Raw genomic sequence first — 144,179 nt, 5'->3', positions numbered from 1 at the left:
TGACCAGAGTGGGACCATAACAGAGTTTATAAAGTTCCTTATAGGAATGTACAAATATGGGACAGATCATGACCTTGTGGCTAGGTTTGGGCTGCATTAGGGGGTTCAAAGTTTAATGTATGATCATAAAGGAAAGGACTTGGTAAATAATTTTCTTGAGAAGAGCAGTTTTGCACTTTTTGAACCCTGATTCAAGTTTGTTCAGTTATGCTTATAATATAATTGGAGCCACAATTAATTTTTTTTTTTTACTTCAAAATACACAAAAATTATTGTTTAAAAGCAAGTCCACAGTTTTTCAGTTTCTTCAATTACTAGTATGGGGTGACAATAAGGGAATTTAAAGCGTTTTCTTTCCCCCCCCCCCCCCCCCCCCCCCCCCCCCCCCCCCCCCCCAGGTAGTTATTGCCATTTAATCTTTAAAACCATTAGGGAATATCAATACTTTATGTTGGTGCATGTCTCTGATAGGCTGAGGCATGAAATTGATTGTATATATTTTTTATCAATCTGTATGCTGGTTACATTTGGGAATCTTGTATATTTGATTTATAAAATTCCTAGAATGGTGTTGATAAAATTTTTTTTTTGGAATCTAGCCTTTTTTGTTCACCTGAGCTGAATGCTCAAGTAAGCTTTTCTGATCAAAATTTGTCAGTTGTCTATGGTGGTTGTTGTACTGGGAAATTTTTCGCATTTTTAACTTCTACAGAACCATGAGCCAATTTCAACCAAATCTGGCACAGGAAATCTTTATGTGAAGGGATTATGAACTTTTTCTTGATCATCTTCCCTTGTGAGGGTGTTTGAAGACAGATACTTAAGAAATAGTAAAGATTTGTTGAGATGTTTAAAAAATCTTATCAAGAACCACTGGACCAGAAAAGTCAAAACTTGCGAAGATTCTTCCTGGTCTTATGAAGATTTTAAGTTTGTTCAAACTATGACCCCAGAAGCTTAGTTGGGATCACAATGAGGGTGTAAATTGTACATTAATTATGTAGGAAAGTTCTTTAAAAATCAAAAACCACTAGGGAATAGTTTGTCACTTTAATATGCAAATATCCTCATGTAATGAAGGTCCAAGTTTGTTCATACTGTGATCTCCAGGGTATTAGTGGGGTTAATCTTACATAGGAATATACTGGAAAATTCATTACAAATCTTCATGTTAAAGAACCAAAAGGATATAATATGAATTGATATGCAATTAAGTATCATCATGTATAATAGATTGAAGTTTGTTTCAATTACATCCCCTGGAGTTTCAGCAAAGCCACGACAGGGTTTCTTTAAAGGTCAAGTACGGTGATTTTCCTAAAACTTGAGTTTTATACAGAAAAATGTCTGTCGTACACTTATGGATTAATTTCCATGGCAATTTTGATAAAAATTACTTGGCGTGAATTGCACGGCGCTATCAAACTTTTACCTGAGTGATCGATAAATGTGTTGTGACGTGAGTTATCGCTCGTAGCTTATGACGTCATCTGAGACAACTTTCGACTGCATTGATAGGGTTTTATAGTGTTTACATAGAAAAGTCCTGTATCTATGGTACAATGCGCTGCTTTGAACTGCAATGTGAAATCAGGACAGGGATTAAGTATATTTCTTTTCCCAAAAGATACTAAATTTCGAAGAATTTGGATATTGAAACTGAAAAGAGACACTGAGATTTGTGACAAGCCACGAGGATCAGTGAGTGACACTTTAATTAACGAGGATCAGGTTTCCATCATCCTGTTTGACTCCAAACAAAGTGCAAAGTGATGATTAACTGGACATCCTACAAAACAAGTGGAGGGATGTATTTTAATTATATAAAAAGTTCAACCCAAAAAGGGGGGATGCACGCAATCCATCCCTCTCTACATCCACCTCTGAATGCTATAATGCGACATTGTTTGCGATTGCACATAAAAATTAATGTCACCCATTACCTAGTTCGAATTGATTTTATTTCTTTTATTAAATGAAATATCTTTCGAATATTGTCGTACTCATACTATATTTATAAGGGACTCATCGTCATCATTTCATTTCTTCACTATATATATATTGAAAAAATAAAATATAGTAAAAATGGAAATGAATTTAATTTCAAAAACCCATTTTGATAAAACCTTATTTATTGCGAGGTCAGTCCAATTTCCAAAGCTTTTTTTTTCAAGTTCATTATGAAAACAAGTACAAGTTTTTCCTTTTCCTAATATGCTACATTCCTAATGTGCTACATATATATCATGAATCATTAAGGCAAAATTTCACACCTCAAAATGCTACAATTCGTTAACTTTGTGTCGTAATATATCAATTTCGCATTTGACGTGTGCTGTGAAGAAATTACATGTACTAATAGGCCTAATTTACATTTTATGATATTGTATCTACATGTAGATGTTTTTTTAAAAAAAAAAAAAAGGGGGGGGGTGTACAAATAACGTTGTGCACAATAAGTTTTTTTCTTTTGTCTTTTGTTGTTCTTTTTTCAAAAAGGTATTTTTCAGTTAAATACATGTATATATCTAGCCTAAACACATTATAATTTGAATCTGATCAATCTCATACAAATAAATCCCATAATAAAAAAAATACAAACTTGAGAGTCAATCTAGTTAAATACGCTCACAATCACTACAATAGAGTATACGGCGAGTATCTATGAAGTCTGATTTTGATTAGCCTCGATTGTGTAAAATACAAAGGTTATCTTTTGATAGAACATTTTTTTCCAATATTATTCCCAATTTTCTATGGACTGACCCGGTAAATAATTTCTAAATGAGATTCCAATGAGATATTTGTCGAACATATAAATGTATATATCATATAAATATTACTATCTGATGGTTTCGAAACGGGTGTAGGTACAAACATTATAAAGGTTGAATCCCTAAACTCAAGTGTATCTACGGTATTTCATCGTCACTATCCACGGTGTTGCTAAAACTGGCAATTTCTCACAGAAATTAAAACGATGATATAGGCGTAAACAACTACAATTGTCTCAGATGACGTCATAAGAAAGGGTGACAATCCCTTCATTCGTTTCTTTTAACAACGATTTTGGAATAGGTATTTTGCGCATTTACCTGGATTTAAAAAAAAAATAAACACATCAATAAATTTTTCAAAACGGGTTTTAATGAATCATAAACTTTATTTTCAAATCTATTTTTATTACACTTGACCTTTAAGAATCTTCTCAAGATAATGCATTAGGCCAATATAAAATATATGTGTGTTTCTGGTTTCCTGAATCTACCTCCTTTTTTGCTGCCAGCTCTAAAGATTTTATTGACAATATATACAATGTATATTAAATGAAATAAAAATCTGCAGTATTCAAACTGGAATATTTTTTCTTTTCACATTTGAGTTTGTCTGATTTACATTTTGACTACTATTGATTTTCAAAATGTTTGAAGATCTTCAAAATGTTTGAAAAGTAATTGCATTGTATATAGACATGTATTCAAAGTGTATCAAAAACTAGGATTTCAAATAAAGTGTTTCAATAAAATAAAATGTTTCATCAACCTACCCTACCTAATTTTTTTGGGAGTGAAAAAAGAAACACACATATTTTATTTTGGCCTTAGTATCATTATATAGTGTAGATTTATGTTTCTTCATGATGAATTCAGGATGGGGTCACAAATATTTAGGAAAATAAGATCATCTTTCAAAGATCCATATGAGTACAATATGTGAAGTGGATATGCAAGCTTCATCCTGTAGTTTATACTGAAGTTTGTACACACCATGACCTCAAGGGTCTTGTCAAGCTACCAAAAGGGATGTAGATAGAAAAATTTACCAAAACCTTAAGTATCCAGTTACTGTAGATTCCTTATTTTACACAAGTACTTAATATGGTGAAATGACTCATATGTGTCAAATTGCATGAACATGAATTTGCATGTTGTCTGTTGATGAAGAGTTCTTACATGTATTTTAGTGACAGAAAATTAAAAGCAAGTAATTTTATTTCACAAGTGATGCCTTTCATGAAATTAACTGATAATAAATTCCTCATATAATCTATAGTAGTCAAATTGAAATGCAAGCATCTTCACATTGTGTAGATTCATGTTGGTGTCCACCATGATCCCCAAGTTCTGTTGGGGCCATAGCAGGGTTTCAATAGTTTACACACTTGTGTAGGAAAATTCTATGAGAATCATTTCTCAAAAACCACAAGGTTACATCATATCTTATAAAATGCCAGAGTCCTTATATAGCATTTATTCAAATTTGTCCACACCATGCTCTGCATGCCTAAGATGGGGCCATAACTGGGGATTTAATGTTTTACAAGAGAAAATACAACTGCTCTGGTGAGCAATGTGGACCAGTGGCCATGGGCCTGTTTCTTAAATGTATTGCCAATTTAGTGTGTATTGTACAATTTTCTTGTGTAATACCAGTTCTGGTTTATGGAGTGTTTTTGTTTTAGGCATTCACAACAGACTTTAAGGTCCACTGGGCCCAGCATCCACTACGGCCAGAGTTTGTGGAATCAACCTATTTCCTGTACAAGGTGAATTTCTCGACATACTACTTGTGTATCTTTCGTCTCTGTATGATATGCCTACTTACTCACTTACCAGTTGGAAATGTAAATATATGATATTTTGTGGATGCTGAACTTGGATTATGTAAAGTAAAAGTAAAACCTTTACATACATGTACATTATTCTGCCAAAAGTGCTCTAAAGATTACATTATTACTCTCAATGAGGTCATATGTGATAAACAAGGCAAGATGACATTTTATGTATATTTTGACAGCGTACATGTTATGTGTTATTTGAAGGCCACTCATGATCCACACTACTTACAAGTTGGAAAATTGATTGTGGAGAATCTCAACAAACATGCGAGAGTGCCGTGCGGATTTGCTGCTCTTAAGGATGTGGTCACTGGGAAACATGAAGATCAGTATGTACAATGTTCATATACAATTGTTATATGTACAGAAAAACCCTCGCTAAATCTCACAGAAATACCCAAAGTACTCCTTTTGAGTTCTGATGTTTTTTACTTTCAAAAAGTCATCACAAATTTGAGTACATCCTGTGTAAAAAATTTGAGGACAATTTTTGTGGATTGCAAACATTTTACAGTTTGGTATCTTACAATATGTCATGCTGTGAGAGGATATCCCACTTTCTGGAGCCCTTTCATACAATCTTTATTGCCTCAATGTAATTATTCTCTAAGTATAGATTTTTAATGATTTTACTTCACAAAGTTAAAACCCTTTTTTCCCCCCTCAAAATCTATCAAGTTAAAAAGTATGTTTTAAAGGACACTTGATACAACCATAAAAATGGATGCATGGGTTGATACAAATGTATTTTCTGGCTTAATTTGGTTGTAATAAGTACAAATATTAAATTCCTAAAAAAAAAAAATAGTAAGGACTTGTAAATTTTCTATGATAGATCAGAAGTTGAAATATATTACCCTCACTATATAACTATATACCAAATTTCTCCACTGTTTTAACTTCATTGAGATATGGGAATAAATTACATTCCATATGGTAAATTGTATTCATTTCACTTTAATTAAAAACTGAAATTTTGTTTTCATTTTCATCATTTTTGAAAAAGTTTGTTTGTAGCAAGTATCATTAAATATTTGCATGGAATAGTCAAAGATGGCCTAGATTGTGCACTGATTTCCTTCTTTGCATCTTTAATTTTATTTGTTTGTACTTTGATCAGTCTTAACACTTTTGGGTATAAGATGCTGAATTACAGAGAAGTATGTGTTGGCCACCGAACATTAAGAAAATGAGATTTCTGCTTTTTTTCCTAGACTGGACTCATTTGTGCTGGCAGAAACCTTCAAGTACCTGTATCTGTTGTTCTCAGAGGAAAAAGATCTACTGGTGCCAGTCAATGAATACATCTTCACCACAGAGGCCCACCTGCTTCCCCTTGCTTTGTCCCTCATTAATGCCTCCACGATAGAAACTAAGGTCAGACCATCTACCATGGCAAATGTTTCAGTATTAGAAAAAAGCATTATGTATTTGAAGTCACGTATTATATCATCCCAAAATTATGACTCAGTTGTTATGTGTAATTCCATTGCTTTATGAATTATGTACTTTTAGTAGAGAAACCATACACTGTAAATTACATTTTATTCATGAGAACTTTCACGTCAATTTTTGATATGTGAATGTGTATGCGTATACACACACACACACTAAAAGTTTTTATAACATTTATGGTCATGATGTTTTATTGGTTGTTACGTTGAAGTAAAAAAATCCCTGGATGATTCCTACCAGTATTCAAAATGATACCCAAAAATGTGAATATGTTTTTGCTTATAACAGAAAAATGGTAACTTTATAAAGTTTAGATATTTTAAACCTGATGTTTAAAACCCCATCAATATAACATTTCCATTAGAGGTAAGTAAGAAAACCAATCCAGAATTTTTTTTTATTTCGTATAAATTGAGAGTGCTTTTTAATGACAGATAATTGAATAAAATTTCATGAACTTATGTTTCATTGTTTGCAAGGTTTTTTTAATAAGGGCTGTTCCATTAAAACATATGAGGTACCCGGGGAAGGCACTTTAAAATTTGTGTAACCACCCATAGAAGCATAAAAATGTAATGAGGGACCACTCACAGAAGCAATTTTAGATAGTGCGGCACCACCCATAGAAGTGAAATAAATGTGAAATACACTTTTTCTTTAAATTTAATATGTATGAATGACTATTTATAACCCCTGAATAGAGGTCTATTTTCAGATGTTCCCAAGCATGATAGTAAAGAGAAGAGTATCTTGGGTGTCATCACCATTCAAATAACTGGCCATCAATGAAGCTTGATCATAGAACCATCAATTTATTTTATCAAGACTGTCTTTCTTAAACATGATGAACTAAATTAATTTTATAAGTCTACCTGTTCATAAAAAGTCTAGTATTGTAAATGTTCAAAAACAACTATTAAAGTTTTAAAATTGACTAGTATTTTGAGTATTTAAAAACAAGAAAATGCGCCTCTTTATGTAAATAAAATGATATTCTATGTTTCTTAGTCAATATATAAATTTACAACCTGCAACTTAAGATTTGTGAGGCTCTATTCTACCGTTTTCAACAATTTCGATAAATTCCAATTTCTCGATTCATATTTGTGCGCCATGTTTGATGTACTGAAGTTTCAACTTCCGATTGTCAAGTCATTTGCATAAGTCATATAAAGTAGTATTTACATCAATGGACAAGTATGGAGGCGAAAGCTATTTCGTCGGTATTGAAAAGGTTTGAATTTAATATCAAGTTAAAAACCGAACAGCAGAGTGTAAATTTTCCTTTCTTTGTCGAAGTGGCTCAAGTAACTACATTTTCGCGCTGATTGTCAATGTTTAGCTTTTTCATTAGATCCACCCACGAGATTTCGCGATAACAAGCATGGCGGAGCAGACGAAGAATTTTGCATGCTGTACATTATATTTAATGAAAAACACCTTTATTTGACATGCCCGAGCACAAAGTTGGTACTCCTTTTGGTGTAACTGTAAACAACATTTGGGACTAATACACAGTGCAGAGTTTATTATCGGTTATTCATAAAATTATTTTGCACCATTACGGAGATCCTATGGAATTGTAGCCTCATCCCGAAAATGTCAGAGTAAAAAAAAATTGGATAGGGCTACATTATTGCAGCTAGAAAAAATCAAAAACCGTTTCAATGGACCACGAGCACGTTTCGTTTTCCATTTTGGACAAGGGAGATAATCCTAATTTCCGGTTGCTATAATTTTAGAGTCAAACTGGAAACGATAACCGGATTGCGGAACCTCATTAACCAAGATAAAATGAAGACAGAAAACGGCGTTTGTTTCACATTCTACTTTCAACCCTTCCCTTCTCTTGTTGTATTGCTCTCAGTTTCGGTAAAAAATAAAGATTTTATCAAAACAACCACCCACAGATGCAGTTTTCTGGCAGTAGGTACCCACCATATATGCAATTTTCTACCAATGACAAGCACCCATAGATTTTTTTTTAATTGCCATCCCCGGGTACCTCATATGTTTTAATGGAACAGCCCTAAAGTAATTACATGTATGGTATAGTTTATGTTGTACTAAATCAATAGTCATCACAAGTAAGCCAGTCAAAGTACTCGCTTGGTGGTAAGGAGCGTGAATAGGTCTCATTAACCGTTTGTTTCAAGACATGTCCCCTAATCATCTTGAATGTGTAAGCCAGTACTAAAATGGCTACTCCTAAATCGAAAAATATCAAATTGAATTTGGAATTCTGCTTCGCTGACAATTGACAAGATTGTTAATGACATGGCAACAAAAAGAACCAGGACAATTCTGACTATGAAGATGATGAGGGAATCCCTGTAATTGTTCCAAATCTTAGGAAAATACTCACACATTGTCATGAAATCTGGCATTTTTAATCTCAGTTAAATATATATTGTAGACTTAACCGTATTTGAGTGTGCTAGAACAAATGTTAAAAAATCCGTAAAACAAAAGCAAACGTCCTTTGATGCATTCTTGAAATAAAACTTTTTAACTGTGTTTACAATGTCTATGTAAAATATGTTAAGGAATGTTTAAAATACTAATTATGAAAAATCATTATTTAAAACAGAAATTTAAGTTAGTTTAGAAGGTGAGATTATTTATCGGAATCCCGATATAACATTAAAATTTTCAAGGTCCCAAAATTTGAAAATGTAGTATCCAAAGTTTACTGTGTGTGTGCTTGAGCACGTGCATGCATGCGAAGTACTAAGTTTCAACAAGATCTGAGGCCTGCAAGTGTTGGATCCACTATACGGATACAAGGTCAAATACAAGAATTATAAAAAATGCTGAAATGACCAAGAACACGAACAGTTAGATTGTTTGTCTAATTTTTCGTGTCGTTAGTCATTTATATACATATATTGATGAACAGATTGAACTATTTGAACTATACAACATTTATAAATGGAAATATTCTTGCAAAGTCGAAGTGATTGACAGTTTTCGAGACATGTTGGTTGCACACTTGTAGATAAAAACAAACCTGTATGATATTGACTTGGATGGACCTTCCTTATTGGATCCAGATGACAGCACAGAGCAACAAACTTGTGTCAACCCTCTCCATTTGAATAAAGGAACCACTTCGTATGCATTTGACATCCGTACAGAGTTGAAGGATTATGTTAACAATATACTATCACCTGAAGACAGGTTTGTTTCATCTCAACAGGCTAACATAGTATGCTATACTTTCATGTAAAAATTTTTCGATCCCATTGTCCAAGAAGTGTTTGAAAAACAGTGTTTCCCTGTGAAAGTGAACACCACACCTTCCAAGCTAATAGTACAAAGGAAATATTACTTGATAATGGGTGCTGTTATCAAAAAAGAAAATCGCATGTGTTAAATTGATTGCGTATATATGGTTCTCCATAGATTTGTGAAGACATTAACAACAATATTTGAAATAGATGTGATCTGATTATGGCAACATGTTGAAATGATTGATTAAAAGAAAAGTCGATAAGCACCCGACATTGATTGATTAAAAGAATAGACGATAAACACCTGACAGAAGTCGTAATCTAAATCGTGATGCATGTACCATGCATCTACCACAGAGAGTAACATTTTAACTTATCTTAGAATTAATTTCACAATGTTGAAATTTTCTTGCTATATATGGTTGCAACAATCTACATAAAAAAAAAAAAATTCACTTAAGTTTTTGTGCTTTATTGTTATTTAAAATATATATTAACAAATTTATGACATTCATTATTAGAAAAGATTTAGTGCATTTTGTGGAGGGTAACATTGAAAATTTTTGTCCTTGTACCTTGGTTAGCAATAGTTTTCTCAGGTTGAAAATTTTCTATGTTAACCTTAACTACATGCATTATTCATTAATTATGATAAGATAGCTTTGTTTGTTATTAAAAATCCTGTAAATTTTTAGATGCATAAGACCAGGACCAAGATTACGTGCAGCTGAATTTTTGATTGGTAACAAGGAGCACCAGGAACTGATCAGTAAAATGGGAATTAAAATCTCCACTATGAGTGATGGTAGACTACAGCTCCTCCATTCTGCTGGCTCTGTAAGTTTCACAGTTTGTTATTTTATAATGAATATAGAAATCTCCGTACTATCTGGTCGGGAAAAAACCCCACTATATTTGCAGTGTAAGTCATGTAATAAAATTTTCCTTCAATCTCCATAATCTCCCATTATTGCATTGTAAGTATCACCAGGTCTCTGGATGCCCATTGTTCATTTAATCGTTTTACTCATCTCCTGTGGGCAAACTGAATGAGAAACTCATTAGTTATTAGAAATGACCAATCAGAAACGTGATAACAATTTGGAACTCTTGCTCATTATTTTACATTCTGCCACAGTTATTGCAAAGATCAAAGGAATGTCGCAGTCATTATTCTACGATATACCTTCATACATATTAACTGATTATGAGAAAATTGATACACATCTTGCTTGCACTTCGTGTTTTGCTAATACAGCAATAAAGTTGATGACTGATAATTCAATTTCAAAATCATAAAAATTAATTAATATTTGTTGCAAAGCTAATTTATAAATGACTGAAGAACATTTGTCATTCAATGTTAATGAATTGTTTGCAATGTGAGATAGAAACACATGTAAACATGGCGATGCACATACAAGTTAACCATCATCCATGTATGTGTAGTTTTCTTGGACCACCATATATTTAAAGCAGTTGATATTATCAGTCAACATCAAACTAAATACTTGACATGTTGATTTTTTTTCAAAATAGATTTAGAATACCCCTACCATCTCACATTTTTCGCCAACAAAAAAACAAGTAAACCTTGTCCGTTTCGGAAACTGCCATATTATGGTGACCCAATTCGTAGCTGTATAGGTAAACGATCGGTTGTATATTTCTGAGCCAAAGTAGAATAGAAATAAAGTTCTTGTTTTCATGTATGTTGCAGAAAAACCTCCTTGGTCTCAAAATGTTGTTTGAAATATAAAACAACATTTCTCGACCTGCAACATTCACGAAAATGCGGTCTTTATTTCTTATGATATTTCTCTGTTGTACAGGTGTGCAAGTACAGGAATATATTTGGGGAAAAAACCTCAGTAAACTTGCACACAATTTGGGAGCATGTATCACCATATATTGATTGTAAGGGATGCTGATGAGTACTGGATTAGTGGACTACTGTTAAACTCATTTAGTGTGAACATGGATAAAGTGAATGAACAGATATATATAGAGCTTATAGAGGACAAGTCTGTGTAATATGTGTTTGCTAGTACATGAGTTATGCTTGAGGGCTGAAGACAAGAACCAATATATAATGGATGCTCACAAAGCACCTGAGTAATGCCCAAAGACTCGGGGCAAGGAATAATTGTCTGTATGAGACATCCACGCTAGTACCAGAGTAATGCTTAAAGACTGAGGGCAAGGAACAGGTGCTTGTATGATACATGCTCACTAGCACCTGTAATAAAGGAGAATTAGATATGATAAGTAAGAAAATCAGGTATTCTGTTATGGCAAAAGACACCCAGGGTAGTATACCATATGTTAGGGAGAGGGCTAAAATAGGCTATGCCTGCTGCCCGATCCCATTCACTTTGTAATAAAATATAGTTTAAAATATAAAAAAAAACAACATATGTTCATAATTTATGCACTAGTTAAGTCTTTACAACAGTTTGAAAGATGGAATACACTACCCATTGTTTACAATAAATGAGATGGTGATCATACCATGTGGTAAAAATTCCTAATTTTGCAGATGGGTAACCAGGTGCATAAATCCCAAGTATGGGAATTGGAGACAATTTATCATGTTTATATTGAATGTATTTGCTTTAGTGCAGAGACATTTCAAAACTATTCTATATGCTTAACAGCCTGTGCTTTTCTCAATTCATGCAGAATTGTTCAAATGAACCATGGACTGGGATTTAGATTCAAAGGGTTTCGGTTCCCCCCATTTCTAAATTGGTAAAACGTATGCCACACAAATACAATCTGATTGTAGAATATTTAAGAGAGACAATATATTGTAATGGAGGGCAACAAAATATGTAAGAATTAATTAGAAATCAATATAAATATTTTTATATAGAATATACTTTTGAAATTGGAATTCTTCTTTGAATGCAAGAAATTTGTTCATGCTATGTGAGATTAGCAGTGGTATCTGCTATATGTGACACCTGTTTCTTATTCTGGCTAGCATGTAAGATTTGTCTTAACAGGCTACCTCAAAGCAAGATGCAGAAGATGGGCTAGAGTTTATGAAAGAAATGATTGAGCTGTCTCAAAATGCACAACATGAACGTAAGTATGAGAGATAGAAACAGAGAGCAGAGGGTGAGAAAAAGAGATCATATTTGCAACTTTGATAAAATTCAGCAATTATTATTTTTTCAAAAACAAAAAATTGCTCAAATTCCCTCTGATTTGAATTCACTGTTTTCTTTTCTCTATCACTAAAAGTAGTTGATGTCATGAAAAGTTAATAAATAACTTTATTTAAAATGTATATTTCATGGAACTTTAGCAAAAGACAGAGATACAGCAGTATGTGGATCATTGTTATATGTAGATTTGATTGTTTTCCTGTATTTCAGATCAACAAGAACCGATGACAGTGCAGTTTGTCTCAAACCCCTTCCTTGGATCATTGTCACTAAAGGCAGGACCTGCTCAGTTTGGCTACAACCTGAAAGTGAATCCCCCTGTAAGTCGAACAGCCCATGCCAGTAATTTTGGAAGACATTTGTTGCATATATCATAAAATTATCAAAAACGTATACAGTAGAACACACAACAAATTCACACTTATTGCAAAGTGATATTTATTCCCCTGCGAGAGGAAAATAAAGAAAATGTTATTGGATATAATGAAGTTTGGTTATAACGAACTGTCTTTTGCTGGCCCAGAATGTTCACTATAACTGCGTTTTACCTACCTTGTTGCACCCGGAGGCACATAGGGCAAGGACTTGTTTCCTCCACGGCTCCCTGTCTTTCGCCTTCTTCTCTAATTCCCTCCAAGTTAAAGCCCATCTCCTTCATCTCGGCTTCTATCGTCCATCTCCAGGTGGTCTTTGGACGGCCTTGCTTCCTCTTCCCTTCTGGAGTCCATCTTAAAGATACCCTGGTGATGATATCGGTCAGTTTTCTGAGGACATGTCCAATCCATTGCCAACAGTATAATTTTTAAGAAGGGCACACATATATGAGGTTTGTGCTCTCTCATGTAGATCTTTGTTGGAGGTTTTGGTAGGCCAGAATATCTTCAAGATTTTCATTCAAGCAACCATTGTGGAAACTTGAGAGTTTGTTGATATTCCTCTCTTGTCATCCTCCAACATTCCTCACCTTATAACTACTGTCAGATCACAACTGTTATATAACCTCGTCTTGTTGTTCCTGCTTACGCTGTTAGACTTCCAGACGTTCTTAAGATTTATGAAGGCGCCTATTGTTTTACTTAGTCTTGCCTTGATGTCTTCTTCAGCTCCACCATCTGTTGTCACAATGCTTCCAAGATGTGTGAAGGCTCTTGCACGTTTCAGGTTTTACCCATCTAGTTGTATCCCTTTTGGGTGCTTTGTGTTCAGTGACATTAATTACCTCAGTTTTAATCTTTAAGCTTCATGAAGTATGCTGATGTGAAGTGTTGCAGTTCATGCCTCTGACATGTATTTTCAAACATGAAATTGAGTTCTCATAATTACATTCTACTTTCATTTCTGTGGGAATTTCCAACCAATAGAAAAGTCGTACTATATTTATCATACACACATTGTTCCCAATTACATCACATTCATGAAGAAATGGACATCATTACAATTGGTAAAGATATCAAATGCAAAGACATTGGAAATGTAGGTATTTGTATTTATCAATTGTTATACCCCCCGCAACAAGTTGTGGGGGGGTATAATGGAATCGGGTTGTCCGTCCGTCTGTAGACGCAATGGTTTCCGGGCTCTAAAGCATTATCCTTTCCACCTACCGTCACCATATCATATATATGGACTACCCTTGGGATGAAGATGTTCCCTATCGATTTTGGGGTCAAAAGGTCAAAGGTCAAGCGCACTGGACATCGAAGTAGCAATATGGTTTCCAGGCTCTAAAGCGTTATCCTTTCCACCTACAGTCACCATATCATACATATGGACTACCCATGGGATGAAGATGTTCTCTATCGATTTTGGGGTCAAAAGGTCAAAGGTCAAGCGCACTGGACATCGAAGTAGCAATATGGTTTCCGGGTTCTAAAGCGTTATCCTTTCCACCTACAGTCACCATATCATACATATGGACTTCCCATGAGATGAAGATGTTCCCTATCGATTTTGGGGTCAAAAGGTCAAAGGTCACGCGCACTGGACATCGAAGTAGCAATATGGTTCGGTTTGTCATGCCATTTGTTTTTTACACTCAGAAAAAAGGTAGTTTTTACCTATTACCAACACCCTTTGGAAGATTGGGGTAAGCGGGGGGTATTCTTAGTGAGCATTGCTCACAGTACCTCTTGTTTCATTTTGTACAGACCTTGAAGCATACTACTACACCAGCTGAATTGCTCCTTTCTCATTTAAAATCTTTTAATTCCCACACCAAAGTGTTTTATTCAAATCATTCAATATTCTGTTCTTAGACCAATCACCAAAGCACTCTGTTCTTATCTAAAACAGTTTGTTCTTGATAATTAAACCAAATATTTTCAGTTTCAACAGCTGATTGCTTTTTTTAAAATGTTCAATTTGAATATCATGACAAAATACACAATCTTTGCCTAGATCATACACCTATCCATCAATGTACATTAATTTCCATTTGCTGGACACTTGTTAGAAGGAATATGTAAAGTAAGTCCATTTACAGAACAGACAACAAAAATGGAGCCAAACTTGCCTCATTTCAATTTTCCATGATACTTGTACACTTTACTGCTATCAAATCTCACACAATCCCACATCTGAAATGAGATAAATTACATTGTACAGTCATGTTTTTTATTATCTCAACCTTTTTGGTGCTTGCTCAGATTGCAACAGTCGTGAAAGGATCCATACACACCTTACACCCTATTGTCAGTTTTTATGAAATAAATGTTTTCACTTTATGTCAAAAGTTGATCTACACGTATTTTCTACAGTTCTTGAATACATGTAAAATGTTGAGTGCAAAATTATCCACCAGATGATTTTTTTATGTTGGCCATGTCATTATTTTACATAATGTGTATATTAGTATATGGTATGGAGAACTAGACAACTGATGTAAAATTTAAATCTAATCTAAGAATTGACCTGGTTTTGCATTGTATCAGGTGTGATTTAGCACAGTTTTCATAAGAGTTTACTTCTTATTCTAGGATGCCATGATTTACAGTATTACCCTTAAGAATAGTGTCTATTGCAATAGGATGTCAAGGCCAAATGCTTAATATTTTAGAAAACTATATATGTACATAATACGCTTATTTTAGCACACTTAAATTCAGTGTAATCCTATCTGATGAACTGTTCAGCATTATTGCAGACTAACACTAGAGAATTGCATTAGCATCCTGGTTTCAGTGCCAAAGGTGCAATATGAACCATGCTAAAATAAGTATGCATGTGTACTGCAAATACTAGTAAAGCAAGTTTGAGGCCCATGCTATTTACAATGTACATGGAGTTTATACTGAGGAAATAAAAAATCTCCATTGAAGTGATCTGACAAACTAGCTCCACTGGGCTTTGGCTGGGAGACTAAATATAAGTTGCAATGAATCTTCTTAATTCTGTAAAATCAATATATGTTATATGAATTAAAGATAGTTATCAGAGCTTTTTTATGTAAAATATAAAATCTTTTTTTTTTTCCAATTCAATTTTTTTTTTACAATGCAAAACTATGAAAGCCTACTGTTGATATTTTTGAGCAGATTCTGGGCCAAATTGCTATAGTCCAGCCATACGATGCATGTCAAACAATTCAGAACCCAGAAGATTTAGAGGGCAAGATTGGGGTGTTGGAGAGGGGAAGCTGCATGTTTATGGACAAGGTAATATCTACTGAAACTAACAGAAAACAGTTCGTGTATATACTTTTAGGTGTCTATATTATGCAAACTGTAATGATAACTATCTGTAATTGAAGTGTAGTCATTTCTACATATTGCCAAGACACATACCATGGCAAGAACTACTTTTTCTTGGAAAAACAACTAAGTCTTCCAATTTGTTACAAAATTTTTAATTTTTGCATTTTTGAAGAATGTCCAAATTCATGTTGGACAATATTTTTTTCAGTAAAAGGTGTGTTCATGTGAACAATGTGGCCCATGGGCCTCTTGTTGCCCACCTGGCCCATAGATTTAAATTGAGCTTTTCTAAGAAAAATCCCCCATTTGAGTCACCTTGGCCCATATTTAAAGATTTTCCCTACATATTCGCATGTAAAACTTTGATCCTTATTGTGGCCCCAACCTACCCCTGGGGGCTATGATTTTTACAAACTTCAATTTACACTATGTCAGGAAGCTGTCATGTGAATGTAAACTTTTCTGGCTCATTGTCTCTTGAGAAGAAGATTTTTAAAGATTTTCCCTATATACCTGTATTTGTATATAAAACTTTGATCCCCTATTGTGGCCCCACCCTACCCCCGGGGGCTGTGATGTTAACAAACTTGAATCTGCACTATGTCCGGAAGCTTTCGTGTAAATGTAAATTTTTCTGGCCCAATTGTTGTTGAGAATATTTTTAAAGATTTTCCCTATATATTTGTATGTAAAACTTTGATACCCAATTGTTGCCCCACCCTACCCCCGGGGGCCATGATAAGGAAAATTTCTAAAAATAATCTTCTCAGGAACCATTAGATATCAAAGGCAAAAATATTGGAAATGTATATATTTACTGATGACTGTATGGATCTTTCACAGGCCAGGCGTTTACAGACAGCAGGTGCTATTGGTGGAATCGTGATAGGTAATCATATTGTATCTAATAGTAATGCTGTATAGGTAATCATATTGTATCTAATAGTAATGCTGTATAGGTAATCATATTGTATCTAATAGTAATGCTGTATAGGTAATCATATTATATCTAATAGTAATGCTGTATAGGTAATCATATTGTATCTAATAGTAATGCTGTATAGGTAATCATATTGTATCTAATAGTAATGCTGTATAGGTAATCATATTGTATCTAATAGTAATGCTGTATAGGTAATCATATTGTATCTAATAGTAATGCTGTATAGGTAATCATATTGTATCTAATAGTAATGCTGTATAGGTAATCATATTGTATCTAATAGTAATGCTGTATAGGTAATCATATTGTATCTAATAGTAATGCTGTATAGGTAATCATATTGTATCTAATAGTAATGCTGTATAGGTAATCATATTGTATCTAATAGTAATGCTGTATGTACTGTCTTTCTCCTTCATCCTATGTTGTGTGTCCTACATTGAGCATGAACATTTGAACAATTCCTACTTCTCAGAAATTACAATATTGATCTAATATTGTGTACTTTCCACAGGGCCTTTGTGGTTGAAACCAAAACTTTCAGAGCTATAGTACTCTTTATATATCTTCTTTTGTACTTCTGAACATCTTATAGCATACTTTGTTCTACTGAACAAGGGGCCTCTACTTAAATTGTGAAATTCATGACAGGGGTTCAAGCCCCAGGACGTGGGGCTATATGGATCATGTACTAAAAATGCTTTAATCCTCTTGATTCCAAATATCTGAAAGGTAAACTTAATTATAATGAGCAAGGAGACCTCTTCCCAAATTATGAAGATCATGCTTCCTTTGTCAGAAGTTCAGGTGTATAAATAGATCATACACAAGAATTGTATCAAGGCATTTTTAACTCTTGAGCATAAAGCAAGCAACTTGAATATTCTGCAAAATTGTCTTTACCAGAAAAAAATTCATAGTCATTAGCTGAGCTTTGTGTCTATAGTCCTGCAGATGAATTGTAGAACTATATGCTACAGACCCTAAAGCCTACTACTACAACAAGTGAATCTTTATAATACTTGTAAACTAAATGAGATTTTATTTATTATAACTCCCCACCCCCAGCAAACGAAGTTGGGGGGGGGGGGGGTATATTGGAATTCAGCATGTCCATCCACCTGTCTGTAGATAAGATTTTGTCTGTGCATGTTCTAAGAAACTAGTATATGAATTTTTCTGAAAATTTGTACACTCATTACTTACCATATGATGTGCACCTGATATTTTCATATTGATTGGACAATTTTTCTTCAATTTACAGGCTTTATTCTACTTATGGAACTTTTTAAACTAAAAAGAGTATATCTTAAAAATTCACGAAGAGATTAGATTTAAACATTGTAAATTCATTGTTCCAAGACTAAAGTTATGTATTTCTTATTTTGAATTAGAATATTTAAAGTATTAGAAAGTTATGCTAATTTCTATTTTGTTTAAAAGTGTCTTTTTGTCTGGGAATATTTCAAAAACAAATGAAAGGATTTGAATCAGACCTTTTACATACATTTTTTATTAAAGTAAAATAGCATTTATGTACCTTACATTTTGATTTATAGTGAATATATGAATATTTCAATTTTCTATATACATGTAACCACTTTCTGTTGGCGTAGGGGTGGTGGTGTTCATACTCTAGCAATTTTTAAACCACGTACCACATTAAGAGAAATGATAATAAACAATTGAATTCTCTGAAAATCCTATTTATTGGTGTAGTGTTTATATTGAGCATCACCAGAAATATTTCAATATTTTATTGATTCATTGATTGTTTTAAAGCAACATTTTCAATAAGAAAAAAATATACTAGATGACCATTTGATTAGACAACTTCTGGTTTGATCTGAGGAAGTCTGTTTTTATCCATTATATAGTATGCCCTGCAGGGGGTATTAGTTCAAAAAGGACATAAATACTTTATGCATGGTTATGAAGAGCATGTAGCCCTCAACCAAAATAGTGAATAATGCTGATTTGAATTGCATGATTGTGACTTTTCTGGAAAACATTGAATTTTGCAGATAGCAATAAAGAGAGTACTGTGGAGAGCAGTCTTCTGTTTGCGATGTCCGGAGATGGACAGAGTGATGTCACAATTCCCCTGGTCTTCTTGTTCTTTAAGGAGGGACAACACCTGTTGGATGCTGCTTATGAATATCCAGATCTACAGGTTCTGTTGACCTACAAACCCAAAAGCGATGGCAAGTTGATAATGATTTTGTGGTGATTTACAAATGTAGTTTTAATTTATTCATTGAACACCAATTTTCTTGTTTTTATTCTGTAGCTAGACAATTATAAAATCATGATATTTGTGTAAGTGGAAAGTAGGGGATGTGCTTTTTAATGATTTGACATACCAATAAAATTGTATTTGTCAGCAACACCACAAAATTTTATTCCCAAAAGAATTAATGAATTCACAATATAGGATAGTGGTATCATCATAAAAAAACTAGACATGTGTCAGGGCTAACTGTAGTGAGATGTGTCAGGGCTAACTGTAGTGAGATGTATCAGGGCAATCTGTAGTGAGATGTGTCAGGGCTAACTGTAGTGAGATGTGCCAGGGCTAACTGTAGTGGGATGTGTCAGGGCTAACTGTAGTGAGATGTGTCAGGGCTAACTGTAGTGAGATGTGTCTAACTGTAGTGAGATGTGTCTAACTGTAGTGAGATGTGTCAGGGCTAACTGTAGTGAGATGTGTCAGGGCTAACTGTAGTGAGATGTGTCTAACTGTAGTGAGATGTGTCTAACTGTAGTGAGATGTGTCAGGGTTAACTGTAGTGAGATGTGTCAGGGCTAACTGTAGTGAGATGTGTCTAACTGTAGTGAGATGTGTCAGGGCTAACTGTAGTGAGATGTGTCAGGGCTAACTGTAGTGAGATGTGTCTAACTGTAGTGAGATGTGTCAGGGTTAACTGTAGTGAGATGTGTCAGGGCTAACTGTAGTGAGATGTATCAGGGCAATCTGTAGTGAGATGTGTCAGGGCAATCTGTAGTGAGATGTGTCAGGGCTAACTGTAGTGAGATGTGTCAGGGTTAACTGTAGTGAGATGTGTCAGGGCTAACTGTAGTGAGATGTGTCAGGGCTAACTGTAGTGAGATGTGTCTAACTGTAGTGAGATATGTCAAGGCTAACTGGAGTGAGATGTGTCAGGGCTAACTGGAGTGAGATGTGTCAGGGCTAACTGTAGTGGGATATGCCAGGGCTAACTGTAGTGGGATGTGTCAGGGCTAACTGGAGTGGGATGTGTCAGGGCTAACTGTAGTGAGATGTGTCTAACTGTAGTGAGATGTGTCAGGGCTAACTGTAGTGAGATGTATCAGGGCTAACTGTAGTGGGATGTGCCAGGGCTAACTGTAGTGAGATGTGTCAGGGCTAACTGTAGTGAGATGTGTCAGGGGTAACTGTAGTGAGATATGTCAGGGCTAACTGTAGTGAGATGTGTCAGAGCTAACTGTAGTGAGATGTGTCTAACTGTAGTGAGATGTGTCAGGGCTAACTGTAGTGGGATGTGTCAGGGCTAACTGTAGTGAGATGTGTCAGGGCTAACTGTAGTGAGATGTGTCAGGGCTAACTGTAGTGAGATGTGTCTAACTGTAGTGAGATGTGTCTAACTGTAGTGAGATGTGTCAGGGCTAACTATAGTGAGATGTATCAGGGCTAACTGTAGTGAGATGTGTCAGGGCTAACTGTAGTGAGATGTGTCAGGGCTAACTGTAGTGAGATGTGTCAGGGCTAACTGTAGTGAGATGTGTCAGGGCTAACTGTAGTGGGATGCATTTACGAAAGGGAATAAATTCAATAGCAAAGTATGTTATTGAGTTATAACATAACTTAATGGTTCAGATTACACTTGTAAATTGTGAAGCAGTTTATAAAATTTGTGAAATTCCCAATCCCTGTGCCAAGGCTACCCTTGATATGTGTGACAGAAGCAAAGAATATTGACACAGTTTTTTGTTTTCAGTCAAAACTTTCAGACTGCCCAAAAACTGTGTCAATGTTCTCTGCTCCTATTGCACGTAGAACTACCATTAATTAATATAGTTTAATATTCTGGAAAAAATTCTTTAAATGTTGATATAAGTTAATGTGACAATTTGTTATTGATAAAAGTGTTACTTACGCATTTGAATTTTCCCTTGTGTTGACTTTCAACGTCATTTTTACGGGTAATAGGTCATGCCGAAGTCACATGATTCGTCACCGTGAAAAGAAAGTATGTCTCAACTTGATAGTTGCTAGAAATTTATGTGAATTAAGCTCTAAAACTCATAGCTTTTAAGAAAACCAAGCTTAAGAATGAATAAAAGAAAAAATATTCTTTAAATATTATTTATACTGAATGTTTATCTTACAGTGGTTTTAAATACAGTGGTTAAAGAGAATCAAGAACAAGTGAATACACAAACCCAGTCCACAGAGCAAGTGCAAGCTCCGCCCACTTCACAGTCCCATCATCTGGAGAATTCACAAAGTGAGGAATTCGTAGATCCAAATGTTCAGGCAGCAAAGCAGATGCAGTCTGTGGAGGCCTTAGAATCTCTTGGAAAATCCACAGATACATACAGGTAAATGTACTATTTAGGAATCCACAGATACCTACAGGTAAATGTACTTTTTAGGACCTCTTATCTCAAACTGAAGTAATTATTGAATTCAAACAATGTACATATCGCTTCAAACATCAAATTTAAACCCAAATGCAGTTTAAATTAGGGATGTAAATTTTACTCGGGTAGCTTAGTCGAATACTCAGAGGCTTTAATTGAGCGCTAGTCGAGTACTCGATAAAAAGAAATAAACAACAAAATAACAGGGTACAAGTGTACCTAAGTCATCAGTCTCACCTCAGCTCACATGAATAGCCAGGTTCACAGGATGAAAGAATGTTTATCTGGATAGCCGTTTAGAAATTTGTTCAACTGAATTAAAGACTTTGTATTAATTAAACATAGGTAGAACAATGTAATACAATATTACAACAGACAAGCTTGGGTTAATTTGTATTCAAGTACGCTAGCATGAAAAGTACATCAACAGTACATCAATATAAGACAGAAATCATTTTAAATTGTTATTTATGTTTATGACTTTTCATTTCATTTCATTATATCTTTTATGCGAAATAAACTAGGGCATGCTGTTTCTGAGAAAATTTAGGGGAGCCCTGTGCATTTTTTCTTCAAGGAAATTAACTCAACTTTGAGAGTGTGACTTTTCACGAAGCCACGTAATACAATATACCCATAATTAATCTATCACCTATGGCTTAGTTCCAACTGAATCCCTGACTCGTGACAGAGAAGTAGATAAGCGGTAATTTTTATTTTGATAATGAAATGTTGTACTATTAAAATGCACTTAGGCATAAAAAGAAACAAACCTATTTATAAGGTCTTTCCAATGTATGTCCACATTTACGATGTACTATATGTTTATTGTCCCTCAATAGCATACAAGTTCAGTTTCACGTAATGTGCATTTCACCATATTTCCATCACGAGATCTTTTCAAGTATGTCCAAACAGTGGATTTCGGAGATATGATTTATTTACATATGCATGAATTAAACAAGTTTGACTTTACCCATACATGATTTTTAATCACAAGAAGTGTTTTGAATTTTTAACAAAAACTTGACTATGAAATATTGGGTCAATGATCGAGTGATAGTCAGTACTCGACTACTCATTGATTTATCGAACACAGGTGACTTCTTGGATACTTGAAAGTAGAAATGGATGGATATTAGACCATTTCAGTGAAAACTTTACACATGACATATAAGATCATTTGATTAACTACTTTGAATTTTTTCACACATTACTGAAAATCACAATGAAATCTTTATTTATCTCCTAGGCACCCACCTCTGATGTGGCTAGGGGTACATGTTCGCTGTACTTTGAATTTTGTATTCTTTTTAGTATTTGTGAGATCCTCACTTTTTGTTTTCTTAATTATCTTCAGTTTTTCATAAAACAGAAATATTTTTATTCCCAAACATCCAATTTAGGAACATATATGTACATTTATCTGCTTCCTATTTTAATATTTTATTGATCATAGATGTTAATGGCAAATTAACCACACCACTATATGACAAATAGGATGAATTCAGCTTCTTCATCGTTAACTTTCCATATTCATGTAGCAATATTCCATTTTCACCTGCATGGTGTTTATGTCTCAAAACCTATTTGATACTCAAGAGCATGTTCTGCCTATAGATTAATTTATATACCGAGGCAGGATACTGACAATTAAGTTGATGGTACAGGGGTTTCAATAGTTATACCCCCCGCAACAAGTTGTGGGGGGGTATACTGGAATCGGGTTGTCCGTATGTCCGTCCGTCCGTCCGTCTGTAGACACAATGGTTTCCGGGCTCTAAAGCATTATCCTTTCCACCTACCGTCACCATATCATATATATGGACTACCCATGGGATGAAGATGTTCCCTATCGATTTTGGGGTTAAAAGGTCAAAGGTCAAGCGCACTGGACATCGAAGTAGCAATATGGTTTCCGGGCTCTAAAGCGTTATCCTTTCCACCTACCGTCACCATATCATATATATGGACTACCCATGGGATGAAGATGTTCCCTATTGATTTTGGGGTCAAAAGGTCAAAGGTCAAGCGCACTGGACATCGAAGTAGCAATATGGTTTCCGGGCTCTAAAGCGTTATCCTTTCCACCTACCGTCACCATATCATACATATGGACTACCCATGGGATGAAGATGTTCCCTATCGATTTTGGGGTCAAAAGGTCAAAGGTCACACTCACTGGACATCGAAGTAGCAATATGGTTCGGTTTGTCATGCCATTTGTTTTTTACACTCAGAAAAGAGGTAGTTTATACCTATTACCAACACCCTTTGGGAGATTGGGGTAAGCGGGGGGTATTCTTAGTGAGCATTGCTCACAGTACCTCTTGTTTCCTTTAAAGTCAGTACTTTGCAAATTCTATAGTTGAGTTGTTAAAATGATCTTAGGTCAAATGCTGTCGGACATGTTCCATACCAGATGTTAACCTCATGAAAAGTATGCTGGCGTGAAGCATCACAGTCCATAGTCAAACTGATATTTTGTATATTCACATTCTACTTTCTTTTCTGCCAAAATTTCCAGCCATAAAAATAGACATACTATATTTGTCAAGTAGTTTTGTATTCATACACACATTGCTTACAACTGCAGCATGTTCATGAGGAAATGCCCATCATTAAAATTTGTAAAGAATGATATCAAAGGCACAAAGATTGGAAATCTAAATATTTCCTGAGGAGTGTTTTGTTTGTCCTATTTGATTTTGATGTGATAATCATAATTGTATCAGGTATTACATTAAAATCTCTATGTATATTTCAGCTGCAGCACTCAGTATGGACCAGTGTTTTTATCCATTTTTGCCACAACACTAACAGGAGATAACATTTTAAAGATAAATCGCAATGAAGATAAAACTGTCGATATGCGATTTCATCTATTCCAAATCACAGAGAACAGAAAACCAGAAATAAATACATTATATGTTAACATTGTGGAAATATTACGTCAAAAGACAAATTTCCTTTCACTTGAGAATCAGGAGGAATATTTGATAGCGCTGGCAAGAATGTTAGAGGCAGCAGTATTTCAAGGATATATTAACCATGATGCTGGGCATAAGATTTTAAAACTTTCAGGACTTCTTGATATAGAAAATGACAATATAATTATCTCAGGACAAAAAGATGTGCAGGAGGGAACTTCACCCTCAATATCCTCACAACATATAGACACAATGCAAAGTAGTTCTGTATTTTGCAAGAGAAGGACTTGTCCGTTATTAGAGTTTAGTAGAGGACAGGTTTGTCCTGTGCAGAAAGACAGGAAAGTATCCTCAGGTTCCAGTATACCACAAAAACAGTCCAGCGATGGCGTCTAAATTCTGTAGTGTTTGTTCTGTGTTTCTCTTCTGTTTATATGTATTGTTGGTGTAATTTTGTCTATCTGTGGTACTTTATGTTTAAGCTTCCATTTGTCTGTCTTGATTTTGAATTGCCTTGTACAGTGTGTACATGAATCACTAAAAACAAGTTAAATATCCCTTATAAAAGAGGAAATGTACAGAATAGTCAGGTTATCTTTTTAGGAGTTGAACTATTTTCAATTTCCTTAGTGCATCGTGCACATGAATATAATGTAATGAACTTCGATGTGGGCCCCTTTCACATCCTCACTTTATATGTTACAGTAAACATTCTCTAATCAATATAATTCTATATCCAAAAGCTAAAATTTAAAAGAAAAGAGAATTTATTTTAAATTATCGGTGCTATATAAACAGATGTGTACATTTTACAAAATGATAGGAAAAGATACATGATTTCACACGAGTTTTTCCTTAAATATCTATAAATGAGCATGGCACACATGGCACTGTTTTTAAGACTTTATTGATGATTATAGGGGTTGAAGGTCAAGACATACTCCATGACATACCTTTAATCCTTAGTCTCTGTATATAGATAAATATATAAATTCATTGAACCAACATTAACTGCAGATTGAGTGAAAATAAATCAAAATTAATTTTTTTTCTTTTTGAACCAATATTAACTGTCAGTGCAGATTGAGTGAAAATAAATCAATATTAATCTTTTTGTGTTGGAAAAAAAACCAAAACAGCAGAAGTACTTTGATATATACAGTAATTAATTTTTACTTTGAATGTTTGAAGAAGTTCAACTCCCAAGAGTACATCCTGTTTATATATTCTTGTAACTTTGATTTGACGTTAGTAAAGGATGTGTTAATGGTAAACTGTTAATGAACTGTAGTCTTGCGTCAACATTCGTTTCCATTTTAGTTTCTTTACGTAATTTCAGTTAACATGTAGTTTAAAAAGTGTTGAATTATTCGTAGCATGATATTAATAAATTGTAGTTAAAAATAGAAAACACAGAGAAAATTAATTTAATTATTCGAAGCTGCAGATTCATGTACATACATATACATGTACATACACTATGTGCCAAGAAGTATCAAAGTATAGTCTTCTGAAGTATGAATACAAGTTACAAACATATTGATATACTTATTTTAACTTTTGTTGGGGATAGAAGTTTGATTACATTATTAAAAGTACATATTTGATAATGTTTGTAAATTAAGATCAAACTAAAACAGCATTCAATTTGTGTGCAAATAATTTTTTGACACATTTTACCATTATCTGTCATTGTGGGGAATTAATGTAAAAGTTGTGATAAGTTTTATAAGAAACAGTGTTTATCTGAAGTGCCTATAAAATACAGTAAAACACGCTTATAGCGAAGGGATGGGGTCAAACAAATTTGATTCATTATATGTGCAATTTGTTATATCCAATCAGTTCGTAATATGTTTTAAAACTACAGGGAATGAAAGTCACTTAGCTTTAAGTGTGAATTCATTATAAGCATGTTTGCTGTAACCTTGTTTTACTGTAATACATGTATGAACAATCAAGATGTTAATAGTGTATGAAGAGTAACTTGGTATATTATACAGATTTCAAATGGTTTTCATAAATGCTAGTTTTACTGTAAAGCTTTTAACAGTGTCTTCAGTTATGATTAACTGTGTGATAGCTGTTATTTTCAAGATTCTGCTTATGATAATGATTTTACATTTTGGTTTTGTCCTATCCAAAGCAGTAATTTCCCCTAGTAGATTTGAATTACTTGTGTAATTGGTAAGATCCCTGTGCTGAGCCCAGTGAACTTTAATTTACATTCAGTGGATAATATTGACTAAGTGTCGTGGAGAAATGTGAAATTTTTATTGAATTTTCTGTTTTTGTTTTATTTATTTGAATAATTTCCTTACTTTGAAATTATAATTATTAAAAATGGAGTATATGCACTTAGAAGTCTGGTTTGATTATAATTTATTACATTGTTTACAAAGGGATTGGAACACAAATTATAAAAACTTATATTGCCCTCTCCCTTTATTTGAAGTCTGTACATTCATATTATAATTTAAGACAGTATTTGTGAATGTATTGATTATTGCCAACTCTATGAACGGTGACTTTCAAACTGTATTAAATCACCTTGAATATGATGAACTATAAGAATTTCTGTTGCAAGATGAATCAATTCAACTTTTTTTATATTCTTGACCCCTCATCTTTGATAGAAACATTTTTTGTTACATCATTTGGTTAATGTCTTGTGTCATCCATCGGTTCATTTAGACTGATACTAATGAGATAATAGAGATGAAGGGGTTATAGGTTTTATCAGGTCTTTCATTGTACACTCCACATGTGAAAAATCCATTGTAGATGTATTTTAATTGGCATATCATGTAGTTACCATGTAGTATGATTTTAATGTCCTTAATGTTATTGGAATGAGAGAGAGAGAGAGAGAGAGAGAGAGTATCTATCATATCAAAAGTATTTTAGCTGAACAAATGTCAGGAAAAAATAATAAAATTTACCAAATATTCTTCCAAAGTTGTATGCAGATAAGTTCAAGATCAATGTACAAAGGTTTGATGTACATGTAATCATTTGGTGTTGATTGTTTTAGAATAATTTACAGTGTACATGAAGCAAAATATGCACATGTAGATTGTAAAACTGTGCATGTTATGTCAGATGCAAAGAAAATGACAAGAACAAAAATACAGATCTAAAATATGAAAGATTAAAAAGTAATGATGTAGCTTGTTTAGATAAGATTGCATTCTATTGGACTCGTTTAGAGTAGTAAACCATTTCTTGTTATTTCTGTAGGTGCAATACCTTGAATAATGCGATATTCTTTCCTTATTATATGGATGTCATTGATTAAGCTGTCAATGTGATAATATACATATGTATGTTGAATCAAAGATAGACAGTCAAGTCGTGGGAGACCATCGTTTTCAACATAAACGTGCGAGGACCACCATGTCAGTTTCAAGCAAACTTGACATACAATTCACTTGCATTCTATCTCATTTCTATATAAGATGTGGGTTATATTACCAAGTCTGTTGTAGAGTTAGCATGTTCTATAGTACCTGGTTGTTACAAGTAAAAATGTAATGTTGGTTCTTGTGTATTACAGTATGTTGTATAAATAATATATTGCTGTACATAGCAAAGAAGGAGAGAAAAATCTTTGGCACAATCGGGTATCAAACCCGGAAACCTGGGGCCCATTTTACAAAACAACTTTCGACAAAGTGAATGATCTTACAATAAACTGGAAAATTCCAGTATGTAAAATTGGTCGTAAGTTCTTTTGTAAAACGCGCCCCTTGTATTTCTAGTGAGGTGATGGATTTCGGAAATCATACAAGAACTCTCCCTATCAAGGAGATGAAAAAAATAATTTTAGAGAAAATGTCAGAAACGTTGTGTATGCCCTTCAACAGCTTCATGCAACTCCCCCAACACTTTCTGTCCATTCTGTAGCCTCTATAGAGACTTCTATTCTCAAAGGTATATCCGACAAAACAGTTAGCAATGTTGCCCTAATAACGGCACAATAATCCTGCTCCTGGGCTAGTCAGATTCCAGGGGAGGGGGGATAACCTTTGATCTTGATGGCAGTTACTAATTACTATTATATATTGCTGAATTGTTTTATTGCCTGTTATTTTGCTTGTGTCCTGAGCTTAACGCAACATTTTGTAATTCGATCATCAGATTATAATATTCTAGGAATACGATCACGTTAATCTTGGATTGTATTTTAAAGAAATTGTCTTGCAATGTGCACTTCCGCTTTTGGCGCTATTCCTTTTACTTCTATGAGCTCTTGACAAAGTATTTGCACAACCAGTGTTGGACGACTTTTCATTTCTTCACCTTCGGAGAAAAAACAAAAATGGGGTATTGGAAACCGTGTTTGTAATCAATGTTGATTTATCATTCTTCTGCCTTGGTGAATTTCTCCTAATAAGAAATATACATGTATGTTTTACTTCAAACACTTTTGTAGTGATTTGAATGTGAGGAAGTCGAATCCTAATTTTGATTTAATTTGTGTAAAAGATGTTTCACGTGTTAAAGATGGTCTCTGTCTTTGCCAAGGAGGCAAATGATTTTATTAATAATCTGTTACTTGTAAGTTCTTTGTACATAGTATGAAGGTCAACAAGTTTTTATTAATTGCTGTAAAAATAATTTTTAATTACCTTTTCATATAAAATGTGTTCTTGTGTGTGTATGTCAGATTGTCTTGTAAAATTGTTTTTACACAATTCCTTTTTTTAAATGGTCTTAGCTGTACGTGAAGAAAGTATCTTGTAATAGAACTGAATTTCATATAAAATACTTTTAACACTGCATGATGAGTTTTCATAAAATTATACAACTTCTGAATGTGTGTAGAACTGCAACCACTCCTGTAGATGAACACAACATTACGAAGGTCCGAATAGCAAGTGCTCCCTTATTGCACTGTTTCATCAAGGCATTGGTGTTTTGCTTACGTCATAGATCAGTTAGTAGATAGTATGACTAGAGATCCTTTGTCCAATGGTCATTAAATTATAGGAAGGTTGGTAAGGACAAGTTTATCCATAGGCTATAGGGGTTTCTAGCATGCATACAGGGTAATCATTTTCCTAAAGGTCAACATTCATAGTAAGTTTGGTTGCGGCTAGGAAATGGCCCCTATTGATTTTCAAAGATCATGAAGGTTTCTAGCAGGCATTGTTGTTAAGATATAGGTACTTCTTCTGTCTAGCTTTTGAATTTTAGGAAGTTGAAATATCAAATAACAACGAGTGTGGCTCTATCTGTCTGTCTAATGCTTATGCCATGGCTATTTGTATATCAATATTTTGTAGGATTGTTAACACTGCAGGTTGTCGGGTGTGGAATAATTATCAGATCATTAGTACTGTATGATGCAATCTTTATGAAGTTAAATAATATTTTGATATTGGTCAATTATTATTATGGTATGTTAATTACCTAAATGTTATGACTTATGTCATATGCTAATTATATGCCTAAATACGTAGATGTGTGCGTTCGTGGCACTCCCTTGTTACGTTAAAACTAGCATTAACTTTCAATAAATATATTTAAGGATCAGCAGGTGCTTGTTCAATAATGTTTGCTATAAAATATCCACAGCAAAACTATGCCTAGTTGTGAAACACGAGTCAGTGTCCCGTGTCGCATAATTTTGGTTCCGGTTACTGTAATTCATTGTACCCACGACTATCTGAATTACTGCAAATAACCCTCAACATTAGCTTCCACAGGTGGTAGTAATATGGTCGCTCCACTTCGAATGAGATGATAGAAGGCAGCTAAGAACTTTGCGCTTTCTTCTGATTCCAGCATGTGTCCACGTAGTGTGCGTATGTTAGTTCGTCTACTGGTGGCGAGTACGTTACACTTGCCAGGGTGAAACTCCATCTTCCATATCTTCTCCCAATTTCAAGACTATCCAATGTTGACAAGTGTACCGGTGTCAGCATCTGAATTATCTGTAAGATAAAAAACAGTATAGTCCGCTAGTCTACAGTTGTGTCGAGTCATGTAACATAAGAAGAGACAGGACCTAGGGAACGAGCACTGGTGCACTCCAGACTCCACACTTGGTTAGATGTTTCCCTGTTCACTATGATTGTTTGTATTCTGTCAGGAGGAACCTATGAATGCAGTTGCTGATTTCACGTCGAATATGGAAGCATTATCAAAGGCTATAGAGAAGTCCATGGTTAAGACAGTAAAACTCGGAGCAAAGACGACAGCAAATTTCTTCAAAACTCGAAGCTTGATGCCATCGAGCCCTGTGGCTTTGTATGGGTTGAGTTTTTCTAACAATTTGCTAACATCATTATATGTAATACTGAGGTGGACGGCTGAAAGGGAAACACCTTTCATGCTATACTGTTCGTTGGATTCTTCAATACTGAGGCTTGATTTCTATGATAATGCTGATTGGAACTGTTTATTCAGAATGGTTGCTTGATCGATCAGATTTGCATGCAACAAGCCATCCTTTCTGGACGGTGATGTCAGATTGGAATCTGTTCTCTTCTTTGATATATGAACTGGTTATCTCCCCCCTGTGGTGACACAATACTGTCTATACATTTTCAATATGCCCTCCTTAAATCTTTCTGGACAGCTTCTTTGATTTCTTTGAAATTTTAGCTGTCCGTTGTGTAACTAATTTTTTTTTTTGTCTCTTGTATAATCTGCCTCTTTTTCAAATCTAATGTGATATCCAGGGAGCGTTATCATTAGTTTTACACACTTTGTGTGCTACCAGATTCAAGACTGAATTTAAAATAATTCCAAAGGTCGTTTGCTTCAGTTTCAGCTTTGTTCATTTCACTGATGGTAATTTTACATTTTTTATTTCCTCTTTTAATATATTCCAATTGGCCTCCTTACAAAGGGGGATAATTCAGGTGTTTGTGTGATGTAGCAGTATCGATTTCCACAAATACAATAGGATTGGATATACCTTTCCACTCTATTTATCTTTGAGGGGTTGTTAAAAATAATCAAATCGAAAGTGTTCTCTTCTCTTGCCGCTTCCTGAACTATCTGCACTAAACCGTTCTCATCTGGTATGTCTAAGAGTTTGTAGTAGTTACCAATATAGGATGTGCTGTTTTAGTGTTTTTGTTTTCAAATTACAGCCAGGTAGATTGAAGTTCCCTGTAACAATTATAATAGCATTTCGGATTTGACACACACGGTTAATTATTTATGGTAGGCCCACCCTCATGTTATATTATAGGTTTTAGCAAAATCCTTATCTAATCAAACTTTGGGCATGATAGAAATGTAGCTTTTGGAGGAAATTTATTCACTGGGTATACTGGGAAAAAAATGTAAACTATTTGATGCTAAAAACACCTTCATATTTTCTATAAATAATCAAAGACTTATATTTTTGACATCATAGACAATTGCTTCTTCAACAAAAATGGAAAACGGAAATATTCATATCTAGTGATCAGTCATCCAAAAAATTACTTTGTTAAACACCACTCTGATTTCACGCACATGTACTCTGAAGTTGAAAATAAAAAATATGCTAGAGTTCCTCATTGACAATATCTTCAGTCTTTGGTGATCAGGTCTTCCAACAGTCTGCTGGAATTCCCATGGGCACAAATTGTGTTTCTTTGTTAGCTGGCCTGTTTCTATACTCTTATGAAGCAGAATTTATTAAAAAAAACTTCTACGTGAAAAGAAAAAATATTTTGCTGTGGCCTTCAATTGGACTTTCAGATATATCGACGACGTATTATCTATTAACAAACATTTTCATTCATATGTCGATTCGATATATCCCTGTGAAATCGAAATAAAAGACACCACAGAGTCGTCCACTTCTGCTTCATACTTAGATATTTTATTGAAAGTAGACATTAACAGAAAACTAACAACTCAACTTCATGACAAACGGGATGATTTCAGTTTCTCCATCGTTAACTTCCCATATCCATGTAGCAATATTCTAATATCACCTGCATATGGTGTTTATATCTCTCAACTGATTCGATAAGCAAAAGCTTGTTCTGCGTATGGTCAGTTTTTAAATCGAGAAAGGTTACTGACAAACAAGTTGATGGTGCAGGGGTGTCAACAGTCTCGTTTAAAGTCAGCATTTCGCAAATTCTATGGTCGTTAAAACGATCTAGTTTGCCAATACAACCTATCATTGGGTCAAATGCTGTCTGAAGTGACATGTTTCATACCGATTGTTAGGCCGTTCTTGGCACTCTGATTTTGACTACGGATAACTCCGTTTACCTGATCAAGATCTAGGCTCACGGCGGATGTGACGGGTCGACAGGGGATGCTTAATCCTCTTATGCACCTTGTCCCACCTCTGATGTGCCCAGGGATCCGTGCTTGGCAAACTTCCTATTTTGTATTGCTTATATAAGTTATGAGATTTATCACTGTTCGCTATCTTCTCTTTTCATGTAGACAATGTTGTCAAGGGCAATAACTTCTATGATAGTATTTTATATGTCTGTTATACAATGATTTCCCTGATATCCACAATTAATTCATACAAAAGAAAAAGGTATGTATAAAATTGCAGTTTTTTTCAAAATATTAAAATTAATTTTTATTTTTGATTTTATCAATTTTTTGGTGGTATTTTTATTATCCTGTTGTCCAATTGTGCCAATTTCTTATGTCAATTTATTCTTCCGTGTATATATGTCCGACATGTTTAAAAGAGTAAAAACACTTTCTTTGGATTAGATTAAACTATATATTGAGTGGAAATCAATACATACAGTTTTTCTACCTTGAGCCATTAATATTGATAAGTCACATGAGAGTGGATCTACCGTAAATGATTCCTCCTTAGCTGTTTGGGAGTTGTTACAAGCAAGCATGTGTAAATCCGGCGTCCTACGAGGTTGATTTTAGTCCATATGATTTAACAATCTGTTCTTCCGGTGTTGTAGAGTGAGCCTTCCCCCATAATGAGACTCCCCCCCGGAAGCCTGGCTCTAGAGTGAGCCTTCTCCCGGAAGCCTGGCTCTAGAGTGAGCCTTCCCCTTGGGGGGAGGCTCACTCTAGAGCAGGAGAACACCCGGGGAAGTCTCACTCTAGAACCAGACTTCCCCGTGGGTATACCTACTCTATCACTAGTTGTAGAGTCAGACTTCCCCCCATAGCAGGACTTCCCCCTCCATTTATTCTTGGTAAACTAATATCAGTTTATAGAGATTGTTTAGATACCAAGACCATTTTCAGCAGGGCATTAAATGATTTTGCTTAAGTCGTTCATCAAACTCAAGAGAAGAATACGTTGAATAAAACACATTGGAATTGATAAGCCATTTTGTTTGACCCATAGACCTTGAACTTTGACCCACACAATACCTATGCCTTGGTTAGTTTTAGAAGTTTGAAAAATGAAATGAGGAAATTTCGAATTTATGTTTCTTCTCATCTGCGTACAAATATCGGTTATGCTTTTAAACTTGTATAACTTCAGGTAGAGAGGTAGGTAAATTGGTAGGTAGGGTACTTTTGAAATAAGACAATAATAGCTCAAAAAGTTCTTTGTACCAACCGCATCTTTTTCATCAGTAAAGTATTTGAATGTTTCATTCTGCAAAACTAAGTCATTCAAGGTCTTAATGCCTCTGTCAACCCAATTTGTATTAAAATTCCATTTTTCAATATTAACTAAGTTTCTTATATCTAAATTCAAATAATCTGTAGCAGAAAGAGAGCTTTTTTTAACTCTTAATTGAGCTTTAAACACATCTTTCCAAAACACATTGTCAATATGATTTACAAATTCATTAAGTTTTTCTTTGAATAGGTGAAAAATGAAATCCACATTTCTAAGATTTAAAATACTATGCAACATATGTTGCCATATACCCTCATTATCAGCAAGGTACCTTTTGACCCATTTCAGTTTAATATAACCTATAAAAGATGCCAAACGGTCAATATTTAGTCTCCCTTCATCATAATTACCCACAATTGTATTTCTTTTCAACTTTTCTACCTTGTATCCCCAAATGAATTAAAAACATATTTTATTCAACTCTTCCAGGCAATGCTGAAAATAAGTGTATGAGCTTTGGGAGTGCTAGAGTTTTGATAATTGTGATTTTACCTATTGGAATTAAAACCTAGCAATTTTTAATGGCATTGATTTTAGATTGATAATTACATAAAGTCATGTCTTCCAGATTTTTTGTAAATACTATTCCGAGGAGCTTAAAATTGCTATTTCTCCATTTCATTTTCAGATCATTACACAAAGTTTCCGCTGAACCTGATTTGCTCCCCAACCAAATTGCTTGTGATTTTGAAATAGTTAAACGTAGTCCAGAAATCATTCTAAACATATCAATAACTCTCATAGATTCTCTAAGTGATTTTTCACTGCCATCTAACGTTAATAAAGAGTCGTCCGCATACTGGCCTAATTTGTTTTCTTTTCCAGCCACAGTTACGCCTTTAATATTTCAATTTTCTTTAAGAGCTTTTGCCAACAATTCTACTGTAATAATAAAGATATATGGTGTCAATGGATCTCCTTGTCTACAAGACAGAAGAATTTATACAAGTTTCCATTGTTAATTATACAACTGGTATTAGAGGTGTATAGAGGGTTTAGAAACCATTTTACAATAGATTCCCCAAAATTGAAGGACCTGAGTGCCTTTACAATAAGATCCCATTCCAATGAATCAAATGCTTTTTCAAAATCTAATAATAATAACAGTCCTGGCTAATTTTGGTCAAATCATACCAAAAAAAGAGTGTTTTCACCAATAAACTGTCCCTTTAAAAAACCCTTCTGAGAGTCACTTATGATACTTCTTAGTACTGTCTTTAAACGATTTGCCATGGCACTAAAACCAATTTTGTAATCAACATTTAATAATGATATTGGTCGCCAATTTTTTATATAGCGTCTATCTTTTTCTTCTTTGGGAATGCAAGTTATTACACCTTGGGATTGAAATTAAAAGACAAATTGTTAAAAACAATGCAAAGTACATCATGGATTGTTGAGTCCAAATCAGTGTATTGTACAGAAAATGAACTCTAGTTCTTATGTTAAATTTTTATATCAGGTTTTGAAGGAAAAGGAGTTCATAGCCCCACAACTCAAAAGAGAGAAGTGGGAAACTTATCTCAGTGAAACTATTTCAGAAAAATGTTGGGAATTTCATTATATGAACGCATCATTATGCACAAAAGAAACAAATTTAATTTATCTTCAATTCTTATGTGTTATATAGCTACAAACTTTTTCCTTCGCAAACTTAAACTTGTAGATAATGACTTGTGTTCATTTTGCAAAAGTGAAAGAGAAACAGTCACTTATATTTTTTTTATGACTGTGTGTCTGCCTTCTGGGGAGATTTTGTGAAATGGTACAATGCATTTGTCAAAGGTTATAAAATCACAAAAAGAAGTGTGTTACTTGGCAATATTGATGGAAGTTGTTTGGAAATGTTTCTTCTTTTGTTAGCACAAAAAGCACATTTATTATTCCAGATCACAGGGCTCAAAACCCAAATTCTCAGATGCAAATAATTTGTTTCAATGCTATAGAAATTTAGAAATATATTGTCAAAATGTATTTCATAGCAAATCCAAAATGCTTGGTAAATGGGCATTGTATGATAATATAATGGACAAGTAGTTTGTTGAAAATCATAATACATTTATATGAAAAATAAAATAATTACCTTTATCTTTGAATGTGTATATATGTATGTTTATATATGTATATATATTTCTGTGTGTGTATGTATATATTATACATGTATATATCATATATACAATTCACTGTTATTATTGATACAGAAGGTGCACAGAGTAATTGCAAGTGTGAATGAGCGAGTGTAGATTACAGTTTGAATGTTTGTATGTATAAATGTGTTGAAAATACAAAAATAAAACATTTTTTTAAAAAGTAGGTAGGTAGGTAGAGAGGTAGGTAGGTAAGTAATTCCCTGCCCGATAAACTCAAATTTATTCCATACAGATGTAGTTTGCATAGGAGGGGATGAAAGCGGGGGTGTCCCTCTAGAGCGAGACTTCAAGAGGGTGTTATGGCTCTAGAGTGAGTCTTCCCCCTGAGGTAAGGTTTATTCTATAGCAAGTCTGCTGGGGGGAGGCTCACTCTAGAGCGAGAATACCGGGGAGAAGGCTCACTCTAGAGCCAGATTTCCGTAGGGGGAAGGCTCACTCTAGAGCCAGACATCCGCGGGGGGAAGGCTGGCTCTGGGGGGAAATCTGGCTCTAGAGTGAGCCTTCCCCCCTGGGGGAAGGCTCACTCTAGAGCCAGACTTCCGGGGGGAAGTCTCACTATGGGGGATGTCTGGCTCTATAACACCGGTACCGGAAAACACAAGTTTCAAGCACTTCGCGTCCTACTGCTGCCCGGTGTTTCGGTACTGAGTATATTGCCACGGGAAAAGCCTTTGCTTAGGGAAAGTGTTATTTCATTTGTATTGAATAATGTTATACATTTAGATTAATAAAAATTGATCCCTTTTTAGGTGCATGGAAAACACACTTATCAAAGTATGCACCTTTCACTTTGGCCAGGCAGTTTGGAAGAAGTTACAGGAACTAGAACTGAGGACAATGTCTGACTCGAATACTAGTCATATGTAGCCCATTCCCGAGAAAGTCCATAGTGAGTGGAAGAAAGTTCAAATTCCCAATCTCACATCAGAACCACTAATAGTTAGGTGTCGTGAACACGTTTGTCAGATAAGAACTGTTATGTCTTCGAAAAGTGTCAATTCAGAGGCTTCTAAGCTTTGCCAAGAACAAAGTATGACCTTAGAAACGTCATACACGTCTAAGTCCGCTACATCGAAGAATCATACACATTCCTCTACAGTACAGTAAGACTCTCAAGGCATACTTTCTACAAAAGGCAAACAAACCTTTTGTGACACATGTCACACTCCAAATCGTCGCCCGTCCCAAATCGTCGGTGGCAGTGATTTGGGCATAACCTCACACCCCAAATTGTCGCCCCCTTGCTGAAACTATTTGGAAACACCATTTACATACAAACTGGCCCTGTTTGTTAATTCCTTCTCCTCTCCTCCTCATTTTTCTTCTTCTTCTGTGGTCCAGCTATGATCACAAAAGATTATCTGTACCTTATAAGTATTTTAATGTTCTACTTCGTCTTCTACTTGTTCTGTTGTATAATTTTCAAAAAAAGATTTATTACGATCACAGTATTTGTTATTGTTTTGGTTGGTAGTGGTTTTGTTATTATTGAAAGAATTATATTTGTTGTTGGTGGTGGTTGGAGGATACTTGTCGCTCGATATATGTTCCTTCGTGAATATACACAATAACGAAACAATACTGGCTGACACGTCGCCCAGTATAAAAAGGTGTCACTCTGTGGAGTCTATAAGGAACAGAGGCTACTCCAGATCGGTTGGTGTCCCTCGGATTATCCTTCGAGATATCAAAGATTTGTCTTATGTACAATCGTCAGATTGTCTGCTTTGGTACAGAAACCAAACTTCGTATACCCAAATCAAAGACTGTTATGTTTTATAAGAGATATTTTTGATAATTTCTTTTCATATCCCATGTGCTCAATCTCAAAATGTTCTGCAAAAAATTGCAAAACTTGTGATATACTGATCACTAGAAATTCATTTAGTAGTAATCTCACTGGACGTAGTTTCTGTACCAAAACGTTTGATAATTTGACTTGTAAATCTTCTAACATTGTCTACGCCATTGAGTGTAACCTGTGTGGCTTAATTTATGTGGGAGAAACCAAGGGGTCATTTAATAAAAGAATATTGGGGCACAGATTTCAAATAAATAATGGTGGTGACCAACTTCTTTACAAGCATTTTAATGTACCGGACCACTCCATCTTGTCCATGAAGGTAAGAATTTTGGGGGGAAATTACCATCACACAAACAATCCAACATTAAGCACCCCTTTTCGTAGACATGCACGAGAAGATCACTGGATCAGGACCCTAGGCACTGCATTTCCATATGGATGCAATGATAATGTATATGATGTGGGAAATTTGACTAGTCCACAAGGAAATAACGTGAATGTGATGGGACTCTTTCCCAATACTCAAAGACGGAAACGCAGTCATGGACATCGTTCAGATAAAAGACCAAGTATAAATGATGTCACGTTTGATTCACTTTTGTCTTACGTCAACAGACAATTAGGTCCACATCATATTCGTACAAAACTTTACTGTTTCATTGAGAATTTTACATACGTTATTTGAAGAAGCTACAGCAAGTCTATACTTGGATTTTTCAACAGCTGAATATAGACTGAACTTTATGATTATGGATATTGCCTATCACAGGCTCTTTAAACCAGCATGGGTTATGGATGATATTCCTTCCAAATCATGCCGTCAGTTCCTAAAGCTCAACTTTACAAACAAAGGAATAGATGCCGCCAACATAAGCAACATTCTTCGTCATAAATGGGTTCAGTCGTACGCGTGTATTTCAACTTATTTCAAGTTCAAGTCTACACCCTGTATTTCCTACATACATACATACATACGTATCATCTCTGGGCCCTATGGACTCTTGAGGCCGGCCAACATCCCTCGCCATCTTGACCTGTCTGCTACCACGACTTCAGCTCTCTGCCAAGTGGTCCATTTGAGATTGTTCCTTTCGCTTTCAACTGTCCTTCGCTAGGTATTCCTTGGTCTTCCAGTTCTCCTCTTCACTTTTGGCGTCCATGTTAGTGCAATCTTTATATTTCTGTTGTTGTTCCTTCGCAGAACATGGCCAATCCATCTCCATCTACGGACTTTGATGCTGATTGACAATGGTATGGTATTTGTCTGTCTATAGAGATCATCATTTGAGATCTTCTCTGGTCAGCAGGTGTTGAGTATTCTACGAAGGCATTTGCGATGGAAGGTATCTAATATTTCCTCATCTTTTTTTTTTTTTAGATGTTTGCCATAACTCTGCACAGTACAGGAGGACATATATTACAATGGTGTTGAAGAGGCGCAGTTTAGTATCAGTTTTGAATTTAGATGACTTCCTGATCTTGTTTAGTGCACTGAAGGCTGATCTTGCAAGCCCGAGTATTTCCTACAGCTATACTTCTACTATTGCATCCAAACTTTGTAATTATAAACAAACTTTACAGTGCCTAGATATAGACCATCTTATACGTAATCCACCAACGTGTTCTTGTTTTTCATCTTTCAACTATAGTCGAGCTGGACATGTCATTACTGGTGATGTTGATATACATATATAGTTGAAAATGAGGACCTCAAATCACTTATTCTAAAAGGTCCTAAATACAGAGAACCTCGGTATTTTAATTGGCAACAAAACTTCATCTCTATTATGAATTCTGTCAAAGATTATGCCACACGATGGGCTAAATATGAAAAAGATACATTGTCAGAATGGGTTAAAAGCATATGAGGAATATTAAAATTTCCGCATTAAATATATTAAAATTAAAGTACATACCATCTATCCTTCTGTGTTTAGAAAACCAGAAGTGATAAAAGAATTATATAGGTTACATGAGGAATATGTTTTGGTTCCAGCTGACAAAGCTAGTAACAACATTGTCATTATTTCTGAGTCTCATTATTACAACTGTATTTTAAACGAACTTGGCATTGATTCCACTTTTGGTAATCGTACTTATACTCCAACTGCCCTTTCAAAAGATGAAATTCTTCAAAACCATGCTTCAGATTTAGACACAGTTAATATCCCAGGTACCATAATGGATTACTAAACTTCATAAAAACCCTTACAAACAAAGATACATTGCTGGATCCAGTAAGTGCTCTACCAAGCCCCTATCTTTGCTCCTCAAGAAAATATTAACAGCTGTGAAGGAGAAACTTCAAACTTACAGTGTAACTACATATGCCAGAAGTGGTGTTAATTAAATGCAAGCTGAAGATAACGAACAGTGATCAATCTCATAACTCCTACAAGCAATACAAAATAGAGAGTAGGGCAAACACGGACCACTGGACACACCAGAGGTGGGATCAGGTGCCTAGGAGGAGTAAGCATGCCCCATCGACCGGCCACACCCGCCACGAGCCCTATATCCTGAACAGGTAAACGGAGTTATCCGCAGTAAAAATCAGTGTGCCAGGAACGGCTTAACAATCGGTATGAAACACGTCAGACAGATTTTGACCCAATGCGAGGTCGTATTGACGAACTAGATCGTTATAACGACCATAGAATTTGCGAAATGCTGACTTCAATCGAGACTGTTGAAATCCCTGTACCATCAACTTGTTTGTCAGTAGCTTACCTCGAATTAAAAACTGACTATATCCAGAACAAGCTCTTGCATATCGAATCAGTTGAAATATATAAACACCATATGCAGGTGATAATGGAATACTGCTTCACAAATATGGGAAGTTGACGATGGAGAAGCTGAAATCATCCCGTTTGTCATACAGTTGAGTTGTCAGTTTGCCGTTAATGTCTACTTTCAATAAAATATCTAAGTATGAAGCAGAAGTGGACGACTCTGTGGTGTCCATTATTTCGAGCTCACAGGGATATATCAAATCGACATATGAATGAAAGCTATCATTGTTAATAAACAAAACGTCATCGATATATCTAAAAGTCGAGTTGAAGGTCACAGCGAGAGATTTTTTCTTCTCACGTATCCAAAAACTTACTTTGTGAAATACCACTGTGATTCCACGTACAAGTACTCTGAAGTTGAAATAAAAGATATGCTAGAGTTCCTCATTGACAATATCTTCGTGGTCTTTGGTGATCAGGTCTTCCAACAGTCTGTTGGAATTCCCATGGGCACGAATTGTGCTCCTTTGTTAGTTGACCTGTTTCTATATTCATATGAAGCAGAATTTATTCAAAAACTTCTACGTGAGAAGAAAAAATATTTTGCTGTGGCCTTCAATTCGACATTTAGATATATCGACGACGTTTTGTCTATTAACAATAATAAATTTCATTCATATGTCGATTCGATTTATCCCTGTGAAATCGAAATAAAAGACACCACAGAGTCGTCCACTTCTGCTTCATACTTAGATATTTTATTGAAAGTAGACATTAAAGGCAAACTGACAACTCAACCGTATGATAAACGGGATGATTTCAGCTTCTCCATCGTCAACTTCCCATATCTATGTAGCAATATTCTATTATCACCTGCATATGGTGTTTATATCTCTCAACTGATTCGATATGCAAGAGCTTGTTCTGGATATAGTCAGTTTTTAATTCGAGGTAAGCTACTGACAAACAAGTTGATGGTACAGGGGTTTCAACAGTCTTATTTGAAGTCAGCATTTCGCAAATTCTATGGTCGTTATAACGATCTACTTCGTCAATACAACCTACCATTGGGTCAAAATCTGTCTGACGTGTTTCATACCGATTGTTAGACCGTTCTTGGCAAACTGATTTTGACTCCGTTTACCTGATCAGGATATAGGGCTAACGGCGGGTGTGACGGGTCGACAGGGAATGCTTACTCCTCCTAGGCACCTGATCCCTCCTCTGATATGCCCAGGGGTCCGTGTTTGCCCAACTCTATTTTGTATTGCTTATAGGAGTTATGAGATTGACCACTGTTCGTTATCTTCACCTTTCATTTGGCGGTCGCAAGCTAGAATTTAAAGGCGTCGAAACACCTAGTCAACTGGGAACCGAAACCACGCCCAACATAGTGTTAAAGAGAATGATGACCTCATAAATCGTTTATCAAGTACGTGTTAACAGTTTTACGTGGCTAGATGTCATTTAAAAATTGCGGAACCTGCTAACAACATCAACATCAACACCTTGATTTTTTCATGAGAAAAAAACCCCGATTGGCGGATAATTTTTGTCATTGAGTAGCATCAATACACTACCCAACAATCAGTGTATACATTGTTTTCCAGATATTTGTTAAATTAAGAGAAATATTTGATAAAATACTCCCTTTCAGGATTTCCATTAAAAAAACCGCGTTCCAACAAAACCGAACCCACCAATGTTGTGTTGAACCCTGTGCTTATGGTCTGTAATAATGTGTTATTTATTTCATGAATTATTTATGTTGGTTTAGTATTTACGAATTAGATCATGATATCAAAATCACAATCTTCTTCTACCAAAATCACATTATTTTCCGTTTGGAGAATATATTCTAATTGGATAATAATCTCAATATTTTCATAGGATAATTAATCCTAGATCAAACACGTCAGAAATGAAATCTTATACTGAAAATGGTTGGCTTATATATATTCTCTAAAGTCCTCTGGATTACCAGGTACGTTGTAACCTCATGTTATGTGTGCCAATGCGCCGGGTACGTCGTCCGTTGTCCATCGCAAACTTATGCATATTAGAACTTCTTCGAAACTCCCAAAAACAATTTCACATAAATTGTTGAGTAGCATCTTTTGTGGTTGGTAAAAACGCTTTCCTCTAGAACATCTAGCTCACACTTGGCACATAAGTCACTTATGAACCAATCTAATCAAAATTAGATATTAAATTCGCTGGTCTAGCCGCTACACTAACTTTCTGAACTATAAGTGATCTAATTTTGATTAACTTGTTTGTGACAAGATAGGGTGTCATGATCTAGAATCCAGGCCATTTTGCCAAAGTCACCAATAAAAACATTGGAAGTATTTGGCAACTTTGTAACAGCTCGAAGAAGCACTGAACTAGAAAATTGTTTAATATGATCAAATAATTCGTCCTTATCTGAAACTTTGGACAACTGTCCAATTCTAAAGCCACTAACTATCACAAAAATTGTCGGGGGTCACAACTTTGTTATGTAGAGTTAATAAAAGCTAATATTTGACGGAAAGAGTCCTTACGTCGACCAAACATTGTGTCCCTGATTCTGAACAAAAGACAAGGTCAAGGCCACTGGTTGAAAACGTCAAAGAAATATTGGAATGCATGTGATCAATATGCAAGACTTGTAATTTAAGTTTATCTTTGTGTGATACCCATGTCACTTTTCAGGCCCACAATCCTCTTACCTTTCTTGATCGGAGGGGGTGTCAAATTTTCTGTATCAAATACAGTCTTTTTTGTAATCCTCATCTTACAGGAGAAATGATATCCTATAATACTGTGCCCGCCATAGGATGAAGATTGATGTAGGTAGGAACGTAGTGCGCTCTCATGACCTATGTGCAAACATTTAGGGTCTTCTTTACAACGATGTAGAGTCTTCTTCATAATCATGAAGACTTTTCTTCAAATCATGTAGGGCCTTCTGTACAATCAAATTATATAGTGTCTTCTTCACAATCATAGAGTCTTTTTCAAAATCATGTAGGGGCCTAGCTATGTACAATCATTTAAGGACTTCTTCACAATCATGTAGAGTCCTCTGCGCAATCATTTAAGGACTTCTTCACAATCATATAAAGTCCTCCGCGCAATCATTTAAGGACTTAAATATTAATAGCTATGAAGATTTTTCACAATGATTTAGGATCCTCTACGTAATCATGTCGGGTCCTCTACGTAATCATATAAAGTCCTTTGTGTAATAATGTGCTTTGTGTAATAATGTGCATCGAGATGTTGATAGTCAAATCTTTGACTCTATATCATCAATCCCTTTTCCATATTCCAACGTCCAACCATTTTCTTATATGCCTTTTCCCAGATAGTTTCTCATATGGCTACATGCATAATTTTTATCTCAATTTCATATGGTACCTGTAAAATGCAAAACGAAATCGATACGAAACCTATCCAAAGGAAATCAATTGAAATCTAACGAAATATATTGTATTTGCGACCTCTTTCATTATAATTGTACATTATAATAGTAATAAATGGTAAAAATGGGCGATGCTCAGGTTCCCATGAAAGTGACCACATATACATGAAATTCTCCTCCCCGTTGATATGGTCTTTCGAGTTAACTGATACCTCCATTTGCTAGGATCAAACAATGTCTGAAGAGGCCGGAGTACGGGGAAATAGAAAGCAGGGACAATTGCAAATTATAAAGGTTGTACCCGTTGGAAGGGGGGGGGGGGGGTAAGTACAAAGGAAATACATGTATCCGAAGTTGATTAAATTATAGCAAGTGCAATCACTTTCAGATCCAGAAATTACAGAACTGCTTCACTGCCGCTTTTGACGCTATCCCATCTACTTCTAAGAATAGTTGAACGACTTCTCATTTCTTCACCTTCACCTTCAGAGAAAAATTTGAAACCGTGTTTGCAATCAATATTGATATACCATTCTTCTTCCTTGGCGTATTTCTCCTGATAAGAAATATACATGTAAGTTTTACTTTAAAAATACTTTGTAGTGAACTCTACTCCTGATTTTTTTTCAAATTTGTGTACAGGATGTTTCACATGTAACGATTGCCGAGGTCTTTGCCAAGGATGTAAATTATTTTATATATAGTATTGTACATAGTATGAAGGTCCACAGGTTTTTATTAATTGCTGTAAATATAATATTTTTGATTACCTTTTCATATAAATTGTGTTCTTGTGTGTGTGTCATTTTCCAAGATTGTCTTGTAAAAAAAAGTTCCACAATTCCTTTTTAAATGGTCTTAGCTGTACGTGAAGAAAGTATCTTATAATAAAACTGAAATTCATTCAGAATACTTTTAACACTGCATGATGAATTTTCATGAAATTAACAACTTCTGAATGTGTGTAGAACTGCAACCACTCCTGTAGATGAACACAACATTACGAAGGTCCGAATAGCAAGTGCTCCCTTATTGCACTGTTTCATCAAGGCATTGGTGTTTTGCTTACGTCATAGATCAGTTAGTAGATAGTATGACTAGAGATTTTTTGTCCAATGGTCATTAAACTTCATAGGAAGGTTGGTAAGGACAAGTTTATCCAAAGGCTATAGAGGTTTTTAGCATGCACACAGGATATTCATTTTCCCAAAGGTCAACATTCATAGTAAGTTTGGTCGCGGCTAGGAAATGACCCCTATTGATTTTCAAAGATCATGAAGGTTTCTAGCATACGTTGTTGTTAAGATATAGATACTTCTTCTTCTGTATAGCTTGTGAATTTTAGTATATTGAAATATCAAATAACAACGAGCGTGGCTCGATTTCCCTGTCTAATGTTTATGGCATGGCTATTTGTATGATACTATGTAGGATTGTTAATATTGCAGATGTCCAGCTGTGAAATAATTAACAGATGGTGGTTACCGTATGATGTGACATTTATGAAGTTATGCGATATGTTGATATTGGTCGATGATTATTATGGTATGATAATTACATAAATGGTATGACTTATGTCATATACTGCTTATAAGCGTAAATACGTAGATGTGTGCGTTCCTGATACTTCCTCGTTACGTCAAAACTAGCTATATATTATATAGCATTAACTTTTAATAAATATATTTAAGAATCAGCAGGTGATACTTAATAAGCACACTGGGGGTATTTCTTTTATTGTTTTTGATCACTCTTGATATATCCCAGTTGGCCTTTTTACAAAGGGAGATAATTCAGGGGATTGTGTAATGTAGCAGTATTGATTTCCACAAATACAATAGGATGATTAGATATAGCTGGTATAGTTTCCACTCTTTTTATCTTCGAGGGGTTGTTAGAAATAATCAAATCGAAAGTATTTTCTTCTTTTGCCGCTTCCTGCACTAAACCGTTCTCATCTGGTATGTCTAAGGAGTTTGTAGAGGTTACCAATGTGGGATGTACTGTTTTAGTGTGTTTGTTTTCAAATTGCAGCCAGGTAGATTGAAGTTCCCTGTAACAATTATAATAGCATTTCGGATTTGACACACATTTAAATAATTAAGGTAGGCCCACTCTCATGTTATATCATAGGTTTTAGCAAAATCCTTATTTGATCAAATTTTGGCATGATAGAAACGTAGGTTTTGGAGGAATTTTATTCACTGGGTATAATAAAACAAGAGATCCACAGGCCTTACCGGTCACCTGAGTACTAGTTAAAAAGTATCACTACTCCCAAAGGCTAAAAATCTAGAAAAAAATTCCTAATCTGATCATATCTAAGCTAAATTGTAATATTCAGCAACAGAATAAAACAAGATGTGTTCTTAAAAGTTTAATGCCCTCAAACGTGATACTGATACTGATGAATGTATTGAATGATTCTATCTTATTTAACGTCTCTCTCGAGAATTTTTCACTCATATGGAGACGTCACCATTACCAGTGAAGGGCTCCAAATTTAGGTCTTTGCTCGGCGCTTACGGCCATTGAGCAGTGAGGGTTCTTTAACGTACCACGCCTACTGTGACAAGGGACATCCGTTTTAAGGTCATCTCCGAGAACCCGTGACATTCACACCTGATGCCGAGCGTTTGGCAATGGAAATGTCACTACCTGATTTAACGACTTAGGTATGTCGCGGCCGAGATTCGAACCCCGACCTTCCGCATGCGGGTCGAACGCTCTAACCTCTAGACCACCGTGGCTGATGAAAGGCTTTACATGATATAATAGATGTTAATAGGTATGTATTACTACTTGGACCCATCCTAAAGTGATATCCCTGGGGTTGCGAAATTCACCATTTTCTGTACATTCTTTTCTGCTTTTCCAAAATATGCATTTAGTTTTCATACTGTATCTTAAAGAAGCCCTTCAAATGATAAATGTATACAATAATCACTATAATAAGTTTGGCTCCACCCTGAAACCAAACCCTTACCCCCTACCATAATGAAATTTACAATTTGGTAAAGGACTTTTTACTCCCTCTGAATATCTATTTACTTTCAATTGAGTATCAATAGAATTAAAGCAGATATTATTTACATGTTTTGCACATATACATTATATATACCAAGTTTGGCCCCGCCCTGGAGTCAGAACCTCTACCCCGGGGATCATGAAATTTACAATTTTTGCACAGGCTCTACATCACTATGCATTTAGATTTTCTTACACGTGTTTGGTTGTAGAGAAGAGGAATTTTGAAAATTGGTCAATTTTTGGAAGTTTTTGCCCCGCCCCTAATGCTCTAGGGAAGCAGGAATCCTGCAATTTACAGCTTATGTCCCCATTGTCCCAAAGATACTTCATGCCAAATTTGAAAAGAATTGGAATAGCAGTTATCAAGAAGTTAAAACATTTCTATTTTTCACGCATAAATAATTAACCAATTTGGTCTGTCCTTGTTACCAAAACCCCTACCCCTGGGATCATGAAACTTACAATTTTGGTAAAGGACTACTTTTTCTTTCTAAATATGTATTTTGTATCAACATAGTATCAATAGCACTAAAGAAGATGTTATTTAAACGTTTTAGACATAAACAATATATACCCCCATCCTTAGGTCAGAACCCCTATTCCGGGGATCATGAAATTTACAATTTTGGTAGAGGCCTTCCAGCTCCACATCACTTTGCATTTAGTATTTCTTACACGTATCGCAGTTGTAAAAAAGAAAATTTGTGAAAATTCGTCAATTTTCAGTTTTTGCCCCGCTCCTAAGGCCCCATGACTGCAAGAGTTCTGAAATTTACAACGTTTGTCCCCCTTGTCCCAAAGATGCTTCGTACCAAATTTGAAAATTAGAATAATATTTTCAAGAAGTTAAAAATGTTCAATTGTTAACGCACGACGAACGACGACGGATGCAATAAGTCACCTGAGTTTACTCTTAAAAAGTGTAAATTATTCGATGATATATATATATATATATATATATATATATATATATATATATATATATATTAAATAATCAAATATTTATATTAAAACAATTTTGTCTTGGGCAAAAACTCCTATGCTGGTATTTTTTTTTTTATGTCTTCCCTGATATCCACAATTAATTCATATATCCAAATGTATCTATAAAATGCTGAAATTAATTTTTATTTTTGATTTTATCCATATTTGTTTTTGGTGGTATTCTTATTATGCTGTTGTCCAATTGTGCCAATTTCTTATATCACAACCAAAATAACATTAATTTCCGTTTACGGAAAATATCCTAATGCAAGGTGAAGATAACGAACAGTGATCAATCTCATAACTCCTATAAGCAATACAAAAGATATAGTTGGGCAAACACGGACCCCTGGACATACCAGAGGTGGGATCAGGTGCCTAGGAGGAGTAATCACCCCCTGTTGACCAGTCACACCCGCCGTGAGCCCTATTTCCTGATCAGGTAAATGGAGTTATCCGCAGTCAAAATCAGTGTGCCAAGAACGGCTTAACAATCGGTATGAAACACGTCAGACAGCATGGTACAATTAATTGTGGTGACCAGTGACTGGCGGTACAATTAATTGTGGTGACCAGTGACTGATGGGACGATTAATTGTGGTGACCAGTGACTGATGGTACGATTAATTGTGGTGACCAGTGACTGATGGTACAATTAATTGTGGTGACCAGTGACTGATGGTACAATTAATTGTGGTGACTAATGGTGCGATTAATTGTGGTGACCAGTGACTGATGGGACGATTAATTGTAATGACCAGTGACTGATGGTACGATTAATTGTGGTGACCAGTGGCTGATGGTACGATTAATTGTGGTGACCAGTGACTGGCGGTACGATTAATCGTAGTGACCAATGATTGATGGTACAATTAATTGTAGTGACCAGTGACTGATGGTAGGATTAATTGTGGTGACCAGTGACTGATGGTAGGATTAATTGTGGTGAACAGTGACTGGCGGTACAATTAATTGTGGTGATCAGTGACTGATGGTAGGATTAATTGTGGTGACCAGTGACTGATGGTAGGATTAATTGTGGTGACCAGTGACTGATGGTACGATTAATTGTGGTGACCAGTGACTGATGGTACGATTAATTGTGGTGACCAGTGACTGATGGTAGGATTAATTGTGGTGACCAGTGACTGATGGTAGGATTAATTGTGGTGACCAGTGACTGATGGTACGATTAATTGTGGTGACCAGTGACTAATGGTACGATTAATTGTGGTGACCAGTGACTGATGGTACAATTAGTCGTGTTCACCTGCTGACCTACAAATTATCGTATGATTAGTGGTGATGACCAGCTATTAATTGGGGCTCCTGATCGGATGATTCGTTGTGATGACTGATCGGATGATTCGTTGTGATGACTGATCGGATGATTCGTTGTGATGACTGATCGGATGACTCGTTGTGGTGACCGATCGGATGATTTATTGTGATGACTTGAGGATTGTACTGGTAGACGTATGAGGTGATTTTACGATTAGCAACTTGTGAACTTTTGAGCGAATTTTTCAACCCCAACGAGTGCCAATATTTCAACAACTCCGTTATTATATAGCTAAACTTTATTCTAGTTCTTTTATTTTGATGAGAAACTGAAGCATTATTGACATTAAAAGGAATGCGTGCAATATTACAGTTACGCACGTTTTCAACATCGATAAATGCTAGAGAATATTTCAAATTCTGAATAATAATCAGGGTCGAAATATTTTAACGTGAACTCGTACTCGGAACGTATTGATGCGGATTCTCGTAGCCCAGGTATAACACGCTCAATTTTTATAACATTTTTTATTAAAGAATTATTAGCTATATAATAAATGTGTGTGATGCACAGTTTGCATACTAGTACATTGGTAGACCCACAGGAACCGGAATTGTTGTCTGTAATAATAATATTATGGGTTACACCATAACACCCCCTAATAGGGGGCGGTATGTTATATACCCATCCTATTATCATTACGGACATATATACCAATACTATTATTATTACAGACAAAATTATCGGTTCCTTTGGTAGACCTAAGGAAGGTAATTGGTGATGGAAATCGTAAAGATCAAATGGAGTAGTCGGCCTTTCACCAATGATAATAGTGAACATGTGATACTTATGTAGCCAGTCACTGTGCTTCCTGTTAACATTGATTAAGATTCCTTTATTGAGTAAATATTGTGAATCTCTTATGATGACGCTTACATTCCAATATAAATGTACGTGTAGCTGTCGTTGACAATCGAACATGTTCCAATTAAGTTACTTTCGAAAAGAAATACTATAAATACCACTCGGAAATCAAGTCACTGAAATGACAGGAAGACAATACATATTTGTGATTTGCATGGATTTATTTACAATATGGACTACATTGTAACAAGTAATGCTTAAACACCGTGCACTAGACATAACAATGAATATCAAGTCACGTTCCTAATTCAATGTAGTTACATTGTAACAACTATCGTGCGCAGCATGTCCTCTCAGTGTAAACATTTACATATATTTCCACTCTAAATAATATAAGACAATAAACAAAACTGCAATGTGCACATAACAAGATTTTGACAAATGCTGTTGATATTTTTGATAATGTACTCTCAGATCACATCAGATTTCTCAACTATCAGTTACAGCATCGTTTCCCTGGTCGTCTCGGCGTTGGTCCTACCGTTTTCTGTAGGCACCGATGCGTAATGCGAACATTCTCGGTGAGTCGGCATGGGCAATTTGGAGAACATTTTCATGAACGTTTCTCGAAACTGTCTACTCATTCCACAGTAAATGAAAAAATTCAGCGGATAGGACAGCAAAATAAAGGTGTTGGAAATCAATGTTAATAATCTGAATGTCTGGATGGACATGATGTCAAGATCAAAGTTATTTTGGATGAGATGCAGAATCATGATAACCCCCAATGGTAGCTCGACAAGCAAAAAGAGTCCCACAACAGAGACTAACATCAGGGTTGTGCAGTTGCTATCCTTTAGTTTCATCAACTCACTTTTCTTGTTTTGTTTTAAAAGCTGCATTCTTCGTCTTTGGGCTGTTCGAAGAGTCCAAATCAATATGGAGTTTATCACCACAAGAATGGTGCATGGGACGAAGTGGATGAAAATTACCCTGAACCAAAAGTAAAGGTTGAAATATAAATCTTCATTTTGACTTGTCCACGAATTGATTTGCTCAATACACGATACCAGTGTTTTATTCGGCGACTCAAATGCAGGTATGGGGAAGGGAATGAATTTAAAATCAAAGAAACGCGTGATTTGGGACAGAATAGCCAAAACATAAATGATGATCGATGCAAGTACGACGTTTCGAATGGTGCAAAATCGTCGAGCTGTTGCTGTATGGCAGATATAAATATACCGCTGAATGGCCAACGCAACCGTAAGCCAGATCGAGGCTGTATGAAATATAGTTGGAATAAGCTCGCCAAGAAACTTGTACAGGTAACACCAGTGATATTCGACAAAGTCGTGGTAGTTTTCGAGAGAGAAGAAATGGATGAAGACAGGAAGCGGAGAAACCCCAGTGAACGTGTCGGATATTGCCATGGCAGCCAAGATCGCGTTTGTCGGTGAGCGCATGTGTCGTCGTAGTAGAATAAGAACTACAAAAGCATTTGTCACCAATGTGAAAAATACTAATATGGGAGACACGAAGCCGTTAAGGTAGAATGCCTGAGGGATAGGATACACAAAAGAGATGTGGAAAGGAAGCGTCATGTTGGAGAAAAATGGTTCTTCTGTGTCTGCCATGTTGCCGATAGTCTTTCGTCAATGTTCCCAAAGATGTTTTATGCTGCTTCTCTAGCTGATGATTTTAGACACGAATTGCCTACATCTCTTGTCCACCGTGTTCTCCTTAATGATGACGTCACGATTTCCTAAAAGCATATAAATGCGTTTTGTCAGTATATACATTTTACATGCTAGTTAATATCATGTCTGGAGGTACAATAAAACATAAGGCCGATTAAAAACGAAATTAGGACATCTAATAAATTCCTTTCAGTGAATAAATGAAAAACAGCATGCCATCATTGATTTGATTTCCTGACACATTTATACAATCAAATTAAGGTGCTTTTTGGCAAACGGCTGAATGTGAATCAAGTACTTAACCCTTTATTATCAAAATAAAGAGGTTCTAACTGTTTTATTTCTCGAAAGACAAGGAAATGCCAAAAGTGGGGTAATTATTTCATAAATTGATGAAAGTGTAAACTACAACATTTGCCCAATGTACGGTTACATTGTCAATAAGATGCATTTTCCATTTAAAAGCTAGTGTATCATATCTCATTTTGAATAACGCAAACGCCTCCATTCGGACGCGAAAAAATATCCTGCAAAATACAGTTAATCTTTTACAATCTTTCTGGTAGGATAATCGTTCAGTAAATTGAATTTCAATTGGCAGTTTACTTAATTTCCTTAATACCAATTTTGCTGTTTGATCCTAAAATAGTTTATTATTTTTACATCTTATGGGTCTGCATTCAGTAACTACCAAGCCATCTAGTACATACACTGGCCTGTGGTAAATTGTCTGGGTTTGATCGTTTGACATCGCAATAGGAAATGTTCGACCTCCTTCCAATGACAGAAAGAGTGAAGGGGTACAACACGATGTAATTCTATGTAAGAGATATATCAAACTTAGAATCTTTGATGATGCCCCAATAACATTTCCGGTGTTTCGCGCATGCTGTCCAGGTGCACAGTTTGTCAAAGCAGTTTCAAAATGTGTACCTTTTCAATAGATTAGAAGCTTAAAAAACTGTAAGATTTACTCAATATCAAGGTACTCAAACGTATACAGTAATTCTTGTTGAAATTAAAAATAATGGTGAGCCCGAGACTACAATTATTTTCCCAAAGAAAGATGGAATATTGTTTTGGGTTTTTTGTTTGTTTGTTTTTTGCTTAGAGTAATCTGCCCTTGGATTGCACTTTGAATTAATCATTTAGTTATTTCGATTGTACTGTGAATTAATCATTGGGTTATTAGGATTATACTGTGAATTAATCATTGGGTTATTAGGATTGTATTTGGGAATTAATCATTGGGTTGTTAGGATTGTACTATGAATTAATCATTGGGTTATTAGGATTATACTGTGAATTAATCATTGGGTTATTAGGATTGTATTTGGGAATTAATCATTGGGTTATTAGGATTGTACTATGAATTAATCATTGGGTTATTAGGATTGTATTTGGGAATTAATCATTGGGTTATTAGGATTATACTGTGAATTAATCATTGGGTTATTAGGATTGTACTGTGAATTAATCATTGTGTTATTGGGATTATACAGTGAATTAATCATTGGGTTATTAGGATTGTATTTGGGAATTAATCATTGGGTTATTAGGATTATACTGTGAATTAATCATTGGGTTATTAGGATTATACTGTGAATTAATCATTGGGTTATTAGGATTGTATTTGGGAATTAATCATTGGGTTATTAGGATTGTATTTGGGAATTAATCATTGGGTTATTAGGATTGTACTGTGAATTAATCATTGGGTTATTAGGATTGTATTTGGGAATTAATCATTGGGTTATTAGGATTGTATTTGGGAATTAATCATTGGGTTATTAGGATTGTACTATGAATTAATCATTGTGTTATTAGGATTGTACTGTGAATTAATCATTGGGTTATTAGGATTGTACTATGAATTAATCATTGAGTAATTGGGTTATTTGCAATCTAAAGGCTTCGTTAGAATATAATATACGTAAACAAAGTTTGCTGCCTTAGCTATACTCATATAATTATATCACTTAATAATGGAGTAATCTTAGAATTTTATCCTGGAACACAAAGGACTACCCTATGATGAATATACTATGGATGGCTTTTTTTAAAATAAGGATACACTACTCTGTTGTTATGAAGTTTTTTTTTGTTAGTACATAGAGGGTCAACTTGGTTTAAAAAAAAACTAGACAAAGGTACTTAAAATGCGAGTTATTGTAAATCAAATTATTCTAGAATGAAATAATTTATTTCAAATATAATGGTAGATATATAGTGCTCAGTAATTCTGATTTATATACATTTTGTAAATCTCTCTCTCTCTCTCTCTCTCTCTCTCTCTCTCTCTCTCTCTCTCTCTATACATTGTATATATCAAAGCATTTATATTAAACGATACCGCAGATTGATAGCTAAAAACTAAATTGATTCTCAGGAAAAATGTTATGTGCTTCCGATAAGGTGGATGGATAGCTTCAAAGTGAGCATCCCTGGTGAGTCCGACCGAAAGACGGGCCTTAGTATCCTGATGTTTGAACATATAAATTGGCAATTACTCTTGTAAAAACCCCCTGTGCTCACCTATCATTAAAATGCTCGGCTCTGTTTATAATTTACCATCACAAAGCAGTTTGAAATAAAAATATTCCAAATTGTTAACGAATGGTTTAAGTTGCATTAACGGATAACATATGAAATAGTTCGTAGCAATTTTATTTTAAAGCCAAAGGAACGTGTAATTAGACGAAATGTGAAATTGTTCAGCAGCAATAAACAGTTGCCACGGATAGAAAAGATATAATGCCCTTCACTGATTCTGTTTTATTTTTATTGGAAAAGTACGTGCATTTAGCTAGATGTGTCATTAACAACGGGCCATATTCCTGAATTAAAATTCCCTCTAACTTGGAGATTCCGTTACTTACAAAAACTCTTTTCACTTGTCAAGTAACAGATTATGTCTTGCGGCACCAAGCCCTAATCCTCAGAGAAAATAACGAGAATCATTTGTCTCTGTCCAATTAATTTACATGATACTGCAATAAAATGCTTTATGTCAAAGTCTATCTACAATATCAATGTCTCCAACCATTTTAACTCATTAAAAATCAATACCAGAGGTGTTTCCAATTGAATCAAAGCAGTAAAACTATATCAGAATGACACAATCATTTATTGACAATTTTGGTGAACATAAAGGAAATGTTCTACAGCGCCTTCATTAGTCCGCGGCGGTGCTGTGGTTGTAGGAGAGCCCCGGATGTGACAGCAAATTACAGGCTATAAAATTGATGGAGCAATGTCGACCCGTCAAACATGACAAGTCTTTTTTCATGAGAGTACTTGATTTCTATTAGTCTTGTATTGCTGTTCGTGCCATCTAAGTACATGCCAGGTCATTTTACATATCTTTTAATGAAGAACAATTTGAGAATGCAACAAAAAACTTGGACAGTATCGCGGAACGTGTGGAATCTGTCACATTAAGTGAATTATCGATTTGTAAAGGAGGAGAATCAAGTTGACAGATAGTAATGGACGTAATGTCAGTTCACAGAGATTTATATCAATAACTTTCATAAGTTAACAAAAAATTTCTTCTACAAGGATTTTCATTTATAGCAACCTTTACGCAGACGTTAGATACCTTGTTGCATTTTACGTACACTTCACATTGTAAACATGAATACCAACAATATACAGCGACATAGTGTTAGCAAACTGATTTGCATCAAGCAACACATAATTGATAACATTTGATGAGGATTGGCAGGAAAGTTAAATTGACAGTGCCCTCGATCAGTGTCTCAATGATCCAAATCTACCACTTGGAAGAATGTACACGTCCTATTTAGTCGAAAATAGAACTGCCATTCAGCAAACGAACTTTTATTCATGATAGTATTTATGACATTTCAAACGGTAACAATTTGTAGAGGAAGAGATGCGGCCATTAGCAGAACTTGAAAAGGAAACAATCCTGGCAACACCCCAGAGAGGTCGAGAGAGAGAGAGAGAGAGAGAGAGAGAGAGACCCGATTGGCTCAATACGACCAGTTGAATTCTTTCTGTTGAAGTACATACTTCTCCTTGGGCCTTTTTTATTCGAAAGATTAATAACAATACATTTGACCAGCAGATACACCAGTTTGGTATATTTATGCAATTAAGGGCCTTTTTGGTTTTTCCAGTTTAAGGCTAATGCTACTTTGAGGATTTTTTTACGACTTGAAAATTGCTGTTAATGTCTAGGACCTTCCTGGAAATCGAGAATATCTGGTAGACATGATCAGGAATGTGGCAATCATTCCAACAATCATGATTTATTGTCTTGATTTAAACTTTTTTCTCCTTTTTCAGGGACGCTATTGCATCCATTAAAACATTTCACAAGGACTAATTGTGCGTGTTCAGCGGCTTTAAGTTCTAGTGATAATCTGGTCTCGTCATGGAGCCTTAAAATCTCGAATGTTTTCATGATAGTATGCTGATAGAGGGTTTTGTGACGTTATACAATTGTTTAGTACAGAAATATCTGGTGTATTTTCGTTACAGATAATATATAAAGAAAACTCTTATCATCATTATTAAGTACTACTACCATTATTCAAAATATCTTATTTGCATCTCTTTGTCTGCAAATCCTCAGATTAAATTCGAATATAAATACACATTATCCCTATGTAGCAGATAAAAAAGGTAATATTACACATAAAAATAGTAAACATGTCAAACTAACAAAATTAGAGATATATCATGTACGGCTTACCTTTTGAGAGACAGCCAGGTGTTGCTAAAGATGACTTACCGATAACAACGACTGAGAAAGATACTGAATTGAGATATTATATATATCTATATGGTGTTAATATGATAAGATTTACTCTTAGATAGGAACGCCCATTTCTAATGAAATCAAAAGCAATACATAATCGCGTTCTATGCACAATTTACTTTGGTGTGAAAATATAACATTCCAGTAGGTGATTATTTCGCACCTTTTTATATCTGATTTGCACAGCTCTGCATGAATAAATCTTTAAAACATAGATTTCTTATATTTTGTCAAATAAAAGATATAAATGTTTATGCTCCGAATAACTTTCCATACAAAGCAGGTGTTCCTTTATGGAGAGATATAGATATTGAACGAGTAGAGGACCATCATTGATTCTCAGAGATAGCATGTTATGACTGCGCAAAAGTGAAAAGAGATGAATGAGAAACGGCTTCCAGAATAAGAAAATGTACAGTATTGGGAATTTTCTACATACTAACAATGCAAATCAGCATGCAAGTATTTCTTCATTAATGAGACAATGTACATGTATAACGCTAATTCTAAAATAAAGTTTGCATACCATGTTCACACACACATGATACCTTTTTTTTTTTTTTTTTTTTTTTTTTAGAATTGTAACTTATTTTTATTCTCATTCCAAATTGTGGTAACAGTCCCTCAAAGATAAGGTTTAACACCTAAAATTTAATCGATACCGCTGTGTCTTGAAATGGTATGTGGTTTAATTCCTGAAATGTTATCATTTGCCTAGTTTTATCATGTCAAAGATTGCGCTCCATACATTATTGTGAAACCTTTAGCTCTAAATAGAATTATCAGTAAAGTCATAAAAATATATTATACAATGGATATATATTTGATAAAAACTACTTAAGACAAACCAAAACTTACTCTATAATCAACATAAATCAGGACTTTATTTACATCACTCACATCTACAGGGAAAACATACGAAAACTAAATTTTGGAGAAAAACGCAGTTGCAGGTTTTTTTTCCCCGTATATGTTCTAGGTAAACTTTAATCAACAATTATAGCTCCATCCTGAAGCAAGAGATCGTAATTTATCTCTTGTATGTTTTATACAAGTTTCGATTTTTCTTGTCAAGTGGTCTAGAAATTTCTTTAAAGACCCCATCCTATATTCACTACATGTACAACCCAATCATCTCCCCTTGAACAGAGTTATGATCAACTCTTCATTTGAGCAAACTTGAATCTCCTTCAACTAAGGATATTTTGTACAAAGTTGGGTCAAAAATGGCCTTGTGGTCGAAAATGTGAAAAGTCGACAGACAGACAGCGGAGGAAATTTAATTAAAAAATTAGAGATCACGTGAGCTTTCAGCTCAGGCGAGTTTACTATTGTTGGCAAGGACAAGTCATTTGTCACCAATACGTGTACTTCAGGTGGTGAGTGATTGTCTATAGCTTCTGAGATAAGATCCGCTCTCAACACAACAGCCAGGAAATCATGAAAAGGAATGGATCGGCGGTCAATTCTGCACATCAATTAGCCCTTCACTTCCCCATTTCTCTCTTTAGAATTTATTCTTGTGTCACGCAGTCTTATATTGAATAGAAGGAGCAAAAGTGGCATGTGTTTCTGTTGAGATACTGTATATGCATAAAATGAGGGCTGAATTATATTTGACAATATTGATAGTCATTTGACTCATCTCAGCATTTGCGCCGCTTGTAGAATTACTACAATTATGCATAAGATTTACTTTTAATCTACCAGTATTTTTGCGATATATGAGAACAGTATTATTTGAAAATGGCTATATTCACGAAATTTTTCGTTAAATCCGTCAAAGATTTTTCCGCGACATAATTTCTATGATCTACCGTTTGTCCTCAGATTCCACCATTTCAACTCGTTTGGACATTTCCACTCCTACTCAAAGGAAGAGGAACTCTTTTGAACGCGCACTTTGATTTTGTTTTGGCGAATACGTGTAATACTTTCTATTCCTCGCAGCTTCCTATTTTTAAAGTTGTTTTCCAACTTCCATTGAAACTGCTGAAAATTACGCACTATTCGGAGGACCTTTGTCATGGACGGGTGGTAATGTATTTTGATTCAAGTATCGCTTTCAAACTATCGAATGGTTTTTTTTAATTTACATATTAATAACCCATATCGCGGAAAACAGTTCACCACAATGCAAGTATTATCTTACCAGTGCTATGAAATAAAGGGAGAAATTTTATTTTAAATACAGATTTACCCGAATTCAATTTCCACGATTTGGAAATGGTCGCGAATGAAGCAGAATTAAATTGCATGCTTGAAATTTTTTATATACTAGTACGTTTATGATTTCTTTATAATTGATTCCTAAGGAAAATGTGTTCATCATGTAAAAGACTTTTAAAAAAATATATACGTAAAACAATATTTATTTCCTGTCAAAAGTCAAACTCTGATGAAACCCAACCTCTTTTCACTTTGATCAGGCGGAAATAATTTGTGTCTTACTTTAAATTTAATTTAATTTTACAATTGACCACGTTGACATGATTCTTAAATATGAAAAAGTGCAGTATTGTGTATCGAATGCCTTAATTCAAGGTCAAACTACACATGTCATTTATTACTTTAGTGTAATGTATCCAACATTTTAGGTAGGTGTACTCTCATTTATTCCATATACTACATGTAGTACAACATCATTACGCCACTGTTAAAGTCCCCCTAAGACAAACTGACCCAATTTCCTCCACATGTTCTAGTTCAGTTTCTAACATTCTTCAGCATATCATTATCAAATGTTATACGTGATTATACCATCGTTTCTGTTTTATACCATAGACTGTGTTTTTCCTTCAAATCTTTCTACCAGAGTATACTTTGCTCTGTTTTTTGCCAATAGATAATAGCAACATAATTTGAATTGAAAAAGAGCATTTATTACAAATGCCAATGTCAGTAAAAACAATATACATGTAGCAGTATTGTCCTATATAAAATATATGTTACACCTGTCACAAGGAAAATGAGAACAACCCAAAATGGTACATACAATACAATAAGAGCATATCTTAAATTTGCCCTAATTAATATAGAGCAATCATGAATACAAAACTGTATATACGTGAAACGACAATTTTTTGATGTGTCATCTTTTTGCTGCATCTTAGTAAGGGGTTGTTTTTTTTTTTTATATAGTTGATGTAGACTTTTATAGATAAATTTGGGGGATCAGACATATTGAATTATTTTGTCATTGTTTATTTTCTTTCTCCATTTCAGTGACATTTTCAGTGGATTGTTTGTGAGTCTGATCCCCTTGTTAGTAGTTTGTTATCTAGTTCGTCATTTGAATAAATGACATTTTTCATACTCAATTTGCTTTATGTTTATATATAATATGATACAGCAAAAACTAGCTGCGGTGACCTTTCTCAGCATTTTAAGACATAAATATGGTTGCCTTTATTTCATGAACTCAAGAACATTTGTTCATCTAACTGATGAAAATTACATAAAGAAATAATGCTAAAATGTCCAGGAAATACAACATCTGATAGAATTGGTTTTTAGCGAGAAGGAACATAAAAGAAGAAAAGCACTACTTTTAATTTCTATTTTTTATTTCTAAAAAGCATGTCTGACATGCTCTCGATTATCGATATGGAAAGTTTTTACGCATCATTTCTCTTTTGAAGCATCTAGAAAAGCTGTTCCATTTCTTGGGAATTTTGGCGTGGTACTCCTTAATTAAGTGAACCAACATCAGATTTAACTCATTGGCTGATGTATTTGCATTAATTGTAATAAGAGAAACATTTTTATATAATGATACAACATATATTGATTGTTACGAACAATTTTTCTACTTCTTTTGAAGAGTTCCAATTTTTACAAAATCTGGGAATGTTTGAAAGTAAGGTGAAGATAACGAACAGTGATCAATCTCATAACTCCTATAAGCAATACAAAATAGATAGTTGGGCGAACACGGACCCCTGGACACACCAGAGGTGGGATCAGGTGCCTAGGAGGAGTAAGCATCCCCTGTTGACCGATCACACCCGCCGTGAGCCATATATCCTGATCAGGTAAACGGAGTTATCCGCAGTCAAAATCAGTGTGCCAAGAACGGCTTAACAATCGGTATGAAACACGTCAGATAGCATTTGACCCAATGCGAGGTTGTACTGACGAAGTAGATCGTTATAACGACCATAGAATTTGCGAAATGCTGACTTCAATCGAGACTGTTGAAACCCCTGTACCATCAACTTGTTTGCCAGTAGCTTACCTCGATTTAAAAACTGACTATACGCAGAACAAGCTCTTGCATATCGAATCAGTTGAGATATATAAACACCATATGCAGGTGATAATGGAATATTGCTACATAAATATGGGAAGTTGAAGATGGAGATAAAGAAAGTCTCTTTACTGTATAGTATCCATTGCCACTTATTTACCATGATGCACCTGGTGTAATTTTTTAGCCAATTTGTAAAACCAAGCGATTACAAAGTAACTCTATACGGGAAAGCTCTGAAAAACTCTAATGATTTAATCAATTTAACTTAACTGAGTTTATAATATTGCTATTTTTACATGTTTTGTTATTTATTCCTTATTTTATGACGGAAATGTTCGATTGTTTGTACCGAGTGTCCGTTAGGAACACAAAACTGACAGTCTTTCATTTATTGAAACAAGCAATACACATAGATCTAAAATATCTACCTTCTGAAGAATATTCACATTCATGTGCTTTAAATATTATGTCTATCCTTCGACTTTAATCTTATTTTCAAAATATCTGTATAAACTTTTCATGTGTCATTACATTTCAAAGTGATAAAATTTTATCCAACTCTCGTATTCATGTGCACTATCATTTTGCAACAAAAACTAAGATTACAAATTTCATCTAAGTTTCTCAATATCATTATCAAAAGCAGGAGCGATCTATCTGTGTTAGAAAGGGTTTGGACTAATAACAAGTACGTGTATAAAAGTTCTGAATAGAAGATTTCTAAAAATATTTACAGATAAGTCATAATTGCCGTAATTAAACATTTCCTTTTGATGCATTGTTAATGAGATATAACTAATTCACGGTTTTATACGAAGTGTTAGTAAGAAGTTCTCCCCGGACTGGCAATGTGTAAGATATTTAAATAGAAAAATCTATGAAAATAAGTTATTTTGGTTTGAATATGCTACAGACTATGAAATACATATACAAAATATCCTGATGATGATTTTTTAAATGTTTTAAAAAGATTTACTTTCTTTAACTTTCATTCAATTATGGGCAGGTGTGTTTCCTTGGAAATAGTTTAAAATGATAAACAGTTTAGCAGCTGATTTGAAAATTATCAACCGCACTTGAATTTCTAAACACCTGCATTTAAGAATGTCATTTTGATAGTTTATTCTTCAAATAATATGTTTATTATAATGTATTCAAAATTGTTTCGTTAGTTTCCATTTTCAGATAGAATATGCCAGATTACAATTCCGGCGTGTTTTCTTGGAAATAATTTTAAAAAGTTTAGCAGCTGATCTGATTCTCAGTTATCTGGTATGATACTCTGTGTTGATTCACGTCCATTCATACAGTTGAACTCGAATCCTCCATATAATTATAGACGTGTACAGGAAGTGTTTCTGGTATTCTTTCAGTGTACAGAAGGATAAGCGATGTCCTGATTTCCATGATTTTGACTCATTGGTTGTCATTTTTATGTTCCTTAAAATCAGATATGATGCATGCAAGAAGGGTAGATTTTTGTAATTCGACTCATGCAGAACATTATGATTTAAATAAGTTTTGTTAGCTTTGTAAAGTTCGTATCCTCTTTGAATAATGTTAGAAAACAGGATTCGCATTGAAAGATGTTCACCCAGAACATATGAGAGAGAGAGAGAGAGAGAGAGAGAGAGAGAGAGAGAGAGAGAGAGGTGAATGTCTTTCTGCTACATTTGATTTTTGTACATATGTTGACATAAGTATGTTGTATGCATTGTATATGCAAAGTTTGAAGATATATTGACGCTGAATTAAATTTTCTAAAATATTTTATGGAATCTTCTAGCAAGTTTGATATTGTTTTCAACAAAGCTCCTTAGAATTGATGAACGTTTAGAAAAATAATCTATATAGACACTGGACATAATAATTGAATTTCACACTTAAAGATTGATTTTCACCGGAATGGACACGAAGTTCCACGGCGAAGCTTGATGAGTGAAGTTTGCGTAGAGGTCACACACTATGAAATAAATCAAAAACTCTATTCTATAATGCAACTCCACTCCGCTCAACAAAGTCAACCAATTAATCAGGAATGAATATCTACTTTGTTTTTATTACGGGAGTAAGAAAACTGTGGAAGTCTGAAGTAATTTACATGATCATGCAAAATTGGCCCATGCTTCCATTTTTTAATACATCCCTTCCATTAAACTACAATCTGGGCATCTATTCCTTATATTTTAATGAACACAGACGTTAACGACAAATTAAAAAACTGACAGGTCAGAAAGGGCCTCGCAAAAGGTGCGTGGCGGATGGGCGGAAGGGCAGATGCCAAAAAAAAACTTACGCTGTCACGTGCCGTAGAAAGTGCTGACGGACGGATGGACGAACAGACAGAAATCTGAAAATTGAAAGGGGTCTTCCTCTGCTAAATCAGAGCATTACGTATACAATTTAGGGAAAGCTTCTCATATAATCTCAAGTAATTGCGTGCCATAGAAAGTGCAGTTATCTATAATATTAATGTTTAAAGTTGTATACATGTATGCGTAATCTTTGGACATTATTGTAGGATTAAACAAGAGGTCTATGGGCCACATCGCTCACCTAAGTCACCTTGGCTCATATTTAAAGATTCTTCCTATATATTCGCATGTAAAACTTTGATCCCCTATTGTGACCCCAACCTACCCCCGGGGACATGGTTTTTTCAGAATTAAAGTGTGGACTATGTCGGGAAGCTTTCATGTGAATGTAAACTTTTCTGGCCTAGTGATTTTTCAGAAGAAGATTTTTAATGATTTTCCCTATATATTTGTATGTAAAACTTTGACCCCCTATTGCGGCCCCATCCTATCCTTGGGGGCCATGATTTGAAGAAACTTCAATATGTACTAAGTTAGGAAGCTTTCATGTAAATTTCCACTTTCTTGGCCCAGTAGTTTTTGAGACGAAGATTTTTAAAGACTTTCCCTATATATTTGTATGTAAAACTTTGATCCCCCTTGTGGCCCCACCCTACCCACGGGGACTATTTTAATAAACTTAAATCTGCACTTTGTGAGAAAGCTTTCATGTAAAGCTCAGCTTTTCTGGCCCAGTGGTTCTAGAGAAGAAGATTTTTAAATGACCCCACCATATTTTTGCATGTTTGAGATTATCTTCCCTTTGAAAGGGACATGGCCCTTAATTTGAACAAACTTGAAAGCCCTTTACCCAAGGATGCTTTTGGCGAAGTTTGGTTGAAATTGGCCCTGTGGTTCTGGAGAAGAAGTCGAAAATGTAAAAATTTACAGACAGACGGACAGACAACAGGTGATCAGAAAAGCTCACTTGAGCTTTCAGCTCAGGTGAGCTAAAACACGTGCTTTATATCAAGGTATATAAGTTATACACTTTATGCAATTTAACTCCATCAGATTAAAAAGTAATCAAGCTTATTTCCTATTTAATCATGCATTCTCCGAGTCGAATAGTGAATGCACCATTTCGAAATCTTCAAGATCACGTGACGTTGCACGCGAAATTTCTAAAGTCAACAAATTACAAGGTGACGAGAAAGCGTGGTTGACCCGACAAATTCAGCGATAAGAGACAGTCAGACGGAAACAAGGTAGAGAGAACCACTTTGAGCAATGGGGAGGGAGTTAAATGCCATGTTTAACATGAAATCACTATTCAATACAACTACATACTGTAAATGAAACCCCCATTCCCATGGTGTTTCTAATAGTATTTTTTTCGTGCGCTTGCGCACATCCACCATTAACGTCATTGCTCCATAAATATGCATTAGAAAATCATCGTTTTTCTCCTTACATTGAGTAGATCAGTATTCCTTTGATACACATATATAATTTGTCGAAATTGTCAAATCATATTATTTTTCATAGTTCACAAAGTCACAAAACTTTAACATCGAACAAAATACTGTTTAATATGACACATATTACACTGTACCTGTATGGATTATATGTCCCATAATTCCGTACTGACAAAGCCGATGAATCTGAAAATCAAAATGGGGTCTCCCTTTGCTTAATCCAAGTATCACGTGTAAATGTATAAACATTCCTAAGGACACTTTTAAAGTTATCGAACGCCTTAGAAAGTGTTGACGAACGAAAATCTCTCATATAATTCGATACGCGAGAGCTTGTTCTGTGTATGATTAATTTTCAAACCGAGGCATATTACTGACAAATTACTGTAAACATATTACATTTGGTGATGTATTCTTTGTTAACGCCTTTAGCGAAAGAGAATTTCCGCTAAATCAAGTACATTACAAATTGTCTATTGTTATGGTGTAACTTATGTATCGTTGCAAAAAAATTAAATCAAATCAAAGCTAAACAAACATAAACTTCATCTCCGCTAAATAAAGAACATGTCAAATGTAATACTTTCAAAGTAGTTGATGTTACAGGGGTTTCAACAATCTCGCTTAAAGTCAGCATTCCGCAAAGCCTACGGTCGTTATAATGATCTAGTTTGCCAATACAACCTAACATTGGGTCAAATGCTGTCTGACGTGATTCATACCAAATGTTAGACCATTCTTTGATTTTGACTATGTATTACTCCGTTTACTTGATCAAAATAGAGGGATCACGGCGGATGTGACCGGTCAACAGGAAATGCTTACACCTCCTAGGGACCAGATCCCACCTCTGGTGTTTCAAGAGGTCCGTGCTTGTCCTACTCTAAATCTTGCACAATGTATTCTTTATAGGATTTATGGGATTAATCAAATTTTATCTTCACATTTTCATTTACATCTGTGACGCAGTTTATCTTTATTATGAGTAAAGGCTTCTAAGTCTAGTTGAAAGGTCCCTTGCGGGTCACAGTGTTCATATCAAGAAATTTAATACAATAAAAACAGCAGCAAAAATTATGCATATCTGTACAGGATATATTTCCAATGCAGGTATTCATCTACCGAATACCGTGCTGATGTAAGCTTCCAAACAGTTGGTTAAAAAGTGGGAAATCTTTCATCATGGCCACAAAAGATATATTATAATTCTATCTGCTTGCTTTGAAACTCAAAATATATGTTTATTGAAGTCTAAGTCGCTGCTTACATAGCGCAATGAATCGTCGAATCCAATCAGTTTAGGTATTACTTGCGCAATTTTACATTGCTGCAAATATGATTAAGTATATATTATTCCCCTCAGGTTGTTATTAAATGAATGCCAAGGCGAAAGATATGTTTTGCTGAGGTCAGCTACAGGTTTCGCTATCATCAATTACATGAAATACCGCGTGTTTAGAAAAAGAACAAGCATTTTCCTCCCCAGAACAAAATTTCAGTGATTGGATCGTAAGATTCTAAAACACGAGTTTGTAAATATTTTGACAACATCAGAAAAGATTTAACCGTGATATAAGTATTAAATTGGTAGATTTGAAGGATTATGAATAACAGACTCAATACCGACAACAGGCATCAATGTTTCAAAAACAGGAAAATGAAGGTGAGCCTTGTTAATCGTATGGTTGCATTTGGTAGACACGGAAAGGTTTTTATTTGATTACCTAGTGAATTGCTGCACGCTGACAACGAATTGTACATGTGTTGTGGAAATTAAATAAATTGAGAATAAAACGCAGTTTCTTGATGCAGTGCCACTGAGGAGATTGTAAGATTTAGCATCAGAGGTACAGGATGCACCAGGTGGGCTTAACAGATAGCTTTCCTTTGACCCGTAACAAACACAAGTATTGCCCCCTCTCCTGACAAGTCACGATAGCTTAAGGAAAGAAGAACATAGGTCTTGTCGGATCACTAACTTCGAAATGGAATTATCATATCCAAAATCTATTGAATGATGAGAATCCGGATGCTGTTGCAAAGATACAAGTGAGAAACGTGAGCGATTTACATAGAAACAATATTGAATTCCCTTTGGTAGAGGAAAAAAGAAAAAAGTGGCTGTCGAATCCATAAAATACAAGCTACATTGTATATCATTACTCAGTTCTGTCAAAATTTACAATTATGACATATTTGATTCCTAGAGGATCAGTTTTAATTAAAATACAAAATCGAATCCGTAACCAGGCTACCGATCTGATAATCAGCACACCGACTGTCGTAGTAACTTTATTAAATCTTACACAGAAAGTGGATCACCGCTACTTTCAGTGTCATTTGTTAAAGTAATATTTGTGTAATATAATTGTATATGAATTCCACTAATCTGAGTAACACTCAAGAGATTAATTAATTTACAGTTAAATATACCCTCATTGAGTGAGATGGGGGTGATAACATTCATTATTCGATCGACCATCTTGATCATTTTATTTTGATTATCATACCATGCCTTTTTGTACTCAATGCATTCATCAATTACTTGTCCATTCGTTCGTTTGTTCGTTCATGCGTGTGACCAATGTCTACAAGATTCAAGCCACTTTTCTTACGAGATTGATTCCAAACTGGCTGGAACGGTACAATGCATAACGACTTTGGTTCCTAATGGTTACAAATCATTGATTGATTGTATATTTTAACGCCCCTCTCTGGAGACGCCACCATTGCCGGTGAAGGGCTGCAAAATTTGGGCATATGTTCGGCGCTTAAATACGGCCTTTGAGCAGGGAGGGACCTTTATTGTGCCACACCTGCTGTGACATGGGACCTCGCTTTTTAGGATCTCATCCGAAGGACCACCCCCATTTAGCCGCCTCTTACGACAAGCAAGGGGTACTGAGTACCTATTCAAACCCGGATCTCCACGAGACTGTTACAGATGAAAAGTCAAGGGTACGAAAATGAAAATTCTGTGATAATTAGTTCATATGTTTGATATTATAACTACATTGTATGTACATGTGTTTTAAAATGTCCTTGGTTCCTATTCCTATTGGTGTTCAAGGTTACAAATCAAAGGACAAGGCCGCTGAAATGCAAGTTGTTTTTTTTAAAATTCAACCGAATTTTTGTCAAACTTACAGGTATGGTACTTTACCGACATATTTTTAGTTCCTATATGTTTTCAAGGAGAAGTGTAGAATCTATGGTCACTAAAAGAGGAATCATGAATGCTTTATGTAATATGAATGGTTCCATTTTAATAGTGTATTAGATTAAAATTCATTTGTCTCATATACATGTAGGTGCTTGAGGACAGATTATTTTTGTTGTTGATAAATTTAAGTCAGTATATCACATTTTGTTTAAAGTTTTTATATCTTTTTTCTTTAAAAGCCAACAGATTTCATTATCTCCCAGTTCTTACAAGTGTTATTCCAAAGTGAGCATATTATAGTGTATATATTCTGCAAAATGAGATGGAATTCGAACACGTTCATATCATTCAAAATTATAGGTGATCATCTGATGGAATCCGTGGTAATTTTGAGTCTGCTGAGCCCCCTCCCTCTGAATTCAATTTAACCTGTAGAGATTGTTTTTCAAAGAGGTTTTTTATGAGCATCTCATTTTATACGAAAACGTAGACAAAGAATTCAAATTGCAGACATAAACCTGCATCTTGAAACCAAGCAAGTTTGCTGATCCAGCCCATGATTTTAAATTCAACCTATTGATTCATTGCACAAGTTTTTAAAATCTTTTTATACATGCATCTGTTGAAAAATGGAATTGAACTTTTACCAACACAGTTATTTGTTAGACCCCACCCCCATTTACAGTGCCCCAAAATACCCCCTTCTATCTGAAAACAAAACCATTTCTGCACAACTAGATACATTGAACTATCATATATTTGAGTATTAAATACTTCCATACATCATTTACGGAGAACTGACGCGAATATTTTAGGCGCGAGAAATAAGAACAAAATATAGCGGACGAATAATAGATAAGAACTGAGCAAATACAATATGTTTCCAAACGTTTGGGAGACTTTATTTTTTTAATCTTCTTTTGCTGATGTAACAATGGCGTAGATCGGCGTCATTTCACAGAATATTCACTGAACGGTATTTTTCCTTCCACTGCTCAAATGTCATAAGTCAAAACCTGTGACACAGTACTTTCCTCCAAACAATGGTATTTGGAAGTACTTAATACGCATATGGACCGTCCGGATCCTTATTTTTTCAAAGAAAGCATCGTGATTTCAGAGGGATTGTCAAGTAATGTCAAGTGGATTGATTGATTGAATATTGTTTAACGTCCCTCACGAGAATGTTTCACTCATATGGAGACGTCACCACTGCCGGTGAAGGGCTGCAAAATTTAGGTCCATGCTCGGCGCTTATGGCCATTGAGCAGGGAGGGATCTTTATCGTGCCACAACTGCTGTGACACGGGACCTCGGTTATTGCGGTCTCATCCGAAGGACCGCCCCATTTAGTCGCCTCTTACGACAAGCAAGGGGGTACTGAGGACCTATTCTAACCCGGATCCCCACAGGAACTAAAATAGTGACGCGATATTAACTTTTTGTATTTAGTGTTGGCACCAAACTTTAGTATGATAAGAGTTTTCGGCGTGGGAGCCCTGTGGTTCGAACGTTCGCTCTGTAACCGGGAGGTCGTGAGCTCGAACCCCACTCATGCCATGGCCGCGTCAAACTTAGGACGTAAATAACCCTTAAAAAATAGGTAGCGACTGCTCCTTCGTCAAACTCTCGACATTTAGAAATCAGAGTCCAGGGTATTTCAAATTTTGATTAGATACGGAGGTCCCCTATTGTAGCAGGCGTTGGCACGTTAAAGAATGCTGGAGTCGTATGCATAAAAATTCTAAGAATTTTCTTAAGTATATACTTAAATTTCTTAAGTATATACTTAGCTAAGTAAGATTCTTAAGTTCCGTTGCATAAAACCTCTAAACAACATGCTTAGTTGTTGTTAGCTAAGTACATCGCAATCTGCTTAAGTTTATCGTTGCTATGTCAAACGTCATTTCCGCTTTCACTTTACCGTAAACACAGATTGCATGGAGTTGAACATTTTCTTGATAAGTCTCTCTTGTATCGCTAATAAATGATGAAATACTTTCATTTTTTGTGTTATGCAAGATTAATAAAATAGATAGACCAAAAATCAAATGTCGTTTTATATGACGTTATATCCGATTTTATCGTCTGCATCTGCATTGATCCTTGAAAATATGGCAGAAAGAGAAGGTGTTGAGAGTCAGTCATTACAGACAACTAAGAAAAGAAAACCGAATTGGACAGCAGATGAATGCTTGTTTTAAGCAAGTGTGTAGAGGAACATAAAAGTATCCTTCGAGCTAAATTCGGAACGGGGGTTACGAGTCGTAACATTAAAGAAACGGGAGATTTGGAGGAAAATCACAGATGCCATCAATGCCTCTTCCTCCACCAAGCGAACGGTGGAGGAGGTTGAGAAGAAATGGCACAATAAACAGATGAAAGGGAAAGCAGAGCTGGCAGACGCACGACGTAGTGTGAACCAAACGGGTAAACGAATATATATTAAATCTATACTATACACGAACAAGACAGGCACTAAATCCATTCCCCGTAATGTGCTGATGATCAACTATATTTCTTTACTATCGCATTTATAAATAAATAGATCTTATAGGTTCCATAAACTTCCTAGACCTAGGCACTCGAGGGTAGCCTAATTGTATGTTATCTTACCGTACCATCGAGTATGTATCCAAATAGGCCCAATGTCATATGTTGTTTCTGTATTCAACAATCAAATCCTCAACAAATTCGAATATCGCAGTCTGCACAAAGTTATACACAGTAAACAAAATGTCGAAATATGCATCGTCATTGACTGAAATGACGTAATATTATTCAAAGGTTATGTCCCTTTGTCCCCCCCCCCCCCCTCCCTCTTCCGGTCATGAATAGATCCTTATAAGTTTGTTTGTAAAATGTCCAGAATTTACACATAATGAATTCTTCAAACAAAAAAAATGTTTGATTCCCTGTATTATCAATTGAAAAAATTTGAATAGTTTTCCCGGACTGTGTTATTTGTTTTCAGGCGAGTACATGTACGTATGCATAGCGTTTTTGGATTTATTGATGTGTAAATTCACGATTAGATTTGTTTTTGTCCAATCAAAACAATTGTAATAAATAACATTAGAATTATACTACATTATTTATCATTACTTGTTTTGGCACCAGCGTATTTTGTTTAATTTTGTAGGCGGTGGACCAGCGGGAAAGCCTTTAACGCCATTAGCAGAAGCAGTTGGGAGTGTTATTGGTACCAACAATATAAGTATCAGTGGTATTTCTGTTGGTCAAAGGCATAATGTCATTTTGAATTAAATCTGACGTGTTATAAATTCAATTCCTTCCTGATCAAATCTAAATCTGTGCTGCAGTTCTGCTGCTGTCATTGATTCTAAGGGATTAATTCGTGGTTTGAATGTTCTCTGTTTTCTGTCAGCCATTTTGTTCTTGCTAAGCAATATGCTTAAGAACTTAAGACAAGTATCACCATACTTTTTAAGCTTCATTTTGTATTCTATTTATCTTACATTCATAATTATTTCTTAAGTTTATATGTATTCTACTTCTTTTAATCTGTGTTTATTTTACTAATATCTGTCTGTATGTATGTTATATGCAGGACCATATTGAAAACTAGCGTTATCGCTAAATATGTAATCCTGGTTAAATAAAGGTCTTATTATTATTATTATTATTATTACAAGTAAAGACCATGCTTAACATTAAGCATAAATAAGCATATACTTAAGAGTTAAGAAGTTTTGTGCAATCTGCTAATCAATATGCTAAGTAAAATCTCAACCTGCTAAGCAAGAAATTCATACTTAAGTATATGCTTAAGGACTTAAGAATTTTTATGCATACGACTCCTGAACTGCTACGGCCCTGAACGCTAAGCATAGGTCCATATTTGTGGTACTTAACCTGGTGACGCCTTCATATCAATGGAAAATTCTCAAAGGAGCGTAAAACAGACAAACTAACACGTATATTAAACTTTCAGGAATGAAACCTTTAATAAATTGGTTTCAAGAAGGGATATGATAAGTCAGGTGACTCCCTATAGATTAGTGTGTATTTGTTAAAGGATGCTATATCTTACACCAGTATATTGGTTCCTACTGGTTTCGAAGTTTAGGGCCAAGGTCACTGAAATGAAAATTCCAAAATTTATTGTTCTGACACTAACTATATATGACGCGTGAGGGTGTCCCGCTTTGCGGAACCCTTACTCATATCACTCATATGGAGACGTCACCACTACCGGTGAAGGGCTGCAAAATTTAGGCCTATGCTCGGCGCCTAAGGCCATCGAACAGGGAGGGATCTTTATTGTGCCACACCCGCTGCGACACGGGACCTCGGTTTTTGCGGTCTCATCCGAAGGACCGTCCCATTTAGTCGCCTCTTACGACAAGCAAGGGCGTACTGGGGACCTATTCTAACCCGGATCCCCACTGAATAAGCATCAATATTAAAGACAGATTAATTTCATAGTTGTATGCAACGACAAATTTTAGTCTTGTAATAGAATTAAGATAACCAGTATTTTATTTCTCCAGTGTGTATAGAATATTTGATTTAGAAATCATTTATCAGGAATTATGTGTTATCTGTACCATTCAGCATGACTTATTGGTGAGATCATGGTGCACTGGAACCAAACATTTTCTTTTCATCTTATCTTGTCACATGCCTAATGGTTGTTTATGTTAGCAGAAGGGCGTTATTAACCAGAGAAACAAACAATAAATCATCATTTATTTTTTTAGCACACGTTTGTATCGACAAAAAACACTTTACTCACTCATTTATTCATAAATCTGTTTCTAAAACACTTTCCTAAAATATGCTGAGAATGCTAAATCACTGTCATATTATACAATACAAAATTTACCATGTGACAGTGACGTACTTACGGTCCGGAAGATACGTACTGCTAAATACAATACTAGACATAACACTAGTACCATCCAAGTCTTCCTGTGGGGATCAGAGTTAGAATAGGTCCTCAGTACCGCCATGAATGTCGTGAGAGGCGAACTAAAAGGGACGGTCCCTCGGATGTGACCGCAGAAACCGAGGTCCCATGTCACAGCAGGTGTGGCACGATAAATATCCCTCTTAGCTTGTTCAAAGGCCACAAGTGCCGAACATTGGCCTAAATTACCAACACTGGTGACGTCTCCATATCAGTGAAAAATTCTCGACGGAACGTAAAACAAACTAACAAACAACCAATCACTACTATCAAAACGTTGCCAACCCAATGCATGTCGCTGAGGACAGTACTATCGGCATGGGTGGGTTTGTTTGGGGGGGGGGGGGGGGGGGTTGTTACTTACGAATGCCTGTCGTGACACGGTACCTTAGTTTTTAAGGTCAGATCCGAAATACCTGCGACTTTCATTTCTAAAAGCATTTGGCAAAGACACACTGTCTTGTGTTGAACACGGTCATGCTATGAGCAGGGTTCGAACCTATGACCATTCGGTTACATTGGCTAATGTAGATGCTATGAATTAACTGACTTGTCCTAGCTGCAATGCTTCTTTAATACTAACTGGAAAACAGTTTTATTGAATTAGGTTTTAGTGCTATCAGTCCCCGAAGAGAATGCTAATTAGGGGACGAAAACTGACATGGACCAGACTGTTGGGTTATGTTGTTAATCTTCTTCATATATCATTGTCACTTATCTCTTTAGCTTTCACGTCATTGCCATATATAGACTTGTACAAAATTCTTCAACATCACGAATTCTATTTGGAGTTTGTAATACAAACTTATAGGATGCTGCATACTGTCAATGAGTGAGAAATGATGTGTCGGTTACTTTTTTTTTCTTTTTAGAACAAAATTAGTTTAAACAATGAGGGTTGTTATGCCTGCAAAATTAGGAATATTTTTCATAGTGAGGGTTGATGCATCGTTAAAAGAATGTTCGTCTTGCGATTGCAATTAATGTTCGTTTGTTCAATCCCGGGAATTAAATGTGAGTATTAAAGCAGATTCCTTCTAGGGTACAGTGGTCGTAGTGCTGCTTAATGTGTAAGTGATGTAGCGATGATATTTTGGTTTCAATACGACAAAATAAACAGTCAATTTCATTTTTGGTACATCAAAAAAGTATTGCCCGAATACTTAGCATAAGACAAAGTCCATTAATTGGTATTTATATCCTGCCCTGTAGAAAAAAGGTGTATACTGATTTACCTTCGTCCGTTCGTCTGTCCTTCCGTCCGTTCGTCAATCATTCGGTCCGTCTGTCTGTCCTTCCGTTCGTCATACATAATGGCACCTTCATTGTTTCTTGATTTTGTTGTTTATCTTCCTTCTGGTCTGCGACTTATTCTCATATTCCCGATTTGTCTACTTCCTGTTATCGAGATTACATATGCCCAGCACTGTGCAAACATTTCGTCGCATTTTTTCATCTGTATTTCATAGATGGATAAATGTATAGTATAGATGTATATACTACTATTGCTTGAATTGATTTTTGAATTAAAGACACTTGCTACAAACAAATCGAACTGTTTTCAAATATCTCTGTGCAAAATGTGAATAAATATGCAGAACATGTAAAAATAGCAACAGTAAAAACTTAATTAAGTCGGTGTTTACTGGGTATTTGTTTTCAGACCTTTCCCGTATAGAAACAAACTGTAATCGCATGAACCCTTTTCACACAATGGCTATAGTTGCTCTAGGTGCATCATTGTTGGTAAATACTCTATAGTAACGAAACTTTCAAACATACTCAATATTTTTCAAAAAAAATTAAAATTGGAACTCTTCAAAAGGAAGTAGAAAAATTGTTTGTAGGAAGTGTCTTTAAGGAGGTGTACTACATCGTCATAATGGCTGACTTCCTTTTAAAACATAAATGAAAATATTGATATCAGCAATATTCGTATATTCCTATTAAATCTAATAGCCTAGCTAGGTAACTCAGTCGGTTAACGTGTCGACTGCTGAAATGTAGATTGCGGGTTCGAATTCTGCAAGGGCTTAAGCTATTTACTAAAATTGCAGTGTTTTGCCCAAATAAAGTAAAAATTTTGATTTAAAATTAGTATTGTACACATATTGCACTTTTCATCCAAATAAAATTTCTCTGGTGTGTTATTCTCAAAGACACTTGATAATAAAATTGCACGGTGGAATGCATTTCAATGAGTTGAACCTCCTCGGACTCTATCGTAGTAAAACTACATTGGAAGGGTTATATTGTCTCTTTGTTTCATGTATACGAGATCAAATCCTAATTTGATCGTTTTTTAAGTGACAATTAAATGCACGTGACAAAAGGATAGGATGTACCCACTGCGTGATTACTATGGGAACTGCGTTGTAGATTCCAAAATAACGTTAACACATAAATCCATACCCTTATACAATGGTGTTTTGCTCATTTCGTCCAATGATGGTACGCGCTCTATTTCTGTCATGTTCTGATTGGTGTTGGATTGCTTATACTTAATCCAAGATATTTCATGTTTCACAGTTAGGTTTTCATATTCTTTAGTAACTTCCGTTTTTAACTACTTTTTCTTTACATTCTAAATGAATCAATTTAGTTCACCTTAAAACCGTGCCCACTGTAATGATAATAATGTTGATTAAATAGATACCCACCACTCCCTAAAAATGTTTAGAATATCAATATTCAACAACAACATGAAGTATTCGCTATTTTGTTTTGAAAGGTCACGTACACAAGGCCAAAACAGAGGACCCCTAGATGTGGCTAGAGGCCTTGGTTTTCTCGATCTTACCTGACTGACTATCGAATCCGAAACTGGAGAACATCTCCTAACCCGTTTGAGAGGGAAGTAAGAATTATTCTTTACTTCTGCTAAAGATTACTCAAATACTTAATGCTGCATAGCATTGTGGGAAGGGATGTAGGGTCATTAACAAATTGCTCATTAATCTAGAAAAAAATAATTTCATTACAGATATATATGTCCTTGTATAAAAATGAAATGTTTGGGAAGCTCCACAGTATAGAACATATATGGGTATTTAAAATATCTATGAAAAAAATATTATTTCTCCAGAAAAAAATTGGTGAGAAACACTTACCTGAAATTGTTAGAAAAGATCTCCGAGAGTGTGAATATTACTGTTATCGTGGATTATTTCACTACAGAATCAATGAGCGAAGCGCTCACTTCGTCTCTGTGAACATCAAAAAGCTTTCATCTATCAAACCCAGGGCTCGCTGCTCACTTAAGTTAAAGCATCCTCTATCACACAAGTACTCCGGAGTTAATGGCAAAACAGTCAATTTAATAATACGCCTTCATCAACATATTCATATGTAAACAATCTGGAAATTTTATTATAGCATGCGCACTGCATTCAGGTCCGAGACGTTTGGATCTATTGGGATCCCGTTATCTGTCCCGTTCTGTCTTAGTATTGTTCAGTTATGGAAAAATTAAGTGAAATTAGATCCTATTCATATCTTTGGAAACAACTCTTCCGTCGTATTTGTCAATGTTTTGTCAACTATTTAATTGCAACATTATTTTGTGTACTGAATGCAAGTTTGGTCTCGATCAGTAATTTTTGTAGATTATATGTTATTTGGGCGTCTATCATTAATATTTGTACATAATGTGCTATTTGGGCATCCATCAGTAATTTTTGTAGATTATATGCTATTTTGGTATACACCATTAATTTTTAGGAAGTCAGACGTGTGTAGATATACCAATTTGTCGTTAAGTTGTATATATATTCAGTAGCCATAGGTAAGCATACCTCTAAACTTTAAGATAAAATAAATATTTACGATTTGGATTTCGCATACACATTTGAATATGATTGTAAATATGATGTAGACATCCTTTTATTTAAAGTTGAACAATTTTTTTTTCTTCAGTTAATTAAATCTTGCAGGAATAATTGATTGATGCGTGACATTATGTTTTTGGAAATTAAAGTTAGTTATCCATTACTATCACTGTATCGTTTATTCATTCTGCAACAAGTAACTCATGAATATACATGTATAGGTCCATTCCTTTAGTTAAATATTGGTGTTGTAACAGGTCTAAAATTACGAAAGCTGATCAGTGTCAAGGACAAAATCTCGTTATTTTCTCCCAATTTCGAGATCTTATTTCGTAAATTCGATACCTTTCTTGTAATTTCGAAATCTGTATAGTAATGTCAAGATAAGTACAAAGCGTTTAGAATAACGAGATAATTACGAGCAAACATTATTTCCTTCACACTAATCGGTTTTCGTATAAAATGTTGGAATATGTTTAAGTTCATAGGATACAAATGTACCTACGATTTTGGACACATGAAATGAAATAGGATTTTGCTGTGTTTATGTGGGATTGTAAATCGCTCATCAATACATGAAATGCACCAATGAGAAGACATTTTTGAAGGATTTCAATTTTTATAACCCCCCCCCCCCCGCAACAAGTTGTGGGGGGTATACTGGAATCGGGTTGTCCGTCTGTCCGTCCGTCTGTAGACGCAATGGTTTCCGGGCTCTAAAGCATTATCCTTTCCACCTACAGTCACCATATCATATATATGGACTACCCATGGGATGAAGATGTTCCCTATCGATTTTGGGGTCAAAAGGTCAAAGGTCAAGCGCACTGGACATCGAAGTAGCAATATGGTTTCCGGGCTCTAAAGCGTTATCCTTTCCATCTACAGTCACCATATCGTACATATGGACTACCCATGGGATGAAGATGTTCCCTATCGATTTTGGGGTCAAAAGGTCAAAAGTCAAGCGCACTGGACATTGAAGTAGCAATATGGTTTCCGGGCTCTAAAGCGTTATCCTTTTCACCTACAGTCACCATATCATACATATGGATTACCCATGGGATGAAGATGTTCCCTATCGAGTTTGGGGTCAAAAGGTCAAAGGTCAAGCGCACTGGACATTGAAGTAACAATATGGTTTCCGGGCTCTAAAGCGTTATCCTTTCCACCTACAGTCACCATATCATACATATGGACTACCCATGGGATGAAGATGTTCTTAAAATGATTGATTGTTTAACGTCCCTCTCGAGAATCTTTCACTCATATGGAGACCTCACCATTGCCGGTGAAGAGTTGCAAAATTTAGGCCTATGTTCGGCGCTTACGGCCTTTGAACAGGGATGGATCTTTATCGTGCCACACCTGTTGTGACACAGGGTCTCGGTTTTTGCAATCTCATTCGAAGGACCGCACCATTTAGTCACTTTTTAGAACAAACAAGAGGTACTGAGGACCTATTCTAACTCGGATCCCCGCGGGACTCCTTAGAATTAAGAATAATAAATCTCAGGTTAGAAAAAATGTGATTTCTGATATAATTTTGTGGAAATTGTGTATACTTGCTCTGCAGTGAATTATCTATTTTCGTACAATGATGTTGCGGCCTTTATTTCTATATAAACACTATGGATTGTATGTTAAAAGTGCCACACAAAGTTTCAGGATCTATAAATTTCACTGCGTCAGTAGTGGTGTTAGCTAGAGCTGTTTTAGTCATTTTGGTGATAGTAGATAAAATGACTTCGGCAATAAGTGCTACTTCAAATTATTTCAACACTAAATACCTTTATATAATTTCTCGAGGAACATACCTTGATCATTAAACAAAAATCCTTCTTTGGAATCAAATTTCTCTCGAGAATAGTCCCGTGGGGGTCCAGGTTAGAGTAGATCCTCAGTACCCCTGGCTTGTCGTAAGAGGCGACTAAATGGGGCGGTCCTTCGGATAAGACCGCAAAAACCGAGGTCCTGTGTCACAGCAGATGTACCATCAATCAATTAGTCTTGGGAATAACCATAGACAAGGGCACATCAATGTAAATCTAAGCAAAAATGTTTCATATTTCGTAAGTATCCAATAAGCATTCATGTTGGCGCACACTTGTATAAACCCCTAGATATTACTGGTAAAAATAAATTTATTTCATTCGAAATTTCTTCAATTTCTTAAAATTACATATTGTCAGACAAAATAAATGAATTGAAGGTTCGAAAGGTACAGGATACTGGTGTTAAAACTAAAAAGGCTAAAACGAAATGCTAGGAAAACAGCAAATGGTCGCATTGTTAACTGAAAACTTGAATAGGGTTAGACAGCAGACGCAATGCCCCCCACCCTCTCTCTCTCTCTCTCTCTCTCTCTCTCTCTGTGTACTAAAATTTACAACACTTCACTCCCTTTGCACCCAGCATACGGTAATCTTGAAATTCAAGTATAGGATAATTAAACTGACATTTCACTTACAGTTTATGATATATCGTCTAGGACACAAGCCATGCAATTCATGTCAATTAGCCGTTATACGACCCCTCAACAGAATGGAATAAAATATTTCCTGTGTTGGCAACCTGCTTATACAGTCAAGGTCACTGGCATTAGAAAATTATTATTGAGTAATCTGCTGAGTTTGTCGTCCCCCTGGCTTTGGGAAATTACGATAAAGAGTAATGCTGAGTTTGTTGCCCGTGTCCCACGTTAGTTAGACGCTTTTCATTCAGGTTTTACAAGAAATACACGAGTATATCGTCTGATATCCGTGTATTTATCATTTTCTTGTCATTCCTTAAGAAGGCATTTTCTCCGTATTTCGTCGTCTTTACTCCCCAAGTAATCAATCTTCCAACTTCAAATGAGTCAAAACATGATACACTGAGATTAGGTAAATAAACAGTATCATTTCATGAACACAACTAATATGCTTCTAACATCTGGTTAACTTCATTTTTGGTCTTTCTTACAAATTGACAAGATTTTTTATTTTAATTGTTTGTTACGAAATTTATTTTCCCTTGGGATTGGTATGCGCAATGGCTGTACTATTTGTAATCATTGAATTATTCTGCAATCAAAATCCTCGTGGATTAAATAATTAATTAATGACCAAAATGTTAATGTACAGAGTTTCTGCTGCTGATTGCACGCGCTGGTCTCCTTTTTAAAAAAAAAAATGAAGAAGTGAGATTTATTTGAATTTTTCCACTTCAATCGATTAAAAATGTTGACGTTTAATTATAGTTTTTGTCAGTTATAAATATGTTGAAAGGTGAATGATTATTTCCATATGTCTTAAGGTCAAGGAAAGTTACAAGAAGGAATAAAATACGAAAATCTTGGTATGCACAAAACAATATCACTGCATAAACCCTCGATCTTATCTCGCATGCCTAATGAGTGTTTATGTTAACAGCAGGGCGTTGTAAACAATACAAAAACAGATTAAATCAACTTTTTATTTCGAAACGAACCCGCATTGCAATGAGAATTTATCAATAATCCAAGGGCGTTTTGTATGCAACATTTAAAAACTTGTTTCCCTAAATTTATTAATGTTCATCTAAATAAAAACCCACACGGATCCAGTGATGTTAATGTTACGCATTGGTGATACAGAATTCACTTGTGGTTTTATATTATGTTTTAAAGAGAATTGATAGCGGACTGTTTCCCCCCATAATTTGTTTTGATCCTACATGTATAGCAAAACTTGTCATATACTACATGTATACATCCTCATATGAAGTGCTTCTCTTGTAAGGATCACATCCGAGACCAAAGGATTGTATGTAATGAATGAATGTAAAACACTGCAAATGAGTAAACGTGCATTCGGGGGAAATCATACCTAATTCACTTGTGTAAGCATGAAAAAGCCATGTATCTAAAAATATATTTGATATAGACCTTTAGGTATTTTGGCTTCTATCTGTACACTAAAGGCGATACAGATTAACTTACCTCTTTGTATTGGATTCGTTATAACGATCTAGTTTGCCAATACAAGCTATCGTTGGGTCAAATGCTGTCTGACGTGTTTCATACCGATTATTAGACCGTTTGTGGCACACTGATTTTGACTACGGATAACTCCGTTTACCTGATCAAGATATAGGGCTTACGGCGGGTGTGACCGGTCGACAGGGGATGCTTACTCCTCCTAGGCACCTGATCCCACCTCTGGTGTGTCCAGGGGTTAGTGTTTGCCCAACTATCTATTTTGTACTGCTTATGAGATTGATCACTGTTCGTTATCTTCATCTTTCATTCTTTCGATTGGCTGATATCCAATAAACTAGAACATTATGTTCACCTGCACGTGTGTTCGAGGTTAATATAACATTTGATTTCTCCAATATCGGTCCACGGAATTACCAAATGGACACGATTGATTTTTTTTTTTTTTTGGTCGTTTAATGAAAACTCGCGCCTCTACTCACGTTTGACTAGGTCGTAAAGAAAGGCAGACTTGACGAAGATGTTTATTATCTCTTTCTTGCTTGTAAAAAAAACTACTCTAAAGCTAGAAATAATCATTTTAATCGCCTTGACTTGCTCAATATTGATACAAGTCTGTTACTGTGCGGTGATTTTGCCTTTGCAGACCAATATGAATATTTTTTCAGCTGTTTACTAGTAAATTCGTTTTTTACCTGTTAATCATTATCTCGTGTGACATATTGTAATACATTTACCTGTTAATCATTATCTCGTGTGACATATTGTAATACCTTTACCTGTTAATCATTATCTCGTATGACATATTGTAATACCTTTACCTGTTAATCATTATCTCGTGTGACATATTGTAATACCTTTACCTGTTAATCATTATCTCGTGTGACATATCGTAATACCTTTACCTGTTAATCATTATCTCGTATGACATATTGTAATACCTTTACCTGTTAATCATTATCTTGTGTGACATATTGTAATACCTTTACCTGTTAATCATTATCTCGTATGACATATCGTAATACCTTTACCTGTTAATCATTATCTCGTATGACATATCGTAATACCTTTAGGAGAGGAACTAGTAAATTCGTTTATTTAATTTACATTTTACCTGTTAATCATGATCTCGTATGACATATTGTAATACCTTTAGGAGAGGAACTAGTAAGTTGTTAGAACTTATTCCCAATCCTTTTGATTTGATCAATAAGATATGTTTAAAACAATTAGGGAGACTTCTATCGTGCACTTCTATCGCGAACTGAACTGAAGTAGCATCGAACCTGATCTAAGTTCAGATGAAGTATTGATTGGTTTTTTTCTTATTGATTATTGACATTTCTTAGGTCAATACGATGCTTTAGCTAACAGAGAAGAACAATACATGTATTCATCGAACCCTGAGGACAAGGTGAATATTGTACTTCTCAGGTGTCAATAATTGTACATGTATGGCGTTTATATATGTAAATATGATGGTTGTTTGTAATACGGGGGATATTTCCGCATGCATCCCACTATACAAACAACCGAGACATTTCCCTTTATATTTATACTTCGTAATTTAATGTTTCTTTAGATATGCTGTATTTATTTTTATTTCGTCCCTACGAGAATTGTTCATTCACTTTGAGACATCACCAACAGGGGGTGAAAGACCTAGATGCGATGCACTTAGGGCCGAACAGCGAGAGATCTTTAGTGTATCATGCCTGTCGCGACAAGGGTCTTCGATTTTTACGGTCGCACCCGAAAGACCCGCGACTCTCACACTTTTAAATAGAGGTGAAGGACCAGTCACTACTTATTGTTATGTTTGACACGGCCCAAGTACGAGCTGGGCTTGAACAACACAACGTCCCTGGGCTTGAACAACGCAACCCCCTGGACTTGAACAACACAACCTCCCTGGGCTTGAACAACACAACCTCCCGGTCAAGAGGCGAACGCTCTTACCAAGATCGGCGTTTTATTGAGAAATAAAGTACATTGAAGCAGCGCAAGTTTATTTACTGACAAAATATTGGTAACTGCGAATGCAATGAATATTCTCATGAACATTTATTTCAGATATCACATTCATCAAGTATACAAGATGCAAATATAGATGGAAAATGACAGGTATCTGTCACTGATCATTTCTTATTTCAAACGTTCAAAAATGAATTTTACCAAGGTTGCAGAGTTAACTGTACATATGTAAGCATACGCCTTTAGAGAAAATAAAACATAGCACAGTGACTTTGGTATGCAAATGAATTTTATTGTCCATCGATCTTGTATCTACTGTTAAAACACTAATTTCACTACTTACAAACAGCCACAGGCAATGAATATCTAAAATCTGGATGAACGTTTCATAATTCAAAGATGTGTTCATTTTGTTCGTTCGTAGTTGTCCCGCTTTGATGATGCAATAGGATTATTGCCATCAAAATCAACTGCCAAAAAAGAAACAAAGCACATATATGATACATATGATTCTCACACGGAGTTACTTGCGCATTATTCTCATATGAAAATGCTACATGTAAATCATATGAAACCAATTGTATGCTTTACATATGATGCCTTTTAAGATTCTCATGATCCAACGTTTGTTAGTACTTTAAAATATATTTCTGTCTGATTAAGTATTTTACTGCATGAGCATAAAAGAGAGGGAACCCAGAATGTTAAAGAGACTCGTGTACTAACTGACGTGATATCAGTAGTCCTTACAGTGATATCTTGCATTGGTGTAGCAATATAATTAGCAGTATGTTTAATTTAAGGTGGCAAGGATTGCAGGGGGGAAAAAATCATAATTCGTATTTTATTGTTTTTTAGTACTAAAATATCATATGGTCGACCCATTCGTTACTTCAATCGTACAACCAATACATCATTTGACCTTGACGCTCAATATATGGTAGTGATTACGTGGACAGGTGATACTAAAAAGTTTGCAACAAACATGTATATTTATTGTCGAGGGTGAAAACAATGTCAATTTCAAAAGAAATATAAGAGAAGATTCAGTGAATGTAAAATTGAAAACAGTAGAATGCTTTCTTTGTTGTTTTATCGGATGATGAAGGTAGCAAGCATTGCAGGAAAAAAAAATATAGCCCGCGTTAGTTGTGCACATTTTTTGCAATGCCTGCTGCCTTTAGATAAATCAACAAAGAAAGACATTTCATTGTATATATCTTTCTGCATTAAAAAAACTAGATTTAGGTACTAAATAATCATATCGTTGACCATTTCGTTACGTTCAATCTAATTTATATCAGGTAGCGATCTATGTGAGTGGATCAAATGATCTTTATTCTATTCAGACTGCGTTACATTAAATGCAACCTTTGACCTTGACGACGCTCCATATTTGGTAATGATAACGCGGACAGATGGTACTCCAAAACCCGGATCGAACTAGTTTGCAACAAACATGTGTTCACTGTTGAGGATGAGAGCAATATGCCAATTTCAAAAGAAGCAACTTAGGAGAAAGGATTCAATGAGTGTAAATATTTAGGGTAAATTTTGATGGAATACAAATACATGTACATGTATCAGACGTTAAAACTTTAGCCTTGTCTTTTGCAAGAAATGCATGTGTATATATGATTCTGAAATGTTCACTTGAGGAAGAAAGAAAGAATTGTTCATCTAAGATTCTGATTATGTAAGGCGTTACTTGAATACTATGGTGATGTACTTATACGCAACCATACAAGAACCATCGCTTTAAGACATCTACCGTGTTGTGCTATCTCTCTGTCCACTATTGTCCATTCTACTGAAGTCCTCGATCAGCACACATCGATGTTCTCCCCGGGCTCTCTGTTCTGTAGATCCAATCGATGATTAATATGATCACCTGATACACTTTTAATTCATTCATTATCTCTTTCATTGATCATTGCTATTGAAGGTTACACTTCGGCAGTAATTTCACCTAAGTAACAGGAACAATCAAGTAGATTCCGGTAATCTGTGCATATGCGTGTGCCTGAAGTATTTGACGGCCATTAGGAAGGTTTTCCTTCGAGACGCCATCTAGGGAAATGGTTGACCTCTCATGAGATGATAAAATTGCCAATGTCCTCCTAGTCAGTAAATACGCATTTTTTTTCTCTCGAAAGGGTCGGTTCACACCGTGTTAATTGGGGGTAAAAATTGTTTAACTGACAATGCGTTTACATTGAAATAACATAACCCCCATTCAAAATGGGTTAACATAGCCCCAGTCAAATGGAGATTGAGCGCAAAATAGTTTGAAGTAGTTCAAAACTGAGTTGTGTAGCATTCTTTTGAAAGTCCATCTTATAAAACAAAAAGAAAGATCCGAGTCGTCATTGTACATGTGATTCACCTATAGTTTGTTAAACTTGACCTTTTTGCATTTTTGTTCCACATTTGATTTATTCGCATGACGTAGTTCTGTCTCTTGGTGTAAATGCAAAATAAGCAAAACGAATGAATCATTAATTTAATGCACACTCATGTATTCTAACAATTTAGATATGAAAAAGTTTATTTCTAGTAGATTATTAGGATATGCTAAAATTCAACAAACAGTAATTGGGAGTTTTAAAACAGCCTAGAGGTTTTGTCAGTTTTAGAGACATTGAAAGTGGTTGTTATAAATCAAAATTTTGAATTATTGACCACGAAACTAAATGCTTTTACATACGAAAGTTCAGGTAAATTAAGAGACTTTAAGAAAATTTAATTTCGATGAATTGTATCAGGCAGAAAGCTTCAGAATTCAGTATGAAAAAAGTGAAGATAACGAACAGTGATTAAGTTTACAAATCCTATCAAAATTGAGAGTAGGGCAGATAACAACCCTTGGAAGCAGCAGAGGTAGGATCAGGTGTCTAGGAGGAGTAAACATAAAATGTGTTTAATTATTTTAATCGTCTTGGGTAATCGTTAATAAGAGCTATACGTCTTTCTCTGTTACGAATATCAAGGGTACGCATAGACTAAACTAGCTAAAGCTACTCTTTGTAATAAACTACATGATTGGTTATTGAAATGGACATAAAACTACATAAAAGAGATCTGATTAGTTGGATGTATTTATTGTAAAGTCATCACAATTAACACAGCCAAACGATCGATTACAGCTTGACCGCTTCTACTGCCAGACACAACATACGGATACAAACCCCACTCCCATTCTATCCAGTCTACTGCAGTACTACGGAGACACTACAAAGCAACTACTACAGGGATCCTTGTCCGAGTCTACCACCAAATCTTGTGAACATACCATCAAACTAACAGAATTTGCAATATTTCCCTATTTCATTCAAAAACTTCGCTAGCATACGTGTATCAGCGCCTTGTAAGATACATGTAACGCTAGCATAATCAAAGCACTTTAAGATGGCGCTATAGCATATCAGCGCATTGTTCAGATGATGCTAGCATATCAGCGCATTGTACGATAACGCTAGCATATCGGCGCCTTCTCGAATAACACTAGCATTTCTGCGCCTTGTAAGATAACGCTAGCATAATCAAAGCATTGTAAGATGGTGCTAGCATATCAGCGCATTGTAAGATGACGTTAGCATATCAGCACACTGTGAGTTGACGCTTGGCTTGATTGGTTTCATGAACAATATTATAAACATATAATGAACACAACTATGCTTCCCTTCCCCTCCATGTCAAAACCATAGATAAAACTAACGATGTTTTGTGTTTTAAAAACTATGGAAACCTGTAAGTTTGCAACAGTTGTAAGGTAAACAAAACAAATAGCGGACTCATTCTCAAAAACCTTTGTATGTGAAATTGTCAGCAGTTGCTTGAGAAGAACATGAGCTAGAAAATAAATACTACAACCAATCGAACACGTCATGACCAAAACCACATTCTGATTGGTTATTACCAAGGAGACAACGTTTACTATATATACAACACTTACGCTTCGACTCACACACTTACGCTTCGACACACACAATTCGTGTACACTTCGTTAGGACAACTATTTTTCGTAATTCAAAGTCCACACTTTACAGATTATAACAAAACAACAAATAGATACGCAGTTCAGCGCACTGTAGGATGATGCTAGAAAATACCAGAGATATTGGTGAAAATTTCATAGACCTAATCTTTTTTTTATTATCAACTGAATCTTTGATATGCATATTTTTGCTTGCAACTTACAACATATTGAAATGATAAAAAATATCGCTTAACTCTGGACAACCACTCCAGTTTTATGATTTGTTTATTAATAAGCATAATCAACTGTACTTCACTATCCTTCTCTCCGAACAGGTCATATTTGGCAACAGGTATTAGACAGGTTAAGTTCAGATGTCAGCGCTGGATCCTGTATCCCTGAGATCTCTTTTCAGGCATGTAAGGCAAAATTCTGGTAACTTTTTATTAGCCGAGTTGCGTAGCTAATCTCGGCTTTTAAATTGGCGAAGGATGGGCGTCCAGTCAGGGGGGCGGCGTCCACAATTACCTTGTCCGGTCTCTAACTTTCATACGTTTTGGTGCATCTTTGTGAGACTTACATAACATGATCACATCCAAATGAGGAAGGTTCCTATTCATTTTGAGGTCAAAGGTCACTTTGTCACTAAATGCCATAGATTTGAGCTTGTCGGGTCTCTATATAACATGATCTCATCCAAAAGAGGAAGGTTCCTATTTATTTTGAGTTCAAAAGGTCAAGGTCACTTTGTCACTAAATGCCATAGATTTGAGCTTGTCCGGTCTCTAACTTTCATACTACTTGGTGCGTCTTTGTCAGACTTGCATATTTTGATCACATCCAAAAGAGGAAGGTTCCTATTTATTTTGAGGTCAAAAGGTCAAGGTCTCTTTTTCACTATATACTGTAGATTTGAGCTTGCCTCTAACTTTTATACATGTACTTGCTGGTGCATGTTTATCATACTTCAAATCCTGATGACATTCAAGATTCATGTTGCTTTTGAAATCCAAAGGCCAAAGTCATTATCACACTAAATACCTATTGAGGCCATTCAAAGCTTCATACTTATAAACTATATTAAATACGTGCATGCTTTTACTTCGTGAATGCAAGCGTGCATAATTTTCCAAACTGCAACTCGGTCATACGCATCTTTGATGTATCCAAGGTCAAGTCAAAGCCAGACAGGTTATATGTGTTTCGTGTGCAATGTATACCGCTATCTGCAGAACGCTTCATGCTTGGTAAACTGATACATATCAATAGATGATCCAAAGTGCCACGCACACACGTGTACACACATGCACGCACATGTACTGTACACACTCTGAAAAGAGGAATAGCAAGCATTCTGAGAGTATTGCATGGGAATACATATTTCTCTACTGGTCGCAAAAATTACTGTACCGCAACAATATTCAGTAAGTTTCATATGGTAAAGGAGAAATTGGGGAAAATATGTAGGCATGCAAGCAGTAGGGGATTTTTGAGTTCTTCCGTTCCGTGCGTATTTTGTGTTTTAGAACAGGGCCGTAAATTACATGGAGGCGGAGGAGGCAGCTGCCTCCTCCAACTTTTGAGCCAAAAAAAATTAAAATTTAAAGTTCATTAGAATTTATGTTGTTTCCAATAACTAAGAACATGATACCTCCCTTAAAAAGCATTCCAAATCTTTCTTTTAGAATGAGTTAGTCAAGTAACATCTTAGAAGGCCCTAGAATCAAGGATTTTGCACGAAACGTGTTCAGTGTGCACAAAATGTGCTCAGCGTCTGGGGGCCTGGGCGGCCCCCAGACCCCCGCCTAATTTCCTGCCTCCTCCAAATTGAAGGTTAATTTACGGCCCTGTAGAATCTACCTAAGTCACGTAATATGACGATTATTTTTAGGCATGCTTACTGCTGGTTTAGATAACAATCAGACAAAACCTTTCGTTCATAAATTTATTTAACTTACTGGTTTTGATGCCGATTTTAAGAAACAGCGTTAATGGTGTGTGACAGAGGGATGTAATATGGAAGAGGGGGAAACAGGAAAATACTTGATGGTATGACCTGCAACGCTTCACATCGGCATACATTTTATGAAGCACCTTCGCTAGCCAAGGGTGACGATCCACAGTGATTCGTGAATAGAGAAACACCGTGGATCGTCACCCTTGGCTAGCGAAGATGTTCATGAAGTATCCCGGCGTGAAATGTCGGAAATCATACCCTCATTTATTTTTTTAAAAAATATTTTCATATTCGCATAGTCGGAATTCCCAGCCGTTAAAATAGACATACTCTATCAAGATTCATACGTGCATTGCATACAACTACAACGCATTCATGAGGAAATTGCTATCATTACAATTTGTAGAAACACCAAAGGCAAAAACATCAGAAATGAAAATTCATGGTCGTATCCAAAACACCCGTAATTTTAACAATGTGAGCAACGTCGCATGAGGTACTATTATAATTTTTCAGTCCTTGTGGCCAAAATGTTCATGCTGATATCCATTTAAAGCATATACGCGGACACTCTAAGAGACTAAAAAAAAAGTTATACATGGACAGACAAATGCATAGTAATCAAAATAGTAAATGCATGGTTTTAGATCACATAAATACACTTATCTTTGTTCTATCAATTGGTTCATTCTGTATTACATCGTCTTTGGATTGTCTGGAGGTGCCATTGACTGGGTGATTCTTTTTAAAAATCTACGGTAAAGAGAAAATGTTTAAATCATTCATTAGGTCTAACTATAATTTCGGTATATTCCCGGTCTGAAATTGATACATGTATGTTATAACTGTTGGATGTTTGTGTAGAATTGATATTTGATTTTTATCTATATCATGAACATGTATATGTATTACTTTAAAAAATGTGTCACACTCAGTCAAGGCCATGAGGTAAAACATTTTGGTACACAAAAAAATCTTGTCACAAGAAATACACTAATTGTAAAATATGAAAGTTCTATCGCCACCCATTCAAGGTTAAAGTTTATACCGGCGGACGAACCGAAAACTATATGCCCCTGAATCTACGATTACGGGGACATACAAATGAACAGTATGAAAATTGTTATATTGTCAAAGAAAACATGTAGGAGAAATCAAATCTGTTGGACATAGGCGAAACTTCAAGATATCAGTTGATCAAAATAATGTAAAACTGAATTTGGAACGTCACACTTTGCAACGGTACAAAATTTCAAAGGTTCAATTCAATCAGAACCTGGAATACCACTTCCCTCACATCCGCAGTATCGGCGAGAAACGAGAAGGCTAATGACCCAATCGGCGAGTATTGAGAGACGGAGGCACGAAATCAAATGATTTTTCAATAGGTATATAAACCAGAAGCGCGTTCTTAACATTGCTTACTCATCCTATTTCGCAGAAAATGACGATTTTTCAAAAATAAAATGATATTTTATTTCATTGCAATTTTATTATATTCACCATATTATGATAATGACGGTATTCATGTGTATAAAATACAGTGGACTGTTATCTAAAAATCCCCAAATTTAAAGGCATGTGATTGTATTTGAGCAGGGAGTGATCTTTATCGTGCCACACCTGTTGTGACACAGGGTCTTGGTTTTTGCGGTCTCATCCGAAAGATCGTCCTATTTAGGCGTCTCTTACATATTGTACGACAAGCAAGGGGTACCTAGGGCCTATTCTAACCCAGATCCCAATTGAAACAAAACATTGAATTATTGAGCTGATATCTATGAAATCCTAATGTAGTCATGTGCTCGATCGTACCATCGCCGCGATGGTACGATAGCAATGATAATGGTACGATGTATTTGCTGTGAATTTACGCATGCGTGAACAGGCGGAAGACTGAAAAGGGCTATGGCTAACACAAACAAGGCAGTGGCGTAACTAGGGATTAATTAAATGTAAGCCCCACCACCACCATATGCTGAGTATATTTTTCAATTACGGTGGCTAGAATTTTTCATTCTGGTAATAGTTTTAATACCTCAACAATTATATTAAAATTGTACAGAACAAGCTCTATAAGATATAGGATCGCAGTCCACTTTGATTTATTTTGTCCTTTTCCCTATTGTCAACATGTGGGAACAAATAGTTTCTAAGAAATTAAAAAAACCCACACATTAACACACATATACCACTAAACGGAGACCAAAAGAAGCAAGAAAAATACCCCCCCCCCCAAAAAAAAAACCCAACTAAAGACTTGGTCACTACATATTAAGCAACCACGAATGACACTACAGTGAAAGTGGGACTTACGCCTATGTGTTTGATGACTAGATGCATTATTTCTTTTCATTCAATTTTATATCTGATAACTATCTAAAAGGGGAATAAAAGTTGTATTTTACGGTTTCCATCTGATGTTTAAGTGTTTATTGCCTGGTCAAAGTAAAGTTCAATTTATTAAACCGTGCAGTTGAATTATTTCGTACAGTGTATATACATGTATAGAAGCTTTGATTCATACAGTGTATGTAAGCTTTATTTCGTACAGTGTCGAGAACCAAGTTCGGGACGCTTCAGGAAAAGTTCCGGTATCAACGCAAAGCGTTATCGTGAGGTGCTATAAAAAAATAACTGGGTTTTTTTTAAGTGCAAATAATATTTGTAAGCACGTGATTACATTGCTATAATGTAGCTACGCCACTGCAAGGTATCGTTAAATATTAAATATACTTAAAGAGTTTTCAAAATGTTAGAGATTTCATGGCATGAAACATATATGATCTATCTTTTTTATCAAATATGCTCCCTAAAAGCACTGAGAAAGTTGTATCTATAATTGTTACCGAATACAAATGTTCATATATCTGTACAAAATATATGTACATATCTACCTGTAGAATACTTAAACATTCATGTATAATTATATTTCTGAGTCTAAAGTATTGTATGCATTTTTTTAAATTCATAATTATCAGAACTGGCACCCATTCACGTTGTCCCTTTAATAATAATTATTATATTTTACTCAATTTTATGGAATATAACAAAACAAGTTGTAACCTTTTGGAAACACTCTCAATATATATAAAAAAACGTTTGACGATGTAATTAAGAAAATCCAAATAACATCGACAAATGTTTCCGACTACCTTGCTTGTGTTAGCCATAGCCATTATACTTTCGAACTTCCGCCTGTTCACGCATGTTTAATGCGAATAAATATTCGGAAATTTTGTGCGATTCCACTACCATTTTTGATTGAGGCCGTGGTCGCCGTTTTGTCAATTTCATTAAATGAATACATGTTTGACTTATTTGATAGTACATGTATAAAGATATATATTTCAATAAATACAATTTAACATATGTATAATATGAAAGAATAATTGTGCTAACAAACCACTATCTAGTGTCAGATAGATGCTTTAAAAGTATGCATCTCTTGTTTTTACTGTCTTACAATGTCGTACCATGCGTATATAGATAGAACCAGTGCCATAGAACTCTCCAACTCGTTCTCTCTCTCTCATGCGTACTCAATAATGAGGAGTGTTTTGATCATTAAAGATAGGTTGTGGCATTAATCAATAAAATAGAAAAATGTTGCAAAACATCTGTGTATATAGTCTAGATTTGTAAAAAGAAATTAACTTATTTCAATAAGTCTCATTCATGATCGAGATATGTGAATCAATACTTGATGTTGCATGTAAATTTGATAATGGTGAGGGTTTGTGTCGGTACATGTCTTTGCCTGTGGAAGGAGTCATATAACAACTACCTATGTATACAGGTTTCACACCACTTGTTTTTACAAAAGCTGGACAATCCATTGAATTGGAGATCTAACCTCCGTAATAAAACAAGAATAAACACCTGTCGATCTGACACTTACAAACACAGCCCAGATGTATAGAAAACACAGAATTAGACGTATGAATCCGACTCTTTAATCAATCATTGCGTAACCCGATGAAAGAAACAAACCCCATAAGAAATGTTAGTAAACAAGTAATATCTCTAAAGTTTTAAAAGATAAGTGTGTGCCCGGAACCAAAATTATAGCCGGAACCAAACGAAAATTATAGGTATTTAGCGTTTCGGCCGGTGTAACATAAAATAGTGACCCCGTTGAAAAATTACCCCAGGGGTCATATCTTAACGTTAAAAGTCAAAAACAGTCGTTGAAAAGTGATCAACATTAAATCTTGATCAGCAATGGGGTAATTTTTAACGGCTTCTGAATTCTTACATACATAATGTTTATGATTAAAATGAATTATGAGACAGAGAGAGAGAGAGAGAGAGAGAGAGATTTGCAACTGTAGCATATTAGTACTGAAACCAAAATAATTTTCTTTTTATGAATCTATTTATCAAATTGATAACTCAAAACTCATGATGATTTGCTTCTATATTTTACACACTACCATCCTGTGGAGTTCTTTTTGCAAAAACGTAAATCAATAACATTTGTTTAATAATGAATAAAAATGAAACGTGTTCATAACAATATTTCTTTTAATTTCTTCAAAAATAAAACCATGTGCATAATATCCCTAGTCTATTGTACATGTAAATAATAATAATACTTCAATAGTCTAAATCTAGAAACTGTATCAGTAATATATTGTATTCTTTAAGAAATAAGATATCATTTTTGAATGTTGTTGGGATATGACATGAATTTGGTCACGTGATCAAATCCTATAACGATTTGATCACGTACCAACTTCATGTCATATGCCAATAACATTCAAAAATGATATTTTATTTCTTATATTTATATTTTGATTTGTGTTCTTGCCGAGCTTCCATGATTATGTAGCAGATGACCAAAATAACGATCGTAGAACACAAAATATAGTTCGTTAGAGTTTTATCGAATAAAAAATTAGGAACAATATCAAAGAGAATATAAGATAGAGATGTTTAATTGAAAATGTTAAAAAAAAAAAGACGAAACATGTGTAAAATAAAGGTAATTTAGAGCGTAAAGTTAACTGAAATGATGACAAGAAGAGCGGAATAAACTACATCCGTGATGTGATTTGGTCGCGATCAGCGATGGAGAAACTGGCGTCGGTCTAGCTTACTAAGTTGAAAACGCAATTGTTGATCACAGATTTCGACAGAAATTCAAAGGATCTGAGAGAATTGATGGTGGATATGATGGGTCAAGTTAACGTTAAGTTCTTAGTCAGATTTTTGGAAAGAAACAACGGTATGTTCATCGTTAGGACTCGCGGTTGTAGCCATGCAGGAGACGATTCGAGACAGTAGGACATATTTAGACAAAGTGCAGGTAGGTTGCGTCTTTTATTTACCTTCAGTGTGTGTAAAAGAAAATAAAAACGAACTGACGGAGTTTTTGTTCACTTGAGAGATTTCTGTTGTAGGATTTTAATGAAGACTATCACCGGTACCCTGACATGAACATATAAATTTTTCGAGCCTCGAAACCAGCCTCGCTTATGATCATGCCGAGTCATAGCCGTGATGGAAGTTGCCAGGAAACAGCAGGTTAACTTATCATCATAAAGTAAATAGGCTTATAACTCTGCCTACATGTTTTCGCTTCCAATATCATAGAACTTATTTTATAAATTCGCCATGCAGAAGTTGCAGACGGTATTTAAAACTGTATAAAATGAAACAACAGAACGATATGTTTAATGTTTCTCTTTTATAAATTGATGAAATTCTTGTTTGTTTACAAAATAAACTATATAAATATCCTGTTGCGTTTATTTCTGTTATGATGTCATTGCAGTGGCGGATCCAGGGTTTACGAAAGGGTGTGTGTGAAAGTCAAGTACATGTATTAGCCAAAATACTCAGCCATTTTGGATGCCAATCTGGAATTTTACTCACACTATTTCTATTATTTAAATTTGTGGCGAGAGGGGGGGGGGTGGGGTTCTAAATCCCCCACTGCATTGCATAAGCAAGAAGTCAGGTGAAAGTACAGGAACTGACTTTTGATTCGGTGATTGTATTCATACGCAAGAACAAACTGATCACGTGACCAAATTCATGTCACACGAAATTGAACATCGATTTCATTAGTACTGTCATATAAGGAAGTGCATTGGCAAATGTAAATATCAATTTTTGAACATGGTAATGATAGTGATTTGACTATAATTAATAATTTTTGGTAAAGCCGTTTTAACTTACCAACACATGCTTTAAAACGCGCAATTTGATTGGTCGATAAAATGTCAGCAAATTTATGGTTGGAGGGAAATCCCTGATAACCTCCAAAGTTAATTCTGAGGTTAACTCACTGAGGTACACACCAGAAAAGAAAGTCTGGACCAATCATAGAGCATTAAAATTCCTGACCATTTCATAATAAATCACAGAATTATGCAATCATTCACAAGTTATGCGGATTCGGGCTGTTTTTTGTTTTCTTCAAATCGTGGACCCTGAGGTGGTGTTAAAATCGGCGATCAAATTTTACACATTACATGAATAACGGGGAGAAATCTTTCAAAAACCTTCTTTTCCGAATAACAAGGCCATGCTGATAATATGGATGTTAAAGCATCCCTATGTTGTGCAGATTCACGTTTGATTAAGTACCTCGCGAGGCTAGGGTGGAGTCATACATGTAATACGGGCTCCAAATATTTGATGAGAATTAAAAGAGGAAAATCTTTTTAAAATCTCAACACATGTGAGCGTTATGGCCCATGTGCCTCTTTTTCATATAATACTAATAGAGTGAATATGAATATAAAAACATTATATTTATTCTCATCTAAACTATTTATAATGTAAATGTTATATTTGTATTATTTGTTGTAAGCTGATGAGCTGTACTAATTAAGACAATAAGAAACTTGAACCAAAAAAAATGAATAATAAAAAAAATAAATTCCTTGAAATAATGCATGTGTCATCAAATTTTAACAGCCAATTGTTAAACAGCACGATGTTGGGTTGGTATAAAAGGACTGAGCGAGTGAGTGCGTGTACTTCGAGACGACAGGTATAACTGACATCCCATCACAGAAACTAAGCATGGAGTTCTTGAAGGTCCTCGTGATTTTGATCGTAGTTTCGCACGGTAAGACTTTTTCATGGAAAGATTTTTTTTTGATCTCAACCTTACCACCGGGAATATTGAGATTTGAAATATATTGGCAAGTATTTTCAATCTCCAGTAAAAGATTATAGCATTCGAACACGTACAAAATGGAGTGCACGTAATGCTAGTCTATTTGAATAACATACGGAAGATTTCTTGTGTGACTGTGTTCACATGTACTGTTTATCTTATTTTCACACAGGTTCGCTATCAAAGCCAGTAAGTTCTGAGGATGAACTACGTGTCATCGGAAAACTAGAGAGACTCGTAGCAAGCTTAAGACAGTATGTGGTTGACGGTAATAGACGCGAGAATTCTGTGAGCGGTATCGGACCACTGAGCGGATTTGCGCCGAAATTCCCTATCCCCGGTACCAGAACACTTGGGCCTTGGGGGCTAGATAACGACGAACTTGACCCCTCCTCTCCAACATACAAATGGCTCTACAAGATGGTCGGAAAGCTCCTGAAGCCATACTTCAGCAGTTTCCCAAGTGGACCATATTCATGTAAGTACAATGTTTGAAATACCAAGTCGGCATGAGATGCTTTTAAATGTTAGTAATTATGGATTTATTACATTTCTTAAAGGGAGTTTGATCACTGTTCGTAATCTTCACCTTTCATTTCAACATTTCTTTGCCCCTTCGATTTTCAGCGGAGATGCAGTCAACACCACGTAATGTTGTTGCAATGATGAATGCATGGTATGTCAACGATGACCAAATGATGACCAAAGAAGATGCCTTCTTTAACGTTGCCAGAGAGATCTTGGATGCCCATTTCCAGTGTGCAACGACAAGAATCAACCAAATAGTTTTCTGTGAGTATAGCTATAGTGAATTGATATTGGACGTGACCTAAACCAAAATGCATTCTCTAAAATTTTGGTAGCTGTGGTTTGATAAGTGCATGATACTTGTATAAAAAATTTTTTTATATGTACTTTGTAAATGTCTTTCATGCTACAGTGAGACGAAATATATTGCAACATTTGAAACACATTAAAAAATTAATTTTGGTTCAATTCTTAGGAATACAAGATGCAAACATGTAAGCATTTCGTGGTTTTTGAAATTTCTCACCCAGGCATTTATTTTTTTTTTGGCAAACAAGTCCATAATAGAATGGCAAACCATAGCATTTCAACCCTCTACACATTGGAGTTTCATATAAACGTTGCATTACATATTCATTTTTAATTCCTCGATGATATCGGGCGTTTAATGAAATATGTACGGGAAAAAATATCAAATGATGCAATGCTTTGTCCTTTTGCTTTACATCTTATATATTATTACAAAAGCGATTGTATAACAACTTTAATATAAATTGAACTTTATCCAGATGTTTTCAAGGACCAAGTACGTGCAATGGTCGAAGATGACTGGAAAATTGACACTCGCGTAAGGAAAGTTTTAGGGAGTTGGATAACGGATATGGCTGTTGCGGACAAAGTCGCCCAGAAAATTATGGCAGCGCATAGAAATACCTACGGGGACATTATGGAGCAAATTGAATATTTCCAACTTAATGGTATTTGCAAATCTTTTCTAATTAGATACTGTATTCTGGTGTTTAGGAAAGCGTGGTTTTACTATTCATATTGTTACAATGTTTTCAGATATTGTGGAATTCCTTGCAAAAATGAAAATGCTCATGTGGAAAGCTGAGCAGGACGAATGGACACCAGTCATGATCAATAAGAAACTGAATCAACTTTTGACTGACAATGACCTTGTCTTTCAATGTCCGAGTGTGCGTGATCTATGGGAATTCCACCAAAAAATTGTTATCCGTTTTCAACAGAGGTAAGGCTTAAAGTGTACAATCTTCCTTTTATTACATTTTTCTCTATTGTTAAATATCCGATTCACTAGTAAAACCGGCTTCCTATATGAGTGCACCGGTTCTGTTGGACGTTTTTGAAAACGTAACTTATGATTAAAATTTGAAACAGGTTATCCGAAACCAAACCCTTGTCTGAGACAGAGGCTTGGTTAAAGGAAGTCCTACCCGTATACATCACTACAGACGCCACCCCCGCCATTACTGCCATCCTACAAATGTACAAGGACTACATTAAGTCGGATATGGTGCACTTCGAACAAGTGGAGAACCACGTGACTAGCGGAAATACGGCCGACATCACGGATTTTATGTCCCAATTCCTCGGTAAGGATTTGGATAACAATGAATACTAGTATGCATAATTGTATTTACTTTACAATCGGTTATAAAATTATTGGTTTCATTGTAAGGAAATGTCGAATTTTATTATACATACAATTGCAGCACCGCATCAGCTCCAGTATTTGCAGTCCATCTTTGAATTCCTCAATACTGGGAATACCCACGACATCATGGAAATGGAACAAGTAAGGAACGAAAATACCGTTAACGGACGTTCCAATGGTAGATGCTCCGAATTCAACGGGGAATGTAGATGAAACGGAAGCCTGGGCCGTATGATGTATGGGGTAACGACATGTGATAACCAAACCGTGTGTAAAGGGTTATTCCTTAAAGTGTTGACCCTTTCGAATAGTGCTTTCAAATGACTTTTTTGCTTTGAAAAATAAATTATATACCGAATATTTGTATACTTATCACTTGGCAAGAGTTTTAAGGCAGAGAAGCCTGAATAATTAAATAGTACTCGGTTTCTTGGAATTTGCAAGAATGGATGAATATCTGATAACTTGATATTTTGCCACGTATTCCAGTAATAGCATCTAATAGATGGTGCAGGCGTTCTGATACATGACTTTTTTTCACTTTAAAAAGAATGCACAAGAGAATTTCTAATTTTGCGTCCGTGTAATGAGCACACTTGAGAAATTAATTTCATCGGTATTTAAAACGGGTGAATTTGGGGGGGGGGGTGTTAAGATATATCGATCATATATAACCTTGACACAAGTCCCCCTTCTGCTGCTTTTTAACAAACTCGGACGTTGTTTCTTGCCAGGCCCAAAACCAATAGCTACAACTTGAGTGAAGGAGAAAGGCCTCAAAAAAGGCCCGAGATAAGTCTTCTCTCACAGAATTGACATTTCGAGGCCATTGTCCTACTTAAAACATGATTTTCTTTTATGTGGGGACGAATCAAATACACAAAATATAGGAAACTTGTATTCAGAATGAATTGTTCCAGGTAGCATATATCCAATAGTAAATTCATTGTTTACAAAATAGACAGTCACAGGTAAGTTAAAGCTGCCATGAATTGATAAATATAGTGTAATTCTATATGTCCACCATATTTCGATGCTAACCCGCCATATTAGTTGGATATTCTAATGTTATATGTATCGGGGTTCGCATGGTATATAAGGGGACGTGTTTTGCTTGATTTGCCTGTGCGGGTAGCTTCGACAGGTAACGCGTACATCTCCGATACTAATTTATAGGACATCAAGAAGAAATGAAATCGCGTTTTGGAACACCACGCAGTGCTCAAAATTATAATAAACATATCGTACAGTAGTAAATCATTCTAAAAGCTTTGGATAAATATATATAGAATGCTTTTTCTTTACGTGAATGTGCGTACATTTGCAGTCAATATGTCAAAACTATACAAAAACGCGGAGAAATATTTCATCTATTATCTATTGATAATATGGAATAAGCAAAGTGTATACAATCTATACCATTCACATTTACTTCAAGTAAAAGGCAAATACATAATACTACTGTACTTATAAACATGACATGTATGCTCGCCATGAAAACGCATCGAATGCGGACGATTATTCCCTTGATTTATATAATCCATGAAACAAAACGATGAACTCCATTTGCATTCCAAAAGTAAATACCATTGTACAGACTGCGACACACTTAGCCCGTGCCGATCAGCTATCTTCAATCAGGGGAAGTATCAGAGTATAATATTTACCCTGTATTGTGCATGAAACCTTATACCATATGATTTACTGGTCAGAATATTGCAGATTCATAAATCAGGAAATCATTTAGGTACATAAATTGTTTATGCATATACAACACTGTACGAGTGTATAGAGAGAGAGGGGGGGAGAGAGAGAGGAGGGGGAGAGAGAGAGATCTTGTAATAATCGCGCTCTTATTAAGACAAATGATATCGTTAATTCATTGCTCTCATTAATTGATAATACAGATTTATATGATTCATTTAAAGCACGCAATAATTAAAAATTAAACATCTTTAAATAATGTTATTTTCAATTACTTCATTTTATGCTAATTTGGCGCTCAATACATCTATGCCATTTTGCGTTATTACATTCTGCGTTGAACTCGACGCAAATTGTACTAATGCAAAATGTATTAATCGAGTTTATCATATTATACGTCGTTATCAAGCACATAGAATCAAAGGGAGGGGACAAGAGTGTCTTTCCCCCACCTTTAATAACAATATCCATTTTTTGTTATTTTGTAATGCAAATAAAAGATATATTGGGTGACAACCCCTACCCCACTTGACCCCAGCTTGAAAGTTCTGATACAATACTAGTAGTAGGAGACACACACCACCACCAATTAAGAAAATGAAGATATCATGAGGCGCTCATAGTAGAGGACTCTAACCACCCCATCCCACCCCCAACGATTGAAGAAAATGAAGTGTAGGGGGAAATTATTGAGGCAGTTAAAGTAAAAGACTCTTTAACCCTTCACCCCCACATTAGGACTTTGAACATCGCACAAAACATCTTGGTTTGTTTGAGTGTTTTGTTTTATTTTATTGCTGTTTTCGTTCATCTTTTTTAATTATTATTTTGAATGGCAAGAAATTTTGAAGAATCCAATTTTCCATTTTCCCCCTGTTGTACCCCCCCCCCCCCCCCCCCACCCCCATGAAAAATGACGATACATGACATCTGGTTATAGGGTCGGAAAGTCTCGTCATGTGACTCGCGAGAAATGACGTGAAATCGTATTTCCCGGGCAGTTGTCAGGATGGCATTATCAATAATGTACTAGACTCGCTACGTTCAAAACCACATAGATGAACAGTTCTTACGAATTCCAAATATCAGCGTTAAAGGAAGAGCAAAGAAAGATCTTGGATATCATACATCCATTATCGTTAAAATAGACATGTATTTTCTGTAGCGTTCTAACATCGCTCATGGTCACCGCCATCGTCTTCTATTACTCTCCCTTGCTTCTCGGTAATTATTTACATGCCTATGGTAAATACCAACCGCAAAATTTTCATGTTAGCGAAAGCCGTCATTTGATTGGTCAAGTGTGAAAGGTGAAATAGTATGACCCCAAACGCAGTGCTGTCAGATCCGTCTTCAGTGCAACGGTTAGAGATGTCATTTTAATTAGATTGAGGAACACACCAGAAAAGATCGTTTAGACCAATCAAAATGCATAAAATTCCTAATCATATAATAAAACGTCTAATTTCTCCAGCATCGGGCCAAAATCAGAATTGGGAATTCCTAAATTGTTACGATTGATTATTAATTCAAGTCGTTCAATGAAAACCCGCGTCTCTAATCACTATGGACTATAGGAATTGAATGAATTGTAAAGAAAGGGCGACATCTAATACGGACTGGCTGGTTGGTTGGATATAATCTTTCACTCATTTGGAGACGTCACCATTGCTGAAGAAGGGCTGCAAAATCTAGGCCTATGTTCGGCGCTTTCTTTATCGTGTCACGTCTGCTGTGACACGGGACCTTGGTTTTTGCGGTCTCACGAAGGAGTAACAATTGTAGAATTATAGTAACATTGATAACTCGATCTAAAGATGACCGATCAGGTATCGTTTGATAAATTCTTAGCAACCATTTTAGATGTTTTGAATTATTTCGTCACAAAATAAACAAAACTTCGCATCTCTTATAACTTTTGATTGGGTCTTGTATTGTATCTAATTTTTTTTTTTACAAAATGTCCGACAAGGTATCATTTCGTAGGCTCTAGTCGCCAGTTTCAATGTCTTGAATTTGATTTATTCAATCATATGATGTTGCTTATTTTGAGGTCCATACGTAAGATGTACAATATTTACCGATCCGTGAATAGTGTACATGTATTATAGCTGCCAAACTTTTCTCAGAGAGCTACAGTTCTGCAGCTATTTGTATTATAGATAAAACATCGCATTCACCTCCGAAATATCAATAATTGCGTATTGTCAACCTTACATGATTCCGTAACTACAAGATATGTACTCGTAATTTGAGGATTTTTTCTTGCAGTTTCAAGAATTTTTATTTCTTGCTACTAACCAGCTTTCGTACAAATCACATGTAATATTGTAACACAGATGCAATATTGTAGCATCTTTGACTACCAGGGGTGTATGCAGAATCAAAAAAATTATAGTGCTGTTATATGAAGACTAGAAACTTTTGACAGGTGCTTTAGTAATCTATTCTAAGGCGATTTATAATGTCGATATATTACCTGTCAGAAACTTAAATCTACACACATCTTTCTCTCTCTCTCTTTTTTTTTTTTTTTTACCACTTATCCTTTTTTATCACATAGCAGTTCTTGTGAAAGTCGCACTCAATTTCTCACAATGTGTCATTATTACCATGCCAACGGAAACTGATATAGAAGCTTTAAAATATACGTTCTGTAAGTGTTCACTGATTTTCCGGGATGGTAATGAATAACAAAGATCATTGTTGGTGTATTTGCAATTTATATCAATAGCATGTAATTATACACGTAGCAATATGACTATGCAGCATATATCCCGCATTCTTGATCAAATTATTATATCCAATAGTAATAATGTGAAATTGTTTGCTTGAAATACTACAATGATTTTTCTATACGTTCATTAAAAAAATTATCTTTACAAGATTATCTCAAAAACGGATGCAAATATGAAATTTGAATTATAATTTGCATTATTTGGTAAAGAAAAGTGATCAAATAAGAGTAATCTCTCTCTCTCTCTCTCTCTCTCTCTCTCTCTCTCTCTCTCTCTCTCTCTCTCTCTCTCTCTGTCTCTCTCTCTCTCTCATTCGACATTCAGATGGGAAATACTAATCTAATATAACCCATGAAAGCTCCCATGGTATCCTTAGCGTGAAAGTTCATTACTGTGTGAGGAAGCCAGAGCCCCCCCCCCCCCCCCCCCCCCCCCCCCCCCGACTTCCCCCTAAAAAAAACGACTCAGTTTGCAGCCACCTCATCTTCTCATATATACAATAAAGATCGAACTGAGATCACGAGAGTGCATTGTCACCTCGCCATTGAATAAGCAGCTACATGTATGTGTCTATAGAAAGCTACCTTTCCAGCTAAAAATTGATTTATACAACCAAGGGGTATGAACGGGATTTTGATCATTAGTATGTTCTGACGTCATTCTCTTATATTACACTTTCACACTTCTGTATTTTGTGACTTTATGAGAAATCCGTCATAAGCCTCATATAAACTTAATGCTCTACAGAGATAGGACAAAAATCAAAATGAAATACATTCCTTGTGCGATGTTAATTTCATATTTATTTTCAGTTGGTTTCGCCGATAAATGTGAAGAACAGATGAGCAAAATGTTCCCCGTGTGTTCTTGTGACGACAATTGTTTCACCTACAGAGACTGTTGCTTCAATCTCACTATATCCCATAATTTTACGAATGCGAATGAGGATAAAAGCGCCACCTGTCAGCGTACATCTTCTAAAAATTATCCGAGTTATTGGATGATTTCGAATTGTCCATCTGCTGGAGAAGACATATTAGATGAAAAGATCCCTGTTGTTGGAATGGACAGACTTGTTTATAAAAACCCCGAAATTGCGATGTGCAATAATGTTACACAGTTTGAGCCTTTAGATTTGTTCATTCTCGTTGAGGAGAAATATATATGTGAACAAGATGATTTGGTAGTCCTTTTGAACCTTCCACTGATAAACATGTCTCTGGCTCTTCGGAACTCGGAATGTGCAATGACTTGGTTTCCAAAGGAAACGAGAACTGGGAACGCGAGGCCTCGACCATGCATCAATTCATGGCCATATTTTAGGTACAATTCAGATCAGTTCAATGGAAAATGTCTTTTCTTTCAAGAACCTATATACTCGCATTTCTATCGAAAAATGTACAAAAATATACACTGTTTGCAAGAAATCTTTGGGGAGCAGTCTCATGAATCGATGTCAAGTGTACATGAATTCCCTTACTTAAAGGAAACTGATGACAAATACGTCATAAAAGTAAGACTTCCAGAGAAGTTGATTTTGGAGGAAAGCAGAACAAATGCAGATGTAAGTATTATCATGGGTAAAATCATTAAGGGGTACTCTACATCGTCATAATGGCTGACTTCTTTTTTTAAATATGAATGAAAATACAAGTATCAGCATTATTTATATATTTCTCTTAGGCCAAAAATAAAATTAATAACAAGAAGTGTGTTTCCGATTACATCTTGGAAAAAAAGAATAGGGTCGGGGGTAAGCATTTTTTTCCTTCATTTTTTTTAATTCATTAAATATTTGCCTTGCATCAAGGGGAAAGAAACTAAATACACGATATCTATATTTGTGAGTACTGACATGTAGCATCAAGTGGTCAATATTGGGTAAAATATCAAAATAAACCAAAACTGACATTTTGACAACTGATTTTACCCTATATGTATCTGTGTTGATCTGCTTGCAGAAAACATGCACCACGCCATTTGGGAAATTCCCCATTATTTGAATATCGAGCCCAAACTTATTAGAATTTTTCATTCTGAGAAGCGAAGTGTATGTAAATTGAGGACTGGAAATTATGGTCGGGACAAAAAGTTAGGGTCGGAAACAACCCTCCTCTTTTTTGGCCTAATTCAATTCAATTACCTAGCTGAGTAGCTCAGTAGGTTAGCACATCCACTGCAAAATGAGAAAGAAGAAAAAAGCACATCCACTGCTGAACTATAGATCGCGGGTTCGAGTCCAGCAGAGGTTTTGATTTTTTTTAAAGATTGCTTTCTACTAAAACTGCATTTTCTTTTTTTACTTGATAAAGTAAATTTGAAAGTTTTCAATCTCAAAATATTGTTGCACATATCCTCCACTGTTCATCCACATCGTTCCTCTGGTGTAGCATTCCTCCTTAATGACAATCAAGATTTGATATTAGAGATTCTGAGAAATGGAGAAAATGCATAGTGTCTGGTTAAGAATGTGTATTTGATTTTAACGGAAATATTATAACGCAAACAGAACAAAAGTATAAATTTGACAAATGCATGGCTATTTGTGATATTGGAGATATGAAATGTGAAGATAACAAAGAGTGATCAATCTCAACTCCTATAAGGAATACAAAATAAAGAGTTGGGCAAACATGAACCCCTGGACATACCTCTGGTATATCCAGGGGTCCGTATTTGCCCAACTCACTATTTTGTATTCCTTAAAATAGTTATGAGATTGATCAATGTTCGTTATTTTCACCTTTCTTGTGACCATATTGATAGATGTAACGTCTTAAAACACCTTTCGGTACGGGACAGTAACTAAGGTCTAATATTACTTATTAGGTTTTTTACTGACTGGCTACAGAAATTTGACGATTGTTAAAGTTCAAAGGAGGCGAGTCGAAGCCGACCTATGGAGTTTAATTCAATTCTAGTCTGAGGCAAAACAAAATAGAAATAGCACCTTCGTTGATGAAGGCTGCAGAATGAGTGAAATATCCTGGAAAACTGGTTAATATTTTATTTTCATTCTTGTGTGGATGGAGTAATTTACAGTTTAATTCAAAGCTCTAATCATGAAAAATCTGTCTTTAATCATTTAGAAAGTTAAGAATTACAGTCATTATTACGTAATATTCACTATATTTTAACAGATGATTTGCTCCATAAAAAAGAATGACGACTGTCGTACTACCGAGATCCGCCACTGGAAATACACGCTCAGATTCTCATTGGGATATTTTTCATTGGAATCATTTGTTCATCCCCAGGTACATGTAAATATATATCTGCTGAATTTTCTGAAGAATGACCTTGGAATCCACATTCGTGGAGGGATTTCAATTTACCTTGTAGCCGGGTTGCAGAATACAACTGCATGTTCAAACATAATGGTAACTGTTAATTTGGTCAGTTATGACGTCATGAACTTCACTATGTTCAAACAACGTGTGCTGTTTCTGAAAGAAATTTCTCAAGTTAATTTTACAAGTGTTTCTAACCGCTCTCAACACTTTATCGTGAACAACCACCGCTGTAATCAAACGTGGAATGTATTGAAGCCAATGAAAACCAGGCGGTTTCGCTCTTATACGGTTGAAAAATTGCAATTTGAATTTTCCAAATACGATATTAATAGTCTTTCAGATAATAGATCGTTTTGTTCCAATCTAAAGGTTTCTTACGCGGAATTAGCTGTCCCTAATCAGTATTCGAAAATTAAAATTACCGACTGGTCATGTTCCTCCGAGTTCTCAAGAATACCTTTGGAAAATACTGATGATTACCAACAACACGATGACGTGTTACTGATGATAGTCAGCGTTCTTGGCCTGGTGGTCATCTTGTTTCTTGTGCTGGGATGTCGGTTCTTCATTCATAATCAAGGCACGCATAATTACTGTAGGAGAACTACATACGACCAAGGGTAGTCTGATGAAAAACAGCGACACGTGCTGCAGTCTTGTGACACTATACAGCGATCATGGATACAGACAGCACAGAAAACTGTATAAATGTATGTATTTTGATGTGTTGAGATTGGTTGATATACTTTGGCATTAGTAATTAGCATATCATCAATTACTTTGTATTTTTAATGTTATTTCATACATCATTTTGTTATACTTGTATGCTTACATATTTTGGGGATGAATTGAGATTAGGATAATGAAGAGAGGAGAATACAGAACTTTATCAGTCAGTTGATTTTATCTTCAATTGTACATGTATACCTTAATAGTGAGTAGTACTTGAGTGAACATGTAATAGATGTTTTGAAATATAGAATCATAGTCCGCTATTTATTTCTTTGTCAAAGAAAACTCAAATTTTTTAAAGGATTTTGGATGGTATGAACCGCCAAAGAAAACATTGATCAAATACTTTGGTGACTTCGATGGAATTTTAATGATCGGATTTCATACTAATCAGTAAAAATCTTAAGAATGGGGTAATTCACATGATGAATTCTGAATAAGAAGCACATGTTTCCGAGAGACTAGAGTAGTAGGAAAATAATTGCGAATGGTCTAGCGGGGGAAATGATTGACAAATATCACATTGACAAAGGTAAAACATACAGGTCTAACTAAAGCATTTCTGTAGCTAAAAATACTCTTTTGCGTTATAAAACGAAACTTTCGCTAAGAAACGCGAAACTTTCGCAAACACACACACACACCCCCCCACAAAAAAAAACCCCACAACAAACAAAAACACGCTAGTATCGCGTTATAATACGAAACTTTCAATGTATGAAACTGATTATATTCTTGATGATATAGACATACTTGAATTATTGTCAAATCAATTAATTGATGATTACAATTTATTTATCATCAAACAAGCAATTGCGGATTTTTTCGGATGTTGATAAGTACTCAATTTCTGCATATGTTGAACTTGTATATTGTATGGTGTTATTGTATGTGTGTTATTTTGTTCCATGAACGGTTAGCATGGTTGCATACTTTTTATTGGCATTTTACATGGTTTTAATGCAACAGGTTATAGCATGTTATTTTGTGGGTGTGTTATCGTCATTTTTAATTTTAATGAATGACCTACATTGTATTTATCTTTATGGAGGAGTTGTTCTTTTTATTGGTGGGAAGCAGATAGACATAAAAATAATTGATGACAATAAATTGTTTATGTGTGTTGTTGCTTATTTACTAATTTCAGCTAGTCCTATTACATCTATTTTTACTATCCCTCGAATGCGCATTTTGTATTCAGTCTCGCAAGCATTCAGAGCACGATTTCTGTCTGCCACCATCCACCCCTCCTCCTTGAGCTGTGTATTCCATGGATTGTGCATGGAATCAGCGATGTAACGCCCCATAACATATTTTGTCGTATGGGATCATTATGTTTTTTTCTAGTCTTCAATGAACGTTGAATTATTTTTTGTTAAACACAAATGCTTACATGTTGTATATAAAGTTTTGGTTGTGCATAATATTCTTTTATGCAGCATTTTATTCCATGGACGGTTAGCCTGGTTGCATACTTTGTATTTGCATTGTGTATGGTTTTAATGCAACAGGCTGTAGGATGATATTTTGAGTGTTTTATTGTCATTTTTAATTTAAATAAATGATTCTTTTTATCTTTTCGGGGGAGTTGTTCTATTTATTGGTGGTAGGCAGACAGACATAACAATTGTACAAGTACTCAATTTCAGGTAATTATATGCATTTTATTCACGAAAACCTATACCCATAAATCATATTTAAACACAGCATTGCAAGATTAAGACTCTCCTCTCATTCTTTCGATATTGAATTTATATGCACCCACAATAATCCTAAAATGGACACGAGATCCAGGTCGTATACAATGTATATGCCATGGAGATGTTGTAGCGCAAGGAATCGTTTGATATGTATACATGTACCAAATGTTGTGAACTAGGTCAAAGTATGAAGCACATTGACTGGACAAGTATATGTTGGTTAACATGTTTTTCGAGTGCTTTTCGACCAATCAGATTGGAGTATTTTACATTGCACCAGTCAAGATAAATACTGACGATCTTGAATAAAAGATTAAAACAAATACAAAAGGGTTGTAATACATTGAAACAGAGATCACAAAGAGTTTTAATTTCTTTTGTAAAACATGTACTAAGTATGTTGTTAAACTTTTCTCTCACCACTCGATTTGGTCCCTCGTTTTGCTCAGCACCAAATCTATTGGTACTCGAGAATACTTAACCAACATATATGTACAATGGCAAGGTTACCCAATCCTGAAGCTTGGACTTGTGGTGTACCAAGTGATTTGGTACAGACGAAACTCTTTTGTCCGAGGTGTGAAACATGTACTAAGCACTTGTAGAACCCTTTGCGACTACCAGTAACCCCAGAATGTCTTGCCTTTATAAGGAATCATTGTCTAGTTTGGTGGCAAGTGAGATGGTTAACTACAATGAAAAACGTGATAATATTGACGTAACGGCGAAACTGTCATACATAAATTATCACGTTTTCCATTGTAGCTAATCATCTTCACATACCCAACAAACTAGACAGGGATTCCTTTATATATTTGAAATAAAAAGGAAAATAAAATCAGTATCTGAAAAATATTGCTTAATAGAAATTGTAATCCATTTTAATTTCCATAGTTCCCATCTTTCATTTTACATAAAGATCCAGTTGAAGTTGTGGGTAATTTATCTCACGGGACTGTCAACGGGTTATCACAGGAAAAATCAGTTGAAAATGAAAATATGCTTTTCTTGAAATAAATACACAAGTAGTTAGCAAAGATTTTGACGTCACAACATTTCAAATTACTTTTTAAAGTCTTAACAAAAAAGCAGCAATTAATTTAAAACTCCAGAACATCATTGCCAGGTCTTTGATAATCATCACACAGAGAAATTCACAGGTCTGATGAGACGGGATCTTTCCTAGTTAGTTCAGGAGTAGCGACATATTTTGTTGCGTTTTGTAGGCACTTAATAGAATAATTATTTGTTGGATCTGAAAGGTCATGCAGTTCACGAACTCACTTTATGGTATATATAGCTAAGCTAATCACCCGAGAATTCGAACCTATGTCCAGCAAATGGGTGATATATTGTTCTGAAATTTCTGGATACGCCACTGACTTTCGTGATAAGCTTTTGCAATATTAAAACTTTTTTCCTTGCAGATGGTAGCTCCTCGTGGATCCGCTTCCAGCCTCAGCAGGTTATTTTTTTTTCTGTCGAATTAAAATTTGTTAATGATTGAATCTGTTCAAAAGCAACCCTGTCAAAATTAAGGAGATTGTTGCAGAATACCCCCTTTCTGAACCTATTTTTTTCAATGACAATATTTCTGGGCAACATAATACTACCTGATATCACTGTACAAACTTGTAATTATTCTATTTCAACATGTCCCCTGCCCCGGGTTTTCGTTAACTGGTCTTGGGAGCTGTCACAATAGGGGAACATTTAAGAGAAAGCAGGCTTACGTAATCAGAGTTGTGATTTAAACCCGGGACAGGGGCATGCTGGAAATGGATTAAAAGCAAGTAAGTTTTGATTTCCTTGTGACGGTTTTGTGCACTGCTGTTAAATGTTTGAAAACAACTTGTCTACTGCGTAGATCCTGGTACATTTGAATCGAAACGTCGGTCGAAGCATAAACCGTCACCGACTCCGGCATTTACACGTTTTCCATAATCAAAAAATGAATGCTTGCAAAGAGAAGTCGATGGAGGCTATGCCTCTCGACTTCTCTAAAGAGAATATCTTGTAATATGAACTATAATGGAGCTAAGTCCTCTTTAGGACGACAAGCATCCACAAAAACGTTTTTAGACAAACAATTTTTAATCGCTTTACAAATCAGATGTGGACGCAGAACAAGACACATGTTTACTTTTGTCCATGAAATATATTGAACGTATCAATGCCACTAGTCCCAGGACACCAATACCCTGAAAAGAAAACCTGGGCTGTGTTGACGAACGTAGCGGCTAGCCTAGGCGCTAGGTATGGTGGCTGATTTGTGCCAATTTACACTCTATCACCTGTTTGTTATTTCGAGAAGAAAAGACAACAAAACGATATTTAGCGACTTTTCATCCTGAAATAACGAAAAGACGACAAGATGATAATATTAGCTACTTTTCGACTCAAAACAACGAAAAGAATCCAAATTGTAAAATGGTACAAATCAACCACCACACCTAGCCTCTACGATATTGAACGCAGCTCAGACATGTGTTGCAAATGCATTAATGTCAATCATCTGAACAAATATGCTGGTTTTCCATTCTAGATTATTGTTATTACATATCGTTGCACAAATGAAAAATATCGGACGCTATTGCCTGCTCTTTCTTGCTGTCCATCTCCAATTTTTATTATCACTATCAACAACAATTGTCAGAGGAACCTTCCAAACATTCCGAATTGGTAAGAATCGTTCTCATAACTTTCGCCATTTAGGGCTCCTACGCTTTTCCTGAATATCCAGAGAGCAACAGACTGTAAATCTACCATATCCACACCCAACTGTGAGGAACTATATGAATGCTGAACTCCTGGAATAAAATATCTCGCAACCTTCATGTGATCACAGGAACCGGTAATTTTGTCTGTAATGATAATAGTAGGGGTCTATGCCATATCACCCCCTAATAAAAGGTGAGAACCCCGTAAGTTGAAAGAAGTTATGCAATAAAATATGTTCAAATCAATCAAACCCTAATTTTAAAAAACCCCAAGGACTGATACGAATTTTTACTCAAAACTTCAATTCTAAAGAGCTCCGGGTTCGAAATTCTGCTTTTTTCATCACCCACCCCAAACTTACATGTAATTTCCATTGATCCACCATAAAAATAATTAATCCTCATTGACGCATATAACCAGGAATATTCGACAGTTTTCGTACCATTCCCTTGTTTTTCCTGATGACTATGAACAACATCACTTCCGGTATCACAGTTAGACAGATAACTCAAGTTTGAAAATCAAGTGTTATAATTGAATATTGAAAAACAATTTATCTTTTTAAATATTGTGGTACAGTTATATCAAACATGAATGTGTTAACACAAAAAAGGTTCATATGATGTAAAAGAACGTCTAGAATTACCGGAAGTGATAATATTCTAACAAAACAATAAAATGATTTCTTATTTCCGCATGTGCACTTTCTAACACAACCACAATGAGATGGACTGTTTGGTTAAACCGTATGCTGTGAGGAAAAGTCGGCATGCGCATGCACAATTGTATGTTTTCACTTTAGCTCCGCCTTTTCCATTTCTTCTTCTCGACTTGGTGGTAAAGGCCGATCGATGTTCAATTTCAACGGAGCTTGATGGCGAACTTTTATTCATATATTGGAACCCTGGAGAGCACGTGACTAAGCACATGTGTGTGGTGGTGGAGGGGGAGGGGTAAGCTTGTGCATGCACAAGTCTGTATGTTTATCGGAGTCAGCATTGTTTCCTAAACAAATGTCAAGAGGCATAAAAATATGGTCTGTATGGTTTGTGGAAATCAGATTTTAGTATTCATAACAAAACGATTTATGTTTTGGGGTCTAATTTATTCATTTATACGAGGTTACATGACAGTATATTCATCTCAGCAATACTTGGCATTGTTATTCATATCTTAAAATGGACAGCATTTGCGATGTTGCACTGGACTTTTGAAATGGATTAATTTATTGTTTATGGTTTTACGCCGTTTTGGCAATATTTCAACCATTTTACTACGGTTAACTAGCTGAACGGACTGAAATGTGTTTGGTTGGGAATGCTTAAGGCTCCCAGTAAGCCTACTCTTTTTCAAAAATCAGGGAAACGATCTTCTGCGTCCGAAGGGGGTTGTGATCCTTTTAACGTTCCATCCGAAGGACATTAAATTTAAAAATACGTAAACAGGTAAAATTGCATATAATTTCGTAAATAGAAACAATTGTGTATTTCTTTTATCTACTGCAGGTGTGACACGATAAAGACCCCCCTGCTCAAAGGCCGTAAGCGCCAAGCATAGACCCAAATTTTGCAGCCCTTCACCGGCTATGGTGATGTCTCCATATGAGTGAAAAATTCTCGAGTGGGAGGTTGAAAAATAAAAAACAAAACGAACCACATCTAAAGCAGGTTTTCGAAGCCTTTTCTATTTTTCTGGTAATGGTCAAATTGCTGACATTTAAAGCAACGCAGCGGATTTGGCACAGACAATTCTATTTTCATATGGTAAAACCCAACTTTTTAGTTCAATGTTCTCAATTCTTTTTTTTTTTTTTTTTTGACATTGACCACTCTCTGGGGTTCCAGTTCTTTTTGGATTTCCTGTTCAGAAATGTCATCTAGGTCGTGATCTTTGTCAAAAAGGATGCCTTTACTTTAATTTATCAATTACACGTATACCAGCTAGATTTGTCAAGCGCAGCAAGGAAGTAGAATGTTGTTTTATGGAAACTTCAATAAGGAGAGCTCCAGATTTCAACTTTTCAACAGATTTTGGAGTTCCAATTATTCCTTGTAGACCTTTCTGTACAACAAAAGGCAATATTTTTGTTAAAGGCTTTCTTTGCTTGTCTTATAGTTCTTCTTCAAGTGTAATGAAAGTGGTCAGTAACCGGGGCAATCTGCTCATCATTTCGAGAGGTCTCTTTAGCTGTTGAGAAACAACTTTGTTTTAAAGTATCCATAGTAACTAAAATGAATAATATTTCGGATTCTTTACTCCCCGCCCGTCTTAGAGCGCCAAAATGGATGAAGTCGAGTGAAACGGACTTCTAGTAAGAGTGATACCAAGAGGATACAAAGAATCTATACTCGGATCAAATTTATCTGATTGACCCTAAGCACCGCTTGATGTATATATATATCGATATGGAAATGTTGGTGTATAGGTGTATTGTAGCAACCATGCACACATACTCCAAATAATGTGGAGCGGGGACTTGAGAATACTCTGGGGTAAATGTACTAATCAAACCATTTTGTTTCCCTTCTCTTACAAAATCCACCCAAACGAAGAGAGTTTGAAAATAAAGAATGAGTAACTGTTTCTAAAAAGAAATGGTTGACGATATTTCATTTTTGCACCAAAAACAAAAGCAGAAAGCTGATTAAAACAAAGGTGAAAATGTTACTGGTCTGGAGTGAAAGCGAAGACATTTAGACATAGTTTTTTGTTTGAAACAAGTAGGGAAATGGAATATAATGAAAAATGAACTTATGGGGATTCTATTGGGAAATTTGAGACAAATCCTGAAAAATGGTATTCATCTTGAACGATTTCAGAACAGTTTTCTGATCAGCAGACAATCGATACATCCTCAAAGGATGAGCAAATTCATTCAGTTCCAAAGTAAGAATCAGATGTCCCTATCATTAGCAAGGAACCTAACCAACCACAGAATATTTTTCCAGTTACGGAAAGTGACAAAAGAAAGAGATCGTTTGTCTCTAGTTAGTCTGACACCTGGCCTTGTCTTCATTATACCGAAAATTCAAGCCTATAAAGAACACAAATTGGCAAATTTGAGCAAAGAAAAGGCTTTCATATCTGATGGATTTAGAAAATGGAAAAAGCCAATGTTGAATTTAGAGAACATGACAATACTGGGAGTCACAAGGGAACAGTTGAACGTGTAAATACAAAATAACAAAAACATTGGGGAATCTGTGTCAGATCAGCACATAGATTAAAAGTAAGAAAACAGGATGTATTTGATCAAAGTAATATCTAGCATCGAGTACTGTGCTCCCCAACTTGTTATTTGTTTACGATGAGTATACAATAACTTTGAACCTCATGAAATCTTGGTTGGAGTATACCATATTGATAACACCGAGGCTTCAACGATCTTCAATGTCATCAAGGACGTATTTGAAAGATTTATTTATTTTTTGATCGCGTTCGTGGTCAGTGTTATGATATGACAGTAAAAAGGGCTGGATCCAAGTTTGGAGTTGCCTCTCGGGCCAATGCAATTGAAAAGCGTGCAGTATATATATGTTTTGTTACGGTCATGCAATTAACCGTACTTGTGGTGATGCAATAAAGGGGTGCAGGATAATTCAGAATGCTCTAGAAAATACCAGAGATATTACAAAGCTTATCAAATTGTCACTTCGTAGAGACGGAATTTTAAAAAAAATTTAAATCTACTCTTGAACACACTCTCTCGAGGTATACGAGTCATCTCTCCGACTGGATGGACAGTGAGAGCAGAAGCTCACACAGCGTAACTGAAAACTATGAGGTCCTGCAAGATCTATGGGATGAGGCACTAGAGTATGTGAAGGAACAAGAATTATAGGTGTGGCTCTTTTGGTTCTCTTCTTGGTGAAACAATTTTAAGAAACTGTGACAACCTGAGCAAAGCACTGCAGAAATAGAATGGCACTAGTACAGAAAGAGAACGTCACTAGTACAGAAAGACAACGTCACTAGTACAGAAAGAGAATGTCACTAGTGAAAGAGAACGTCACTAGTACAGAAAGAGAATGTCACTAGTACAGAAAAAGAATGCCACTAGTGCAGAAAAAGAATGTCACTAGTACAGAAAGAAAATGTCACTAGTACAGAAAAAGAATGTCACTAGTGTAGAAAGAGAACTTTACTAGTACAGAAAGAGAACGTCACTAGTGCAGAAAGAGAATGTCACTAGTACAGAAAGAGAATGTCACTAGTGAAAGAGAACGTCACTAGTACAGAGAGAGAATGTCAATAGTACAGAAAAAGAATGTCACTAGTGTAGAAAGAGAACTTTACTAGTACAGAAAGATAACGTCACTAGTACAGAAAGAGAATGGCACTAGTACAGAGAGGTAACGTCACTAGTACAGAAAGAGAATGGCACTAGTACAGAGAGGTAACGTCACTAGTCCAGAAAGAGAATGTCACTAGTACAGAGAGAAAACGTCACTTAGTACAGACAATCGTAACTACTCGGCTATTTCCGTAACCGCAAATGAACCTTGTATGTGGATCGACGCCATCAGTCTGTTGCCATGTGTACACAAATGTAACTATGACGTCACAGTCGTACGTTACATTATGAAACACGAGCTTTCAAATGCATCTAAAATATAATGCATATCTAAGGTATTCTACCACTATCATTTTCCACTTACATGTTTATGTATTAGAGTGAATAAGACGTTAATGATACCAAAACTGAATATGTGGCGAAAATTTAAATATCACATTATACAGGGATTCGGTTTTGGCCTTATAACCTAATCGACTATCACGCTTCCGGAGAAGAAATGCATCGATTTGATACAATAACTCTTGCGCCGATCAACGTCCGAGTCTTCTTACCGGTTATAGAAAAAGACGAACTCGTGGTCCAATTGTAGTACAGAAAGAGAACGTCACTAGTACAGAAAGAGAATGTCACTAGTACAGAAAGATAACGTCACTGAAACAGAAAGAGAATGTCACTAGTGAAAGAGCGGAGTTGTGTTAAGTAGGGCCATAGCAATATGTCAGGTGAAAAAAGCATTAATAAACAGATCAATTTTTGACAAATTCTGTACACACAACCCTAATATACAAAAAAAATATGTATATACAATTAAGTTCACATTGACCTCTTATACATTTTTCACCAGACCGAAAGTCTCTACATCAGCTGTATATCACGTGATCAAATATCAAGATAAAACCGTACCGTGTATGTATAAATCGTTCCATTGGCACGATATCCAGATATCAATGCAAGTTGGAGTTAATATAACTTCAAAACATATTAATTTCTTAATTTGAAAAGTGATGATAGCAAGTTTATCATGAATCTAGCCTGAAAAACATGTTTTCTGTTGAAGCCATAACTTGCTCCACTAACTTTCCTTTTGCACTGAAGTTCACATATCACATAAATTAAACAACTTTCACTCAAAAAACTAGGGGTGTCGTGCCAATGATGAAATTTGTATGTACGGAAACCCTGTTTATGCAAATGAGTCCATTGTGAAAGTCACTATACGTGCAGATTAGGGTCGATATCAAGATCACAATATAATATGGATATTACTTTAGCATGTATGTTATATAAAAAAGAAATTGAAACTATTTCCATATCAAAGAGAATTAATATAACCCAGTTGACAGAAACTTTTACACGATTGCGGTTTATCGTTTGACTGCGGTGGTAAATAACGAAAAAATATTTTGACATTTCCAACCGCAAAAGAAATGTAGATATCTACGTCATGACCTTCATCATGACGTATTTTTCATTGTGACGTCATGTAATGTGCCAGTGCGGTAAAGTACATTTTTAATAGTACAGAAAGAGAATGTCACTAGTACAGAAAGAGAACGTCACTAGTACAGAAAGAGAACTTCACTAGTGAAGAAAGAGAACGTCACTAGGACAGAAAGATAACGTCACTAGTAAAGAAACAGAATATCACTAGTGCAGAAAGATAACTCACTAGTACAGAAAGAGAATGTCATTAGTACAGAATGGGAATGTCACTAGTGCAGAAAGATAACGTCACTAGTACAGAATGAGAACGTCATTAGTACAAAAAGAGAACGTCTCTATTACAGAAAGAGAATGTCACTAGTGTAGAAAGAGAATGTCACTAGTACAGAAAGATGACGTCACTAGTGCAGAAAGATAACGTTACTAGTACAGAAAGAGAACGTCACTAGTACAGAAAGAGAACATCACTAGTACAGAATGAGAATGTCACTAGTGCAGAAAGATAACGTCACTAGTACAGAATGTGAACGTCACTAGTGAAAGAGAACTTTACTAGTACAGAAAGAGAACGTCACTAGTACAGAAAGAGAACGTCACTAGTGAAAGAGAACGTCACTAATACAGAAAGAGAATGTCACTAGTGAAAGAGAACTTTACTAGTGTACAGAAAGAGAACGTCACTAGTACAGAATGAGAACGTCACTAGTGAAAGAGAATGTCACTAGTGTACAGAAAGAGAACGTCACTAGGACAGAAAGATAACTCACTAGTAAAGAAACAGAATGTCACTAGTGAAAGAGAACGTCACTAGTACAGAAAGAGAACGTCACTAGTACAGAAAGAGAATGTCACTAGTGCAGAAAGATAAAGTCACTAGTACAGAAAGATAACGTCACTAGTACAGAATGAGAATGTCACTAGTGAAAGATAACGTCACTAGTACAGAAAGAGAACGTCACTAGTACAGAAAGAGAATGTCACTAGTACAGAAAGAGAATGTCACTAGTGAAAGAGAACGTCACTAGTACAGAATGAGAATGTCACTAGTGCAGAAAGAAAACTTCACTAGTGCAGAAAGAGAATGTCACTAGTACAAAAAGAGAACGTCTCTATTATAGAAAGAGAACGTCACTAGTACAGAAAGAGAACGTCACTAGTACAGAATGAGAATGCCACTAGTGCAGAAAGAGAATGTCACTAGTGAAAGAGAACTTTACTAGTGTACAGAAAGATAACGTCACTAGTACAGAATGAGAACGTCACTAGTGCAGAAAGATAACGTCACTAGTACAGAGAACGTAACTAGTGAAAGAGAACTTTACTAGTGCAGAAAGAGAACGTCACTAGTACAGAAAAAGAACGTCACTAGTACAGAAAGAGAATGTCACTAGTGAAAGAGAACGTCACTAATACAGAAAGAGAATGTCACTAGTGAAAGAGAACTTTACTAGTGTACAGAAAGATAACGTCACTAGTACAGAATGAGAACTTCACTAGTGCAGAAAGATAACGTCACTAGTACAGAATGAGAACGTCACTAGTGCAGAAAGAGAATGTCACTAGTACAGAAAGAGAACGTCACTAGTACAGAAAGAGAACGTCACTAGTACAGAAAGAGAATGTCACTAGTACAGAAAGAGAACGTCACTAGTGCAGAAAGAGAACGTCACTAGTACAGAAAGAGAATGTCACTAGTGCAGAAAGAGAACGTCACTAGTACAGAAACAGAATGTCACTAGTGCAGAAACAGAATGTCACTAGTGCAGAAAGATAACGTCACTAGTACAGAATGAGAATGTCACTAGTGTAGAAAGATAACGTCACTAGTACAGAATGAGAATGTCACTGCGGCTGAAGGTAACATAATGACAGCTCTAGCAATATAGACTTTGCAAAAGATGAGAAATGAGGAACAGTTTGATGTTTCCTGAGAGACGGTCAAAAAGAGACAGTAAAAATTGAAAGGGCTATCAAAATGTCTTGACGAAGACTCCTAATCATATTACCCAACATCAGTGGAGGACATATATCGGGAACATTATTTTGAAGCCTTATGCCTTGCGGTAGACTTGCAAGTCTAACCTTGCGGTGGATCAACTATGCTATACTCTCTATGCCAACCTTGAGAACCTTTTGATGAAAGCGTTATGAGAAAGAGCTGAATTTTATGTGTAATTTCTACACATCCGATATATATATAGAGAGAAGAAATCTTGAAACCCAGCTTGAGATCATGAAAATTGATCTAAAAGTTCGTTCAGAAGAGGCATCGGTCAAAATTATTGTAGACTATAATATGGTTGAAGGGGATAAGTGGGCTCTATTTAGCCAAATTATAATTTGATTAAATTGATCATGTCTTGCACTACTGCAGTCAGTGAGAGATCTTTCATCAACCTTCGAAGGGTAAAATTTTACTTAAGATCCAGGATTTACCAGGGGAGGCTGGACCATATCATGGCCCTGTACTGATACAAGGAAGAAACTGACAATGTTGTTGGAAATGAATTTGTGTAGAAAATTCCTATTTGAACAATTTTCAAGTAATGACTTTTAGGAACATAAATATACATTGTAGTGTCTGAAATTATACTTTAAAGTCAGTCACAACTAACTTTCAAAAGTTATTTGAAATGTGCATGGAATTGCAGGAAAAAAAGAGAGTATGTTTTTATCATATTTTGGGGGTGGGGTGGAGTAGGGGAAGGGGGCTGCCCCTTTTTAAAAAAACCCATGCTACGTGCCTGTATGGTCCACATTTTTAAAAGGACAGCAACACGTATCGTAATCTCCGTGCCATCAAATGATATCGTAGTGTATTGCACATTGTTCGTACACTGCACAGATAACTGATCTATTCTTAGTCTGTTTCGTCATGTCTGTGTGAGCCTGTGGGAAAAGTCATGGCGACTCACCTTGCCTTCAGTGAGAGCGGTAAATGCTAATATATGCTTTTTTCTATTATGACTGACAACTACTCAATATTTTGTTATAGCTTTTAAATATTATAGGATGTGTTTAAGGTTTTTGACATGTTTTTTATTTTGAAAGAACGAAACGAAACAAGGATAAAAACGAAACAAGGATTTATTCAACTTGAATGTACAGTGTATACTCTTTTAAAAGCAACAATCCAAAGTTTTATGAAACATTAAGTAATTTTCCATTATTAACCTACTACTTTAAGTCAAAAATAATCTTATGGGTAAAAGTTTATATGTTATATCAACGGAGGCATGCTTAAGACGCACGGAATAATCAAATGTCACTCCAGAATTTACATAGCACTTCATCAGAGGGGTAGGGGAATCACGGTAGTACACCCCATAGCGGATTTAGAAGGGCGTCACGAGGGTAGCAACCTCCCCTTTTTTCACAAAAATAGTGTCTTTTGTCATTTTGGGCTCTTCACATCACTTTGGGCGTAAAGGTACAACCTTCCCACCTTTGAAAATTCTCTGGCTCTGTCCATGATGTCCTCCTTACTACATTTAGTACCCTATGCACCCAGTGTGACTTGTAAAATTCTTTAGTTGAAGTATATATTTTTTTTAAATAACAAACCCGGAAATTAGCTGTTTGCTCTTTGACAATGTGTACAAGAATATATCGCTATGATGGAAAAGGGTGGAGAGGAAATCCGCTTCTCCCCCCCCCCGCCCCTATTCTCTCTCTTTTCCCTTATCTAACTCTTCTTTTTGCTCCCTCCTGCATGCTTCCCTTTCTTTATACCTTTCCGTCTTCTCCCTCTCCCCGACCCCCCCCCCTTTCTTCCGCCGCGTGTCTTCTTTCTCACTCTCCATTTTACCCTGTAAGACAATCATCTTTGGAACGAAATTATCTTTTAAAAAAACTGAAATATTCATTGGAGGGGAGGGCGAGGTTGTATTTGTATCACGTTGTTGCAGCTTTTTTTCGCACTGTTAGCTCTTCTGGGATGAAAGCTGAAAGCTTAAACTAGGTAAAAAGCATCCCTGGATAAAAGAAATTCAAGTTTATGTATCACGTCCCCTTGCAATGATTTATTAAATCAGTGTGCACGCAATTATTCAAAAATAAGTACATGGGTCAAAATGAAATTTTACAAAAAAAGCATTTTAGTGCTTAAATGAAGAATATTTAGAAAATTTACAACTAGCTTTTAATTTTGTTTTACGTTATTTTTGCTTTAAACAACAAACAAATACATGTACCTGTAAAATTAACACTTGTCTTTTTCAATATTTCGGCAGTCAACACGTATAGGCCGTCTGGATCATCGTTTGAAATCGTGCAACTGCTTACGCATCATTGTCCTGAACAAAAAGACCTTATTGATAATTGATATCTGAACTCGAAACTCTACAACAGAGTTGGTAAGGAGAAGAAAAAACTATTAAATGTAAATATATCATGCAATTTTCCATTTTCCAGGATATGACAGTGTAAGAAATGAAACTGGATCAATTTGGTCATCATCAATCGGCCAAGAAGAAACACAAATTTTATCCTGTAAGTCCCATCCAATCACAGCAATCCAGTACAAGGTAAAGGGATCACAGGAAGAGAGCAAACTCAGCGAGTTAGGCCTCGATCCAAAATACCTAGCACATATATTAACACACGATGAATGTCTTCAGGCAGTAAATGAAAATTTGAAAAATGATATGAAAGTAACAATAAAACGGGTTCCTGGGAATTTGAGTGCTATGGAAGTTTTTGTTGAAGATGAAGATGTATTAAAAAAGAAAGAGGATATATGCAGAATTATAGATGAGTACTGCAGGGAACATCTGATGAAATCTGAACATGACATTGACGAAGAGAAATTTTCATTTGCTGATTTCAAGATGGGGAAGTTTTTAGAGGGAATGGACGACTCGATCCGCGTTTCCCTTTTCTTTGATGGGAAGTTGTCCCTTGTTGGACATGAGACTGGAATCAGAATTTTTGAAACAGAAATTTTGTCTTCTATTTTGGATGATGAAGTGGTAAAAATTTTGATGGAAGTTGACAGAGAGCAGCTAATGTACTTAAAAGTCATACGATATCCAACTAAGATATCAAAGGAATTTGCAGTTGGGGTCACTTTGGATGAGGTAGGAGTACACGTAGAATTACGTGGACTCAGAGAGGATGTCGTGAATGCTCGGAGGAATGTCACTCGACATCTACAAAGTTATAAGACGCACTTCTGGAGTACACAGCTGAAAAGAGATGAGCGGACGCTTTTACTAGAAAGGAGAGTGCGTCATCATCTGAATGAAGTATTCCAAAGAAACAAATGTTCTTATTTGATCGAAGGCGATAAAATGTTTATGGTAACAAAAACAGATGGGACGGAAGTGGTGAAAAAGCGGTTGGAAGACGCATTATTTGTTGAAAAACGGCAAAGTTTAAGTAAATTAGAGGGGAATCTTTTCAACTCGGAGCAGTGGATGAAAAGCAAGAGTGTTGTTCTTCGGAATAACACACAGAGACAAGTCGTTGTCACCGTCGAGGGGGACGAGCTACTAGTTACATGTCTGCCGCACGTCAAGATTGAAGTAGAAAACTTTTTGGAAAGTTTTCTAAATGAAAATATAAAATCAAGACTGATAGAGTGGGGGTGTTCAGAAGATGGGAAAATATTCTTTCAACATTTCAATTGTGAAGAAATTCTGGAACTAGCAAAATCTAAAGAAGACAGTATTATGTCGATATCAGTAGAAGATGATGGAATCCACGTGAAAGGTACCGAGAGTGGTATCACCGACTGTCAACAAGTGTTGGCAACTATCGTAAACAAAGTCCAATGTTGTAGAGCTGAATATGCGACGTTTTCAGAAGAGGAGGTTGTAGAACATTTCACAAGTTCAGCAGGGAAAAGGAGTCTTCAAGAAATAGGACAGAGGACCCGTAGTGTTATTCACTTGAAACACTGTTGTAAAATTCACATAAAACATGGCAGTATAGCTTCAGAGGAAGTAAGTAATGATATGGTTATCTCTCTCTCTCTCTCTCTCTCTCTCTCTCTCTCTCTCTCTCTCTCTCTCTCTGTGTGTGTGTGTGTGTGTGTGTGTGTGTGTGTGTGTGTGTGTGTACCAGAGTGAAATTTTATGAGAATTTGTTTGTCTACTATCGGACAATGGAGATTAGGTTACAGGTAGCGTCCCTTGATAACTAGTATTTGTTTTGTGCTAATGAGTTTGATAAGGCCTCATTTATTACTAAGTAATAGGGTAAGGATCATTCACTTCCTATGTTGCAGTGTGATAAATAGCATACCTACGGAAGCGTATTAGTATCATATAGACACTTTTTTATGCTCCACTTTTTAATCTGTTAAATTTACACATTAATTTGTACAATAAAGCACTTTAATCATTAGTAAGAGCAATTGCCCTTTGTGCAATTTATAGAAACAATAACAATATGTCCCCAGACTTCGTTCAGGGCGACAGAAATGTAGCATAACTGAATTAGAAAATATTAATTCAATTGTTACACGTATTAATACTATCAATTGAAATATTTCATTCAAAATTAGTAACTGAGATGTTGCTTGCATCCAATAAATTCATGTGCGTATTCAATTGAATTGATGATGAATTATAATTGATTCAATTAACGAGAACAATTATTCATATTGCGAACATTATCTGAATTGCTCTTTTCATTATTAATTTACTGTGCGCAATAATTAAAGATAATAGCAGTTTGGGCGGAAAGCCTCTTGTAATTGGTTTGTTGCGCACATTAATCGAATATGATTAAATCTTCAATTATTACGGTTATTGTTGGTTTGGCACTCCATACATATATCAGATTACTTGTTCAGAATTTCCTACCCTCATGTGACGTCGTAAATGTTTGCAAACATTTTAACTGCATGTCCAATTAGAAATATATGTTTTTCAACAAATGTAAAGTAAAATCACATGGTATAATAAAAGAATTTTAAAATCTAAGTATGGAAGATTAATTTCATTTCATCATTGATTGCCCTTTTTTTGTGATATACATGTATCCAAGCTCAAAATTTTTTTTTTATTTATTTACCAAATAAGGACTATACATGTACTTGGTTAATGATTAATGAAGACAAACCAGTAATTATCAAATTGGGTGAAGCAAACACATTACGTAGACTACAACTCGTTGATTTGCTGATGATAAAGTGATATCATGTTAATTCTATTTTGGAGTTTCAGTGCGTAATAGTTTCCATCATTTTTTTTAGGCAGATGTGATCGTTAACTCTGTACATACAAACACCGCTGTAAGTGTAGGACAATCAACAGTTGCCGGGGCAATTTTTGAGAAAGGGGGTGGTGACTACCAGAACAAACTCGTGCAGAAGACTGGCGGTAGAATGCAGTGCGGGGAAATAGCTGATACAGAGGCCAGTGGAAATCTAAGATGCAAGACAGTGTATCATGTTTGCTTACCAGAATGTTCACAAAAACCACAAGAGGTGAATACACATAATTTATTTTTTTTAATGATAACAAAAACTGTTATCATGTATGCATTTACTCCTATACCTACAGGAAGCAAATATATTCGGTTGAAATGTTACATTTTCAATATTAGCAACCTGTCTTTTGGTTTACATGGTAACATGTGCACTGCATTATTCAGGATGTCCATGACATTGCTGTGAAATGCCTTAAGAAAGCTCAACAAGAAAATTACACCTCCTTATCCTTTCCGGCCCTTGGGACGGGAGTCTACAAGTATCCTGGGAATCTATCAGCCAAGGGTCTGTTCGACGCCATCGTGGAATTTACTACAAACACAAGTTCAACGTCATTAGATACAGTGACAGTAGTTTTGTATGAAGAGTCGACAAGAAATGTTATAGAGGTACCCATACATCTCATGATATAACAATGATATCTGACATGTAATGTTATAGAGGTACCCATACATCTCATGATATAACAATGATATCTGACATGTAATGTTATAGAGGTACCCATACATCTCATGATATAACAATGATATCTGACATGTAATGTCATAGAGGTACCCATACATCTCATGATATAACAATGATATCTGACATGTAATGTTATAGAGGCACCCATACATCTCATGATATAACAATGATATCTGACATGTAATGTTATAGAGGTACCCATACATCTCATGATATAACAATGATATCTGACATGTAATGTCATAGAGGTACCCATACATCTCATGATATAACAATGATATCTGACATGTAATGTTATAGAGGTACCCATACATCTCATGATATAACAATGATATCTGACATGTAATGTCATAGAGGTACCCATACATCTCATGATATATCAATGATATCTGACATGTAATGTCATAGAGGTACCCATACATCTCATGATATAACAATGATATCTGACATGTAATGTCATAGAGGTACCCATACATCTCATGACATATCAATGATATCTGACATGTAATGTTATAGAGGTACCCATACATCTCATGATATAACAATGATATCTGACATGTAATGTCATAGAGGTACCCATACATCTCATGACATATCAATGATATCTGACATGTAATGTTATAGAGGTACCCATACATCTCATGATATAACAATGATATCTGACATGTAATGTTATAGAGGTACACATACATCTCATGATATAACAATGATATCTGACATGTAATGTCATAGAGGTACCCATACATCTCATGACATATCAATGATATCTGACATGTAATGTCATAGAGGTACCCATACATCTCATGACATATCAATGATATCTGACATGTAATGTTATAGAGGTACCCATACATCTCATGATATAACAATGATATCTGACATGTAATGTTATAGAGGTACACATACATCTCATGATATAACAATGATATCTGACATGTAATGTCATAGAGGTACACATACATCTCATGATATAACAATGATATCTGACATGTAATGTTATAGAGGTACCCATACATCTATGGAGTGCCAAATTAACATAAACTCAAATAATTGAAGATATCTTCAATTATTTGAAGATATCATCAATTCAATTATTGCTCTCTTTAATTGAATTAATGCGCGCATTAAATTAATTATTGCTCTCATCAAATGAATTAATGCGCGCTTCAATTCAATTATTGCTCTCATCAATTGAATTAATGCGCGCATCAATTGAATTAATGAGAACAATAATAGATTTAATGAGCGCATTAATTCAATTATTGCTCTCTTCAATTCAATTGATGAGAGCATTAATTTCGTAGAAATATTGCTCACAATAATTGATTTAGAGCTCGGTATAAATAATTTGATGATCTCTTTAATTCAATTGAAGATATCTTTAATTATTTACAATGCTTTTGTAGAAGGAATTAATGCGCGCATCAATTCTTTTAAAGAGAGCAACAATTCAATTAAAGAGATCATTAATTCAATTGTGGATATGTTGAATTGAAGATATCTTTAACTATTTAGTTGCTCTCTCTAAAAGAATTATTGCTCTCTTCAAATGAATTAAAGATATCATTAATTCAATTGAAGAGAGCAATAATTGATTTAATGCGCGCATTAAATCCATTATTGCTCTCATCAAATGAATTAATGCGCGCATCAATTCAATTATTGCTCTCATCAATTGAAATAATGCGCGCATTATATCAACTATTGCTCTCTTCAATTGAATTGTAGCGCGCATCAATTCAATTGTTGATATCATTAATTCATTTGAAGAGATCATTAATTCAATTAAAGCGCGCATCAATTCAGCAGAAGAATTAATGCGCGCAATAATTCAGAATTGAAGATATCATTAATTATTTGAAGAGATCTGTAATTAAATTGTTGCGCGCATCAAATGAATTGATGATATCTTCAAATAATTGAAGATATCTTCAATTATTTGAGTTTATGTTAATTTGGCGCTCCATATACATCTCATGATTTAATATATACCCATCAATGTATCGTTCTTTGATACTATGGATTTCACAGCGTGTGATCCGGTTTTCCGGATCACCACACTGTGGTTTTCTGATTCCGTATCAGTATCCTCTGAAACTGATGCCGTCACAATGCATCAACGCAACGTTATCTGTGGAAAATATTGACCGCGTCACAAACGAAGCTGCGTACACAAAACATAATTTCATGGTATGTCTGTGTTTTTGATAATTTGGATTACATTTATTATCTTATAAATCTTGATTTAAAATGCACAAGGGGGTATATAATAAATTTTATCATTACTACAGTAACTTGATCCAAAGAGTTGGATCACGTCTCGTTGACAGGCGCGGATCATCAGATCAAACTCGAAGCTTCACATCTCGTGTGATCTGATGATCCGCGCCTGTCAACTTGACGTGATCCGATTCTTCGGATCAAGTTACTGTAGTAATAATATATATTTATTATATACCCATCAATGTATCGTTCTTTGATACTATGGATTTCACAGCGTGTGATCCGGTTTTCCGGATCACATACTGTGGTTTTCTGATTCCGTATCAGTATCCTCTGAAACTGATGCCGTCACAATGACGTCACAATGCATCAACGCAACGTTTCTTGTGGAAAATGTTGATCGCGTCACAAACAAAACTGCGTACACAAAACATAATTTCACTATATGTCTGTATTTTTGATAATTTGGATTGCATTTAGTATTTTATAAATGTGGATTTAAAATGCAAAAGGGGGTATATAATAAATTTATCATTACTACAGTAACTTGATCCGAAGAGTTGGATCACGTCTCGTTGACAGGCGCGGATCATCAGATCAAACTCGACGCTTCGCGTCTCGTGTGATCTGATGATCCGCGCCTGTCAACTCTACGTGATCCGACTCTTCGGATCAAGTTACTGTAGTAATAATATATATGTATCAATGATATCTGACATGTAATGTTATAGAGGTACCCATACATCTCATGATATATCAGTTATATCTGATATGTATCCATACATTTATCTCCTGTCAGAGGGGCATTTTGTTGATTGCAAAATCACGGAGAAAATAATAGATAATTGTATTTCCTCATGTCATAATGACCACGCCCATCGGGTATCTGCACACAAACAACAATACCATATGGGGTAACTACTGGTACTTCATAAAACCTGAGAAATGAAGATCATTTGGAGTCACAGTTCGTAGTATAAATGAGAATTTTTGCAAGTCTTATTTATGTATGGAACGGAATCAATATTTCATGGTGGAAAAGCATGCAAGCCTCCTGGGGTCTCAAATGATGTGGCCAACACCATCAAAATTAATGTAATCTTTAAAATTCTTTTTCTTTACTCCTGGACATCAAGCAGCCAAACTGTTAGTATGATATATAATAAGCAATGAGCTCTTTACCAAAACTGTGAAATTAATGACCGGTGGGTTCAGGGTTTCTTCCACAGGTTACGTTGGTCACATATTGATAACACATTAATCTTAGAAAATATTCTTTACTTCTACCGGTAGACATCAATGGGGCAAAATGTTTGCATGATTAATATGATTACGGTGTGACCGTTGGGACGAGCGCAGCATATCTGAATACATTTTCAAAAAATCTATGTTGAAAACAAGGAAAACTGGTCTGGTTCACTGTCAATACGTAGGATTATTATATACTTTCAATTTCATCTCTTCTTTTTTCTTTAAAAGTTTGCGGGCATATATCACACGATATATGCCCGGAAACATTCCGACCCGCAAACATTACGTCACAATCAAATTTCTACGCCGTTAATTTTCAAATTTTTCGTGTTTTTCATCTTTTACTCAGTTAAACCGATAAAGTTATTGTTAAAAATAAAATTATTGTTAGTTTCTAAATGAAATTGAAAGTATATAATAAAAAGGTTATATACTTTGTTAATCCGAGATTCCTCTGACTCTTACCCCCGCTTTTATATTTGACATGTGCGGGGGAGAGTCAGAGCGGACTCCATATTGAAAAGTGGGAATTCAGCGACACCAGCTGGTGTCGCTGCTTTACCTACCTCTTACAACTTTATTTCGCGGATCTATCTTCCAAGACGTGAGAATTCAGTTAACGGAAGATAAATCTATAAATAGATCATGATTAATACGATGCTATCGCCGTTTAAACGGCCCTAACACCGACAAATGGAGCATCACTTGTATTAGGTCGCCGCCTCGCCATTTGATTTCTTTGCGCATGACGTCAGCACATGTAAACACAAAATTCCATCGTTTAAACGGCGATAGCATCGTATTAATCATGATGTATTTGTAGAATAATCTTCCGATAACTGAATCCTCGCGTCTTGGAAGATGGGTCCGCGAAATAAAGTTGTAAGAGGTAGGTAAAGCACTTTTCAATATGGAGTCCGCTCTGACTCACAGAAGTCACAAAATAAAAGCGGGGTTAAGAGTCAGAGGAATCTCGGATTCATACTTTGTATGGGAAATATGACGACCTCGTTTTTTGTCGCGAACGGACCTCGCAAGCTCGGTCCGTCTACGCGCCATAAAACTCGGTCGTCATATTTTCCCATACAAAGTCTATAACCTATAATTACTGTCTTGCTCTTCTCGCCAATGTAGGAACCAGTTTAGCGGGAAATGCAACGAGCGTGTTGTGACGTAGCCTGGTAGTTGTGACGTGACTGTTTACATTTCTTTAGACAATATTTTAAAAGAAAAAGAAAGGGGGAAGACTATGATTGTCATCCTTTCCTTTCAAATAAGAAAGGTTTGTAATACTTCAAAGATTTTTTATTATTATTATTTTACGAATCGAACCATCCGCCATTTTGTACGAGGGACTTTTGGGATTGGCGTAAAAAAAATTCTTGTTAGAGGTTGAGATTTAGCTCGGATTATTTCCCGCGCTCTAGTCATTAGAGCTCACAGTACGAGCCTGCGCTCGCTATAATTAATATTCAACCCTCTACCAAAATTGTGAAATTCATTACCCCTGGGTTCAGACCCTAGGGTGGAGCAAAGTTGGTCATATATTGATAATGCACTACCTTAGAAAATCTTCTTCCCTACTTTTGGATATCAATGAGGCAAAATCATTATAGGCATTGAGCCCTTTGCCAAAATTGTGATTTTTTTTTAACCCTAGGATTCAGTTACCGGGGATGGGTTAGATTGGTCATATATATATTGTGTATGATAGTTATACCAATATACATGTATCTATCATCTAGTATAAAAATGGACATGTATATAAAAATCACACAGGTTAAACAAAGATGATTTCTAATGACCAAACAATGTGTGTAGTCAGTGGACCGTTAAGGATCCTGGGCCTCTTGTATGTTAATGCAGTCATGGGGTTTTGATGATTTGTCACTTTAAATATGTTTTGATAATCCTACTTCTGGTATCAAAACCAAACTGCAGATAGAATCATGTCCGTATTCATTTTTTTAAAAAGATAATTTATGACAATTAAGCAACAACAACACAAACTTTATAAATAGGATCAAACCCAACAGGCAAAGTTAGTTGGATTGACGTTGTATTGACGTCAAATTCTGACGTTGGATTTACGTTGGATTGTTGTTGAAAATGAAAGTTTTTTAGACGTCTTTTTCTTACGTCTACACACCGTCAGATTTCAACGTCTACACACCGTCAAATTTCAACGTCTACACAACGTCAGGTTTCGAGATACGAACTCTTCTGTATAGGAGGTGCATTTAGTGGGAGTTTGAATGCTTAAGTGGGACAGAGTGGATATACAGCCAACGAGGAAGACGATGAAATGTATTAAAAGCGGTTTCTCTTTAGATATGTAAATGTGGAAAATACTAAATACTATCGAAAGAAATGTTTTACCGAAGTGGAAACATACAAACAATGTCATATTTCCAAGAAATATCTTGGATATGGTACTTATGACCAACGAAATAACGTGATAGGATAAGAATTCCGTGTATTTAATTACTCCCTAAATACTTATCACTTACTTAGTTTGTGTATCAGTCGAATTCGGGTTATCAAACAGCGTATGAGAAACTTACTGAGTACATTCACTTACGCTGTGATGAATATCTGTCCCACTCCCGCGTGTAAACAAATTCTTTCGCGCCTTACTATGTACGAGAGTTCTCCAAAGGGAAATAACTCGGACGTATCTCGAAACCGGCGTATGCGTGTCGCCTACACGTGTTTTATTGTCCTAAGACGTCACAGTCGAACGGATTCTCTTAGTCTGACATGCTCAGCAAGTTACACAAATACTTCCGGTAACGAGTATCAGGTGTTTCGCTCCAGAGTGTTATTCTTGACCTGTTTATTTCTGTTTTATTTTATTTTTTCACTTTTTTTCTTCTCATGTTTTCTGTTGTTGTATTAGGCCATTACTGTGTGAATGTATGTATGTATGTGTTTCTACGATTATTGTTATGGTTGATACTGTAAAGGTGTTTACTATAAACTGTCAGGGGCTTTCTACTCCATCCAAAAGGCAAGATGTTTTAAATTTTTATAAAACAAAAGGATTTTCTATTGTATGCTTACAAGACACTCATTTCACACGTGATATAGAGGCTTGCATAGAAGCACAATGGGGATACAAATGTGTTTTTAATTCTTTTTCTTCCAACTCCAGAGGTGTTGCAATACTTTTTAACAATAATTTTGAACTTGAATTACACAAAGAAAAGAAAGACTCCAATGGAAACTTATTAGCAATTGATTTAAGTATTAATAACAATAGAACAACATTAGTTAACATATATGGACCTAATGTTGATTGTCCAGAGTTTTATGAAAAAGTACGAGAATGTTTTATAGATTTCGATAATGATTACTTCTTATTGTGTGGAGATTTTAATATAGCTTTGGATCAAGCTCTGGATACTCAAAATTATTGTCATGTAAATAATCCCAAGGCAAAGGATATGCTTATTGAGGTCATGAATGATTTACATTTAGTAGACTATATGCGAGTTCTCAAACCATGTAATAAATTCTATACATGGAGGGAAAAAAAGCCATTTAAGCAAGCACGCCTGGACTATATCTTAATCTCAGAAAACTTTACCAATATCACTGAAGACTGTTCAATTAGATCTGGTTATAGATCTGACCATTCAATGGTAGTCATCGAGTTCAGATTTAACACATTTGAGAGAAGGCGGGGTTTATGGAAGTTCAATAACCTACTTTTATATGATAAAGTCTTTGTTGAAAAGGTAAAACAACATATTCAATTAGTAAAAACACAATATTCCCATGACTCTCAAGATGAGAATTCTGAGCTTGATGATGCTTTATTTCTAGAAACCTTACTTATGGAAATACGTGGAATGACAATTTCTTACTCATCTTACAAAAAACGAGTAGATATATAGGAAAATACTAGATTTATATATGACCTCATGGCATATACAGAAAAACATAATTTACCAGGCTTACTTATGCTTATAGATTTTGAGAAGGCATTTGACTCAATATCATGGTCGTTAATATATAAGGTCTTAGATTTCTTTGGTTTCGGTAACAATGTAATTACTTGGGTTAAAATTCTAAATACCAATATCAAAGCCTCGGTTCTACAATGTGGAAAGCTCTCTGAACAATTCGACATTCAGAGAGGGTACCGTCAGGGTGACCCTATTGCCCCATACTTATTTATTCTATGTGCAGAAGTACTTGCTATTTTGATTAAACAAAATAAAAATATTAAAGGTATAGTTATCAATGATAAAGAACATAAAATGTCTCAGTACGCGGATGATACATCTTTGACCCTTGATGGCTCAGATAAATCACTTTTTAATGCTTTGGAAACCCTAGAATTCTTCTCAAAGCTATCAGGATAAAAAATAAACAGCTCCAAAACAAAAATTATATGGATCGGAGCAAAAAAAATTCTGCTGATGTCTATCATCACCCAAGATGGAAACTAGACTGGGAATCCACAAGCTTCACTCTCCTATGAATACATTTTTCAGTTGATCTAGAAAAAATTGTAGAATTAAATTTTAGTCCTCAGATTCCTACTATTCATGCAATGATAAAGCAGTGGAGTAGAAGGATTTTAACACCCATAGGAAGAGTCACAGTCATTAAAACGCTTCTCCTCCCGAAACTTAAACTCATTAACACAGGAACTCTTTAGATTTATATGGAAAGCAAAATGTGATAAAGTTAAAAGAGTAACGGTTACTCAAAAATGCATGTTGGGTGGGCTTAACATGACTAATATAAATAATTTCATAATATCTTTAAAGTGCTCATGGATTCAAAAAGTATCAACATGCAACCCATCCTGGATGAACATTTTTTAAGCTTCTTATGGAAAAGGAGTGGTGAATAAAATCTTAGATTTTGGGGATGAATATATAGTCTGCTAAAAAATACTTTTAATCCATTTTGGACTGATGTTTTTACTTCATGGATGAAGGTAATGAGTTTACACTTGACATTGAATTCTCGGACACAAACGAATTTTGTAAATGTTCCAATATGGTACAATTCAAAAGTTAAAGTTGGCAAATCATATGTGTTTGTAAAAAAAAAAAGTGGTATGAAAAAGGTGTCAAGACAGTCAATGATTTTGTAGACTCTAACGGTGTTTTTCTAACAATGGATAGATTTGGGGAAAAAAATTTGATATTGATCATGTTTGTTTTATGCAATACAACAGTATTATAAATTCTATTTCTACGATGGCAAAAAAACTATGTGTGTCGAAAGAGTTGAGAAAATATGTTAATGGTCCATCCACACCTTTTCACTATGAAGATATACTATTGCATAAGAAATGCACAAATTATATATATAAGAACATTACTTATAAAGAAGAAATTCCGACTTCAATTGCTAAATGGAATTCCTGTCCATTTTTGAGGGGCTATAGAGATATCATTACCAAGGAAGTTTTTGAAATATGTTTTAAATTAACGTCAGATTCAGCAACACAATGGTTGCAATACAGAATTCTACATAGAATTATACCTGTTTTAAAAAAGTTACTTTAAAAAAATCAAAGTTGTGGATAATGATATTTGCTCATTTTGTGGACACAGCTCTGAAAACATTGAACATATTTTTGTGTTTTGCGCCAAAATAGGAACTTTGTGGAACCAACTAAGCTTACATATTTATGAGAGAACAACAAATAGAATTGGTTTCAATGTTTTTAATATTATTTTTGGTGATTGTCCATTACAAAATTCCAACAAAGTAATAAATTTCATAATTTTATATACCAAGCAATATATATATTTATGTTGCAAACAAAACAGATTACCATCTTTTGAGGGTGTATTACAATATATTAGGATGAAATTGAACATTATATATTTTCAAAAAACTGTAATTTTAAAAAATTCAGTACAATCTGGGCTGTATGGAAAAATATTTTCGATTAATGCCTTTCCTCTCTTTACTTGGTACTGTCAACCTTATTATGTTATTATAACTTAACTATGTGTGTGAATGTATGTATGAATGTTATTATCAAATATTAAAATTTGCAAATAAAAAAAAAAGTTACACAAATACAAGTAATATTTCACGTTTTCGTATATGAAAGAAACATCTCACCATTTCCATGTATAATTGCAGGCATTTGAACAAGAATACAACAGACGTCGCTGGACGGGATCAGATTCCCCACTGGTGCCGTTGAAGAGGGGCTGCATCACTTGTGCGAAATTCACAATCATCTCCGAATCGGAGAAAAAACGGGAAGAGGCGAAGAAAAAGATAGATGCTGAAATCGCAACAATTTCTCAAAAAACTCAGAATTAAACGTAACCTTCTCAACAAACAAACGAAGAGTATCGAACTTCAAATTTTAAATCATTTACTTAAATAATTGAAAATATCTTCATATGAATTATTGTGCGCAACAATTTATTGAAGATGTCTTCAAATACATGTAATTTAGAAAGATAGCTTTGATGCAGATATAAACTTAAACACCTGGTGTATTTCAATCTAATATGAGCGAGTATCTGAGCGAATTTAACGTGTAACTTTAATTAGATCGGGGATGTATTTCTTTAAAAAAAAATAGCTTTCCTAAACACTCTCGAATTTTTTCCATGAACGCATTGAATCATTTCGAAACCGGTTGCTATAGCTCAGTGGCAGAGCGTTCGCGTCGTGACCGGGAGGTCGTGAATTCAAGCTCAGCTTGTGCCGTGGTCGCGTCAAACATTAGACGTAAACATAGGGGGGGGGGGGGGGGGGGGGGGGGGGAGGAGGCTTCCGTTCATACAAGAGTTTGTACGGTAAATATTCCAATGTTCTTCCTTACTCCCTGGACCAAACTCCAAACAATTCACATCTACAAACAGACAACGGTACCATTACATCTTTGGAATCAATGGCTAACTGTTTTAATGATTTCTTTTGTAATATAGGACATGAAATAGGAAAACATTTTGATTCTTCTTTACCGGATGTGGAACAACTAAAACCGCCAGGCTCATTATTCCAGAAATTACAATTGAATTTATTGCAAATGAAATTAGCAAAATGGCATCTTCGAAAGCCACAGGTATTGACGGTTTGTCTGTAAAACTCTTAAAGTTGTCATTTGATTATATAGGCGATATTTTAAATTTTATTTTTAACAAATCCATATCTTCATGCACATTTGTTGATGCTTGTAAAAGAGCTAGGGTAGTTCCATTGTACAAAGTTGGTGATGAGCATCTGGTAAATAATTACAGACTAGTTTCTATTTTACCAGTTGTCAGTAAGATTATTGAACGACATGTCTTCAATTCCTTTTATGAATATTATCCACAAACAAATTAATTACATAGAGTCAATCTGGATTTAGGCCAAGTCATTCACGTGAGACAGTGTTGAAAGGACTTACTGATAAATGGTTCAAAAACATGGACGATGGAAAGTTTACAGGGTTTCTGTTTATTGACTTGCGTAAGGCCTTTGATACAGTCAACCATGAAGCTCTTTTGCACAAACTTATATCTTTTGGAATTGTCACAATACTTTTAAATGGTTTCAATCATATCTTTCAAATCGTAAGCAATGTGTCAGTTGGAGAGGTGTGTTATCTAGAGAAAAACAATATCCTTAGGAGTTCCTCAGGGGTCAATTTTAGGACCATTAGTTTTTATTTTATACAGTAACGATTATCCAAAATGTCTTTAAAATTCTTCAGTTACAATACATTTGTATATGCAGACGACACTTCACAGGACGTGAGTGATAAATCTGTTGATGTAATTGAATCTAAACTGCAAGAGGACTTTAAATCGGGTGCAGAATGGATGCTTAAAAATAAACTGAGTATAAATCTTCAAAAATCACAATGTATGCTTATTGGCACGTCTCAAAGGTTACGGAATGTCGAATGTTAAATATAGATTTTAATGGTGTACAAATTTAATTTGTGAAGCAGGCTAAACTATTAGGTGTTTATATAGATACATGTAATACTTTATCTTGGGATGCACAAGTGGAGTTTATTTCAAAGAAAATTGTAAAACAATTGCTGTACTTAAGAGAGTGAGTTATTTTATGCCACCAAATGCACTTATAAAGACATTAGTATTGTTTTTCCACATTTTACTTACTGCTGTACTGTCTGGTGTAACGTACAAAACCAATTATATCTAGAAAAAAATCCAAGCTGCAAAAGAGGGCAGCAAGAATACTTCTTTTTTTTTTAAAAATTCGAGATATCAGGACCTCTACTGGCTTTTTATTTTCTTGTTTGAACTGGATACCTCTGAAGGATTATTTTATGTTTAGAAAGGTTGTCTTTCTGTTCAAAGTTTTAAATAATCAAATGCCAAATTACCTAAACGTGTTTCAATATACAAGAGATGTGAGTTGTCGCCAAACCAGGTCGAATGATTATATGTCTAATTTATTATATTTACCAAGAGCTGAAACTGACAATTATTAACGTTCATACAGCTACTCTTCTGCATTTCTTTGGAACAAAATGTTCGAAACTCTGGTTCGGCTGCCATTTTTAAAGCTGTACTAGTGTAACTGATGGAATATGATATTTTAACAGAAGTAGCACTTAAACGTAGTTGTGATATGACATTGTGTGTGCGTATGTCTTATGCTATTTTTTCTTCTTTCCTTTTCTGTCATGTATTCATATTTAGATACTAATTTTATTACTGATTAGGTGTGTCTTATGCTATGGGTTTTTTTTCTTTCCTTTTATATCGTATTCATACTTAGATGCAAGGTGAAAATAACGAACAGTGATCAATCTCATAACTCATACAGGCAATACAAAATAGACAGTTGGGCAAACACGGACCCCTGGACACACCAGAGGTGGGATCAGGTGCCTAGGAGGAGTAAGCATCACCTGTTGACCGGACACACCCGCCGTGAGCCCCATATCCTGATCAGGTAAACGGAGTTATCCGCAGTCAAAATCAGTGTGCCAAGAACGGCTTAACAATCGGTATCAAACACGTCAGACAGCATTTGACCCAATGCGAGGTTGTATTGACGAACTAGATCGTTATAACGACCATAGAATTTGCGAAAAGCTTACTTCAATCGAGACTGTTGAAATCCCTGTACCATCAACTTGTTTGTCAGTAGCTTACCTCGATTTAAAAACTGACTATACCCAGAACAAGCTCTTGCATATCGAATCAGTTGAGATATATAAACACCATATGCAGGTGATAATGGAATATTGCTACATAAATGTGGGAAGTTGACGATGGAGAAGTTGAAATCATCCCGTTTGGCATACAGTTGAGTTGTTAGTTTGCCGTTAATGTCTACTTTCAATAAAATATCTAAGTATGAAGCAGAAGTGGACGACTCTGTGGTGTCCTTTATTTCGAGCTCACAGGGATATATCAAATCGACATATGAATGAAAGCTATCATTGTTAATAGACAAAACGTCATCGATATATCTAAAAGTCGAATTGAAGGTCACAGCGAGAGATTTTTTCTTCTCACGTAGAAGTTTTTGAATAAAGATACTAAGTTTAGATGTTAATGTTATGTTTGTGTATATGTTTTAATGCAGGACCACAATGAAAACTAGCTATATGATAATTTGTGTTATCCTGGATAAATAGAGGCTATTATTATTATTAACAATCGCTTCCATCGTATGAAAACTGACACATGCGCAGTATCCATGCAAGACCGACATGTTGCTACCACACTACTGTGGAAACCTCATTGTTCGTGGGGGGTTGATGTTCGTGGATTTCGTGGGTCACTCTTACCCACGAATTTACGTGCCCTCGAACATTATTTTAAACCAAGTAGTGATATCGTATCGCTTACCCACGAAATTACGTCCCCACGAACCATCAAAATTTTGCTTACCCACGAACATTGGCCCCCACGAATTAAAACGATTCCATAGTAACTCTCGTGAAAGAGTTACTTGGGTAGAGTTCAAATGTCGCAATACGTCACATAAGACTTGAAACTCTCCGTTCGATTGCAACTCGGGTAAACTGAGTTCATACTCGGCTATGAACCGAAGTTGTCCATAGATAGCGATTGCTTCTTCGTAAAACACTCGGCATTTAGAAGTCTTTAAGATATAACCTTAAAAACGGAGGTTCCGTGTCGTAGCTGGCGTTGGCATGTTAGAGAACCCTCACTACTACGACTTTAATTAATTGAATCAAATGAAGAGGAAATTCTCTGCCCTGCTTTTTAAACATTTCAAAATTTACTACTTTCGTTACAATCACGTATTTCTATTGATCTGCAAAGTCGTCAAAGACTTGTGTTTGGTATTTGTTTAAGAAAAAATTTCATTTTTGAAAATACATGGCATGAACTGTTGAACTTTATGCCAGCAAATTCATGAAGCGCGTCAGTTCATATATGTGCCCACACGTACTTTATAAAAATGAAAAACATTTTCTAATTATTTATATTCTACTTAATTTTCGTTGAATACACGTACTATATTTATCAGGATTCATAGGCACATTGTTCACAAATTCATCGCATTCATAAATGCCTATTATTTACGATTTGTCAAGATGCCAAAGAAAAAACCCCATATAGTGATGTTGAATACATTCAATCGGATGTTGTGGATGGAAAAACATCTGTAACAAAAATCGGTCTAGGTATTAATTGCATGCTAGTAGAGTAATCAAACCCTCGGAAGCGTAACCCAAACGCAGATTGAACAGAGGTAAAAATGTCTAGATGCTAGGTGTTGCGTGATTGGCTAATATCAAGAGTGAAATTATTTGAAATGTTGGCGGTCATTTGCCTAAAATTAATATAGTTAATTAGTGAGAGGACCAAAGGTTATTGCATACTTTTAAATTGTGTATATTCAGTTTTTATTTAGATAATCATGTGTAAAGTTACCCATGTCTGTCCATTCTTAGAACAAAAGGTCTTGTTATATTCCTTTCATCACTTTCTTCCCTGTACCTGTCCATTTTATGAAAAGTTTCCTATTTCGAAAAGTTTGAAAAGTGAAAGCATTGGCACGTTCCAACTTTTTGGTCAATTTTCAGTCCATTGTGTCGGAAAATGAATTTAAAGAACAATAAGTGATATCAAAACAATAGTGTGTGTAATATAAAAAAAAAACAACTCACTTTATAAACAGTTATTTATAAAGACTGCTAATGTTTAGTTTTACCATGTCGTGTATGCCTTAGTTTAAGCAGGAATATATTCAGTATAGACACTTCATACTTTAACAAGCTATATAAAGCATTTCATCAACAATGTACAGGGCTTGCATGCCGGTAAGTGAGAAAGTTTCCCAGTTTACTTTCGGAAGGTCGGTGGTCTCTTCCCAGGTACATTGTATCTGGGATCTCACTTCCACCGATAAAAACTGGGCGCCAGCTGAGCCATTTCAAACAGGGGGAGGGGGGGGGGAGGCAGCCAGATGAGAGGCTTGTTTCACAATTTTTAAGTCTACACGTACAAAGGACACATTCACTCTGGGCCTGACATTTTTGCAATCCAATGATTTCGAGCACATGCAACTTTCTACACAATTATCGCCCTTTGTTTTTAAACTCTGAACATAGTTTCTGACCTCAAAATATAATAATTGATATGACTGAGGATTTTATATGTTGCGATTTATTTCATTTGATTAAAAAAAATATGTGGAAGAATTAATAGCATTTTCTTATTTTTTTTTAACTTGAAATTATAGGAATACTAAAATGTCAGGCCCGGAGTGAATGTGACGTATTGCGATGGGTCCTCGGTAAAGTCAATGTTTACACGGAATCGAATAAAGTGGATACTGACATCATTAGAGAGGGGTTAGGGGGCAAATTTAAGTAGGCAAATGTTGTTAGTGATTAATACTGACGAGTTATATTCATTGCGCGGCGGTTCAAAGCGAAACTCGAGATTTCTCCAAAACGGCGTTTCATTCCTGTTCGCTATGCTAACACATAGCTCATGGCTTGGTCAATCAAGTGAATTTTATTGACTTTATTGATAAAATTTAAAACTCCTGTGGATTGACTAAGTCATGAGCTATGTGTTAAATATATTTTATGAACCCCTGTGTTAGAGTTGCGAATGACGAGAACATGTGCGCACGAACGTGTTCTTCGACCACACTACTTAAAGAGGTGGTTGAATTCTTGCACATCAAACCCGCTCTCGGCGTTCGGAATCGGCAGGAATTTGTACTCGTGCGAAGAACGGTGGTCTTGAACGCACTCCATGTGTTTGGAAAAAGAGTACCAATTCGTTTCCCATAGACCTCAATGTTAACCTTTGGCCCTCTCACTAATTAACTATATCGATTTTAAACAAATGACCGCAAACATTTCAAAGTTCATTCCAAATGTTGATAAAAAATGACAAAAAATATATAGGGTCCCGTGCCTTTTATAGGCCATATTTGTACTTTTTTACAACACATAGCAATCTGCAGTAAATTACACACTTCATTTTAAGCACACCCCTACCATGGTAATTTCCTCAGTCATTTCTCGATTTTGTGCGATAATTTTTCATCCTGACAATTAATTTGAACCTCTATAATATTTCTTTCAATTCCAAATAATTTCACTCTTGATATTAGCCAATCACGCAACACCTAGACATTTATACCTCCGCTCAATCTGGGTAAACTCCGTCCGGGTTACGCATACGGGGGTTTGGTACTCTCATTCCGTTTGGAAGATCAGCATGTCATTGTCACTCAAGCACTTAACCATGCTGATAATCGACCATAACTTCAAACATCTAAGAGACTCAGACAAATTTGCTAAAATCTTGACCAATTCAAGATTGATTTCCGAGATATTGTAGTGTGTGATTTTGTGTGTGAGATCATCTATGTACACATGAAGATGTAATTGTAAATGTCTAAAAATAAAGCATGATAAAAAAAAAGATTGATTTCCGGATTTTCACTTGTCCGTACGGACTAGTGCTATAGAGAGTTTACTAGTCCGACATGTTTTTTACTAGTCTCAGACTTGCAGACATGAAGTAATTTCGAACCCTGAAAAATGGCGGAGGTGTCAGCCAATATGTCTTACTTTGCATGTAAAAATAACGGGAAATGAACGATGTCAAAACAAGAACAAACTATCCCTGGTTCTATGTGCCTGAAACGCCGTATTTTTACAGATATTGCAGACATTTTGAATGTGAGTACAGATCTCTATGGTGTCAAGTGAGACAGCATGTTGTATTAGAATTATATAATATTTTGAAAAATATCTTAAATTTCAAGCGATTATGAATGGCCATAAGTATGTACTTTGTGATGTCATAGTATAAAAATAGTCACAAATCTTTAATCAGAATCCTTTCTTTATTATACCAGCACTTTCTAAAGAAAGTTCGGGTATGTTGTAATCACCCTGGTCCGTCCGTCAGTCACAATTTCTTCTTCCTCAAACTACTCTTACTTTAAGTCTTTTGGAACATGATAGATGGTGTCCTTAGATGTGCAATAAAATTTCAGATTTTCAGTTTCCCCGGCGGAAAATGGGGGTTGAGCATTCAATCGGGGTTGAAATACAATGGGGGTGTTGTTTTTTTCGAAAATAAGTTTTTAAAAAATATCTTAAAACTGGTTCCCAGAACTCCTCTTACAATTTATGAAGTAGCCAAATCATCTTTTAGAAAGTCATTGGTGTGTCCCATAGATGTGCAATGAGTTTTCGGAATTTTCATTTTTACCCTGGGGGCCAATTGTGGGTTGAAAAACATTTTTCTATGGAAAAATCTTATCCCAGAACTCCTTTTACATTTTATGCAGTAGCCAAATAATCTTTTGGAAGATGATTGGTGGTGTTCTGTAGATGTACAATAAGTTTTCGGAATTTTCTTTTTCACCTTGAGGGGCAAATGGGGTGTGAAAATTACAAAGAAAAACCTGGTGTTCTGTGCAATGTGTCATACGCAACAAGAATATAGGTTGGGATCTCAACCATTTTAAAGATATTTTAACAATAACAAAACGAATTATGATGGGAGATGGGATGACCCTGGGGCACTTGGCCATCAGAATAATCAATGCATCTTGATATGTGCAGCAGGAATATCTATGATTTAGGGGTCATGGCCTCAATTGTTTTAAATATATTTCAACAATTATGAAATAGGGTTTGGGATGACTCCAACAGAATATTTATGGTATAGAGTATGTTATACGGTAACTATTGTGGTTTCTTTGTTAGTTACACAAGTATGACGGAGAGTATGTTTAAAGGCAAAAACTTGCGTACGGGTATTACTGTCTTATGGTAGCATCTAATATTTTGTATGCTAAAAAGTGAAATTAATCATCTTCATTTTTTTTTTAAGTTAACAGAGTTAAACAAAGTCCTTTGCGATTTTGTCATTTTGCAACACGATCTAAAAAAAAAAAAAATAAGAGAAAATAAAATTTCCAAAAATTAAAATGGAAGATCTGATATAAAACAATTTAAAGTTTTATCTCTAAATTGAAAAGAAAAGAAAAATCAAGAGATTCAATAAAAATATTCGAAGTTTACTGTTCATGTGTTAATTTTCTAGAAATTATTTTTCTCGACATTTTTAAACATCCGCCTTGTGGTGACGTCAAGAAAAGGTGAATCAAAGGACACGCACTGCATAAACTGTGGTTCGAAGCATTTGTAATATGCCTCACGTGTGGAACACTTTATTTGAAAACGTGTTTAGTTGTGCATGCATGATCAAATGCATGTTTATTTTGTAATATGTTATTTAGACTAGGGTCTATCATAAAAAGAATGAAAGCTGCAGCGATAATTCTTGGGGACAAAAGTATTATCTTTAGAGAAGTGGACAGGCTTAGTCTACATCCACTTCTCTTCGCAAACCTTCATGTTTTGATTCTGGAAAACGTACAAATACCGGACTCAGTGGCGGGTTACGCTTCAATTGAAGTTTCAACTCAAATATACCTAAATTTACGTAACAGACATGTTATTTCCACAACTTTAACATTGATGCATACATCCGACACAAAAAAAAATCAATAATTACTCGCTGCTAATCCATTTTCATAAGTCCTCTGTCCCAGGTTCGAATTATGACTTTATCTCTATTGGCGTAAAAAAAAATTCGAAAATCCGAAGTCGGATAATTTGGAAAAATTATTAAACACGTATTTTGGTTCTCAGAAAGCTCTTTGACATTTCAATTTTATTCAGACACATTTTCTATTGATATAAACTATATAATAATCTTTTTCACTATGACAAAAATCTTTTCAAGAACCAAAACTCTGTTTTGAAAGTCAGTATTTCAGGACCTTCGAGTTGATTAATATTCGAAGTTTTCTGTTCATACGTTAATTTTCTATGAATTATTTGTCTCAACATAAGGACATTTAACATCCGCCTTGTGGTTACGTCAAGAAAAGGTGAATCAAAGGACACGCATTTCATAAACTGTAATCGATGCAATTAGCCTAATCTATGTCTATCAGGAGCTTCACCTGTGGCACACTTTCTCTGAAAACGTGTTTAGTTGCGCATGCATAATCCAGAATGAAATGTATTTATTGTAGTTATAGTTACACGTGTGTCTATCGAACACGTGTTTTGTTTAACCAAATTTCATTGGTTTCTATTTAAGTTTCTGCTACCTGTTATACAGGCATTTAAATTAGAGAAGCACGGCTTCTCGTGATTTTGTAAGGAATTAGCCCCATTCGAAGGCTCTCTTCCTGTGCGTTTTGACGTGTTTTTTTTTTATGGTCTTCCTATGGCAGATAAAAGCGAAGAGGAGATACTCGAAGAAGTTAGCTTTACTCCAGACGAAACTGTAAAGAACCCTAACAGCGCTTTTGCATTGACCGACGCTGTGAAGTTACTGTCCTCTACGATAAGCAGCTAGCAGAGAAATTTAGAATTTTCAAAAAACATGGCCGATGGAAATCCGATAAAGCTAAAGATGGTTACGTTCACGAAAATTTAGAAAGTCGAAACTGCACTCTTGAGAGCACTTCTATTCCTACACACTGTGTTCATTTATAGTATGAATTATTTATGTTCGGTTGAGTG

General features: G+C 35.4%; 4 protein-coding genes across 7 annotated transcripts in view; 3 read left to right on the top strand and 1 right to left on the bottom strand.

Annotated features, from left to right (window-relative positions):
* LOC125682388 (ER degradation-enhancing alpha-mannosidase-like protein 3) overlaps positions 1-29,449 on the top strand; it is a 53,957-nt gene extending 24,508 nt beyond the window's left edge. Inside the window, exons 11-22 of the mRNA XM_048922927.2 lie at positions 4,463-4,546; positions 4,823-4,947; positions 5,833-5,995; positions 9,072-9,253; positions 10,002-10,143; positions 12,315-12,396; positions 12,690-12,799; positions 16,013-16,132; positions 17,015-17,060; positions 19,139-19,318; positions 21,485-21,695; positions 24,505-29,449. Coding sequence (XP_048778884.2) covers positions 4,463-4,546; positions 4,823-4,947; positions 5,833-5,995; positions 9,072-9,253; positions 10,002-10,143; positions 12,315-12,396; positions 12,690-12,799; positions 16,013-16,132; positions 17,015-17,060; positions 19,139-19,318; positions 21,485-21,695; positions 24,505-25,063 — 2,004 coding nt within the window. The 3' untranslated portion in view covers positions 25,064-29,449. The remainder of the gene's footprint in view (positions 1-4,462; positions 4,547-4,822; positions 4,948-5,832; positions 5,996-9,071; positions 9,254-10,001; positions 10,144-12,314; positions 12,397-12,689; positions 12,800-16,012; positions 16,133-17,014; positions 17,061-19,138; positions 19,319-21,484; positions 21,696-24,504) is intronic.
* A 21,264-nt stretch (positions 29,450-50,713) lies between these two features.
* LOC125682390 (sex peptide receptor-like) lies at positions 50,714-76,530 on the bottom strand. 4 transcript variants are annotated; one of them, XM_048922930.2, is made up of 3 exons: positions 76,231-76,530; positions 74,356-74,576; positions 50,714-52,276 (listed from the first exon to the last, which is right to left on the bottom strand). In XM_048922930.2, exon 3 carries the CDS (start codon positions 52,146-52,148, stop codon positions 51,012-51,014), a length of 1,137 nt encoding a protein of 378 aa, XP_048778887.1. In that variant the 5' UTR covers positions 52,149-52,276; positions 74,356-74,576; positions 76,231-76,530; the 3' UTR covers positions 50,714-51,011. The 4 variants fall into 4 exon arrangements, with proteins under 4 accessions (XP_048778887.1, XP_056010563.1, XP_048778888.1 ...); XM_056154588.1 differs by having other exon boundaries at positions 74,441-74,576; XM_048922931.2 differs by having other exon boundaries at positions 74,356-74,518; positions 76,231-76,522.
* A 19,244-nt stretch (positions 76,531-95,774) lies between these two features.
* LOC125682391 (uncharacterized) lies at positions 95,775-98,516 on the top strand. The gene is made up of 7 exons (XM_048922932.2): positions 95,775-95,899; positions 96,123-96,428; positions 96,578-96,742; positions 97,267-97,455; positions 97,544-97,730; positions 97,880-98,094; positions 98,215-98,516. Exons 1-7 carry the CDS (start codon positions 95,854-95,856, stop codon positions 98,367-98,369), a joined length of 1,263 nt encoding a protein of 420 aa, XP_048778889.2. The 5' UTR covers positions 95,775-95,853; the 3' UTR covers positions 98,370-98,516.
* Positions 98,517-119,627: 21,111 nt separating this feature from the next.
* Positions 119,628-137,680, top strand: LOC125682389 (uncharacterized). Its single transcript, XM_056154587.1, has 5 exons — positions 119,628-119,718; positions 121,198-122,729; positions 123,986-124,219; positions 124,387-124,611; positions 134,282-137,680. The coding sequence occupies exons 1-5, from the start codon at positions 119,688-119,690 to the stop codon at positions 134,465-134,467; spliced, it is 2,208 nt and encodes a 735-aa protein (XP_056010562.1). The 5' UTR covers positions 119,628-119,687; the 3' UTR covers positions 134,468-137,680.
* The last annotated feature ends 6,499 nt before the right edge of the window (positions 137,681-144,179 follow it).

The sequence above is a fragment of the Ostrea edulis genome, chromosome 2 (assembly GCF_947568905.1).
Source record: "Ostrea edulis chromosome 2, xbOstEdul1.1, whole genome shotgun sequence".
NCBI lineage: Eukaryota > Metazoa > Mollusca > Bivalvia > Ostreida > Ostreidae > Ostrea > Ostrea edulis.
Note: the sequence above shows the minus strand (reverse complement) of the source record. Positions and strands in the feature narration are given on the sequence as shown.

Bases quoted from the DNA above. Each gene is read 5' to 3' on its own strand.
- LOC125682389 (XM_056154587.1), top strand. From the start codon at position 119,688: ATGGCGACTCACCTTGCCTTCAGTGAGAGCG. The intron at 124,220-124,386 runs GTGAATACACAT...TGCATTATTCAG, and splicing joins GTTCACAAAAACCACAAGAG to GATGTCCATGACATTGCTGT. The intron at 124,612-134,281 runs GTACCCATACAT...GTATAATTGCAG, and splicing joins CGACAAGAAATGTTATAGAG to GCATTTGAACAAGAATACAA.
- LOC125682390 (XM_048922930.2), bottom strand. From the start codon at position 52,148: ATGGCAGACACAGAAGAACCATTTTTCTCCAACATGACGCTTCCTTTC.
- LOC125682391 (XM_048922932.2), top strand. From the start codon at position 95,854: ATGGAGTTCTTGAAGGTCCTCGTGATTTTGATCGTAGTTTCGCACG. The intron at 96,429-96,577 runs GTAAGTACAATG...TTCGATTTTCAG, and splicing joins CCCAAGTGGACCATATTCAT to CGGAGATGCAGTCAACACCA. The intron at 97,456-97,543 runs GTATTTGCAAAT...CAATGTTTTCAG, and splicing joins TGAATATTTCCAACTTAATG to ATATTGTGGAATTCCTTGCA.